Source organism: Pistacia vera, unplaced genomic scaffold, assembly GCF_008641045.1.
Source record: "Pistacia vera cultivar Batoury unplaced genomic scaffold, PisVer_v2 Contig737, whole genome shotgun sequence".
Lineage (NCBI taxonomy): Eukaryota > Viridiplantae > Streptophyta > Magnoliopsida > Sapindales > Anacardiaceae > Pistacia > Pistacia vera.
The window spans coordinates 423,218-562,943 of record NW_022196598.1 but is presented as its reverse complement, the minus strand read 5'-3'; the positions used below and the strand labels follow the sequence as shown (position 1 = coordinate 562,943).

At 37.4% G+C, this 139,726-nt stretch overlaps 15 protein-coding genes and 1 non-coding gene across 18 annotated transcripts; 7 read left to right on the top strand and 9 right to left on the bottom strand.

Annotated features, from left to right (window-relative positions):
• Positions 1-1,874: 1,874 nt before the first annotated feature.
• LOC116115339 (uncharacterized protein ycf45-like) lies at positions 1,875-6,107 on the bottom strand. Of its 2 annotated transcripts, none has more exons than XM_031401498.1 (9): positions 5,550-6,107; positions 4,803-5,017; positions 4,281-4,431; positions 3,975-4,166; positions 3,623-3,785; positions 3,262-3,503; positions 2,905-3,081; positions 2,513-2,674; positions 1,875-2,332 (listed from the first exon to the last, which is right to left on the bottom strand). In XM_031401498.1, the coding sequence occupies exons 1-9, from the start codon at positions 6,024-6,026 to the stop codon at positions 2,030-2,032; spliced, it is 2,082 nt and encodes a 693-aa protein (XP_031257358.1). In that variant the 5' UTR covers positions 6,027-6,107; the 3' UTR covers positions 1,875-2,029. The 2 variants fall into 2 exon arrangements, with proteins under 2 accessions (XP_031257358.1, XP_031257359.1); XM_031401499.1 differs by having other exon boundaries at positions 4,803-5,020; positions 5,550-5,670.
• Positions 6,108-9,455: 3,348 nt separating this feature from the next.
• Positions 9,456-13,898, bottom strand: LOC116115308 (ACT domain-containing protein ACR10-like). Its single transcript, XM_031401462.1, has 6 exons — positions 13,613-13,898; positions 12,878-13,099; positions 11,994-12,099; positions 10,304-10,640; positions 9,914-10,198; positions 9,456-9,813 (listed from the first exon to the last, which is right to left on the bottom strand). The coding sequence occupies exons 1-6, from the start codon at positions 13,764-13,766 to the stop codon at positions 9,676-9,678; spliced, it is 1,242 nt and encodes a 413-aa protein (XP_031257322.1). The 5' UTR covers positions 13,767-13,898; the 3' UTR covers positions 9,456-9,675.
• An 11,486-nt stretch (positions 13,899-25,384) lies between these two features.
• Positions 25,385-27,236, bottom strand: LOC116115359 (probable cysteine protease RD19D). The gene is made up of 4 exons (XM_031401516.1): positions 26,715-27,236; positions 26,390-26,509; positions 25,953-26,196; positions 25,385-25,736 (listed from the first exon to the last, which is right to left on the bottom strand). The coding sequence occupies exons 1-4, from the start codon at positions 27,234-27,236 to the stop codon at positions 25,465-25,467; spliced, it is 1,158 nt and encodes a 385-aa protein (XP_031257376.1). The 3' UTR covers positions 25,385-25,464.
• Positions 27,237-29,690: 2,454 nt separating this feature from the next.
• Positions 29,691-32,068, top strand: LOC116115358 (GDSL esterase/lipase At2g30310-like). The gene is made up of 3 exons (XM_031401515.1): positions 29,691-30,314; positions 31,223-31,484; positions 31,758-32,068. The coding sequence occupies exons 1-3, from the start codon at positions 29,691-29,693 to the stop codon at positions 31,967-31,969; spliced, it is 1,098 nt and encodes a 365-aa protein (XP_031257375.1). The 3' UTR covers positions 31,970-32,068.
• A 505-nt stretch (positions 32,069-32,573) lies between these two features.
• On the bottom strand, positions 32,574-32,664 carry TRNAY-GUA. Its single transcript is given in 2 exon segments — positions 32,574-32,609; positions 32,628-32,664. It is a non-coding gene; the product is annotated as a tRNA-Tyr (tRNA).
• Positions 32,665-45,277: 12,613 nt separating this feature from the next.
• On the top strand, positions 45,278-48,635 carry LOC116115342. Its single transcript, XM_031401501.1, has 5 exons — positions 45,278-45,430; positions 46,242-46,393; positions 47,389-47,476; positions 48,008-48,074; positions 48,316-48,635. The coding sequence occupies exons 1-5, from the start codon at positions 45,396-45,398 to the stop codon at positions 48,367-48,369; spliced, it is 396 nt and encodes a 131-aa protein (XP_031257361.1). The 5' UTR covers positions 45,278-45,395; the 3' UTR covers positions 48,370-48,635.
• Positions 48,636-50,293: 1,658 nt separating this feature from the next.
• LOC116115335 (vacuolar protein sorting-associated protein 24 homolog 1-like) lies at positions 50,294-52,913 on the top strand. The gene is made up of 6 exons (XM_031401494.1): positions 50,294-50,600; positions 50,700-50,776; positions 51,258-51,360; positions 51,718-51,839; positions 52,436-52,630; positions 52,716-52,913. Exons 1-6 carry the CDS (start codon positions 50,489-50,491, stop codon positions 52,791-52,793), a joined length of 687 nt encoding a protein of 228 aa, XP_031257354.1. The 5' UTR covers positions 50,294-50,488; the 3' UTR covers positions 52,794-52,913.
• A 1,661-nt stretch (positions 52,914-54,574) lies between these two features.
• LOC116115328 (serine carboxypeptidase-like) lies at positions 54,575-58,183 on the top strand. Its single transcript, XM_031401487.1, has 9 exons — positions 54,575-54,951; positions 55,566-55,734; positions 55,838-55,957; positions 56,147-56,290; positions 56,375-56,525; positions 56,737-56,825; positions 57,232-57,490; positions 57,594-57,727; positions 57,828-58,183. Exons 1-9 carry the CDS (start codon positions 54,623-54,625, stop codon positions 57,954-57,956), a joined length of 1,524 nt encoding a protein of 507 aa, XP_031257347.1. The 5' UTR covers positions 54,575-54,622; the 3' UTR covers positions 57,957-58,183.
• Positions 58,184-59,160: 977 nt separating this feature from the next.
• Positions 59,161-62,026, top strand: LOC116115346. The gene is made up of 8 exons (XM_031401507.1): positions 59,161-59,485; positions 59,939-60,012; positions 60,181-60,222; positions 60,628-60,669; positions 61,044-61,127; positions 61,388-61,475; positions 61,579-61,676; positions 61,763-62,026. Exons 1-8 carry the CDS (start codon positions 59,296-59,298, stop codon positions 61,817-61,819), a joined length of 675 nt encoding a protein of 224 aa, XP_031257367.1. The 5' UTR covers positions 59,161-59,295; the 3' UTR covers positions 61,820-62,026.
• Positions 62,027-62,785: 759 nt separating this feature from the next.
• LOC116115325 (U11/U12 small nuclear ribonucleoprotein 31 kDa protein-like) lies at positions 62,786-66,329 on the bottom strand. Its single transcript, XM_031401484.1, has 3 exons — positions 66,147-66,329; positions 63,717-64,504; positions 62,786-63,027 (listed from the first exon to the last, which is right to left on the bottom strand). The coding sequence occupies exon 2, from the start codon at positions 64,473-64,475 to the stop codon at positions 63,723-63,725; it is 753 nt and encodes a 250-aa protein (XP_031257344.1). The 5' UTR covers positions 64,476-64,504; positions 66,147-66,329; the 3' UTR covers positions 62,786-63,027; positions 63,717-63,722.
• Positions 66,330-74,129: 7,800 nt separating this feature from the next.
• Positions 74,130-74,876, bottom strand: LOC116115307 (U11/U12 small nuclear ribonucleoprotein 31 kDa protein-like). The gene is given in 1 exon segment (XM_031401461.1): positions 74,130-74,876. A coding segment is annotated over 1 exon segment (747 nt).
• Positions 74,877-75,775: 899 nt separating this feature from the next.
• On the top strand, positions 75,776-78,763 carry LOC116115369. Of its 2 annotated transcripts, none has more exons than XM_031401530.1 (2): positions 75,776-75,979; positions 77,699-78,763. In XM_031401530.1, the coding sequence occupies exon 2, from the start codon at positions 77,703-77,705 to the stop codon at positions 78,537-78,539; it is 837 nt and encodes a 278-aa protein (XP_031257390.1). In that variant the 5' UTR covers positions 75,776-75,979; positions 77,699-77,702; the 3' UTR covers positions 78,540-78,763. The 2 variants fall into 2 exon arrangements, with proteins under 2 accessions (XP_031257390.1, XP_031257389.1); XM_031401529.1 differs by having other exon boundaries at positions 77,675-78,762.
• A 289-nt stretch (positions 78,764-79,052) lies between these two features.
• LOC116115322 (protein FLOWERING LOCUS D) lies at positions 79,053-83,510 on the bottom strand. The gene is made up of 5 exons (XM_031401481.1): positions 81,690-83,510; positions 80,649-81,407; positions 80,508-80,553; positions 80,265-80,410; positions 79,053-80,002 (listed from the first exon to the last, which is right to left on the bottom strand). Exons 1-5 carry the CDS (start codon positions 83,443-83,445, stop codon positions 79,983-79,985), a joined length of 2,727 nt encoding a protein of 908 aa, XP_031257341.1. The 5' UTR covers positions 83,446-83,510; the 3' UTR covers positions 79,053-79,982.
• A 288-nt stretch (positions 83,511-83,798) lies between these two features.
• On the top strand, positions 83,799-98,140 carry LOC116115323 (exocyst complex component SEC8). Its single transcript, XM_031401482.1, has 27 exons — positions 83,799-83,962; positions 84,437-84,554; positions 84,805-85,017; positions 85,756-85,929; positions 86,244-86,348; positions 86,680-86,789; positions 87,144-87,299; positions 87,832-88,003; positions 88,099-88,205; positions 89,009-89,316; positions 89,388-89,545; positions 89,701-89,816; positions 91,294-91,364; positions 92,132-92,262; positions 92,358-92,407; positions 92,979-93,079; positions 93,616-93,728; positions 94,441-94,548; positions 95,156-95,353; positions 95,531-95,616; positions 95,985-96,168; positions 96,268-96,345; positions 96,441-96,542; positions 96,703-96,777; positions 97,254-97,349; positions 97,429-97,478; positions 97,567-98,140. Exons 2-27 carry the CDS (start codon positions 84,513-84,515, stop codon positions 97,652-97,654), a joined length of 3,192 nt encoding a protein of 1,063 aa, XP_031257342.1. The 5' UTR covers positions 83,799-83,962; positions 84,437-84,512; the 3' UTR covers positions 97,655-98,140.
• A 17,136-nt stretch (positions 98,141-115,276) lies between these two features.
• LOC116115327 (kinesin-like protein KIN-UC) lies at positions 115,277-123,888 on the bottom strand. The gene is made up of 21 exons (XM_031401486.1): positions 123,566-123,888; positions 122,815-122,915; positions 122,471-122,593; positions 121,937-122,122; positions 121,613-121,834; positions 121,362-121,518; positions 121,071-121,220; positions 120,720-120,808; positions 119,391-119,732; positions 119,071-119,205; positions 118,628-118,933; positions 118,115-118,294; positions 117,761-117,880; positions 117,476-117,604; positions 117,262-117,400; positions 117,069-117,161; positions 116,729-116,854; positions 116,329-116,454; positions 115,988-116,131; positions 115,774-115,902; positions 115,277-115,476 (listed from the first exon to the last, which is right to left on the bottom strand). Exons 1-21 carry the CDS (start codon positions 123,777-123,779, stop codon positions 115,331-115,333), a joined length of 3,357 nt encoding a protein of 1,118 aa, XP_031257346.1. The 5' UTR covers positions 123,780-123,888; the 3' UTR covers positions 115,277-115,330.
• Positions 123,889-134,970: 11,082 nt separating this feature from the next.
• LOC116115324 (putative ribosomal large subunit pseudouridine synthase SVR1, chloroplastic) lies at positions 134,971-139,448 on the bottom strand. The gene is made up of 10 exons (XM_031401483.1): positions 138,858-139,448; positions 138,304-138,383; positions 137,986-138,086; positions 137,785-137,857; positions 137,501-137,594; positions 137,362-137,410; positions 136,885-137,035; positions 136,409-136,465; positions 136,069-136,124; positions 134,971-135,612 (listed from the first exon to the last, which is right to left on the bottom strand). Exons 1-10 carry the CDS (start codon positions 139,363-139,365, stop codon positions 135,552-135,554), a joined length of 1,230 nt encoding a protein of 409 aa, XP_031257343.1. The 5' UTR covers positions 139,366-139,448; the 3' UTR covers positions 134,971-135,551.
• Between the last annotated feature and the right edge of the window lie 278 nt (positions 139,449-139,726).

The following is a 139,726-nucleotide window of genomic DNA, read 5'->3' as shown; positions in this document are numbered from 1 at the left end:
ATTCAAAAACTAAATTTATATAAATTAAAAAACCTAACATTTGAGGGCATTTACGTCTTTTTATCTTTTTTTATTTTGTCAAAGTTAACACCAAATAACAGTTAGGGGTGTTCAAAAAAATGCAAAAACTGAACCGAACCGATAACCAAACCGAAAAACCGGTTAACCGAAAAAACGGTTCGGTTACGGTTCGAGAAATTTAAAAAATCGAATTTCCGGTTTGGTTACCGGTTCGGGAAAAAATAAAAAGCGGTTAACCGAAACCGGTTTTACAAAATATATATATAAAATAAAAATAAAAATATTATATATTATATATTAAATAAAAAATAATAATATTTTTAATGTATTGTTAGTAGTGGTCAATGGATATATATTAATGTCTAATTTTTATTTGGATATGTATTATTTATATTTACAATTTAATTTAGGAAAAAATAAGTTTTATAAAAAAAAGGGAAAACCGGTTCAAAACCGGTTAACCGCTTTAAAAAAGGCGGTTTTCTTAAAAACCGGTTTTCCCTCCAAACCAGTTCGGTTTCGATTCGGGAATTTTCCCGAACCGAAAAACCGGTTCGGTTCAAAAAAGCGGTTAACCGCTTTTGAACACCCCTAATAACAGTTATGGGGCATTTGGTTGGGGGTTATGTGAGATTACTAGGGTTAAGTCATCTTATATTACTTGATTACCATGTTTGGTTGTCAAGTAATATAAGATTCTGGTAATCTTCAAATACCAATAGTGGTTATTGTTGATAATTTTCTTAGGTATTGTCAAATTACTTGGGTAATCTTTTTTTTTTTTTTGTTACAATTCTATCTCTTATTAATAAAATTTTAGGACAATAATGCCCTTATTTTTAAATTTATTTACATGAATCTTGCTTTTACCATTTCACCCCAATGAATTAACTTTTTGGACATAATTACCCTTGAAATCAAAACAAATTTAAGCTTACCCAAGCCACCACCCCTACCCACCTATTGCCGCCTGCTGCCAGCCAAACCATCACCGGTCGCCGCAGGAAGTCGCCTGGAGTTGCCGTGAGCAGACCATCGTGACCAGGAGGCCCCGATATGTCCATTTTTGGCCATATTGATGGTTGAAAAGGCCATATCAGGAGTAGATCTAGCCGTTAACGGCCACACCCTTGGCCTTTAGCGGCCAGATATGTGGCCTTTAACGGCCATATCTCGCCCAGATCTGGCCGATAAAGGCCAAGGGTCTGGTTGTTAAAGGTCAGACCCATCAATATCTGACCATTTCTAGCCAGATCTGCTTCCGATATGGCCTTTTCGGCCATCAATATGGTCAAAAATGGCCATATCGAGGCCTCCCGGTCACGATGGACTGCTCACAGCGACTTCCCGTGGTGACAGGGTGGTTGGGGTAAGTTTGTTATAAATTAAAGTTTTATATAAGCGAAGGTGTTTTAACTAAATTTGAAATATTGGGGGTTAAAATAAATTATTTAAAAATTAATAATAAAAATAATATTATATTAATATTTAAAAATAGAGCAATTTACTAATTTAAATAACATACCCACCAATTTTTTCCTCCTAACCAAATATATTAATATAACATACCTACCAATTTATTCTAACTATCCAAACACATTTCTTAAAGATTCTCAAAAATCTTCAAGGTAATATAAGATTACAGTAATCCAACATTCTCTGAACCAAACGCACCCTTAATTGTTGCTTAATGGAATGATTTGAAACTTTTGTTTGCGGAAACTTTGTACCCTAACTGATAATCTCCCTATATTTATTAAAGATCGTTGTATAAAATGGCATAATATTCTTGTAAGAAAAACTACAAAGCTGACATTTTTTTTTTTTTTTTTCTTTTTTTTAAGAGTGAACACTTGTGTTAAAGTTTTCATTCCTTAAAATGGAGACGAAATGACAACAAATTGTTATCACAGTATTTCACAAGGTTAAATAATTACATTATGTACATGAATCGGTGTATGTATCAACCAAAAGATTGACATATGTTGCATTTGAAGAGATGGTTGAATTATTCAGGCAAGAGTGGCAGCCTGGTGACACTGGCACCTCCATCACTGCTGGTTAGTGATTTTTGGGATGTTTCCTTTTGTAAAGTTGAACCAGATTTGGAAGATTTAGAAGAAAACTTCTTGTTTAATCTCAGTGGAAGAATCTGCAACCTAGGATTCAATTCTGTACCTGAATTTTCTGCGGCCAAATGATAGCTCTTCACAAGCTCAAGCTGCCGCGCAACTATTTCAGAGCGTCGTGGGAGAAGCTCCACTGGCTCCCCTCCAGGAATTACAATATATTCAATTGCTAGGCGTACCTCCTATAGAAAAACAGTGAGAGAATTCAATACGACGAATATCCATGTCAAGCTGAATATAACAAAATACTCTTTTGGAGTCTTGCCGTGGCCATCCAGTGGAAAATATGCTTAATAAATTCTTTTTCTTTTTGTATATTAATGTAACTCAAAACAAAATGCAAATGAAGAGAGGAGTTGCACCTCCAAGGCATCAATCTCTTCCAAGGTGGGTTTTCTTTTTGGTGCATCATCTTCAATTTCAATGTCAAAGGAACCTTTGAGGGTCTGTTTTGATTTTGAGCCAAATGATTCCATCCCGAGAATCATACGAACTGCCTTGACCATTTGTGCCATGGCATTTGACTGCAAGAGAAGGAAGAAAACATTTTCATCATATAACAAATCTACATAAATACCATTCTTACAACCCCAAAAGATCTTGTCACAACCTTATGGATAGCATCTGGAGCTTAATAAAATATAATTCATGGTGCCACATTTCATCATCTGAAGTTTATAATTATAGCCACATGGTTTTAAGAACCATCTCCTTAACTACATTTGTCCCATTTGGGGAGGAAATTGAGAGATACCTTGATAACAAATATCGGCAATTGGTGGAATTTAGCAACTCCACGGATCCATGGGTTCTGCTTCATTTCGGTACTGGATGCAAGAATTGCATCTGCTGTTCCAATGTCATCAGTGACATCAATCTCGTCCTCTAGCCCCATTACTTTTGCTACTTGTAGTAGATCGGCTTCTAAGATCTAAAACACATTCAATGTAACAGATATAGCGTTATAATATTTTCAGAGATGACTGAATATAAAACAACTGTAGTACTTATAACAGTTTAGTTTAGATATTACAACAATAAACCTTGACTATCTGCTATGTGGAGTAAATTTGGAAAAGAATAAATCGAAATGGAAACTTCAATAGTTTACCTTATATGTATAGACGCATACTGGCAAGCTCCTCTTGATCAAAGATTTCTTAGCATTCTGTTTCTTGAAGTGAATCGGAGAATAATCTTCATCTTCTTCATCAGATTCCACTTCAGAACTTTTGTCTTCATTTATAGTCAGTTCAGATTCTTCTAGATAGCTCTCTCTAAATATGGGAGTAAACTTCAGAGGATCATCATTTTCAGCATCCATTTTGCGAACCTCAAAGAGAGGAGATTTCCCTATCACCCGGAAAAGCTTATATATAATATAACTGTTTTCCTAATTTGCAACTATAATATAAGTACATGGACCCTTGTTACACAAGAATATTTTGAAAGAAATAGAAAATGAAAAATACCTGCCAGTATAGCATCTACCGTTGCATCTAATCTGTGATGAACACGACATTCAGTCCTAGATATCAATTCAACAGCACATGTAAAAGTAGAAGGCCCTTTCCTTTCAAGAATTGTCTTCTGTACTTTCCTTTTCTTTGCTTCCTCGTCACCAAGAGTTACACTCTATGTTAAGAAGAACTAGATTTAATTAATTGAAATATTACCATTAGAGAAAGACTTAAATAAGACACTATCTGTCTAGACTATATTTAACTAGATAAAAGTAATCAATAAACACACATACAACAGTCCACATAAATACATATATGTGTTGGAGGCAAAATTATATTGAAAGAGAAAGGGTGCCTTCACCTCTATGCCCCCAACAAGGTTCTGGAGAGAAGGATTCTTAATTATGCTCTCTATAGTCATTCCATGCGCTGTTCCAACTAGCTGGACTCCTCGTTGCGCAATAGTGCTGGCAGCTAATGCTTCAAGCTCTGTTCCTATTTCATCAATTATGATGGTCTCAGGCATATGATTTTCAACTGCTTCAATCATAACCTGAAATGAAACAAGAGCTTATTAGAATTAATAGTTAATGAAAAAGAACATCTGAGGCTAATCCACATGAATATTGTAGCGAAAGGAATTCTGAGAATCCAGTTCAACTCTCACATTATGCTGCATATTAACATTAGGAACTTGCATCCTTCTTGCACGACCGATTCCTGCATGAGGTACATCTCCATCACCTCCAATCTCATTTGATGTATCTACAATGACAACGCGCTTCATGTGCTCATCTGCCAACATTCTAGCTATTTCTCTGCTCAAATAAAGACTCTTCAACTTTATTAACACTGTGTAATATGAAAACAGGTGAATGATTAAACTATCATCAATTTTCTCATTTGTTCTTTCTTCATAGTCCAAAACTTCAATAGAATATTTTGGAAAAAGACCATGAAGCATGCATCTTCTCAAAATTGAAAAAGAATCAAGCAAGAACCTTTAAACCAAAGGAGGGAAAATTCTTTTAAGCTCTTAAAAAATGTGACATCAAACAAATAACAAACACAAAATACAGAATCACAAGCTCATAGATTATGGAATAAAAGGACTGGCTTTGGACAATAAATAGTTACAAACATGAAGCTTAGTTTGGTTGCTCATTTTACAATATGCAAAATCTGATACCTGATAAAGGTTGTTTTACCAACTCCGGGAGGACCTATGACCAAGATGGATCCTCCCCCTTCGACCAAGTCCCGCAGGATCTCAGCACTTCCAGATACTGCTCGACCCACCCGACAAGTGAGACCAATGATTTGCATTTTACGGTTTCGAATTGCACTTATTCGATGTAAAGATCTATCAATACCCGAGCGGTTATCGTCTGCGAAATCTCCAACCTACTAAGATCAAGTAACTTAACATGAATCCACCTTTCCACAAACATCCCAATTCCAGCACCAGAATACAGATTTCAAACAGTCCTTACTGACAAAATATTATATAGTGTATGTGTATCAATCAATACTCCCTACTCAGCAAATCCAATCACAAGAAAGACCAAGATTAACCATTCTCCAATAACTTAGAATATATACATATAAAAAGGCAATTACATCACATAACACTTAAAAGGGATAAGATCTGAATATTTTTTTACACGTTATAACAGGACAACACTTTTTAAACATTAAAATACTGCAATCACATACAAAACAGAATTGACCATCCACTTTCTGTGGTACAACAAAATAGCTTCAAATAAAACCTACTACAATCAAAACTCAATAAACTATTTGAATAGGCAAAAGCTATTTCATTTTAATTCTCCCACTATGTTAACTGTTAAGTAACTCTACTTATATAACATGATCTGTCACAATGACTATGAACTCATACAATCAAATGCAATTTAAATTATATTTATATCACCTTAGATATTGCATGCATTAAATCTTCATGCTTCACAACTTGTTCTGAGATCACCCAATCCCCAGAAGGGAACCGAGCAAGAGGCTTTCTTCCCAAGTCCATCACCACCTCAATCAACTCACCAAGATCCTTATGCATACACAAACCCCTTCTCATTTTCAATGGCAACAATTCAATAAACAACTCCAGCTCATTATCTCCCACGGACCTCGAAGTCGAATCCGAGTTTTGAGAATCCGCCACCAACCCATTTCTAGACGCGACCCGATCGCTCGGCCGTCTGAAGCTCGGTGACTGAATCGACGGCGGTGGTGAGTTCTGAGAAAAGATTGTTTTACGGCCACGACGCGTTCGACGAAATGACGACGAGATTGAGGTGTTGAGGTAACTCATAGTTGAGATTGGAATCATCTTGTTGGCTGCGTGCCATGAACTGTTAATGTCTATAAGCACAAACCGCGAATTCAAAGATCTCATTTTTGTTTCTGTTCTCTTGTTTTTGTGTTTCAATTTTCAGGTTTTATGTACACAAAAAGAAGACATAATAAGAATATTTGAAGGATCTATTAGCTAGTCCACTACAAGCTGTTTTTGTTTTTGCGTTCTACACAGCAAAGAGTTGAGACAATTTAATATGTACAAAGTGAAAATGGGAGGATTGAGAAGGAAAGGATGTGAAGGAGGGGAAGATTCGGAGGGATCTCCGGTGGGATTGGAGGGAAGAAGGTGAAGTGGGTTCCACATAGGAAACCAACAAACTGTTAACGACCGTTTAAGCAAAGGCCAACAGAACACGTGGGCCTCCCAACAACACATGTTAGAAGAACAATTTCGAGATGTGTTGTGTTAACTTGATTTGTGGAACTCTTTCGAAGACTTTTCTCTAATATTGAAAATTAAAAAAAAAAAAAAAAAAAAAAACTAATATTTATTTTATAATTAAATATATTTCATTATTTGTTAAAGCATTATATTACACTTATAACCTAATCTCATAAATAGTCTCTCATAATCTCAACGTGACAATTGATAATGAGTTCTGCCTATCCAAAAATATATCTTGTTTGTCAAATTACGAGTTAAACAATTGCATATTGTTACGTTGGAGTTGTGAAAGAAAGTTTGTAAGATTGGATTGTTACTCATTTTTATTGTTTCTTAAAATATCATTAATGCAATTAAAAAGAAAATCGATGTTATTAGAATAATAATTTTTTTTAATTAAAATATCAATCCAATTTCTCTTAATTTTCAAAGAGAATTTCAAAATGTTGGCATTTCTTTTTCAAGTACACTCACTTTCCCAATTTCTCTGTCCTTGCCATAACCATTATGAGGGTAGCGATCTGAACCACCATACCTATCACTTGCAATACGATCTCCACCAGGTTGGTACTTATATTGTTACAAAGAGTAATAATGAAGTTACCGAATGATGCACATCGAATTTTTATACCAAATGACGTGACGTAATCCTAACAATCGATTAATATTAATTCATAATTAATCGGTGATCATGATTTCGTCACACTATTCGATGCACGCATTTGGTACACATCCTTCGGTAACTGTATTATTTTCCTGTTACAAAATGTTGATCAAAGAAAAATAAGGCTTTATCTATGGCAGTGACAAACCCTTCCATTTTTGTGTTAACTTGATTTGTGGAACTCCTTTCGAAGACTTTTCTCTAATATTGAAAATTAAAAAAAAAAAAAAACTAATATTTATTTAATAATTAAATACTATTTCGTTATTTGTTAAAGTGCTATATTACATTTACAATCTAATCTCACAAACTTTCTCTCACAATCCCGACGTAACAGCTCGTAATGGGTCCTATCTATCAAAAAATAGATCTCATTTGTCAGATTGTAAGTTGACCATTTGTATACTGTTACGTCGAAGTTGTGAGAAAAAATTTATAAGATTGGGTTGTGACCCATTTTTATTGTTTCTTAAAATATCATTAATGCAATTAAAAAGAAAATCATGTTATTAGAATAATAATTTTTTTAATTAAAATATCAATCCAATTTCTTTGAATTCCAAAATGTTGGCATTTCTTTTTTAAGTACACTCATTTTCTCAAAACTAAAACTAATTAAAGTTTGAATTTATTGATTTGACGTCAATAAAGGAAATGATTTTGGGTATACTAAACTGACAAACGAATCTCACAAATTTTCTCTTACAAACCCGATGTATTAACTCACATTATCACGTCAACTCACGGTTTTGACTAAACATGAACGGTCGTTTCTTAGGGATGAACGACCATTCATCATATTATCAATTCCATCATAGAATGGTCATTCTTCTAAGTGGAATGGTCATTCCATATGAAGGAATGGCTATTCCATGAGGAATGGCCGTTCCTGGGAGATGAAATGGCTATTCCATGAGAAATGACCATTCCTCGTCCAAGGAACAACCGTTCCATGACCATTCCTCCATTTGTAACTGTCATTCCTTGTTTCTTAGTTCTAGTCGAAATTATCTTGCAACAATTCTGGTGGGGGCTGCCAACTCAGGTGTTATGTGGGGCTCTTTTTATCTTTCACTTTGAATGAGATATATTGTTATAATTGAAAAAAAAAAAAAAAAACACACACACACACACAACACACACAACATATATATATATATATATATATATTATATATATTATATATATATATATTAATATATATATATATATAGATATATATATATATATTTCGCCCTTTACAATTATTTCAAAGCTTTATATTTACAATTATAAAAAAATTAAAATATACCTTATATCCTTCTAATCTAAGGCAAACACGATTACTTTTTTTTTTTTTATATCTTCATTCGGAAAATTCTTTATCAATTTATTTCTCATTCTTCATCATCATCATTTTCTTTTTTTAAGTTTTATGTTTTGTAAAAGAGTAAAAGAACTCTTCCCACCCAAGGCTTGCCTTACTGAAGTTTCCACTTAAAAAGTTTCAAAATACCACTTTCTCACCCAAAGTTTATATTATGTTAATACCCAAACCCGATTCTGACATGAAAATTCTCTATGTCATCACCATTTGAACCTCTGGTCTCTTCTTTACAAAACACTCCCGTACTTGATTGCTCACCGATTGTTGGCCACTACAAAGCTAGAGTTTCTTGTTCTTAGCTAATTTCTTACAGCAAACATTCAATCAGTCACTACCATTCGATCCACAGGCTTCTAATTTACAAAACCCCTCTTACCCTGATTCCTAGTAACTCGTCAAACGCCGACTGAGAAAGTGAAATGTATTTTGGATACTAACAGAATATAAACTTTGGATAGGAAAGTAATATTTTGAAACTTTTTAGGTGTAAAAAGGTCATTAAGGCAAACCTTGGGTGGGAAAAAGTCGTTTACTGTTTTGGAAAACTATCATCAATTATATTGTTTAAATGGAAAACTTTTAATATAACAAAAAAATTACTAGAACTTAAATTAAATAAGATATTTATGTTAGTTTTTCTTTTTTAAGCGTTTTTAGAGTTAACTTTATAGAAACATGAGACAATAAAAGATTTCAAATCTTGAACAAAATCATAAACATATTTATGAATCCTTCCTACTAATTTTTTAATATATATAAGAATCATGGTTAGTAGTTTTTCCAAATACCCTTATTTAATATAGAAGATGGGGGCTAACGATAAAAATGGTGGGGTTAAAAACTACTCCCCATAAACGAATATGAAATTAATTGACATTAGGTTCAAGGTTGAAACTCTTCATAAATTCTCAATTGTTTCCACACACACAGTGGGTATATTTCAAAATAAGCATCGGTTTATTTAGCAGGTACTCAAATCGGGCTTGAACAAATAGGGCCACAGATCCAATTTTAGAGCCCAAATCTAATGGACAACATGTAATTGCTTGGACCAGCAAATTGAATGCAGATAAAATTTGGGAGTAATTTTGTATTACAATTAAATTAAAGAGGGAGAAACAAACTTAATAATGATCATTTCTCATAAGACATTTCATCATTTACATTGTGGTACCTGGTTAGTCCTAACTGTTGTCAACTGTAGTAGAAACTAAAATGGCTAAAGAAATTATGCTGTACAATGATGCTGAAGAGAGAAAAAAACCTTAACTCTATTCCCAACCCATCAAGATTTTTCTTACATGATCTTGGATCTTGTTCCTTGGCTCAGAATTGCCATCCGCTTCGTCAAGCAAGATTCTATACACTTCCCATTCCCGGTCGTGGATCATGCGTCTCCCTATCTCGACCTAAGGCATCAAAGGACAAAAGAAGATGATAGTATTACGCATTAGATTAATTTCAATAACATTCTTTTATGGAAATTAAAAGTTGACAAAGGGCTAATACCGAAAAGATGCAAATGTTGAGAATCTTGAGAGCTAGTGTGATATCGTGGAAAACAAGAGGTCGACCCCTGCCAGACAATTCAACAGGATTTGCTACTAGCAGCTCTGTATCAGGGCCCCGGCTCACCACAGCAACTCTAAGAGGGTGCAGAAGCTCCATCCTCAGACGAGAGCACAATGCATTTTGTTTGTTTGGGTCCATTATCTTCTTCCCATCTGCTTGCATTATGAACAAGTCTAACTCACAGTTGCCTTTTGGGTTGGCAAAAAATCGTCCATAAGAAAGCTGCCATATAACATAAACAATTTTCCAGAGTTAAGTATGAATGACACTCAATAATGAAACGAATCTGACTCAATGAGAAGTTAAATGGCTCAAATTAAATAGTACCTGGATATTGTAGTCCTTTAGGGTTCTCATCATATCGTAAATGAGACCCTTGTGATCCTGGCAGTGGATTTGAACAAGAGTGTGAGAAGGGCTTAAGGTGTTGTCCACGGCAATGGATAGAGGAGTTGAACCAAGAAATCCACTAGGGGGTCCCACAGGCAGCTCCAAATTGAACATGTCTCCTGTGATTGCAGAAGGAAGAAATGAGGAAACCTGGGAGCATGCAGTTACATCTGGGCCAGCCAATTCGATCTCACAACTTATTAAGGTATTCCCTAACACAGTTTGCAAATGATGAACAGTTTCTTCCTGCCTTTTTCTAGTATGAAGAAGCTCCCTGATGAAAACACACGATTATATCAATTAGTTGCTGAAAAATAAAGCATGTCTCTCCCACCTCAATTGCACACACTCAATAACAGAGCTATAATAAATTTTGCAGCCATTTAAACAATTCTTTGGAAGTTCACGGTCACGGCTCCAGAAGTTAAAGCATTTATAATAGAATTTCAGACATTCACAAATAAACATTGAGCATTCCTTTTTAATTGCAAACAAGAAATGATAAAGATGCTTGATCTCAATCTAATCTTGTGCTTAACTGCAAATGCAAGGATAAATGACCCAAATTCCCTTATGTCAACTGAAAGTGACCAATACAAGCTTTTTCAGAGTGAAGAACAAATAGAATCAACTAAACCAAGATATATTCATATATCTTCGCTTGGGAACCCATCTGTCAATTACCAATCTACTCTTTTACACATCACTAAGAAAATAGTCAATACTAGCATCCTTTAGGAATCACTTAAATGTGAAACTAGTAGAAAAAGTTTAATAATAGTGGATAAAAGAGTAAAACTACATATCCCAAGAAATATCTGAAAAAATTCACACCCCAAGTGATGCATCACCTTAGTTGACATTCCCATATCATTTACCAAATCATCACTTCATTTACTGGTCAAAATTGGGATTGCACTTAGGATGTGTAGTATTATTGTGGATAAGAAGCCTGCCACATTATTAACATTCTAATGCAGTTGCTCATGTACACAGATAACCACCCATAGAAAGCAATTAGGAAACCTCAGCAGTCACATGGTCAAATCAAAAGATACATGGAAATCTTAGAGCAGTGCTCCACTTCATTGACCATTAAAAAAAAAAATTAAGACTTTCACAGTATCACCAACTTCAAGTTTTTGTTTTTGGTGCCCTTTTGGAGTGAATGATTGAATGCAGAATCTGAATCAGCAGCACAAAGATGATATGATAATGGTTGGTGGGCAATAAACATATGTCCAACTAAGAATAATTTATTGTAACCTTATCTTATTCAAAATGACGTGAAGCATACCTAATTCCATAAGGCGTTTGTTACATCAATTACTTTAGCCAATTTCACAAGTCAAGGATTATCTCTTTATTCCTAGTTGATAGCTCCAAGCTCAAAAGCTCTCATTTTGGTTAACATACGAGAAGAATGAAGAGAATTTGAGTTCTTACAAAGCACTTTAGAAGGTCAATTTTGCTTTGAGATTCCAAATTATCTTTTCTTTTTCTTTCTTACACCGAACAATCAAAAGTCTATAAGAATTAAACAAACGAACCAAAAAAAAAAAAAAAAGACAAAGAAGATAAAAGTTTAGCACTAAAGTTAAAGCAAAAGTTTCCAAGAACAGCAAACCTGGTATCAGTGACGAAAAAGAGGTCCATTACTTTGCCATCTGGGGTAGTGGATACTTTTACCCTCTTTATTGTAAGCTCTAGCTCACAAAGAACCTCAGTTACATCTACAAGGAAGGAAAAGACAAACAAAAAAAGAAGTTAATTGAATAATGTAGCTGCTCCATGATAGCTAATTAACAATACAGGTGCTCAAAACTGAAACATTCAATAAACGAAAAGGGCAACATCTTGTAGTGTTGCTCTTTTAAAACATCTTTACATTCTTTCACAAAACTTTTTCATTTTTGGATAAGAAATAACGAAATGACAATCATATCATTCTCAGAAAATTACCGACTAGGTTCGCTAACTATGAAAATAGCTAAGTTATTGGAAACCTGTCAATAAGTTCTCAGTACGTTCAGTCACATAGGCTCCAGCACACAAAATTCTTGAACGAATTATCAAATTTGTCAAACATGGCATGTGCACATGTAAATAGTACAACTGCCAGACTTAGTTATAAATCCCAATGGATCAACTTCCTCTTGGAACTTCCCTAAATGCCCAAGTATAGATTAAGACCACACTCATCATTCCCACTCATACTGCAATCACTTTTTGCGTCATTTAAAAATAACAAATAAATTTAAAAAAAAAAAAAAAAACTTTAAGGACCTTGTTCAAAAAGTCAAATAAATACAATTATTTTTTCAAAGATAAAATCAGTAAGCAAAGAACCCATACAAAGATTCTGTATAATTTTCCAGAAAATTCCAAAAGATGACCAGCACAAAGTCTAATAACGAGATATAAAATTATAGAACCCAAGGCTGACCCTTTTGAATATGGCAAAACATTTCGTCAAGACGATAAAAAATTTTATGGGAAAAGAAAGGCTACCATGTAACAGTCCTTTCCTGTCTGAAGAACACCAGAATTTCAAAAGAAACACATCCGGAGGCTTCGGTGGCTGATTTTCCAACCTGTAAGAGTAGATTCCAGAGGTCGAAAAATGTGAAGGACAGACCTCCAAAAGCCTCTTCTTCAACAAACTCCACCTTGTGGATGGTTTCCCCACCACCCAAAACACCAAGTAGCACCATTTACCATCAGTTGAGGCATCTTCACAGAACAAAAAAAACCAACACAACATATTCACTAATATATTCAAATAAAACCTAAATTTTATTAATAACAATATATCCAACTAAAACTTGAAAAATTAAAGCAAAATTATTCCTTTTTTTTTCCTCCCAAAAAACTAACTTTATGTCTTATTTTGGTCAACCATTCTCACAATGACCTCAAAACAACTAACTTCATGCTTCAATTAGATCTCCAAGACTGTTAAAAAAAAAAAAAAAAAAAAAGTAAAAACTAGAACAAAATACTGTACCTAAAGTACCAATCTCCAGCATTGCCGAAAGAATCAGGTTCTAAACTAACAACTTTCAAAATTCAACAAAAAACCAAAACAAACTACAACCCATTATTTTATTACCTCCAAATCATAGATCCCACCCTAAAAATAATAAAAAAAAGAAGAAGAAAATCCCAACAACAAAAACACTATGGTACTGTTCCGGTAACGTTACCAACCAGCCTCCATAAAAATGAAGAAGAAAAAAAGCATACCTCCTCTGCAGATGCTCAACCCAAAAAGCAAGATAATCCTGCACAAATCACACCCCAAACCAGTCTTGTCGGGACAGTTAACTGTAATAACAATGGAGTCACCCGGCTTCTCGGCTTGTCTTATCACTACAACATCTTCATACAATATCCCCATTTCTTGAACTCTGTTTTTTCACCTTCATAAAAAGAAAAAAAAGATAAAAGATACAAAACTTATTTAAAACCCAGACGGGTATCTCGGCTTTCTCTTTCTTCTGTGGTGTTGATTCCTTCTTGTTGTTTAGTTGAATCGCAAGTTGAAGATTCAGTCGAAAGAACAGTGTACAGAAACAAACATTTAAGTGAGAAAGAAAGAGAGAAGAATTACTGAATTAGAATGGTAGGATGTTGTTTTCTGCTTTTTTATTTTCACTGCTTTTTTTTTTTTTCCCTCTCTGCTTCTGATTCAATTTCAATTTCAATTTCTCGTCATTGTTTCCATTAACAGTTGAGATAGAGAATTATCGTGGGAATTTCAGAAGACGCGGCGATATTTTAGCTTCAATGCAAGTAACACACACTAGTAAAGTTAGATTCCCGATCTAATCTGACAAGAACTCTAATTTGTAAAAGATCGCGGCCATCTTTGTAAGTTAATGAATTATAAATTATTATTTGAGAGTTATAAGATTTGATCGTGGATCTAATATTATTAATAAATTATTTATTAAAAAAATATTAAATTTATTATAAAGAGAAAGGTAATTATAAATAATATAATAAATTTTAAAAAATTAAAATGTATTTGATATTGATAAATAAAAATTTATTGGGAAGTGTTATATTGTCCACCTAGTGGCAGACTTTAGCAATTTTTTATTATTTTATTATTTTTTATTATAAGATTTTTGCTCCATATGATATGATAGATTTAAATGTGAAAATTACATGTAATGAATAAGTAAATGACATATATATTTAGATGAGCAAATACATTGTACAAAATTCAGTGAAATTAAATTTACCAACTTCTTAATTAGAATGGTAAGACTATTAGAAATTTTAGCATAATTTTAAACAATATGTAAGGTGTTATACAAAATGTGGCTTTCCACTTTCATGCTTAGCATCCATATAACATGCTTAATGTTTTGTAATATGTCATTCCTCCATGGCATGAGTGAAATATGTGTCTTTTGTAGGCAAGTTTTTATCGTTTAATTTAGGGGGCGCAGAAATTGCTATATGAAGGCCCCCTCCCCTTAATAATTTTCCTGTACCAAATTGATAGAATCTATTACATGCTAGAAAGGTGGTAGGTCTATTGAATCAAAAGACATCGTTCCTCCTAAACAAACAAATTGAGAAATCACCCCCCTTCTAAAGATATAATGATCCCTAAAAAGACCCTGGTCTTTAAAATTCCTAAAGGAATACAAGAGCAGAAGAATGAGGAAATTTTTATGAACTATGCTTATACAGGAGAAATATGGAATTGTGAAACGATTATCATTGATGAAATATTCTCGTTTGCAGTAGCTACTAGCTAGTGAAATCATGAAGGATGATAATTTTGAAGCACGTATGATTGATGAGTATAAACAAAGATATAAACAATTCAAGCAAAATTAGCTTTACTTCCAAAATGACAAGTATTTAGGCCTATAGTCCAAACACTTGAAGATGTGAAACCAGTTGGATTTAAATGGGTTTTTTTACAGGGAAAATGAATGAGAAAAATGAAATTACTAGACATAAGTCTAGACTTGTAGCTCAAGGTTTTTCCCAAAGACCGGACATATATTTTGATGAAACATGTTCACGGTGTAATGGACACAATCATATTCAGATATTTAATTAGCTTTGGCTTACAAATTGTCAAATTGAGCATATTTCATATGGAATACTTATCCATCAACCATCATATGTTGAAAAGCTCCTAAAATGTTTCAACATGGATAAGGCTCGCCCTCTAAGTACATCTATGGTTGTTCGGTGTCTCGATCCCAAGAAGGTTCCATTTCATCCTAAAGATGATGATGAAAAAAAATACTTTGTCCTGAAGTACCATATCTTAATGCAATAGGTGTTTGTTATACTTAGCACAATGTACTAGACGAGACATAACATTTGTCGTAAACGTACTAGCAAGATTCAGTTCTAACTAACACAACAACATTGGAACAGAATAAAGCATATTATTCTTTACCTAAGTGGAACTAAAGATTTGTGATTATTTTATTCAGATAAGTCCACTAGAAATATCGGTTTAGTTGGATATCTAATGTCGAGTATCTTTTTTACCCTCATAAATGACACTTACGAATAGGATAAGTTTTTACTTGCAATGGAACAACAGTCTTATGGCGTTCCACAAACCAACTTTGGTTGCAACATCTTCTAATTATTTAGAAATTATTGCACTATACGAAGCCAACTAAGAATGCATATAGTTATGGTATGTCATCCATCATATCTAAGAAGCATGTGGATTTCCTTCCATTATAGATATTCCTTCCATAATATATGAAGACAATGCAACTTTTATTTCTCCAATCAGAGGAGGATACATAAAAGGAGATATAACAAAACATATATCGTTGAAGCTTTTTTACAGACATGAGCTCCAAAAGAATCAAACAATTGACTTCAAATAGATACGCTTTAGTGATAATTTTGTAGATTAATTCACTAAAACATTACTGACATCTACTTTTGAGAGATTGATGTTTAGCATCGACATGCGGCTTTCCACTTTTATGCTTAATGTCCATGTAACATGCTTAGTGTCTTATAATGTGTCATTCCATGACATTGGGTTATGGATGTGAGTGACATGTGTGTCTTTTGTTGGCGGTAGAAATTGTTGTATAAAACGCCTTCCCTTTTGTAATTTTCCTGTACCAAATTGAGAGTGTTCATGCAAAAAACCGTATTGGGCTCTCGATTGGCCCTATAGTAAAAGGCTCCACGCCAAGGCCAAACTCTGGTTGGTCGAATAGCAAAAGGATCCGCACCAAGTCCCAACTTTTGTTGGCCCAATAACAGATGGCTTCATGCTGCAACCCAACTCTAGTTGGGCTCATGCCAAAAGCTCAACTTTGGTTGGATCGAAAGCTTAAGGCTCAATGCTACAACCCAACTTCGATTGGGCCTATATCAAAACTCATCCTGTGAGAGGACCATCCAGCAAGATGGCTGATTTTGTGAGAAAAACCGCTCTATGGGTTGACTCAAAAGCTTAAGGCTCAGTGCCATAACCCAACTTTGATTAGGCCTATTTCAAAACTCATCCTGTAAGAGGACCATCCATCAAGATGGCCGATTTTGTGAGAAGAATCGCTCTATGGGTCGGCTCATTCTACAAGATGGTCTACACTACGAATCAACCTACTTCACGAGTTGGGCTACTCTATGAGTTGGATCACTCTACGATCAAGGCCACTCTACGAATTGGGTCAACCTATATGTTAGGCCATTCCACGAGTTAGGCCTTTTTATAGAATAAGTTACCTCAGGCTCCAGCCCATCAGTCTACACTCATCTCTACGTCTCATACATACCATAATTCATCCAAGACTCTCAGTCTTACATAAACTAGTACTCCTACTCCTACATGGATTAGCACTATGAGTTTTCTGTTTACTCAAACTCCTATTGTGAAAACACCTAGTTCTACAAGGACTCAAGCTTCCTTGGCTCACTATATAAACAAAGACCAACCCTCTCATTATTCATTCAATCACAGCCCCTCTCACTATTTTGCTAAGTTCTTGATCCTAAGAACCACCGTCTTTCCTCGCCGTAGAGCTTATTTTTTACTAATTCCACTTCTTGTAATCACCATAAAGTCATGCCCTGGCCACTCTACGTCGATAAGTCGCACCCTAGCCAACCACTCTCAGTAAAACCCTTTCCTGCTCTTAGCCTTAATAAATTCCCTTAACCGTGCTGACTTAAGCGTCGAAGTGTCTACGATCGACACCACACCGGTGTCCCCCGAGCCTTCAAGTTCACTCTTCTTTGTCCCTACAAGTCTACAAGATTGTCAGTGGTTTCATCCTCACATGATCATTCTCATCCAATTCAACCGTAGATTTTACCGTCTACAGAGAGAATCTTTAATAAGAAGCACTAGCTCTTTTAAGCTCTTAAACTTCTAATTAATTTTAGTTTAGACTCTTTTGTTTTGGTACTCTTATATTTTGATCATAAGGGATTTCTTTGGCAATTTTTTTGAAGAAAGATGAATAACCAAAGTATTGAAATAGAATAAATAAATTTATGGAGTTTTTATTTACTTTAATAGGTGATCGATTTTATTACCATTATTTGGTTTCTAAAAATGATTCAGAAAGTTTAATTGGCTCTTAATTTTAACACAATATTTATTATAAGGTTGTGTAAAATATTAGGTCAAACCCATAAGGAGATGAGAAAAAGGTTGTAAATAGAGACTAATCTTTGATAGTAGAAAGTTAATAAAATTTTGTTTTACCATTTTTCTCTTACTTTTGATAAAAATTAAAAGCAATTTATAAAAGATAAAATCATTAAGCACAGGTTTGGTGTAAGAAAACAACAATAGTTATTCATATCTAATATCATGGACCATGACCTAAACGGATGTAACAATTCACATTGTTTGCATGTTGAGGAAACATGAAACCCATCCGAACACACAATTAATATCATTCTCATAAATGTTATCTATAAAACAACATCAATGGGTGTGTATGGTTGAAAACAACTTATTTTCTTAGTTTCCACAATATCACTTATTGGACCACTATGAGTCCGTTTCTTCCATTAATAATTTTTTTTTTTTTTTTTTTTTGGTGTTCAGGCCAACTATTTTAACTGATTCTCGAGGCCTATTGAATATCCTACAAGCTTAATATTTTATAGTAAACCATAAATATAATAAGTGATTCTAAGGTGATTCAAATTCAAGAAATCAATGAAATGAGCAAACCTTATTGACTGTCAGACTAACCCCTTGGTGTTAGCTTTCTTCCATTAATTTAATGCACCTATTGTATAATGGGCAATGGATACATCTAAAATTTCGATGCAATATAACTTGGGGCGGAAACAAGCAGCGACAAAACTAGAGACCAAAGTGTAATGTTTTATCTGAAAATAGTTTTATAGTATAGTTATTGTTTTAGTCTCTTTTGGTTTTGGATAGATACTATCAAAGTGATACCCTCTTGTTTTACACCCTGGATTATTATACAGTCCAATTTTGGGCACATTTAACGGTTGGGAGTTGGGACCATAATATTAATCAACATAATCAACCAATCAATTTATTATTTAATTTTAGGAGGGTGACGTGTGACATGTGTCGTTTTATTTTAGTTATCTAAATCCCTTTTTGCTTAAATTCATGAGCAAGTTGTTTGGGCCGGCTGCCAAAATTTGGAAATTATATTAAAGAATTAAATCAACTTTACACCACTTAATAAATATTTTATATTTAAGTTCTCGTAAAAATACTTTCAATATTATTATTAACTTCTTTAAATAATAATTTTTTTTCATAATACAATACTTATAAAAAAATCTTATAAATATTTTCATAATTAAAATGAGATGACAAAAAATAAATAGACGAGTGAAACAAAAAATCAAACTCGTTATATTTATTTTTCTATTCATTTTTTGTCACATCATTTTATATGAAGATTTTTTTATAAATATAGTATTACACTTTTTCTTTTTTTTAAATGTTGTTCAACTCAAATTATCCGAAATAAATAAAAATATATACAGATATTTGATAATTACTTGAAATGGTTTCTGAAAAATCTTTTTTCTAAGTATATGTATGGAAATATTTTTTTAATGGCTCATTTTTAAATTATTTTATTACATTACATTCATATGGCTTACAAAAAAATGACATGAAAAACATTTGCAATCCATAAAATGTTTCTAATTATTTAAACATTTTTCATTATATATATGTCATTATATATTTAAAGATAATATTTCTATCAAGTATACAAACTGTGTTTCGAAATAGTGAACCTATTCCAATTTAATGTTTTTATTTTATAATTAAAATCACAATTTAATTGTATAATTAAATCATTCAAGCTTCTTCCAAGAAGGTTCCTTAAGACCTTAACCGGCCATGTCTCGTATGATGTAAGGGCGGTCGACAGTTACAAGAAAATCGATGTGCGTTTAAAGTATCATCTCCGGAGAACTTGGAAAAAGTCAAGATATCATATAAGGATATTATGACGGTATATTTGGTGAGTTTTTTGATCACCTAACGCAATGTATATTTAACAATCACTTCATCTTCCTTATCTACTAAGAATTCACCACGTGGATCCTTTCCGCCACGTGCTATTTCTCATCCTTCAATGAGAATATTCCTTCTATTTAACTTCAATTCTATAATTTAGATATAAAATATTCCCTCCTCGTTCAAAAATTTAACCTAAATTCATATTTTTTTTTCTATTTTTTTTTATAAATTTAATGCGATTAAAAATATGTATATATAAATCTCTAAGATAAATAACATTGTTTATATCAGGATTTATAACATTGTTTATTTTCTAAAATAAATTCAGGATTTGATTATACATGATAAAAGTTTTAATTAAAATGAATTGTTAATAACATTATAGTTTTAATTAAAATGAATTGTATATATAAATCTCTAAGATAAATAACATCGTTTATTTCAGGATTTATAACATTGTTTATTTTCTAAAATAAATTCAAGATTTGATTATACATGATAAAAGTTTTAATTAAAATGAATTGTTAATAACATTATAGCTTTTTTTATTTTTGGGGTTTGTAGGGTGTTCAATAGACTTTGAATATTAGTTGAGGTGCGCTCAAATAGGTCCAAACACCTTGATTACTAAAAAATATTAAAAACCTTTGAAAATATAAAATACACTTTGATAAATGTATATATTGAAAAAACCTTATAGAAAGAATTTTGATACTTTTAATTAGGGGTGTTCAGAAAAATACAAAAACCGAACCAAACCGAATTTTTGATTAACCGAAAAACCGGTTCGATTTCAGTTCATAGAAATTGAAAAACCGTATTTTCAGTTTGGTTACGTTTTGGGAGAAAATGCAAACTGGTTTTACTAACCGATTTACAATATATATATATATATTAAATTAAGATATAAAAAAAAAAAAATCCCTAAACCTAAATCCTCTTTACATATGTATGAATATTTAATTTTTATTTAGATATGTATTGTTAATGTTTACAATTTAAATCAGGAAAAAAAAAATAGTTTAAGCCTTAATGGGAAAACCGGTTAGCTGGTTTTTTCTAAGCGGTTAACCGGAAAACTGGTTTTCCTCTAAACCGGTTTGGTTTCGGTTTAGGAAAAATTCTTAAATCAAATAACCAGTTCAGTTTAAGAAAACAGTGAACCGGTTTTGAACACCCCTATTTTCAATAAAAGGTACATCATTTAAAACTTAACTACCTCTCAATGACCAAATAAAATAAAAACCAAAATGAGAAAACAAAAGCGATATATTTTTATTAACTTATTATAAGTAAAATATACAAATAAAGTTGATTTTAAGTTATTGGAATTTGACCTAAAAAAAGTTTCAATTATTTTAAGCTGGGTTGTATCATGTGTTTGTTGCCCTTACAATTGGAAATACATTATGGTATTTAGAACAATCTAAAATGAATTATTGAGCACATGTAATGAATCTATCAAGTGATGTGGAATCAATATATCCAAAGAGAAAAGTTTTGTACTATAATATATACATCACTAGTCACCAATAATTCATGGGAAAAGAATCTCTAGGTAAGCAAGAAATGCCATGGATAATGATAAAGTCCAAGCAATGAAGCATACATAATCAAACAAAGGGCTAAATCATTTTTCCCACCCAAAGTTTGGTGAATGTACATTTACCACCCATAAACTTTTAAGAACAGACAATATTATACTTATAATTAATCCTCGCAAACTTTCTCTTACAACCCCAATATGGTCGCTTACAATGGGGTCCGCTCAGCTCACAATGGATCTCGTTTGTCCAATTGTGAGTTACTATATCAGGATTATGAGATAAAGTTTGTAAGATTAGATTGTGAGTCAATTTTTATTATTTAAGAAGACAGTTTGCACTCATCATCAATCTTCGTTAATGGAATATGTTACTTGACAAGGATAAAGCTACAAAAAGAATATAATAGCCTTTACCTTTTGATTTTATAATTTGTAACGAGGCTGACTAACATTTTCTGACCCAAACTTTATTAAATATATATTTTCACCCCTAGTTTGGTTTATGTTAATTTTAGGGCTAATATATATTTTTTTAAAATAAAGTTAGTTATTAAAATAAAAAATCCAAAAATAAAAAAATTGGAAAAAAAATTCAAAAGCTGAAAAAAAAAAACAATTGGTCGGAATCGCACTAACAAGAATCACACCTGGCCAGGTGTGAATCTACTTGAATCACACCCAGCTCGGTGATATTCAGCTAGAATCACTAGGTGCGATTTTGGCTAACTGATTTTTTCTTCTTTTTTCCAATTTTTTCAGTTTTTTTTTTTTTTTGTTTTTTGGTCGAAAATTATATTTTATATAACTTCGTAAAATATATACAATTTTAATGAAATATTATTTTATAGTTTTATAAATATTTAATTTGTAAATACTATTATAATTTTTAAAAGTAATATATACAAGTTTAAATTTTTTAGAAACACATGTACTTTAAAAGTGAAACTTCCATTATAGAAATTTAAATGACTAAATCAGAAGTTGGTGAAAGCAATTGTTATGCGTTTGTAATTTAGAGGTATAAATAACATTAAACCTATAATTTATTTTGGAGTAATGCTATAGTTGTCGAAGGATATATATCGAATTTGTGCACCGAATAACGTAACGCAATCATGACCGTTGATTCATTACAAGTTAATATTAATCGACGGTCAGGATTTTGCTACATCATTTGGTGCACGAATTCAGTATGTAATTTTTGATAATTCTATCATTTTCCTTTATTTTGTATGAACTGCCCTTTTACTGTTAAAACTGACGTTTGATTTTAACGGTGGGTGAGAAAATGTTTTTTTCAAAGTTTATGAGTAGAAACATGTCCATTCGCCAAACTTTGGGTGGGAAAATGTCATTCGGCCTCAAACAAAATGTAATGAGCTCATTTATAATTTACAACATGACGCAACCCCACCTTCATTTTTGACCTAACCACACATATAATTTTCATCAACCTTACCTTTATAACAATATTAAAACACAAAAAGACTAATTTCATATATCCAATAACATCCACAAGATCAATTCATTTGAAATGTGATGCAAAAACTCAATATTTATTTCTTATGCTCCTTTTTCAATTTACTAATGTAATGACGTGCTTATTTCATTTTCCGCTGTGAGATCACTTAGGATTAAACTCATCTGCTTCATTCAGAATAATTAAAAATTTCCTGTAATTGCAATAAAAACATATAAAAAAACTCTTATAAATTATCAAAACTCCATAAGACCATCTTCAACCACAACCACTAAATTGATGTAATTTCCACACCAAATTAGTGTAACTTTTGATGTATTTCACTATTACATCTCCAACCCATTGCACCAAATATTACACCAAAAAGAATATTCTATTTTTTTTTTCTTTCTATCAATAATCAACAATTAATTTATTTTACTAATTATTTTTTTATATATTAATTAAATATTGAGAATGATATTTTTTATTCAATAATAATAACTTTGAAAATTATACTAATTTAATAAAATTAAGCATTTATTTAATCAAATAAACATTACATTTAATATAAAAAAACATCACATCTAATATAAAATGAAAAAAAAAAAAAAAGACAACAATAATACAAAAGCAAAATTCTATATTGATAGTAATTTAATTTTTCAAATTAATATATTCTTCCCCCAAATAATCAATTAATGCATTTTGAAAAAGCATGGTGAGTCTCCATACCCTTTATTTGTCTATGGAGAATTCTAATTCTTTCTAATATTTTGATGATCTTAGAGGATCCGAAACTAATCTATCGGAATACTAAATTATTATTTTAATTTATGTTGTATTTTTTTTTAATTTTAGTGTTTTTAAATTAGTGTTAATTTTTATTTTGAGTTATTATAGTTTAATATTTACATTGAATAAAGTTTTGTTTTGAATTTTTTATCATTTTTTGAATTATATAATTATTATGAATTTATTATTATAAATAATAATTAAATTAAAAAATAAAATAAAAATAAATAAATAAAATATATTTTATAGTATATAAATAGTATAATTTCGAGTAGTTTTTGATGTTGGACTGGAGTAAAGTTTACACAAACATCAAAATGGTGTTGGGTAGAAAAATAAGGTGGGAAAATCTAAAGTAATGGATAGAAATAGGTAATGTTGTAAGATAGGAGACATGGGCCCTAGCTTTCGTAACCGTTAAACTCAGAAAGAGACCCACTTGAGAGTTACATAATCCTACCACTCTCTTCTTCAACCTCACACTCTACTGGTCAACGTTTTATTATTATTGTTGCAAGTGGGTCCTGTTTGATTTATTAAGGCAAGGTTGCTTTGTTGGGAAGCAAGGCAAGTCCGGAGGAGTCGGTACAACTTTAGTTAGTGGTTAGAAAGAAAGACTTTGAGAGAGTAATTAACTCCCTTAATCACTGTACGATAAACATCAATTTATTTATAATTCAATCTTAATCATTTAATTAACTTATTATTATACTTTGATTTGACTATGTTGACTCTCAAGAGTCCAATAATATTAGAAAGAGTGAGGGGCAAGAAAAGGATTAAAAAAAAAAAAAAGATATTGGAATACCTACTGCTTATTACTTTTACATCCACAAACCAATTACGGTTAACCATTAATCCTTTAGGTTTGATCTTTAAACTCTATGTGAAAATTTGAACCAATTATCTATGTTGCATTTGAGAATCCACACACTTAACTTTAATTGACCAACAACATTATTTCATGAGTTTTTGCTATTCGGGCCGTGAATCAGTGGACCATCTTTTTTTCTAAGTCCATTTGGTGTTGGGTTCTTGATTTAATCACTATTTCATGAGTTTCTGCTATTCGGCCTGTGAATCAGTGGACCATCTTTTCTTCTTATGTGACTTTACTAAGTCCATTTGGTGTCGGGTTGCTATATCAAGGACTTGTCCCTTAATTGAAAGAGGAATAACTTCAATTATGCGTTAGGAAAGTTGTGTTTGGGTGCTTCCGTCTATTGGATTTGGGGGAAAGAAACAATAAAGTGTTTTGTGGGGGAGTACAACTGTACAAGGATACAGCTTCAATTAAGTTAATTGTAAATGATAGAGCTATGGATCTTAGGAAGATGAAAAGAACCATTAGTAATAAGAGCCTTGATTTTTTGTTGGTTGGCTTTGTTTTGGTGATAATTGTTTTGTGTGTGTTTTAAAGATGATTTTGTATAAACTTTTGTTTTCGTTCTAACCCAAGGCTTGTTTTCGTTATAAAAGGCTTGTCCTATGGTACCATATAGATTGAAAGATAGTGTTTTGAGTAACTGTTTTGTCTTGATTAGATTATTGTTTTTATCTTATTTTAGGGGTTTGTCCTGTGATAAGCTGACCGCTTTTTATAAGTTTTTTGTATATCATTTTTCTCTTTCTATTTAAAGTTTTTATATATGTAAAATAAAAAAAATAACCCAAAAAATAATTATTTTATGAGAATTTGAGAATTACAACACTATTTCAAAACTTAATGCAATAATATATAAGATGCATGTCTATATTGATACCTGTATTATCATTTGAAATAGAACAACATTATAAAACGACTACATTTAGGAGATTTGAGTGACTACTGCAGAAACCATGGTGTTCATTCCACACATACCGTGGCCTCGGCAAAGCCGGTAGTACCCATTTTCTCCCCAGTGCTTTCCCCATGAATTCTTGATGATCCAGTATGGCTGATTGCCAAGTCTTAGAATGGAGAACCCATGGGCTCCATATCCGACAAGGAGAACGCCGTGGTTGATCCATCGCTTGCCACAGATGAGCGGACACGAGACACCCCCAATGTAAGTTTGCATGAACAAAGCATTCAACCCAACTGCACTTAAGATTTTCACCATTATCGATGTTTCCACAGTAGTAACATTAGTTGAGCAAATTTCACTAGGCCTAAATGGAAATTTTAATCATAAACTCTGAGTTTCTAATTTAATTCAACATTTGACTTTCATATTCTTGGATTACAATTTGAAATGAACAATACACAAGGTTCATATTTTTACTGAGAAAGTTGATAATGAAAAGAAAAACTCACTTGCTAGAGGGCCATGATGAACTAAATGTGCAGCGATTTGGTTCTCGTCGATGGGAATATTGGTAAAATTTATAACTCTAACAGCTACTTTATCTGAATTAAACTTGCATTCACCATTTTTTCCAGTATAAGGGTATGAACTTTCTTCCTGTAGTCCTCCGGCATCGATCAAATATTTATAGGCATTTGTCATAAGGCCTCCATAGCAACCATTGTCACATTCACTCTGTTGCTTTGCATCACACTGCAAAATTACTTAACCAATGAATTATAAGTCACCAAAAAAGTAATTAATTGGATCATTAAGAAGTACCAAAACCATATTCAGAAAATTAAGCTTTTTATCCCTATGCAAGGATTTTAAATATATTTATTCTTATGGTGCAAATCTTGAATGTATCTTTTCTGATCTGGGAAAAGATCCTGTAGGACCTAACCATGTGGTCGCAATCGACAAGCTGCTGCTCACTAAGATTCAGAAGCTTCCCGGTTCCGATAAAGTTGGCTCCTTCAACAGCTCCTGTAGTGCTAAAAGCCCAGCATGATCCACATGTACCCTGCATCGAAATTTCAAACTTCACCATCACTAAACAACAGAAGTGTTACTATTTAATAACAAAATTAGAACAATGAACACAAAGCTGCTGCTCATCAGTAAGCAATTTTTTTCATCTATATAATAAAGTTAACTCACAAACTTCAACAGTAAAAAGAAAATATAATAAAATTAGCGTTTTGGAGGATGGATTAATTAATATATACCTGCATCTTGACCTCAGTAACAGCACCCTTTTCTCTCCAATCAAAACTCTTAGGCAAATCATCCACTTCCAAATTTTTCATCATTATCCCACCCTCCACGTCATCTGCACCGTTCATCACCGCTGGTCCACCTGTCATCCCAGTGTAAAACCTCTCAAACTCCTCCTCAGACAGATCGGAGAAAGGCGTCACGCCATGCACCGCCGTGGGATCAAGCAGCTGATGCTCAGCCGCCTTCATCACGTTCTTCGCGAAAACCCCCAAGCGGTGCACGTACTCCTCCCTCGTAGAGTAGCTTTTCCCATATTTTTGGATGAATGACTTGAAATTCTGCTCTGTAGCAGTACCCAGAAGAGCGTTTCTGGAGAGGATGGAACTGGAATCGTCAGTGACTTGGAGTATTGTGGGGTTTAGTGAGGCTTTATCAACGTGAAGAGGTGAAGCTGAAGAGAATGTGAGTGCGTAGGTTAGTATTGTAACACTCACGGCGCATGTTAGAGCTCGTAATTGTGCCGGTGTCATCTTCTTCTGGGTATTGCTTTTGTTCTTCGCTCTGTTTACTGAACGAAGGGACTGAAAGGGCCCGTTTAAGTTGCATTTTCCGGCTGTGTAATTCCTCTTTTGTCCTTAAAAGATTACAAAAGGGCAAGGGTGTTATGGTAAAGTAGAGAGAGGGTGGCCAGGTGTAGCGGCTAGTCGGCCACGTGTAGAGCATGAGAGGTTTGTGTGACACGTGGTAGTATGTGTACGTACATGTTGAATCAGCTTGTTTACCTGGATGCCATATTAAGTTGCCATGTGGTTCTCTAATGCAACAAAAACGGAGCTTGTTTTGGATTGGGAAATGGGAAGCTGAGGGTTTGGATTTCGGGTAGGACCTTTTTCTTTTTCTTTTATGATAAACTCGGGTAGAATTTCGGGTCATAAATATTCGAGTTATTTAGCCTTGGGCTTAAAAGTGTTATATGGATCGGTCCAAACTTTTTATTTTATTTTTTTATGGTCGATGATGCTCGACCAGTTTATACGTATCTCAATTAATTCTTTAAAATTTTAAAATTATCGATCGAGTAAGAATTTCAATGGCTATCCTTATTAAAAAACCAAGGAGGGACTCAAACTTTGGACATTTTGAAAAATATAACCAAGAATCACTATCGAATCATTTGACCATCCAAAGATAGTTAATCGGTTCAACTTACTCATGCCAAATTTTCTTTTTCTTTTAATAAAGAACTCCATAATTATAATAAATAACGTTATTGAATCAACAAGGTAATAATTTATGAGTAATACTACACATACATAATTTTCATACAATATTTCACATACAACATTATGTGGCAAGATATGATTGACTAATTTAAAGTTAAAATTAAACTTTCACCCAATCACATCTTGTCACATAATGTTGTATGAGAAATATTGTATGGAAATGATGTATGTGTAGCATTATTTATAATTTATTTTCTTAAGTGAGGAGTCTACTCTAAGCCAACCACTTTTATATTGAAAGCAAAAGTTTCCTGAATGATATACACAAAGTTGTGACATCTAAAATATGAAATATACTATTCATACAACCGTATAGATTAGTAAAATGTTTACATTAAATTCCATAAATAAATTACTGCAACTGCAGAAGCAGTTGAATTTTGGGTAATAAATAAATTAAGAGGTTGGCAAAGTAGTATTATAAAGTCTCGTCTTATTTTTATATAAATATAGTTAACGATTTTTTTTTTCACCCAAATAATGGTTTAATTACACTTTTTCATCCACATACTTTTAAAATACCATTTTACTATCCAAATTTACATTCCAACGACAAACAAAGAGCATATTTTGTCCACGCTATTGAGACTTTTGAAGAGAGAAGATTGATGAGTCTTTTGGTGATAGAATATTGGATTTTAGTGGTTGGGATTGATTGAAATTTGACTTAGGAGAGGCAGTTGCGCAAACCCTAATCGTTCGATTGTCGGTGATTGGCGGGGTAGACGGTAGTGGGGTTTTAGAGGTTTTAGTGAGTGATAATCAGGGAAGAGAATGGTGGTGGCGTGGGGTCGTATTTTGCAATAATGCCGAAATTAGAAACAAAATATAAATTTGAATAGTAAAGTGATATTTTAAAAGTCTGTAGGTGAAAAAGTGTCATTAAATCATTATTTGGATGGGAAAGTCATTTACTCTAAGGGTGTGTTTGGTTCAAGGAGTATGAGATTATTGGGAATCTTTAAGGAAATATGTTTGGTTAGTTGGAATAAATTAGTGGGTATATTATATTAATATGTTTGGTTAGAAGGAATAAATTGATGAGTATATTATGTAAATTACTAAATTGTCCCCATTTTAAAATATTAATATAATATTGTTTTTATTATTAATTTTTGAATAATTTTATATAACCCCCAACATTTTAGATTTAGCTAAAACACCCTAGCTTATATAAAACTTTAATTTGTAACAAAATCACCCTTACCCACCTTAAGCCACAATCGGCCGCCAACCACCACCATTGGTCGCCGCTTGACGGAATCAGAAGTTGCTGGAAATCTCTGGGAGTCGTCGATATGGCCGTGTCAACGATTTCCGATAGTGGTGGTTAGGTGACGGTGGTGGTTTGCAATTTTTTTAAATATAAGGGCATTATTACCAAGTAATATAATATGACATTACCTCTAACCAAACACACCCTAAATTCAAATATCAAATATGGCAATCAAGAGTAACAGTATCCCACAATTAGCCAAACTTACAACCCAATTCTGTCCACCAAAAAAAGGCATACTACCTCATGCACATTTAATTATCTTTCTTCAACGCCAAAACTATCTTATCTTTCTTCACTCAGGGAATTAACTTGACATCCAGTGCAAGTTTTTCATTACTTAATCTTCAGAAATATGATCGTACTGCAAATTATATTCCTATATAAATAATCATACATTAAAAAACTTTCAATGTAAGTCAACAATGGCCTCCATCAATATTCTTGTGATGATAATTTTACTTCACATTCTCGTACTCTACATGATTATCAACACATCAAACTCCAGAGAAAAGTTACCAACAATCCTTGTTTTTGGTGATTCAACTGTGGACACTGGAAACAACAACTACATTCAAACTTTGTTCAAGGGAAATTTTCTCCCATATGGCCAAGATTTTCCTGGGAAAATTCCTACAGGAAGATTTTCCGATGGGAAACTTGTACCTGATTTTCTTGCCAATTTTCTAGGCATCAAAGACACTGTTCCTCCTTTTCTGGATCCTAATTTGTCAGGAAAAGAACTCGTCTCTGGTGTTTGTTTTGCTTCAGGGGGATCAGGGTTTGATGATTTGACAACTGCTGTATCTAAAGTCATCCCGGTTTCTAAACAGATTGAGATGTTCAGAGATTATGTAGTGAGGCTTAAGGGGATTGTTGGTGGTGATGAAGAAAAGGTTAAGAAGATAATTGGTAGTGCTTTGATTGTGATTAGTGCAGGCACTAACGACTTCATTTTTAACTTTTACGACATCCCCTCAAGAAAATTGGAGTTCAATATTAGTGGGTACCAAGATTTCTTGTTGGACAGGCTACAGTCCTTCGTTAAGGTAAAAATAAATTCCTAGTTTCTTTTCATAAATTTTCTTTGTTTAATATATTGTTTTCTCGTTGATCCAAAATTATGTCCTATTTATCCCATGGATTAGTTGAAAAGTCAAATTTGTGGTTTTCTTCCACGATATTTGCGGTTTGAGTCATTGACAGAATAAAAGGAGTAAGCTACTTTTCCGACTTAAATAATGGTTTGATCATACTTTTTTACTTACAGGCTTTTAAAATACTACTTTATTATTTAAATTTATATTCCGTTTTCGATTTTGGCATCATTGCGACCCCACACTATTATCATTCTTTTTTTCCGATCATCACTCACCAAAACCCATCAAATCTTATTCCTGTTGACCTCTTTAATTGTCAACAATCGAGCGATTAGGATTTACGCAGCCGCTCTTTCTAAATCAAATTCCAATAAATCACAACCACCAAAATCCAACATTCCAGTACAAAAAGACTTATCGGTCTCTCCTTTTCAAAAACTTTAATAGTCTAGACCGAGTTTGCTCTCTATTTATCGTCGGAATATAAATTTGGATAATAAAGTGAAATTTTAAAAGTCTGTAAGCGGAAAAGTGTCATTGAATTATTATTTAAGTGGGAAAAAGTTGTTAACTCTAATAAAAAAACTATTATTTGCTTCCCACTTATAAAAAATGGTAAGATTCAGTCTACAGAGCAGGTTTGGGGGACTAGATAGGTCATTGTTTGTTCTTGCTTCTCAAAGATTATAAGGTTCCATGAGATTTTAGTTTAACTTAGGGTCATATTTTATGTATCATTATATATTTTTATATAATGTAAAAAATGGGTTATATTGTATTTCGATTGATCGGAACTATGTATTTATATAAAATTTGATCTCAATTTACCATTTACTGCGTAAAATGTAAACTTGTAGGAACTATATGACCTTGGCGGCCGTAAGATGGTGATAGCTGGTTTGCCTCCAATTGGTTGCTTGCCCATACAAATGACTGCAAAATTTGAGAACCCATTTGCTAGGATTTGTTTGAAGGATCAGAATTCAGACGCTCAATCTTACAACTACAAACTTGCTAAGCTGTTGTCTCGACTTCAATCACTTCTTCCAAAATGCAAAATCATTTATGCAGACATTTATCGGCCGTTGATTGACATGATTGATCATCCTAAAAAATACGGTAAGCTATGCTCATAAATCAATTAATTAAATAGTTCTCAGCTTTGTTGCTATCTTTCAGTTATCATACTGATAGGCATTGCAATGTTTTCCGGAATTCCGAGGAGCTACCCCGCCCCATTTCTCTCAAACAACTTCAATCACCGTGTGTTTAAAATAAATATAATTATATATATTTTATGAAAAACGGATACATGACATGAGAAGACGAACGACTGTCGCTAACATTTCTCTCATAGGATTTCAGTAATAGAAATTGTTGCATAATTTACAGGATTCGTGGAAACAAAGAGAGGGTGTTGTGGAAGTGGAGTATTGGAAGCAGCATTTCTATGTAATCCATTAACCCCAACATGTGGAAGGCCTTCAGAATTCTTGTTTTGGGATAGCATTCACCCAACTCAATCTGCCTACCAATTCATATCTCAGTATTTGGAGATTGAAATCTATTCCAAGTTACTCTCTGATAAACATCTTCTAAATTAATCACTTAGATCAACAAAATCATCATCTTTGAGTTCTAGCGTTACACCATTACGTTGCGTTAATAGTCTCATCAAATTGATAACGTATCGATAAAATCACTTCGACGATTTCCTAATATTATTTGTTAGCTTTACATGAAAAAATGTGTCGCGTGTAATTTAATTATTGTAATTTTCTCATTAAGCAATAGATAACTATATTTATTTTGTTTTGTTAGTCTTCCTGACGCTTATATTATGCTATATTTTAGAATACTTCATTTGTTCACTATGATACATTTTTTTTTTTTTTTAAATAATCATCAGTTTATTGTTATTATTATTATTTTTTTAAAAGGATGATATTTATATATTGTAGTGTAAGAAAAAGACAGCTTTAATATTTAAACTTTTTAGATGGACATTAAACATAGAATCTCCCATAAAACATTAATGAAAGAAAGATTTAATAGATGTAAAAATAGTAGAGAAATTGAGAATCCTTTTAGAAAGGCGTTTCAAGTGCTTTCTAGTGATTCCTAGCGAAGACTTAAAAGGTGTAGAAAATTAGAAATTCTAGAAAAAAAACACTTCTAAAATATTCTAATTAAATAGAAGAAAAAAAATCAGACCTGCCGGATTCGAACCAGCGACCTAAGGATTGCTATCAGGTTAGCCCACTACAGTCCTCCGCTCTACCAACTGAGCTAAGGTCGGTTGCTGATGATATTAATGAAGTGAACATAAACTTGCCTAACCAACAAAGGATGTGCCTAAACATTTTCTTTAACATCAATATACCTTTTTTCTTTAAAACTTACCCCTATGGGAGCGTTTGGTTGGCGGTAATGTCAGATTATTGGGATAATGTTATCTTATATTACTTGATTATCACGTTTGGTTGTCAAGTAATATAAGATTTCGGTAATCTTCAAATACCAATAGTAGTTACTATTGGTAATATTGGAGGTAATCTGATTACCTCCATTTTCTTAGGTATTCTGAGATTACCAGGGTTATCATTTTTTGTTACAATTTTATCCCTTATTAATAAAAATTTTGGACAATAATGCCCTCATTTTAAAATAAATTTACATTAATATCCTATTTCAATTTTACCCTTATTTAACTAAAATTTTTGACAATAATGTCCTTGTACTTAAAACAATTTACAGACCACAGACCACTGCCACTCAGCCACCACCACCACCACCACTACCACCACCGCCGACAGTGGCCAACCACCACGGACCGCCACCGAAAACTCGCCAGAGTCCCTAAAAAAGAACGAGTTTCGGTGGGAGGCTCCGGGAGGCATCGATATGGCCGTTTCCGACCATATTGATGGCCAAAAACGGCCATATCTGGCCGTTAATGGCCAGATCCTTGGCCATTAGCGGCCATATCTGGGCGAGATTTGGCTGTTAACGGCCACGGCCCTGGCCGTTAACGGCCAGATCTATTTCGGCCAGAATAGATCTGGCCGTTAACAGCCAGGTCCATGGCCGTTAACGGCCAGATCTCGCCCAGATCTGGTCGCTAATGGCTAAGGATCTGGCCATTAACGGCCAGATCCACCGATCTGGTCGAAAATGGCCAGAATAGATCTGGCCATTTCCGGCCTGATATGGCCGTTTTCGGCCATCAATATGGCCGAAAACGGCCATAGCGATGCCTCTTGGTCACGGTGAGTTGCTGATGGGGAGTTTCAGAGACTTCCGACAGTGGTCTGCGGTGGTGGCAGGCGGCGGCAGGAGGTGGGGTTGATTTCGTCATAAATTAAAGTTTTATATAAGCGGGGGTGTTTTAGCTAAATCTGAAATATTGGGGGTTAAAAGAAATTATTCAAAAATTAATAATAAAAATAATCTTATATTAATATTTAAAAGGGGGACAATTTAGTAATTTAAATAACATACCCACCAATTTATTCCCCATAACCAAACATATACATATAACATACACACAAACTAACCAAACACATTTTTTTAAAGATTCCCAGTAATCTTCTAAGGTAATCTATCTTCCCAGTAATCTAACATTCCTAGTAATCTAACATTCTTGAACCAAACGCCCCCTATGAGATTGCTTAATATGGAAGATATATTATGTTATTGAAAAGTATTATTTACTCATCATATTAGGGATTTTTTTTTAATGCTTTTTTAAGGGGAGTTTTTTTATTTTTAAAGGGGTTATTGATGTTTTCAAGTAGAGTTTTACAATCATAAGAGATTTTATATTACTTTTCAATAATAATAGATGCTTTTTATATTAAGTGGTATCACATGGGTAAATGAAGTAAACCCATTTGAAAAATATAAAACAAGTACAAAATTTATTCTTTAGAATTTAAATTAAATTATACTATTAACTCTTTCTTTTATTTAAAAAAAAGATATTATAAGAAACTAATATCCAATGTGTTGATGCGTGACTTTTACACCAACTAAACGCACGCGTGCAATGCTGAGCTGACCCAGAAGACACACGTGAATGCAAGAAGAATGAGAATAAATGCAATGGGGATAACTTTTAAAGTGGTTCGGATGCTAAAAAAGCAAATCCTATGTCCACTGATGTTTGTATTAATGATAGAGGTCAGGTCGCATTAGCGGACTGACTTACAAATAACTCACAAATGATAGTACAAGAGAGAGAAGGCTATATATTCTTGAGAGAGAATAGTCAATCCCCTAAATGGGAGAGGAGCTCTCAATTTATAGTGGGATGGACTAAGGTTATCATTACTGAATCTGTGAGTTGGTGGGATTATCCGTACAAATCCTTCTTTATGTCACATTGCCCACCTTTCAGAGTGATTTACGAGATTTGGAGCAGGGATTGGACACGTGGGAGCACCACAACTTCTAGCTAGTCTGGCACGCACCCACTATTTTGACAAAAGCATGCTGTTCATTTTCCCACGCGACTTGGCTGCGGGTGCACCCATGCTCTGACTCTTTGCACGCTGACTGGACCTTACGTCAGCCCTGCATTCTTTAGGCATAACAGAAGTCCCCTAGTTTTTAAGGTTTGAGGATTGAACCTTGGAAACTATAGTTCATGCTGCGTCTATATGCTTTTGGGAAATTCTGGTGACTACGACCTGCTTGAAGATTGGTCGGGGTAGCGCCCTTTATGAACATGACCTCGCATGGTCATTGCTTGTTAAGGATGAACAACCTGATTTCGTCAGGCGTTGCCTGTTGCGTTTTCAATATGGATGCATTTAATGAAACAGCCCCTGCTCTGACAGACGTGTCCTGTGCGTAATAAGTGCCAGCCAAACGCATTAAATGTGTGATACGCTGACACGATATCCTTTATCAGAACATTAAATGCATGGCATGCTAAAACGACACCCCTTAACAGAGCATTAAATACAGATTGGGGCGCAATTAATGCTGAGGGAGAGAGTGCCGTCGCTTGAGTTTTTCAACGGAAAAAGATGACGGTTTGGTTTTATGTAATTGTGATGCTCACTCTTTCTCACTGATCTGTGACACGTGGTCGTGATCAATGGTGAGAAATTTTTGTCGCCCAAACATCGTTTTGATTCCGAGAAAAACAAGCGTCGTTTCATGCGTTATAAAAACTCAGATCTTTCTCAGGCAATGTCACCACACTCATCTTTTTCACAGAGAGTAAGAGATTTTCGCAAGCCTGGAATCTTTGCCTTCAAAACCAGCGTGTTTCTGATATTTGAAGCAGAGGGAGCCATTTTCGTACTCCGAGAGGTAAGAATCTTTCTCTGCTTTCATTTTCTTATTGCCATGGTTGGTAAATGGCGTTAGTCTTCTGGTAGATAATCGGAGACGAGACGCCCATGTCGGGTTCGACCATAAATGACGGCTCGAATCATTCTGTTAGGGTTTCCTCTAGGTTTTAGGGAGTTTTGTTTTCTTCCACGTCATCATACAGAGTAGTGTACGATGGCTAAATGACCCCCCTACTTATTGCTTTTGTAGACTAGTAGAATGGACCCCTCAATGACCAGATCCGAGGAAGGAACCGGTTCATCCTCTCAGGGTGCTCCGAGTGTCACTCCTGAGGTCTACTTGGTACTTATCGGGGAAGAGCTCGAGAAGGTGATAAAACAGTACGGTATCGACGTGGATGTTTTTCGCGACTTGGCCCACTCATCGCGATACCTATCAAGTGGGATGGCCGCGATCTCCGAGGAGATCATCAAGGGTGGAGGGTTGATCACCTTCCACCCTTTTATCAGGTTGATCTTGGATCACTTCGGGATATCACCAATGCAGCTCACTCCGAACGCGTATATTATTGCTGTTGCCATGTACATCGCGTGTCATGAGAACAGGCTAGGCGAGCTAACCGCGACGGAGCTCGGCTGCTCGTATTTCTTGAAAAAGAGCAAGGACAAGGATTCTTATTACTTATCCAGGCGACCTACTATAGCCGAGGGGATACACAGCTACCCTAGCAATGCGGGGGCCTACGAAACGAAGCTTTTCTTATTTTGTTACGATGGTCATTGCCGCTTTCAGGACCCGAGTAGGCTCTTTTCCCTTGGCGAACTCATTAAATTTGGAATGCGTTTTCTTTCTAACGACCCGTTTCTTTTCTGGCAGTTAACAAGACGACCGACTTAGGGCTGCTCTTCGATCCGGATAGGATCATATCTTTTAGCTTCTTGCCCGAAGCCAGTCACAATGCGAAGAAGCTCGTAACGACCACGAATTTGCAGAAATACGGTTTCTTCAATGCAAACGCGTCTTTAGAGCCCCCATTGAGTAAGTCTTGCTAACTGGTTCTTTTCTGGTCGTGAAATGAAGTACTTTTGCTAACGATGCTTGCATGCAACGACCATGCCTCTGAAGGTGTCAGAGCCAATACGACAAAGGCAATTTAATTTCCTGCGGTCGCAGACCGCCAAGGCGACTGATGCTGCTCCTGTTGATCCCCCAGATGAAGGTACCACATCGGACCTCCCGGTGCGACTTGTTGGAACTTCTCAGCATCAGCCTTCCCAGGACACACCAATTCGACCGGCAAAAACTTCCCAGCCATCGGCTGTTCGCCCGAGGCTAAAGACAACGGCTCAGCGAGCGAAGAAGAGAAGGCAAATTCAGGTCGAAGAGTCAGAGACCGAATTCGAGGGTGATCAACCTGGGAGGTCGTAGCCAGATGTCGGAAGGAGGTCGGGTAAGGAACCGATGGGTGACACGACCCCTGCGAAAGGTGTAAAGAAGGAAACTCCAGTGCTGGATCGCTGGGGAACCTGCCGGAGTACTTGCAGCCGATAGTCTACACTTTGTTGGACTGTGGACTCTCGGAGGCATTCGAGGAGTTCGTAGGTTCCAGCGACGTGGATCTAATGTCCACATCGCTCCAGCACTTAAGCAAGGTAATCGGCGATGACATCCCTTAGTTCCTTTTGATAAACTAACTCGCTATTTTTTCTTGTTCGCAGGCCCTGCTTTCCATGCAACTGTCCCTAGAGAAGGTTCGATTGGGAGCTACAAAGGGGGAGGTCGCACTGAAAGAGGAGAACGCAATACTCAAGCGAGGCTTGGAAGCCGCCGAAGCAGAAAGAAACCTATCTTTTGAGTCGGCGAATCGGTACCTGAGCGAAAGGGACGCGGCTCTTCGCACAATGGACTTCCAAAAAGCCGAGCTCGAGAAGCATGCGGAGGAAGTAAAGGAGCTCCAAAGGACTATAGCCAGACTCTCCAAGGAGGTCGGAGAGAGGGACCAAGAGCTGAAAACGACCTCTTTGCGGGCTTCGCAAGCAGAACAAGAGAGGGATGCTTCCGAGAAGCAAAGACAAGCTCTCGAGGCCGAACTCCAAGCAAGTTAGGGAAAAGTTACTTCCCTGATCGAAGAGATGCAGAATCAGGCAGCGGAGGTCGAGGAGAAGGCTGCCGAATGGGCGATTGAGTCTATCTATGCCTTGCGGCGGAAGAATTCGTGCCTTGATATGTCCGACCTCCTGGAGGACTGGTGTGAAACTCTCATGTCCATGGCGCGACAAGATGATGAAGCAGCGACCGTCCGAAAATTCGATCAGATAGAGGGTTCGGGACACGCCTCGGAGAAGCCCCCAGCCGATCAGCCTTAAGATGATGAGGTCGGTTCTCCAGGAGTTAGATTAGGGCTAACAGTTGTACCGTCTTGCCTGCTGTACTCTTTACATTAATGAAATATATGTTGCTTTTACAATTTCTGTTCGCTTTATTATACATGAGTTTACATTCTAAGTGCTCATAATATTGGAACAAGTCTTTGCGAACATGATAACACGTTTATACAAACAAAATTACATGTAAAGACTATTACAAGCGAACAGAATAATACTGATTTACATTTACAAAGATCAAAAAAATATTCTTTATAAGGAAAAATGAGTTCGGAATTATTGATAATAAGGTCGAAGGTGTTCAGCATTCCAAGCTCGCGGTACTATGGAACCATTTAGCAGTTTTAGGTGATAAGTCCCTAACCTTATCACTTTCGCGATGCGGTATAGGCCTTCCCAATTCGGTCCCAACACTCCCGTACTCGGTTCTCTAGTACCAAGGAGAACTTCCTTTAATACAAGGTCGCTGACCTGGAAGTCTCTTCGTCTGACCTTAGAATCGAAGAACCTTTTGGCGCATTGCTGATAGACTACTATTCTTAGCGAAGCCTTGCTGCGATGTTCATCAACAAGGTCCAGGCTTGCTCGCATAAGCGCTTCGTTGTTGGCTTCATTGTACAAGTCTCTCCGTAGTAAACCGGTTCCCACCTCTACAGGGATCATCGCTTCGCAACCGTATGCTAGCGAAAAAGAGGTTTCTGAGGTAGAGGTTCTCGGAGTTGTCTTGTATTCCTATAGGACTTTGGGGAGGTCGTCGGCCCAATTCCCCTTGGCTGCGCCAAGTTTGGCCTTTAGAGTGTGCTTGATGGTTTTGTTGACAACTTCAACTTGGTCATTTGCTTGCGGTCTTGCGACTGAGACGAATTTTTTATGGATGCCCAGCTCGTCGCAAATCTGCTTGAACTTCTCATTATCGAACTGTTTCCCATTATCTAAGATGAGGGTATGAGGAATCCCGTAGTGGCACACAATATTCTTGAAAACAAAGTCCTTGAGCTTTTTGGTCGTGATCGCGGCTAGCGGCTTGGCTTTTACCCATTTGGTGAAGTAATCTACTACGACCACGACATATTTGACTCCCCCTTTACCGACTAGCATGGGGCCAATGAGGTCGATTCCCCACATGAAAAATGGCCAGGGGCTGGTCATTGTTATCAGTTGGTGGGAAGGAGCTCGCGGTATGTTCGTGAACCGCTGACACTTGTCACACCTCTTAACAAAGTTGTAGGTGTCTTCTTGGATTCGGGGCCAATAGTACCCTTGACGAACAACCTTGTTCGCAATAGATCGTGTGGCGGTGTGATTACCACAGATCTCTTCATATATTTCCCTCATGATGTAATCTGCTTCTTCGCTGGTTACATATCGGATGAGAGGGGCGCTAAATCCCCGCCTGTACAGCTGGTCTCCGATGAGGGTGTAACGAGCAGATCTTGTTCGCAGGACCCTTTCCTCGACATTGTCGTCAGACAAGGTCCAATCTTTGAGGTATTGGAAGATGTGAGTCATCCAGGAATAAGATTCTACTACGTTCATGACCTGTTTGATCGGGTTGATACTATGGGCCTCGATGAATCGAATAGGAATGATATCCGGTGCTTTTGAGTCCAACGATGAGGCTATCCTTGCCAGGGTGTCCGCCATAGAGTTGTTATCTTTGGGAATCTGAGTGATTGCGAAGTGTTTGAATGGCTCGAGTGCGACCTTAGCTTCTTTCAAATAATGGATCATATTTTCTTCCTTGGCTTGGTACTCTCCTAAAATCTGGTTGACGAGCAACATGGAGTTGCTGTGGATACTGATCGTGGTTGCGCCCATTTCTTTGGCCAACCGCAATCCAGTGAGTAGAGCTTTATACTCGGCCTCATTGTTGGTTGCCTTAAACCCGAACCGGAGAATGCTGTGAACGCGAGCCCCTTCGGGACTCAAAAGGAGAAGACTTGCGCCAGCCCTCTTTCTGTTCGATGATCCATCGACGTAGAGGCTCCAGGTCGATAGATTCTGAGCAGTTTCCTGAATGGTTTCGCTGGGCTGTTGTTCTGACTCACTTGGAAGATATGAAAATTCTGATATGAAGTCGGCGACAGCCTGCCCTTTGATAGCCAATCTTGGTTTGTACTTCAGATCGAACTGACTCAATTCCATGGCCCATTTAAGCAATTTACTCGATGCCTCTGGCTTCTGGATTCTGGAGGACCTGTCTGAGCGGGTAATTAGTCATTACATGAATTGTATGGGCGTGGAAGTAAGGTCGCAACTTTCTGGAAGCGATCAACAGGGCATATGCTAATCGTTCCATTTTTGGATACCGCATCTCGGCATCCAACAGACGCTTGCTTGCGTAGTATACTGGCCATTGGACCTTTTCCTCTTTCCGAACTAAGGCTGCACTGACTGCGAATTGAGAGACGGACAGGTACAGGAGGAGGATCTCTTGCAGGAGAGGCTTGGACAGGAGATGTGGCTTCCCAAGGTGCTCTTTAATACTTTGGAATGCCTGTTCACACTCGGGAGTCCACTCGAACTTTTTATTGGCCTTCAGAACATTGAAGAATGGCAAACAACGATCTGTTAGCCTCGATATGAAGCGACTTAGAGCCGCTATTCGCCCATTAAGGCTCATGACCTGTTTTTTGCTGGTCAGGCTTTCCATATCGAGGAGAGCTTGAATTTTCTCGGGGTTGATCTCTATTCCCCGTTGGTTAACCATGTATCCTAGGAACTTTCCTGAGGATACTCTGAATGAGCACTTGAGGGGATTCAACTTCATTCTGTACAGTCGGAAGATATCAAACATCTCAACGAGATGCGGTATGTGATCTGAAGCGACATAGGATTTGACCAGCATGTCATCTACATAGACCTCCATTGACTTACCGATCTGATCGGAGAACATTCGGTTAACCAATCGCTGGTAGGTCGCGCCAGCGTTCTTGAGGCCGAAGGGCATAACTCTATAGCAGTACGGTCTCCGATCTGTAATAAAGGATGTATGCTCTTCGTCCGACGCGTACATCAGAATTTGATTGTATCCCGAGTACGCATCCATAAAACTTAGTAGCTCGTGCCCCGAGGTAGCATCCACGAGCTGGTCGATTCTGGACAAGGGAAAGCTATCTTTCAGGCATGCTTTGTTGAGGTCGGTGAAGTCGACACAGGTTCGCCATTTGCCATTGGGCTTCTTTACCAGAATCGGATTGACAACCAAGGTCGGGTAGAGTGCTTCTCGGATGGATCCGTTTCGGAGGAGGTTATCCACCTCTAGCTTTAAGGCGACATATCGCTCCAGATCCATCACCCTTCTTTTTTGGCGAACTGGCTTAGCTTCTCTGTCGATGTTCAACGCATGACAGATGATATCTGGGCTGATCCCAACCATATTTGCGTGTGACTAGGCGAACACATCGATATTTTCCTTGAGAAAGCTGATCAGTTTGGAGGCGAGCTAGGGGTTGAGATTGCTCCCAATCCTTAACACCCGGCTCGGCTTAGCTCGCCTTGGTTGACCGATACTTCGGACAGATCCTTAACTGGCCCACTGGAAGGGCTTTCCTGAAGTCAAGGATCCATATTGTCCGCGGCTGGGCCAGACTGTGGCTTGATTCGGCTGATCGCCATAGCCTGTTGGGGGATGCCACGCGAGATACCTTTCCCTTTGCATGCCATTTGTACTGCTTTTATGTAACAATCACATCTTCGCGCTAAGACCCGCTAACTTCCCCTATCTTCGTCGGGGTGGGGAATTTCATCTTCAAATGGTATATCGAAGTGACCGTCCTAAAGTTTCTTAGTAGAGGTCGCCCCAGGATTCCATTAAAAGCAGACGGGCAATCCACTACCAAGAATTCAGTAACCTTGGTCACTTCGTCATAGTCACCCAGCGTGACTGGAAGTAAGATCGTTCCCTTGGGGATCAAGTGGTCCTCTATGAAACCATAAAGAGGGATCGAGGCGAGCTTCAGGTCGGCCTCGTCCAAGTTCATTCTCTCGAAAGCAGTCTGGAACAGGATGTTCACAGCACTTTCGTTATCCACTAACATTCTGTGGACGTTATGGCGCCCAATGAGGGGTGTGATCACAAGAACGTTGTCATGGGGATGATGCAAATGGGCTGCATCCTTTTCGGAGAAGGAAATTTCCTCCTCTTTGTGAACCTTTTGTGGTTGTTGCGTTGTGTTCATCACACTGATGAGATCGTGATGAGTTGCATGAACATATCTTTCCTAGGCACCTCGCATGTTCCCCTCGAGGTGCCGCCCTCCAAAGATCATGTTGACACTGTAATATCCTTTGCGATCACGACGCCTTTTTCCTTGTTCCCTTTGACTTTTCTCCTGTGCGGGAGCAGAGTTGTCAATATACTCCTTGAAATACCCCTTCTTGATGAGTTCTTCGATTGCCTGCTTGAGAGCTCATCATTCATCGGTGTGATGCCCGCTATCCCGATGAAAGTGATAGTACTTTTTATTATTTCTGGCTGACACGGGAGTTTTCATAGGCTCGAGCTCTCTGAGCAGGCTGACTTTTTCTGATTTATCAAGAATAGCCGATACATATACATTCAGAGGCGTATATTGATCTCTGTCACGATCGCGACGAGGGACAAGAGCATAAGACTTTTTGGGCTCATAGCGAGGTTTCTTTCTTTTTCGCTGATCGTCAGTAGCCCATCTGTGATCAGTTCTCCTACTTTCCCCCCGACTAGACGAACTGCCTGATGCGCCAGGATTGCGATGATATAGCGCCGCCACTGAATTTTCAATCCAGAGGTACTTCTCCGCAAGGTTATAGAATTGGGTGAATGAAACATCGTCCTTAGCCTGTAGCTCTTTCCACAAGTTGGTTTGTGAACGAACTCCCATTATGATGAGAGTCCGAACAGACTCTTCGGGAGTATGAGCTACCTTGTTGAGTTCTCTGTGAAATCGGTCAATGTAAGACTGGAGGGATTCATCCCTTTCTTGCCTTATATCACTGAGGTAGCTCAAAGGCATTGAGAACTTTCGGTTCGCTTGGAAGTGCCTCAGGAATGTTGCGCTCATCTAAGGCCACGAATTGATCGATCCCGCTGGGAGCGACCTGAACCACCTTTTGGCATGGGAGGTTAACGTCACTGCCAAGCAACGACATTTTGCTAAATTCGAGACCTGGTGAAGCTCCATCAGGTCGTTGAATTCATATAAATGCTCTTGCGGATTAGAATTTCCATCAAACGCAAGCATGTCGGGCATCCTGAATCCCGGTGGGAGTGGAGCGACTAGCACTTTGGGAGAGAAAGGGGATGCAGACGTGACCTGCCCTTGCCCATTTTGCTAGGCTCTTAATCGGTCTAGAGCTCGCTGCAGTTCTTCAATCTGAGGCAATGGAGCCACTTGGGGATTACTTTCACCCATGCGAGTTCGACTCTCGCGATTACGGTTGAGGAAAGTCCAGAGGTCAGATTCCTCTTCGCCTAGGCCGGCAGCCCCGTCTGCTCTCGACACACGCTTGCTAGAGATGTGTGATGGCGATGAATGATGCGGGGTATTTTCACGACCTTCGCGATGGTACGAACTGTCTCACGAAGTGTGGGAATCGCCCACCCGATGACGATCAGGATCGTTTTCTTGGTGGTGATAAGAATCGCCCCGCCCAGCACTTTTACGGGGGTGTACCTGCGACATGGCATGGGACAGCTTGGGTGCGTCCTTTCACCAAGTCTTAACGCCATTGGTATCCTACTCGAGATGCAGTCGGAGTTCGCTGGCCCTTTGGAGCCCGTAGGCCCCTTTTTTGCCACTTGCTTACCCTTTCGTCGACGCGCTACAGTGCTCGCGGCACGGGCTATCTCCCTTTGCAGCGCTTTCGTGTGACCTACAGGTGTTTTTGGCAGTTGTACCGCCCCAGCTGATTTGGTTGGCACACCTTGGTTCAAACGGTCCAACCTTTGGTTAACCGTCTAAAGAGTATAGTCGAACCTCTCCAGGTAGCTTCTAATGGCAGGGTCAAGTTGTGAACTTGATAGGATATCCCCCGCGGCATTTTGCGAAACTGAAGGTATTTTGGAAGAGGTGTCCCCCTGGACTTGGGGGATCCCCTCAGCACCTTGGTTGGTTCGCTCGAGTTCAGGTTGGCATGCCATTTGCTGTTGTAAGACCGGTAAGTTAGAGATTCTCCTGATGAAGGATGAACACTAAATCAGGGCCCTCCTTCTAGCGTCAAACTGTTGATGCGTGACTTTTACACCAACTAAACGCACATGTGCAATGCTGAGCTAGCCTAGAAGACACACGTGAATGCAAGAAGAATGAGAATAAATGCAATAGGGACAACTTTTAAAGTGGTTCGGATGCTAAGGAGGCAAATCCTATGTCCACTGATGTTTGTATTAATGATAGAGGTCAAGTCGCGTTAGCGGATTGAATTACAAATGACTCACAAATGATAGTACAAGAGAGAGAATGCTATATATTCTTGAGAGAGAATAACCAATCCTCTAAATGGGAAAGGAGCTCTCAATTTATAGTGGGATGTACTAAGGTTATCATTACTGAATCTGTGAGTTGGTAGGATTATCCGTGCAAATCCCTCTTTATGTCACATTGCCCATATTCTAGAGTGATTTACGAGATTTGGAGCAGGGATTGGATACGTGGGAGCACCACAACTTCTGGCTGGTCTGGCACGCACCCAATATTCTGACAAAAGCATGCTGCTCCTTTTCCCACGTGACTCGGCTGCAAGTGCACCCATGCTTTGACTTTTTGCACGCTGACTGTACCTTACATCAGCCCTGCATTCTTTAGGCATAACACAATGTATTTTCATATTTTTATTTTAAAAATCATTTTCTACTACTATATATTTTCTGAATCTTAAAATATTTATATTTTAAAGAATAAATTTCTTAAATTGGTGTTCTCCTGAGAATCAATGAACATATATACTATATATTTTGGCTAAAAAAAAAAAAAAAAAAACTTTGTAATAATGTTTCCATAGTAGGCACACCAACTCAAATCAAACATGTTCAATCAATGTCTTCACCTAACTAACAATCGTAATGACCAAAACACCCATCTCCAAATGATAAAAAAGAAATTCGAGAAGGGTATCTCAGTCATTACACATGTAAATAGCTTATCCGAACCCAAAATCCAAATCAAATCCACGTCAGCAAGAAAGAAAAACAGAAAACTGGAAAACCATAAACAGAAACACAGAACACAGAATCAAGAACAGAAAGCCAACAAAACTAGAATAGAAGAAACATACAGAAAGGCAAGCTTTGTGTTGTGAAAATCTAATTTGGTATCAAAATCTCACAGCAGAAATCATTTTTAGCTCCAGCTTAAATTGGATTATGTTACCAGAGATAAATAAATACTCCTGTGCAAGGTGTGGCTCAAACTTTGTTTTTTTTTTTTTTTTTAAATTTCATTTTTTGGTTGCATTATTGATATGTTTGTGTGTAAATCTCTTGAATCTCAAATGGGGTTTGCTTACTTTGTTTGTTTTTTTTATTATTCATTGTGTTTTTTAATAATGATGTGAGATTAGTTTTTTTTTCTTTTGTTGAGGATGTGTTTGTTTTTATTGCAAAACATGATGGAGCGGTTGTGGAGTCTTATTTATTTATGTATTATTATTATTATTTTTTTACTGAAAATGGTGGGAGAAGGAGGAAAATGAATATTATGTTTTTTGGACTTTGGAGGGTGAAAAATGGTTCTTCTATTTGTTCTCTGAATGATGTTTGAGGTATTGAATGAGGAGATGTGAGGATTTTTGGAAAATTGAGTGATGAAAATATGTTTTTATTGGTTAGATTTGGGGTGAAGAAATGTCGAATCTAGGCTATGCCATTATGATTACGTGGGTTTAGATTTAAAGAAGAAGATGTAATTTGTATGGTATTGGTGTTAATGATTTGCGAAATCAAGTAAAGTATGCTTGATGTAAAAAGCCGAAAATGGAAATAGTTTGTCCCTTTCTTCATAGAAAGTAGAACTATTATTTCTTATTTATGAGCTAAATCTGCACTGATAATTTATTTATTGTTTGTTTCCCCTTCTATCTGTTTATTTATCACACTGAAGAGCTATTTTATGCCGCAGTGGTTTTTGTGGAAGTCTTTGTACATTCAAAATGGCCATATGTTTTAACCGGTTCTTGAGGGATCTTGTTATCATTCATTGTGTTTTTGCAGAAGGGAATGGTCTTTCAGTATGGAGGAAATGGAGGTGAAGGCTGGAAGTTCCCATTTAAATGAGAAACAACCTATGGATTGTTCCACATCTTCTAAAGAAGTTAATAAGCCTACAGAAAAAGTTGTGACCACCTCTGTATTTGTAAATCATGGTAAGTCTCCCGCTTGAGATGGTATTTACTGGTAATTGCTTTAAAAAATCTTTTCCTACTTTCCGTAATCCCATGAGAAAATAACCATTACTTGAGGTTCAGAGTACTGAAAATTGTCAAGTACTACATGTGGCATCGTAGTCTATTAGGCCTATATGCTATTCTGTAATAATAACTGTTGTCACAAAGCTTGAGAGAAAAGTTTAGAAAGGAAAACTGAAAAAGAAGGATAAGGATCAATGAAATTGGTGGATTGACTCTTCTGAAAGTCTATATGGAGTATGTTGCTTCTAGCTGAAAGGCTGTTCATTGAGATGCTATGTTTTTACTGAACGCACTGCTGGTGCCCCACCACTGACACTAAATCCAGTAGTGTTGTGCTTACTGTGATTTGTTCCGATTCAGATTGACTCTGTGATGGCTTCAGTGAGACAAGATTTAGGTTGGTGTCATAATAAACAAAAAAGCTTGATTTATGGTGCTCTCATGTCCCAATTTAACTACTCTTTGCATTTAGTCTAATGAACTTATTGGTGTTCTTATTTCTGTAGAATGTACATGACACTGCATTAAAAAGAATATCCCGAAATGCTTGTAGGGTCCTTTAGCCATGGACTACTAGCGCAAACTAATCTGACCAAATATATTGTCTATTCCCATAGGAGTGACTATAATCATATAATGATAAGAGCTTTAAGTTGCATGTTAACTAAGTGATTGTCGCACTCATCTCAGATGTATATGCATATGCATTTTATTATCATTCTGACAATTCTATGGGAAATAAATCTTCTTTGGTCATAGGTTTATGATAAAAGGGAAAAAATAAGGAAACCTATAATCAAATATGGAACCACGTGATGGCATATGTATAGCTGTTCATTTAGGCTTAGTGATCCAGTACATTTTTTTGCTCGTTGTTTTCCTTATAAATATGTAGTTTATGTTTTCTACTGTTGTTCTCTGAGTTTAACCTTGTTGAATATTTTGAGCAGCTGAAATTGCTTGGCATGAGAGTAGAAGAAAGTGGGTAGGGGATCAGTCTCAACAACAACAAAAAATGGCCAAGGATCCAATTATAAGGTATAATTATGAATATTCTTTTATACCATTTACATGCTTGGAAGATGTTGTTATGTGTAGCTGCAGGTTTCAGTGGCACCCAAGTAATATTTGTGACAATCCAATCTTTCTTGTTATCATAATTCTTCTAGCATTGACATATGAAGGGGAATGAGATCCATGCCTAAATGTGAACAGAATTCAGAGTGCTTTTACGTTTTCCCCTCAAAGAAGTGCCGTGTGATTCCCATTGATACTCGCATGAAGTCTAATTGTCTCGAACTTAAAAGATATGTCAAGTTTTTTTACTATCACATACATCATATAAATGAATACTGATCCAGCATCATTGTTAGGATTGGTGGCAGCTCCTTGAGGAATTGACTCAACATGAAAAAGACGCTGCCGAAACCTTTTCTTTTCTTCTTTTCTCTTCCCCCTTTGCATTCGGCTTATGGTTATATTACTGTATTTTGACTTCTTCTGTTGTTTAAGTATCCAAGTAAATCAACTGCCACATGGAAAAATAACTGATATACTTTTTATTTGCAGCTGGTCGACGGCATATGAAGAGCTTCTCTGTAATAATCAGCCTTTCCCTGAGCCGATCCCTTTACCTGTAAGCTTATTTTCCAGAAGCATACTCACCTCAATTGCTTTTTATCGCTTATAGCTAGGAAATACATTTTAAAGTCCAATCCTATGCAGATTTCTAAAAGTTGTTAATGGAGATGATCTAAAGAAAAAAAAAAAAAGTTAATAAAACGCGCTGTTTAGCCAAGCAGAATTCCCTATCTTGATTTGTGGTTGTAGTTTTGGCTAACTGCTTGTGTTAATCTCATTGATGGTGGAATTTGCAGGAAATGGTTGACTTCTTGGTTGATATTTGGCATGATCAAGGATTGTTTGATTAGGTAATGTTAACAACAATCTGATGAAGAATGATCGGAAAATACCGAACTTTTTGTGACGCGGTACACAACACCATTTTTCTTTGCTGATTCTTCCATTTTTCCCTTGATATTCTAAATTATTGTAACCCATTATATGCTAGTGATTATCACTGATTAGTCAGGATTTTTTTGTTTTCTTTCATTTTCTTGTTGAAGTTTATTAAAGTCGAATTTTGGCAGTAACTTTCATATGAAATCGTTGTATCAAGTTCGATTCTAATTATTTATTTCTATGTGTATTGATAAATGATTATAATTTCTGGCTTTCAGCCTTTATATTTGTAATGAGTTAGCTCAACTAATTTGTGGTTTTGATGTTTCAAGTTTGACCTCAACTATAATACCCATGGAAATAATTTACAAGACCATTATATTTTTTAAAGAACATTTTAAACCCTAAACTTTAATTATAATTTTTTTCTATTTTATAAAATGTTAAAATGGTGTTATTTAAATGAAAACAATTTGTTGAAATGGCTCATCACTTTATTTTACTTCAGTCATTATTATTATTATTATTTTTTTAACTTCCTGTTGTTGTATTAAAGTAGTGTTAAACAACGCCTAGCCCAGCTCGACTTGTCTAATCGATCGGACTAGGACCTAGGTCTTTTCCGAGCCAGGTTACCCCTGTCCACTATTTCAAAATCTCTAACTTGACCGCCCACCACTTCTGGCACCCCCTACCCTATCCCACTCACCCACACCCTCACATGACAGACGCCCAGCCCCTAGTGTCAATAAAGGTCAGAATCTGGGTGGGGCAAAATGTCGAGCACTTGGTGTGTGTTGACAAAGGAAAAGCAAATGGTTGTCGCCGGCAAGGGAAACAACCTATAAAACAAACCCAAACGGGCGCCAAACAATGAAAGACCAAATCAATTAAAAAAATTATCGAATCGAAACCAATTTGGCTGGAAAAATCAATCCAATCGTGACAGTATACGCAAGTCACCATTGGTGAATAGAGGTTTACCAAGTGTCAGGGTTAGAAGAGTTTTGTAGAGTGGAGACTGGTGGTTTGGGTGGTGGTGTCGGATTGAATTTTGGCCTCCCAAATCAGCTGAAATTTGGCCTAGAAAAATGAAATCCTAACTGTGCGATCAGATAACAAGGGAGTGTTTGTTGGATTTTAAACATGTAGGGACTGATATGTATTTATCAGGGGTGTGTTTGCTAGATTTCAAACTTGTTGGACCACTATTAGATCATCGGTCAAACTGGTCAACCTGGGCCTGACTCTTGGCCGGGTGACACCCTGGGTTGGGTATCAGAATACTGTATTAAAGATTTAAAAAAAAAAAAAAAAACCCAAAAATATATAAATTATATTCATATTCCCTTCAGTTTTCTCTAATATCTCAATAAATTATTTAAGTATATAGGTACCAACAATGTCATGATTTATCACTTAATTATATACTGCATAAGCTGTGAAGATCAATAGAGTGAAAAATCATTTAAATAATTAACATTTATTTGTATTGCTCAATTAATGTTAAATCACACTGGGATAAGTTAGATGTGTTAATTTCTAACTTAAACCTAAGTCATTTATAGATTTAATTGGACTTACATTATCAACATAATTATGTAAATTTATTTAGTTTAAAAATATATTTTACATTATTGCATTATATTTTTATTTTTTTCAATATAAAGTTTTTCAAGTCGAGGTAATAAAAATATTATTACACTTTCTAAATAATATCTTAAAATTTAATTAATAATCGTCACGTTATTTACCTTATTAATTTATTATTTACATTTTACACATTTGTTTGAATTACTTACAGATTAATCTCTTAGTTACAAAAAATAAAAAATAATATATTTTAAAAATATATTAATCCATGAGTCAATTCGAAGTCACAATGACGACCAACAACATTGAACGCGGTTTACCGCAGCAAAAACGACAGCGTTTATTACCAGCATAGCCATAGGAATTTTCTCTCATAATTCCGGGAAAACAAACGCGGAAAGCGAGAAAATAAAGAAGCTTTGATCCTACGCAAATCATTCTCTTCCTCCAAGTCTATTGTTGTGATACAGATACTAATCATCAGTGTTATAGATTATGGATAAAGTGAAGAGTATTTTAAAACCGAAACCAAATCCACAACAGCAAGTGAGAGATTGGCAGAGAAAGCTTCGCCAAGAATGCCGCAACATTGAGCGACAGATCAGAGGCAAGTTTTGTTTTCTTTAATATTCTTTTAATCTACTTTTTGAATTTTTGTGATAGGTAACAATTTATATATTTTGTTGTTGTTGTTGTTGTTGTTTAGATATTCAGAGAGAGGAAAAAAGTGTACAAAAAACAATTAAAGAAGCTGCAAAGAGAAATGACATGGGCTCTGCTAAGGTATTATTACCTGAATTTTGTGCTTTCTTGTATCTATTTTTTTTTTTTATGAAAATGTTTTCAATTCGATTGAAACCTTTTATATTTGATGTATGCTTTAATTCACAGAAAATGCAGATAGTTGTAGTTTTTTATACTAAACCTTACACATATACACTTAGGTTCATAGATTATCAGTTTAACATATTAGAAATTTTAAATTTTAAATTTTTATTTATTTTTTATTTTTTAATGTTCTATTATTTATTTTGGTATTGTAGAAAATTTAATAAAGAAACACTTTAATTTGTTGGTGTAATTGGGAGAGAAGGTAATGTCGCCAGCGTCAATTTGAAAGCATTCGCGGCATCTTTTGTTTCTTTTTTTAGCCAATTAAGAAGCTCTGATGTGTTCTTCTTAGTGTATATCTTTTCATGTGCACCCTTATTGTTATTTCCTCTCTTTTGTGTTTCGACATTTCATACCTTCTGCCCTTTCTCAGGCCCTTGCAAAGGAAATTTTAATGTCAAGAAAAGCTGTGAACCGTCTTTATGAGAATAAGGCTCAACTGAATTCAATATCAATGCATCTTGGAGAAAGCGTTGGTATGATTCTTCAAATCTTAATATTTTCTTGTTTACTACTTTGCACATAAGTCTTTTGTCCTAAGAGTAATATCATGCCATATATGTGGAATAAACTATTGTGTTTTAGAATATTAATCTAGTTTGATGATTTCTGAGAAGCTATAATGTTTTTGCGACAGTTAGATTCCTGTATTGTTATCTTCTTGAAGAGATGAGCTCTTCCTGTTTGATATGATGGCATGAACAGTTAGAGCTAGTTTTTAATTGAGAAATCATAATATTGTTCTTTGTGTTCTCTTTCACTTTGGCTCTCTTCCCCTCCCGTCCCCTTGACTTCTCAATAATGTTTCATCTTGTGTTGGGCTGGGTTAACAGCAATTGCACGTACTGTGGGTCATTTAGACAAGAGTGCCGAGGTCATGAAACTCGTCAATAACCTTATGAAAGCTCCAGAGGTGGCTGCCACGATGCAGGAATTTAGCAAAGAAATGATTAAGGTAATTTTATTTTCAGATTTTCTGGCAAGTTATCAACGTAGAGCTCTTTATTTCTTGGGTAATAAGCTTCAAACTTCTCAGTATTTTTTTTTCTTTTAAGAATTCTTAAATTTCACATTCCTCGATGTTACTGATCTATTCCTAGTTCTGTCTTTTTGGGGTTAGTATATTAGTTATTGAGGCTGAGAAATATTACCAAAGTAAACTTTGTGACAGAAATTACTTTGGGTATATTCAACCTGAGTTTTCAATGAAAAACTTGAGTGTCCTTTCCGTAAATAAACTTACATCTTAAAAATTTGATTCTTGTCTTAAATAAATTGACATTTATTGGGCAAACTACCTAGCTTATATTCTTGTCAAAGTGTGAAACAACTAATAAAATAAAAGGTAAGCATATCTTTTCATAGAGTGTCAATTTAAATAGAGCACTTGATCTTTGTGGCAATGAGAGAACCTATGGTTCTTTTTCCAATTGCTGCTAATGTCACAGATGGTTGATTTCTTCACATATTTGTTATTTTCCTCGTAGTTCTTCTCTTGAATATCAGTTGAAGAAGAATGCCTAATTAGCCTCTTATAAATGTGGATTGCAGGCTGGTGTTATTGAAGAAATGGTGAGCGATTCTCTTGACACAGCATTGGATTCGGATGACATAGAAGAGGAAATTGAAGAAGAAGTTGATAAGGTCCTAACGGAAATAGCTGGTGAGACAGCTGCACAGCTTCCAGAAGCTGTGAGGAAGGAGAGAGTGAGGGTGTCCGCCCAAACAGCAAGCTCCTCGCGTGAAGTATGCATAACTTCATCCACTTTCTAGTTTCCTTTATGTGGTATGATCAGGAAGCCTAAATCTAAGTTCTACTGTTATATTGCAGGAAGAAGCAATTGCAGAGGGTGCAGATGATGAAGAACTAGAAGAATTAAGGGCAAGGCTTGATAAAGTGAGAACATAGTTTCATATGTTTTTCTTAACTACTTGATTCCTCAGTACTAAGGAAAACTGAGTTTGTATTGACGTGGGTTCGAGCCTATCGTTCTTTAGAGATTATAAGGCTTACCCAGCATACTTGATTTACGTATGTGCATTTGTATTGTATCAATCTCTATATGGATGATAACGATTTCAGTTTCCGCCTTATACATGAATGTGCATAATGTTGAGATGTCTTGCTTTTACTTATGAGCATATCTCCTCCCATAGTTTTCATTCTTATTTCATCCTTCTGCCACATTAGATGAAGCTCTTGACAACTTTACACAATGTATATATAAAATTATAAATCTCGTGTTTAATTCACTTTAGGGGAATTAGAAGTTGAATTTGAACATTGCAAGAATGATTTTGCAAGTCAGTGGAAGGTTAAAGAGTTAGCTTGTATAGAGTAAGTTTCAAGCAAAAGGAGCAACACGAACAGGTTGATCATTTTATTTAGGTATCATAATAATTATCGAGTCTGTAAATACTCACCAAATAGATACTGTTCACTTGGGGTTTAGACCCATACGGATCTGTTTTTGGGTTCACCTCAAAACGTATCTATTTAGTTAACAGGATTTAAACATGATATATGTGACTTGTCGATATTCTATAAAATGCGAGTTTAAATTTTTCTTGTTAAAGAGAAAAATATGAGTTAAGTGGATAGGAATTAGAATTAAAAGGAAGTCCAAACCCAGAAGATACATTCTTTATCATCAATGAAGGTTCTTTCTACTTTTGTAGAGCACAACTGCCCTTTTCCTCTTTTCTATCTCTTCCACCCCACGCATATTCTCATTTGTCTTTTGCACTGAAAATGAGCCTTACCAGATACAAAAAATGACACAAATTAATCTTATTTTTGACCCTTAAACAATATTATTGGGCCAGTTTCCATAATTATTCTTGCAATTTTGAGGGTATTTCACTATTTCTTCAGTTGCGGGAAAGTATAACTCATACCGTAAGCCTTAAGGCAGTTTCTGAAATTTGCAGAACAAATTTTAATTTTCTAAAAACGATAATTAATGGCCCTTGATTTGGTCGGTTTCAATAATCTCACATCGTGTGGCGTGTACTCTTCTTTAACTGTAGGATCCTTTACACGTAAGCGTTAGTCTTTAACTCCTTCCACCCAAAAGAAAATATCTTCTATCTACCTTTATTCCCTCGTCCTGTCGTCGTCGTCCACGTGAAAGCAACAGCTACCTTTTATTTTCAACAATATCATAATAAATTAATAACTACAAATTATTATTCTTTGCACAATTTAAATAATTATTATTATAGTAGATTTAGAAAATAATAGGTGTATTATTTTTATGAATTTTGTGTATTTTTTATTTTTCTGAAAAAGATTAAAAAATAGAAAATAAAATTATATTAAATATAATATTTTAATAATGTGAATAATGAAAATGTATTCGACATAATCGTTTGAAAACATAAAACTAAAGAATAATCGACCATTTATGCAACAAATTATTAATCATAGATTTAGAAAATAATATTTGGAAAAATATTATTCTAAACAGCCATTTATATAAAAGAATATTAGACTGAAACTATTTTCTAAAATTACATTTCCAAGAACATCCTCCAGCTTCATAGCCACAATCATCTACAACAAAGTCTTCCATTATAAAAATAAGCTCGCCCGTCAAAACTAACATTCCCTTAATTTTGCTACGAGTGACGACTGTTAGTTATTGCCACGTGTCCCCTTTCTTCTTTATCTCCTCTCTTCAACTCTCTTTATATGACCCCCGCTCTCAGACATTCTCATCGCAGATTCTCGCCAAAATGGAGAACAAACAACAACTTCTCGTCTTGCTACTTGTCTCTTTTCTCTTCATCTCGTCTTCGGCCTTTCTGTCGAATGACCATCGCCTGAGCCGCTCCAGTTTCCCCTCCGTAAATGCTGAGAAGATGATCAGGGAGCTCAACTTGTTCCCCAAGGAGGATGTTAATATAATCGACGGCCGTCGTGACTCGACGGCGTTGTTTGCTGGACCAGGGAAGAAGATCGTTGAGAAGCGGTTCAAGTTTCCGAACCTCGCTAGTGGAGTCTCTGTTGACGACTTGGGCCACCATGCTGGATATTACGAGATTTCCCATTCACATGACGCTAAGTAATTTTCGAATTTTTAGTTTTATTTTTGTTTGGTTTGGTTTGGTTTTGTGTTTTCTGTGTTTTTTTTTTTTAATTTTAAAATATGAGGATTTTTAGAAGGTTATTAGGGCGTAATTAAAACCCCTGAGTGAAGATTGTTTATACTAGAGGTTTAAAAATTCAGCGATTTCTGAGGTTTGGTGTTTTATACTTGTTAGTTGAAAAATGTCAAACTGAGTTAAAATTTAGCTATTTTAGATTCAAAATTTATTATTTTTTAGTTTCGATCGAGAAATGAGTTATTTGTATGGGTTTGTATGGTTTTAGTGGTCTATATTTTGAGGCAATTGTTGGGTTTATTTCAGTGTATAGAATGCACTAGTTAGTTTTATGAATTATTATCAATTATTTTTCAAATTTAAGAGATTTTTAGAAGGTTCTTTTTGGGCATAATCTGAATCCTAGAGTTGTGTTGATTATATTTGAAATATGAAGATCGGAGTGTTATTGAGTTTTAAGGGTTAGTCTGTGATTTTTGGGTTACTGAGTTAATTTGAGAATCAAAATCTACGATTTTATTATTTTTCTTGTTTTTTGTTTGATTTATACTGAACTATTGCTGTTGTTTTGTAGGATGTTTTACTTCTTCTTTGAATCACGCAACAGCAAGAAGGATCCCATTGTCATCTGGTTGACTGGAGGGCCAGGGTGTAGTAGCGAGTTGGCTATATTTTATGAAAACGGTCCCTTCTCTATTGCAAAAAACATGTCTCTTGTGTGGAATGAGCATGGTTGGGATCAGGTACTTTCAATACTTTTTCTTTGGGTTTTTTGTGTCAGATTTCTGCTACAAAAATTCTGGCTTCTTTACTATAGAAGTAATGTATTCTGTGGTGATTTTACAGGCATCAAATCTTCTGTATGTTGACCAACCTATTGGAACTGGGTTCAGCTACAGTTCAGATAAACGTGACATTCGTCACAATGAAGATGGAGTTAGTAACGACCTCTATGACTTCTTACAGGTGGGATTCTTCGTTCTTTCCCTCACTTTTGTCTGAATGAAATTTAGTCTAAAGTTTCTCATAATTCGAAGGAGTTCATGTCATTTCAAATTTTGGGGATGGATAATGGGATACAGAAATGTATTATATGCTTAAGATTTATATGTGAGTAACATTATTATAACTTATTTGGCTCTTCCATAATATTAGGCTTTCTTTGAGGAGCATCCTGAGCTTGCAAAGAATGACTTTTATATAACTGGAGAATCATATGCTGGGCACTACATTCCTGCTTTTGCTTCTCGAGTCCACCGAGGAAACAAAGCTAAGGAAGGAATTCATATAAATCTGAAGGTATGCAATTAGTACCCACCTATGAGTTGTAAGTAAGTAGTCAATTTATTTTGTTATATAACTCAACACAAATTGGTTGAACAGGGATTTGCCATTGGTAACGGGCTAACTGATCCTGGTATGCAATATAAAGCATACCCAGATTATGCATTGGAAATGGGAATCATTAAAAAATCTGAATATGATCGCATCACCAAGGTTATCCCAGTTTGTGAAATGGCGATAAAGCTTTGTGGTAATTTTACTTTCTGAGATTGCTTCATTGTTGTCTTGTCATTTCTTTTGATTCTCATGCTATTCATAACTGTTTACGGCTTGCATTTTTGCTGATTAAATTTTTATTTTTCTTTTTAAATTTAGTTTTACTAGTTCATGTGTATATGTTATATTTTGTTGATGGATAGTATTGCCTCTGTAATTAATCCTGTTTTCTTTTCTTGTTTCAGGCACTGACGGTACTCTTTCATGCCTGGCTTCATATTTTGTTTGCAATACCATATTCAGTAGCATTATGGCACTTGCTGGTGATACAAATGTATGAGATTTATTTCTTTATCAATCATTCTTGACAATAAAAGCATTTTTTCCCCCTCATCATATGCATTAGTTGAAAGATAGGTCATGATTACAGCGGTTTGGTTTTGTTTCTATAGAATTGTTTTGCTGCCAAAATCATTTTAAGTTTTTTGAAAGTCTAAACAGTTCTATAGAAGTGGCATAAATTGTGATAGAGGAAAGAATCTAGTTTTGTTACAGAGAGGTCCTAGGTAATCAACAACCTACAGATATGATTGTTATTCTTGACATTTCTACCTTCTTTTCTCCACGTTTTAGTTGGAGTATTTTATAGAATAATATATATGCTTATGAGACTACCATTGTTTTAAACAAAACAACAGAGGATATTTTTTTTTACAAGCATTTATATGTTCACTCTGCAGTACTATGACATTAGAAAGAAGTGCGAGGGGAGCCTTTGCTACGACTTCTCAAACATGGAGAAATTCCTAAACCAGAAATCTGTCAGGGATGCCATTGGTGTTGGGGACTTGGACTTTGTGTCATGTAGCCCAACAGTTTATCAGGCTATGCTCGTGGACTGGATGAGGAATCTTGAAGTTGGAATTCCAGAACTTCTTGAGGATGGAGTCAAATTGCTTGTATATGCTGGAGAATATGATCTCATTTGCAATTGGCTTGGTAAGCTTCTAAGCTTAACATGAAAGTGAATAAGGTGATCTTGTGTTTTAGAAGAAATTACATTTATCATTTTGCTCTTCCTGATTTTTACCTGGGTGAGTAGGTAATTCGAGATGGGTTCATGCCATGGAATGGTCTGGTAAAAAGGACTTCGTAGGATCTCCTGAAGTTTCTTTTACAGTTGATGATTCAGAAGCTGGAGTGCTGAGGACTTATGGGCCTCTCAGCTTCCTCAAGGTTAGTCTTTCTCTATCTCTTGTACATATTTTTGTGCGCGCGCACACACCAATAGTTAATAATTGGTGCTAATGTGGTGGCATGATATATCTACCAACAGGTCCATGATGCCGGTCACATGGTTCCCATGGATCAACCCAAGGCTTCATTAGAGATGCTAAGGAGATGGATGCAGGGCACAATGGTTGTAGCTCCAGGTCGTTCGGAACAATTGGTGGCTGAGATGTGATTGCCTCCAATCCTTTTTCTTATCCTTATCATCTTACTTTCTAAAACAATTAGGTCACAACTTGAATCTACCTTTTTTGGTTTTTTTAAATGTTTTTTTCTGGTTTCTAAGAATGTTGTAAATATTGGCCTTGGGGTCTGATAGAATTCTGAAAACGTGATATTTATGTTGATGTTGTTATGAAGAATATCACTGAATGAATCAAGGATACTATCTGTTTCTATGAATCTCCATATTTGTACATTTTATTTATATAAAAATATATATATGTTTTATGATCTTTTGCAGTAATATTTCCTAATTGGACTGTTACAATACTTTGAACACTGAAGTCTGAACATTGTCATTCATAAACAAGTATTTGAAATATGAAAAGGAATTGACTATTTACTAAAACAGATAAAAAATTGCTCTGACATTGATTTTGCTAGATTTTCTCCTTGTGACTTTATTGAAGCGCGATAAATCACTCTTAAGCAGTGGAAAGCACTAAAAGTATAATTGACGTATTGAAATAAAAAGGAGTCTATTTGAAGGTTTTACTATGGTATATAAATACAAATATAAGAGCTTGTTATAAATGTTCTGAAACCTGATCCGGGGCGCCACCTGGCCAAGGAGCCGGGTCCCAAATTAACCAATCTAACCGGTTTGAAATCTTGCAAAAACACCCCTTAAAAATATGGATCAGTCTCTACAGATTTGAAATCTTACAGATGCCCGCTGCCACAATTAAGGTTTTGATTTTTCTGACCACATTCCGGTTGATTTCGATGACTAAAATTCAATCTGACACCACCATCTGAACCATCGACCTCTACTCTACTAAATCCCTTTAACCCCGACATTTGATAACCCCTCGTTCGCTAACCATGACTCGTATTGAGTTGATTTTTCTAATCAAATTTTGACGGATTCCGATGTCCAAAATTCAATCCGACAACATTCTATTAACCATCAGCCTTTATTCTATAAAATTCTTCTAATTCTTACACTTGATAACCACTCGTTCGCTAATGGTTAAATTAGAGAGTTGGTAAACAGTTAAAAATAGTAAACCGGACTGGAGAGGGCGCGGGTCACCGGTCGGACATCTTTTGTTAAAAAAAAAAAAAAAAAAAATCCTCAGTAAAATTTTATCCAACACTCTCCCTTCTTAAAAATATATAAAACAGCGGGCAGTATGTCTGCGTCTGATCTCATCTTTTACAAATGTTATGTTATGGCAAGATATTATTGGCTTAACTGGCTTTTGCTATCCAACTCCTCTTTCATCTAACTTCGTCAACAACAAACCTGAGAAAAAAATCCAGTTCAACTGAAGTAACATAAACATCTCATGGCTTCACGTATTTGCTTCTCTCCAATTCATCTGCTCCACTCTTCTTCACTTTTCGTTCCTTCTTTTAAATTAAACCCATTTACACTTTCACAAATTTCGAAACTTTCTCCTTTTCATTCTTCTTTCTCAGCATTGAACCGTAATTGTCAAATCAAGCTCAAGCACCCACCAAGAGCTTCTGCTGAAGGTGAACTTATCCATGTCTGATTCTTCGTTCTTCTTTTTAACCTTATTTACACTTTCATATGTCTTTTTTAACGTGGGATTTTGGAACTTTTTGCTTGAGTTTTGTTCAGTGCTAGAGCTCTTACTATTATTGAGATTCGAATTTACTTTGAGTTAATTACCAGTTCATTGAGGATAATTTGATTTTTGAGCCCTATTTAGTGTTCAATTTCTGCTGTAGCTCAACATTCAGGGAAGGACAATGAAAATTTTGATTGTTTCAGGTGTTTTTTCATTGCATTAATTTGATAATTTAGTTGTCGTATTCAAAGGGGTTTTCAACTTTTTTTATCTAACTAATGGCTTTGAATTTGTAGCTTAGCTTTGTGCTATTGCTTATATTTTTATTTGAGGTATACATAATTTGAACTTCAATAACCTTTGGCCATTAATCAAATTTCTGTTCTTGCTGCAGGAGTTCCAAGTGAGTTAATGGAAGATTCAAAGTTCGTTCCTTTAAATGCTGACGATCCCGTATACGGGCCACCTGTAAGTTCTGGTTAGTTTCATTCCAGTTCTCATGTGAATATTTGTTAAATTTTTTAACATTAGCGGCCACAGATCAAAAAGAGAGTAGTCATTTGCATTTTGCTGCAATAAAAATGATCACATGTTTCACCCAAATGAACTTAAATTTTCAAGTTCTTTGTTTTGCAGGCTTTGTTACTGTTAGGCTTTGAAGTGGAGGAGAAAGTGAAGGTGACTGACTTCTCTTTGGGTTGCATTGCAACATATTTGCTAATTTTATGGACACAGCATGTTGCCATTTGTAAACTTGTTTCAACTAAGTAGCATACCATATATAATAAAGCTTATGGCGCCAGCATGAATGATATTTCATTGCAACGTTGCATTCGCCAGGCACAAAATCATATTAAGCAAACGTTGCATTCGCCAGGCACAAAATCATATTAAGCAAGCTCTATATGACCCTTATCGGAGAAACGATATTTGTCTTGGAATTTTAATCTGTTTGTTGGGAAAGTAATGCAATGGTTCAAAGTTCATACATTGATCAGAATGAAACCTTCACCTCTGAGAACATATTGTACAGGAAAATTGATTCGAACTCACTAACAACTCTTAGGTGTTTTCTTACTGCAGATACGAGAACTTTTGACAGAGTTGGGTGGTGAATTCATGGAGGTATTTGATCTTGCATGGTATTACTGTGCTCATTTTCTTTGAAGAGTTATAAAAAAAAAAGGAAGATAAAATTTTCCGAGTTGCATTGTCTGTAAAAGTTGCAAAGCTGAACCTGCTTCTGCAACATTTCTATGTTCCTGCTCTACAATCTTTGCATTTTACATATCAAACCGAACTCAAAATAGTTGAATAAATTCATGCCAATGTGTGATTTGGCTTGTATTATACTGCCAAAGAAATTCATTGTCATATGTGTACTCAAATGCTTGTTTTTCAGTTGCAGTAAGTTGTGAAATAGTAGTTTTATGTGCTTTTTTCATTAACTTTTTTTTTTTTTACCTATAAAAACCAAAAGACTTGATATGCTGTTGTAGGTTTTATTTTGCACCGAAGACATGATTCCTCTTTCACTTTGGGAAGCAATGAATGCAAAGCAACCAGATCTGGAAGCAGTAAAGGTTGAAATTTCAATCATTCTGGGGAACTTTTTCATTAATTAGTTTATCATATACCATATATCTTTTTCTTTTTCTTCTTTTCAAGTCCGAGCTTCAATCAATAATTGATAGAAAGCATTCCTTTGATCAGTTTTATGATGACACGGAAAAGCAAAGAGTAGCAAACTGGCTATTTAATTGGGTTTTTCATACCATCTGAATTAAATGTGATCTTTGTAGCCATCTTTTCTCACGATGAAATAAGTGTGTTTGTTCTGCAGATTGCAGAGTCTCTACCTCGGATATGCTTCTTATCTGGTCTCAGCGGGGAGGAAATGTTGATGTTTATCGAAGTATTTCCAGAAACGGGTATTCAAATGAAAAATTAAACTGAAACTCACCTCTGAACTCTAGATTAATTTAATATAGCCATTGGCCACCAACTTGAAATGTTTGATTTAATTATATGCAGGACTAGAACCACCTGTATTTGCAGCTCTTGTTCCCAACAGTGCCGATAAAACACTGCAGGAGCTTATAGAAGAGATTATGGGAGACCATGAAATGCTGGTAATCTCATGTTTTATTTCCACCTTTACATTGTATTATCTTTCTAATCAAAACTATCTCTTCACACACAGTAAATTATCATGCAGACAGGAGAGGAATTCAACTCGACGGACGCAGACGAAGATAAGATACTTGAAGATTAGAATTCGGTTCCCATCCATTAGACTCTGCAGTTCAAGGTTTTGATGCTAAAGAACAATGTTTTAGTGTTTTTCAGTATAGAGAAAAATAGCATGACAGTAAGCTAAAAGTTTTTTACATCAGTAACTCCTTGAATGTGTATGGTAACTGTATTTTTTAAGGTTTAAAAACCCGGCCCGAGATGAAACCCGACAAAGTGAACGAATCCCAGGTTGACCAGTTTGACCCGTGATGTTAGCATGTAAAAAGGTTTGAAATCCTACAAAAGCACCCCAAATTACACCGCCGGCGTTGATGACCCAAACCAGAAAAGGCCTGTTTCCGATGTCGAAAACACACCCCAACACCACTTCAGTCCTCTAACCAAAACCCATCTAACCCCACCCTCGTTCGCCTCGCCAATCGTTGTTGCCATCGATTTATTTTTGTGATTTTCGATCATTTCACTCATCGGAAATCAACTCCATTGCCACCTTTCAACTCACTGACATTTTCTCTTCAAAAGCTCTAACATTCCAATCACCAATTATTCGTTGATCATCGTCCTAATTTCTACGGTTTGAGATAAATAGTAAAATTGATAACTCGGCTCAATGAAGGCCCCGAGTCCCGATTGAACTGGTTCAACTAGCCGAGCCAGACCAGGTTTCAAAACCTTGGTATTTTCTACTAAAGATGGGAAAGAAGAAGATTTTCTAATCAAAACTTTTCAAGATATCGCAATTATTTGGATGAAGCAATTCACAAACTGCAGACAAACTAAACATACTGAGACTATTTAAACTATACGTGTCAGTGGTGAGCAATTCACATCTCACAATTAAAACACACACCGTTTACACAAATCTTTAATAGCCTTCTCTGCCATCAGGCTTTGCTTTTTTCACCTTCTAGCTTCCAAGTACTATCTGCCTATAAGGATTGCTATAAGAGCATCATCATCAATTTAAATTAAAAAACGAGTCACATTGACAAGCAAAAACTACAAAAGTAAATTTTCTTTTCGCTGTAAATATATTCTCTTCCCTAAAACAATGTACAAGGATCTATTCATATTGAGGTGATGTCTACACGACAGAACTAAGAACTTATATGTTCATAACATTAGCACAGCAAGAACAAAACCTACCACAGTTCTCAACACAATTCGGATTCCAAATCCTTCATCTTAAATTCTCGGCAATATGTGTAGATAATCTGTTATTGATTTCTGTATGTGAAAACAGAATATTGGTCAGTGAATAAACAAATAGCAAAGGTAAATCACAATCAACATAGAAAAACACCAGTGCTACGTACGACGATCAAAAGAAAAAGAAGATACAGAGTAGTGATTACTAATCATCCAATACAAATTGCTAAGCACGATGAAAACAAACGAGAGATGGAACAGAAGGCATGCTCAGCAATTCCAAATCAGTGAAGCATAATACAGGGGATTGCTAATTACAAGGAGTTTCATGACTTTCGTCCAAGGCATAAATTTACAGTAATAAGGTGGAGATAAAAGGGTTCCAGAAATATCATAATCCTCTAATTTCAATCAAGTCAAATGTAGCATCAATGTGTTGAAGAAGCAATTTGAATAATCATGCAAATTATACAAAGTAGTAAGAAACATCTAATCTACCAATAAACTACATCTCCTCTAAGCAAATCAAAACTCAATTCAATTATTTTCTTCTTCAGATTCCTTAAAAAAACTGTTCAAAAAAGCAAAAATATTTCCCACTCTTTTCAGATTCAGCTACAATGACCATAAACATCTTCCAATACATTAACCCATTTGGCTAAACAACTTAAAAGTCTCCATACTTCTATTTTTCATGATTAAAGCAAATTAATTATAAAAAAAATTACTATTGAAAAAAAAAAAAAAAAAAAAATACAAAAACTTACCTCAAATCAATCATCTTCACCACTCTCATCACTAAAATAACTCACTCTCTTTATTTTTTTCTTCTTCTCTTCAGTCTCTTCCTCTCCCATAATCAACCTTTCTTGAGCTCCATCGTCCACAACCGAAGCCCAATTCCCATCATCAAAACCTATTGCACTCTCGTTCTCGTTCTCGTTCTCATCCTCCACGTCGAATTTCCGCCGCACTTTCTTCGGCTCTGGCCGCTCTCTGGGCCCCAACTGATTCTTCGGGCACTCGTAACTCAAATGCCCCTCCACCCCACACTCATAGCACCTCGACTTGTCTTTATAAACCCTCTTCTTTATGAACGATGCCGCGCGCCCGTTGTCCGTTGCGATGCTCGCCGTGACCGTACGACCGTTGAGGATCTTCCTGTGCATCGCACGCGCTGCGGTCTGCGCATCGGGAATGTTGACGAACTGAATGAAGGCGACGCCACGTGACTTGCGCGTGGCGGGGTCTTTGAGGACGGTGACGCGAGCGATCTTTCCGAAGGTTGAGAAGAGCGTATGGAGGTCGGAGTTCGTGAGGGAGTAGTCAAGGTTCGAAACGTAGACCGTTGATTTGGAAGGGGCTAAGCTTTTTGAGCCCTTGGATTTCTTGTGGGGTCCATTGGATGTGGGTTCTGAAGATGATGACGAGGCGACGTTGGGGGCGGCCGTGGAGGCGTAGCGGTAGTAGAAGATTTCATCGTCTTCGTCACTGTCGGTGTTGCTATTTTTCTTCTTTTTCACCATTTTCCTGGGGTCTGAAGTGAAGGAAAACTCTGGTACAAATAAATAAATTTAAAAAATATTTATTTAATTGGATAAAAGTTTATAAATAATTAATACAAAAAAACTTAAAAAACACATCATAAAACTACATGCCCTAATATAAGAACATGAAATACAACGCCAAAGAACAAAGATAGGTTTATTTTAGAAAATGGGTTTCCTGCACATGACAACAGTTAGGAAGTCTATTAATCAGAAATAATTGAACCTCGTAGTTTAAAATGATTGTGCATACAAAATCAGTTGGTACCACACTACGGTTCAACCACTAATCTGGAAAACTGGAGAGAAAATGAACAACATGCTTGGCTCCGTGCAGAAATGGACTTATCACACACCTCATATCTATTTTTGCAGTTAGATTAATGCAATACAGAACGTGCACCTTCCAACAATATCATGAGCAAATAAAGTATCTTCTGATAAAAACTTTCTCTTATCACCCTAAATGTTATATACTAGGTGCAGAAGAAGAAGAAGTCATAAGAAACTTAAAACAACAGTTGGTTGACTGATATTAGCTCTACAAATTTCTCCAGGCTCAGAAATTAATGATGTCATAGCTCATGGGGTATTAACTCAGCCAACAATAACTATAACAGATTTAGCATCATTAGCTTCAGGAATCACTTTGGGTATTTCTTTTATTTGAGTGTGAGAATTAAAGAGGTCTAATTGAACTTAACATTTAACAAAACTATAGTTTCATCTTTTTTACTATGGCTAGGAGCAACTGATAGACAGGATATCAACCACAGACCTATCTATGCACACTAGTTTCATCCAACTATTTTCAACCTAAATGGCAAACAAAAGTCAATTTATAATACTTGACACAAGTTACAAAGCTTCATCCCGATTCCCAACCGCTTGGGAAGAGATTCGGGATTCCACACTTTTTTTTTTTTTTTTTTTTTGTAATAAGAAACTCAAGAAAACTATAACCATGTGGAAAAAATTACAAAGAGGTGAAAAAAACTGCGGCAGTGTATGTGTATGTAGTATGAGTAAAGACAGCGCCCCAAAATAAAAGATACAGGACATAAAATTAAAAATAAAAACAAAAAAAGGTCCTGAAATCTACAAAAACCCTACAACTTAATTCCTTTAATCACATCCCGGCAGCCTTGCAATAGTTCAGAATAAAGAAAAAAGGCACATCTTGTGATTTCTTACTTACATAAACATTAGAGAAAATCTAGACAAAACAAAAAACGATGGTGATAGGAAAATGCCAATACGATCGTCAATATCCTCCTAGCTTACACATCAGGCATCTTAATTTGATTTCATAAGTTGACACACAGTTCTTCAATCCCTATCAAAATCTGGAAATATCTTATTTGAACATAAACTATTCTTGAACCAACAAACACCATAAATCGCTATGACCTTCAGCTAATTCAAGAGAACTCAACACGGCCCTCTTCACCACAAACATTATTTCGAATAAGTCTTCTCCAACAGAACCCATCAAACCCAGGACAAAAATCAGGCATAATCCAATACCGCAAAAGACCAGGTAAAAACCAAAACCCATCTCTCAAAATCATCAATTTACTCAAATTGTAAACACATGAATCGCGTCTAACTAATACAGTAAAAAAGAAGGTAGAAATCAAAATCACTTACAGAAAAATCCCTAGAAGAAAGAATATAATTTGTAGCTGCCTTTTCTCTTTACTTTAGCTGTATTTTTCTTCGTTACTGTCCGGGTGCTCCAAATCCATATCCAGAAGCGTATCTATTGTCTCTTCTCTCTCTTGTTTTAATCCTTACAAGTCAATAACTCACCGTCCTCAACTACAACCAACGCCAAATAGAGACAAAAGCAGAAAAGTATATTTGAAGCTTTCTTTATTATGTATAACAGACAATTTTTTTAAATAATAATAAAACATATTTTTCACTAAATAAAATCCTATTCTATTGCCTTGAAGGCATGTTTTAAATAAATTGTTATTATTATTATTAAAAAAAAAAAAAATTTCTTTGGTGTAATAGAAATATTCAGGGTAGAATTGTAAAATCTTCTTTAATTAAATATTGGATGTTAATGAAAAATAATTGTTCCATTTATTAAAAAGTAAATAAGTTAATCATTAAATATAATATCCAAATATTAAAATTTGTTGTTATTTTTGAAATTATCTTGTAAATCAACAATGTTTTTGATGTTGTATTTCTTTTCTTTTTTGGTGATCGGGGCATCCGGACCAGCTTGCATGCACCTCAACTAATCTCTAGGGCCTTGAAGTTAATGGCCGGGCAAACCTCTGGTGGTTACCCTTATTACCAACCGAGATGAATCGAATTCAAGATCTCTTAGGGTCCATATTCAACCACTCGACCACCCAAAGATGGTTTTGATGTTGGAGTAATACTACGCTGACACTTTTCATTAACTTTATCTCACAAAAGCAACGTGTCAGTTTGTAATTGATCTAATGTGTTACGAAAAATAAAAGCTTTACAAGGAAAAAATGAGTTCGGAATTACTGATAGTAAGGTTGGAGGTGTTCAGCATTCCAAGCTCGTGGTACTACGGAACCATTCAGCCTTTTCAGATGGTAAGTCCCCGGTCTTATCACTCTGACGATGCGGTATGGGCCTTCCCAGTTCGGTCTCAAAACTCCCGCACTTGGTTTTCTAGCACCGAGAAGAACTTCCTTCAATATAAGGTCGCCGACCTAGAAGTCTCTTCGTCTGACCTTAGAGTCGAAGAACCTTTTCACACGTTGCTGATAGATTGCTATTCTTAGCAGAGCCTTGCTGCGATGTTCTTCAACAAGATCCAGACTTGCTTGCATAAGCGCTTCATTGTCGGCTTTGCTGTACAAGTCCCTCCGTAGTGAACTAGTTCCTACCTCCATAGGGATCATCGCTTCGTAACCATATGCCAGCGAAAAATGGGTTTCTGAGGTAGAGGTTCTCGGAGTTGTCTTGTATGCCCATAGGACTTCTGGAAGGTCGTCGGTCCAATTCCCCTTGGCTGTGCCAAGTTTGGCCTTTAGAATGTGCTTGATGGTTTTGTTGACAGCTTCAACTTGACCATTTGCTTGCGGTCTCGAGACTGAGGCGAATTTTTTATGAATACCCAGCTCGTCTCAAAACTGCTTGAACTCCTCGTTGTCGAACTGTTTACCATTATCTGAGATGAGGGTATGAGGAATCCCGTAGCGGTACACAGTGTTCTTGAAAACGAAGTCATTGAGCTTTTTGGTCGTGATTGCGGCTAATGGCTCGACTTCTACCCATTTGGTGAAGTAATCTACTGCGACCACGACACACTTGACTCCCCCTCTACCGACTGGCATGGGACTAATGAGATCGATTCCCCATATGGAGAATGGCCAGGGGCTGGTCATGGTTATCAGTTGGTGGGAAGGAGCTCGCGGTATGTTTGTGAACCGTTGGCACTTGTCACACCTTTTGAAAAAGTTGTAGGTGTCTTCTTGGATTAGGGACCAATAGTACCCTTGACGAACAACTTTGTTGGCGAGAGATCGTGCAGCGATGTGATTACCGCAGATCCCTTCATGTATTTCCCTCATGATGTAATCTGCTTTTTCATCGGTTACACATCGGAGGAAAGGGGCGCTAAACCCTTGCCTGTACAGTTGGCCTCCGATGAGGGTGTAACGAGTAGATCTTGTTCACAGAATCCTTGCCTCGACCTTGTCGTCAGGCAAGGTCCCGTCCCTGAGGTAATGAATGATAGGGGTCATCCAGGAATCTGATTCTGTTACATTCACGGCCTGTTTGATCGAGCTGATACTGAGGGTCTTGATGAATCGAACAGGAATGTTATCAGATGCATCTGAGTCTAATGACGAGGCTATCCTTGCCAAGGCATTTGCCATAGAGTTATTATCTCTGAGAATCTGAGTGATCGTGAAGTGCTTGAACGGCTCGAGTGCGGCCTTAGCTTTCTTCAAATAGCGGATCATATTTTTTTCCTTATCTTGGTATTCTCCCAAAATCTGGTTAACGACCAGCATGGAGTCGCTGCGGATACTAATCGCGGTTGCACCCATTTCTGTGGCCAACCGCAGCCTAGCGAGCAGAGCTTTATACTCGGCCTCATTATTGGTTGCCTTAAACCCGAACCGGAGAATGCCATGAATGCGAGCCCTTTCGAGACTCAAAAGGAGAAGACCTGCACGACCCTCTTTTTGTTCAATGATCTATCGACGTAGAGGCTCCAAGTCGATATATTTTTAGCAGTTTCCTGAATGGCTTCGCTGGGCTGTTGCTCCGACTTACTCGTCGGAAAATATGAGAATTCTGATATAAAGTCGGCAACAGCCTGCCCTTTGATAGCTGATTTCGGTCTGCACTTCAGATCGAACTGACTTAATTCCATGGCCCATTTAAGCAATTTACCCGACGCCTCCGGCTTCCGGAGGACCTGCCTGAGCGGATAATTAGTCATTACATGGATCGTATAGGCGTGGAAGTAAGGTCACAACTTTCTGGAAGTGATCAGCAGGGCATAGGCTAACCGTTTCATTTCCGGATACCGCATCTTGGCATCCAATAGATGCTTGCTCGCGTAATACACTAGTCATTGGACCTTGTCCTCTTCCCGAACTAAGGCTACACTGACCGCGAATTGAGAGACGGACAGATACAGGAGGAGGATCTCTTGCGAGAGAGGCTTGGACAGAAGAGATGGCTTCCCAAGGTGCTCTTTAATACTCTGGAATGCTTGTTCACACTCGAGAGTCCATTCAAACTTTTTATTGGCCCTTAGAACATTGAAGAATAGCAAGCAACGATCTGTTGCCCTCGATATGAAGCGACTAAGTGCCGCTATTTGCCTATTGAGGCCCATGACCTGCTTTTTGTTGGTCGGGTTTTTCATATCGAGGAGAGCTTGGATTTTTTCGGGGTTGATCTCTATTCCCGTTAGTTAACCATATATCCTAGGAACTTTCCCGAGGATACTCCGAATGAGCACTTGAGGGGGTTTAGCTTCATTATGTATTGTTGGAGGATGTCGAACATCTCAGCTAGATGTGCTATGTGATCTGAAGCGACATGCGACTTGACCAGCATGTCATCTACATAGACCTTCATCAATTTTCTGATCTGTTCGGAGAACATTCGGTTAACCAGCCGCTGGTAAGTTGCGCCAGCGTTCTTGAGACCGAAGGGCATAACTTTGTAGCAGTACATCCCCCGATCTGTAACAAAGGACGTATGCTCTTCGTCAGGCGCGTACATCGGAATTTGATTATATCCCGAGTACGCGTCCATAAAACTCAGCAGCTCGTGCCCGAAGGTGGCATCCACGAGTTGGTCGATTCTAGGTAGGGAAAAGCTATCTTTTGGGCATGCCTTGTTGAGGTCGGTGAAATCGACGTAGGTTTGCCATTTGCCGTTGGACTTCTTTACTAGAACCGGGTTGGCAACCCAGGTCGGATAGAGCGCTTCTCGGATGGATCTATTCCGAAGGAGATTATCTATCTCAAGTTTCAAGGTGACATATCATTCCGGATCCATCGCTCTTCTCTTTTGGCGAACCGGTTTAGCTTCACTGTCGATGTTTAATGCATGACAAATAATATCCGGGCTGATCTCGACCATATCTGCATGCGACCAAGCGAACACATCGATGTTCTCTCTAAGGAAGCTGATTAGCTCGGTGGCGAGCTGGGGGTTGAGATTGCTCCCAATCCTTAACACTCTGCTCGGCTCGTTCTAGTCGACCGATACTTCAGACAGATCCTCAACTGACCTGTTGGAAAGACATTCCTAAATACGAGGATCCATATTATCCTCGGCTGGACCAGGCTGTGGCTCGATTTGGCTGATCGCCATTGCTTGTCGGGGAATGTTGCGCGAGATACCTTTCCTTTTGCACGCCATCTGTACTGCTTTTACGTAATAGTCACGAGATGCGCGCTGAGATCCGCTAACTTCCCCTATCCCCGTCGGGGTGGGGAACTTCATCTTCAGATGGTATATCGAAGTGACTGCCTTGAAGTTTCTCAGCAGAGGTCTCCCTAGGATACCATTAAAAGCGGATGGGCAATCCACTACCAAAAATTCAGTTACCTTGGTCACTTCATCAAAGTCACCCGCGTGACTAGAAATAAGATCGTTCCTTTGGGGATCAGGTGGTCCCCCGTAAAACCATATAAGGGGATCGAGGCGGGCTTCAGGTCGGCCTCGTCTAAGTTCATTCTTTCGAAAGCTGTCTGGAATAAGATGTTCACAGCACTTTCGTTATCTACCAACATTCTGTGGATGTTATGGCGCCCTATGAGGGGCGTGATTATAAGAGCGTCATCGTGGGGATGATGCAATTAAGCTGCACCCTTCTCGGAGAAGGTTATTTCCTCCTCCATGCGAACCATTTGTGGTCATTGCATCGTGCTCATCACACTGATAAGGTCGTGATGGGTTGTGCGAGCATATCTCTCCTGGGCACATCGCGAGTTCCCCGCGAGGTGCGGCCCCCTGAAGATCAAATTGACGCTGCATGTACCTTTGCGGTCATGACGCTTCTTTCCTGGTTCCCCTTGATTTTTCTCTTGTGCGGGAGTATAGTTGTCAATATATTCCTTGAAATGCCTCTGCTTGATGAGGTCTTCAATTGCCTGTTTGAGAGCTCGGCACTCATCGGTGTGATGCCCATTATCCCGATGAAAGCGACAATATTTTTTATTATTTATGGCTAATGGGGAATTTTTCATGGGCTCAAGCTCTCCGAGCAGGCTGGCTTCTTCCAACTGATCAAGAATGGTCGATACAGACGCATTCAAAGGTGTATACTGATTTCTGTCGCGATCGTGACGAAAAACTGGGGCATAAGACTTTTTGGGCTCATAGCGCGGTTTCTTTCCTTTTCGTTGATCGTTAGTAACCCATTTTCGATCAGCTCCCCTACTTTCCCTCCGACCAGGCGCACTACCTGAAGCGTCGGGGTCACGGCGGTGGAGTGCCGCCACGAAATTTTCAATACAGAGGTATTTCTCTACAAGGTTATAAAAGCGAGTGAGGGAAACATCATCCTCAGCTTGTAACTTTTTCCACAGGTAGGTTTGTGGGCAAACTCCCGCTATAATGAGAGTCCGAACAGACTCTTTGGGAGTGTGAGCTACCTTATTAAGTTCTCTATAGAATCAATCGATGTAAGACTGGAGGGATTCATCCCTCTCTTGCCTTATATTGCTGAGGTAGCTTAAAGGCATTGAGAATTTTTAGTTCGCTTAGAAGTGCCCCAGAAACGTCGCGCTCATCTGAGGCCATGAGTTGATCGATCCCGCTAGGAGCGACCTGAACCATCGTTTGGCATGAGAGGTTAGAGTTACTGCCAAACAACGACACTTTGCTAGATCTGAAACCTGGTGAAGCTCCATCAGGTCGTTGAATTCATATAAGTGATCCTATGGATCAGAATTTCCATCAAACGCATGCATATCGGGCATTCTAAATCTTGATGGGATAGAGGCAGCTAATACTATCGGAGAAAAGGGAGACGCTGCTGCGACCTGCCTTTGCTTGTTTTGTTGAGCTTTTAGCTGATCTAAAGCTCACTGTAGCTCCTCAATATGAGGCAGTGGAGCCATTTGGGGATTGCTTTCGCCCATGCGAGTTCGACCCTCGTGATTGTTATTGAGGAAAGTCTAGAGGTCGGATTCCTCTTCGCCTCGGCCGACAGTTCCGGCCGCTCTCGACACACGCTGGCTAGAGTCGTGTGATGACGATGGATGGTGCGAGAAATTTTCACAACCTTTGTGGTGGTACGAACCGCCCTGCAAAGTGTGGGAACCTCCCGCACGATGACGATCATGATCGTTTTTCTGGAAGTGATAGGAATTGCCCAGCCCAGCACTTTATGGGGGTGTGTATGCGACGTGGCATGAGATGGCTCGGGCTGTGACCTTTTGCCGAGTCTTAACGCCACTGGTATTCTATTCAGGACGTGGTCGGTGTTCGCCGGCCCTTTAGAGCCTTTAGGCCCGTTTTTCGCCATTTGCTTACCCTTTCTTTTATGCGCTGCAGTGCTCGCGGCACGGGCTATCGCCCTTTGTTGCGCTTTCGCGCGACTTGCAGGCGTTTTTTGCGGTTGCACCGCCCTAGCTGATTCGGGTGGCATGCCCTGATCCAAACGGTCCAACCTTCGGTTGACCGTCTGGAGGGTATTGTCGAACCTCTCCAGATAGCTTTTGATGGCGGGGTCAAGTTATGAACTTGAAGGAATATCCCCTGTGACATTTAACGGAACTGGAGGTACCTCAAGAGGGGTGTCCTTGCTTGGGGGATCTCCTCAACCCTCTGATTGGTTCACTCAAGTTCAAGTCGGCAGACCATTTGCTGTTGTAGGACCAATAAGTTAGAGATTCTCTTGATGAAGGACGAATACTAAGTGAAGCCCTCCTTCTAGCGCCAAACTGTTGATGCGTCTAAACTGTTGATGCGTGATACCAACTAAACGCACGTGTGAGATGCTGAGCTGGCCCAGAAAACACACGTGAATGATAGATAGAAAATGTAAACGGTGGCAAGACAATGCTTAAAGTGGTTCGGATGCTTAAAAGCGAATCCTACATCCACTGATGAATTTATATTTTGGGGGATCAGGTCGGGGCTAACGAGCTGACTTTACAGGAGAATACAAATGAGAGAGAGAGAGATAGTTATTACAGAGCAAATTGAGCTAATAAAGAGTAGAATGAGCGAATCTCACAAACGAGAGAAAAGCTCTCTATTTATAGTGGGATACATTGGTGTAATCATTACTGAATCCGTCGAAAGGGGGACGGATACCGTGTAGATCCTTCCTTATGTCCTGTTGCCTACCTACTTTAAGGGTTTTATGCGACGTGTGCAGAGATTTAGATACATGGACATCCTCCAGCCTTTCTTCAGTCTGGCGTGCGCCCACTTCACTGACAGGAGTGCGCTGCTCATGTCACCACACGACATGGCTGCGCCTGTATGTCAGCGTGACCTTCCCGAGGTTTAACCATTCGAGCTGACAGGGCTCTTGCATCAGCCCTACTTTTCCAGGCATAACATCTACCTATCATTCACGTGTGTTTTCTGGGCCAGCTCAACATCTCACACGTGCGTTTAGTTGATGTCAAAATCACGCATCAACAGAAGGCTTGCTCAGCAATTCGTGAAGCATAATACAGGGGATTGCTAATTACAAGGAGTTTCATGACTTTCATCTAAGGCATAAATTTACAGTAATAAGGTGGAGATAAAAGGGTTCCAAAAATACCATAACCCTCTAATTTCAATCAAGTCAAACGTAGCATCAATGTGTTGAAGAAGCAATTTGAATAATCATGCAAATTATACAAAGTAGTAAGAAACATCTAATCTACCAATAAACTACATCTCCTCTAAGCAAATCAAAACTCAATTCAATTATTTTCTTCTTCAGATTCCTCATAAAAACTGTTCAAAAAAGCAAAAATATTTCCCACTTTTTTCAGATTCAGCTACAAAGACCATAAACATCTTCCAATACATTAACCCATTTGGCTAAACAACTCAAAAGTCTCCATACTTCTATTTTTCATTATTAAAGCAAATTAATTATAAAAAAAAATTACTATTGAAAAAAAAAAAAAAAATACAACTTACCTCAAATCAATCATCTTCACCACTCTCATCACTAAAATAACTCACTCTCTTTACATTTTTCTTCTTTTCTTCAGTCTCTTCCTCTCCCATAATCAACCTTTCTTGAGCTCCATCATCCACAACCGAAGCCCAATTCCCATCATCAAAACCTATTGCATTCTCGTTCTCGTTCTCATCCTCGACGTCGAATTTCTGCCGCACTTTCTTCGGCTCCGGCTGCTCTCTGGGCCCCAACTAATTCTTCGGGCACTCGTAACTCAAATGCCCTTCCACCCCACACTCATAGCACCTTGACTTGTCTTTATAAACCCTCTTCTTTATGAACGATGCCGCGCGCCCGTTGTCCGTTGCGATGCTCGCCGTGACCGTGCGGCCGTTGAGGATCTTCCCGTGCATCGCACGCGCTGCGGTCTGCGCGTCGGGAATGTTGACGAACTGAATGAAGGCAACGCCACGTGACTTGCGCGTGGCAGGGTCTTTGAGGACGGTGACACGAGCGATCTTTCCGAAGGTGGAGAAGAGCATATGGAGGTCGGAGTTTGTGAGGGAGTAGTCGAGGTTCGAAATGTAGATCGTTGATTTAGAAGGGGCTAAGCTTTTTGAGCCCTTGGATTTCTTGTGGGGTCCATTGGATGTGGGTTCTGAAGATGATGACGAAGCGACGTTGGGGGCGGCCGTGGAGGCGTAGCGGTAGTAGAAGATTTCATCGTCTTCGTCACTATTGGTGTTGCTATTTTTCTTCTTTATCACCATTTTCCTGGGGTGTGAAGTGAAGGAAAACTCTAGTACAAATACATAAATTTAAAAAAATATTTATTTACTTGGATAAAAGTTTATAAATAATTAATACAAAAACACTTAAAAAACACATCATAAAACTACATGCCCTAATATAAGAACATGAAATACAACGTCAGAGAACAAAGATAGGTAACAAACGAATACTTTCTCCCACAAATGCGACGTGATAGTTTATAATTGCTTAGCTCTCATATTTTGTCAAGTAGGACTCATTGTTGGGCACATGACTTATTATAAGCTAACAAATTGCAAACTAACACATCGCGTTTGTGAGAGAAAATTAATGAAAAGTGTCAGCGTAATATTACTCCAACATCAAAACCACCTTTGGATGGTTGAGTGGTTGAATAGGGACCCTAAGAGGTCCTGAATTCGATTCACCTCGGTTGTTAATAAAGATGACCATCGAAGATTTGCCCGATCATTAACTTTAAGGCCCTAGAGATTAATTGAGGAATGCACAAATTGGTCCGAATACCCCCATCACCAAAAAAGAAAAGAAATACAACATCAAAAACATTGTTGATTTACAAGATAATTTCAAAAATAACAACAAATTTTAATATTTGGATATTATATTTAATGATTAACTTATTTACTTTTTAATAAATGGAACAAGTATTTTTCATTAACATCCAATATTTAATTAAATAAGATTTTACAATTCTACCCTGAATATTTCTATTACACCAAAGATTTTTTTTTTTAATAATAATAATAACAATTTATTTAAAATATGCCTTCAAGGCAATAGAATAGGATTTTATTTAGTAAAAAATATGTTTTATTATTATTTAAAAAAATTGTCTGTTATACATAATAAAGAGAGCTCCAAATATACTTTTCTGCTTTTGTCTCTATTTGGCATTGGTTGTGGTTGAGGACGGTGAGTTATTGACTTCTAAGGTTTAAAACAAGAGAGACAAAAGACGATAGATATGCTTCTGGACATGGATTTGGAGCAACCGGACACAACCCAGTAACGAAGAAAAATACAGCTAAAGTAAAGAGAAAAGGCAGCCACAAATTATTTTCTTTCTTCTAGGGATTTTTCTGTAAGTGATTTTGATTTCTACCTTCTTTTTTACTGTATTAGTTAGACGCGATTCATGTGTTTACAATTTGAGTAAATTGATGATTTTGAGAGATGGGTTTTGGTTTTTACCTGGTCTTTTGCGGTATTGGATTATGCCTGTTTTTTGTCTTGGGTTTGATGGGTTCTGTTGGAGAATACTTATTCGAAATAATGTTTGTTGTGAAGAGGGCTGTGTTGAGTTCTCTTGAATTAGCTAAGGTCATAGCGATTTATGGTGTTTGTTGGTTCAATAATAGTTTATGTTCAAATAAGATATTTCCAGATTTTGATAGGGATTGAAGAACTGTGTGTCAATTTATGAAATCAAATTAAGATGCTTGATGTATAAGCTAGGAGGATATTGACGATCCTATTGGCATTTTCCTATCACCATCGTTTTTTGTTTTGTCTAGATTTTCTCTAATGTTTATGTAAGTAAGAAATCACAAGATGTGCCTTTTTTCTTTATTCTGAACTATTGCAAGGCCGCCGGGATGTGATTAAAGGAATTAAGTTTTAGGGTTTTTGTAGATTTGAGGACCTTTTTTTGTTTTTATTTTTAATTTTATGTCCTGTATCTTTTATTTTGGGGCGCTGTCTTTACTCATACTACATACACATACACTGCCGACAGCTTTTTTCACCTCTTTGTAATTTTTTCCACATGTTTATAAGTTTTCTTGAGTTTCTTATTACAAAAAAAAGAGTGTGGAATCCCGGAATCTCTTCCCCAAGCGGTTGGTAATCGGGATGAAGCTTTGTTAACTTGTGTCAAGTATTATAAATCTGACTCTTTGTTTGCCATTTAGGTTGAAACTAGTTGCTCATTAACTAGTGTGCATAGATAGGTCTGTGGTTGATATCCTGTCTATCAGTTGCTCCTAGCCATAGTAAAAATAGATGAAACTATAGTTTTGTTAAATGTTAAGTTCAATTAGACCTCTTTAATTCTCACACTCAAATAAAAGAAATACCCAAAGTGATTCCTGAAGCTAATGATGCTAAATCTGTTATAGTTATTGTTGGCTGAGTTAATACCCCATGAGCTATGACATCATTAATTTCTGAGCCTGGAGAAATTTGTAGAGCTAATATCAGTCAACCAACTGTTGTTTTAAGTTTCTTATGACTTCTTCTTCTTCTGCACCTAGTATATAACATTTAAGGTGATAAGAGAAAGTTTTTATCAGAAGATACTTTCTTTGCTCATGATAGTGTTGGAAGGTGCATATTCTGTATTGCATTAATCTAACTGCAAAAATAGATATGAGGTGTGTGATAAGTCCATTTCTGCATGGGAGCCAAGCATGTTGTTCATTTTCTCTCCAGTTTTCCAGATTAGTGGTTGAAACGTAGTGTGGTACCAACTGATTTTGTATGCACAATCATTTTAAACTACGAGGTTCAATTATTTCTGATTAATAGACTTCCTAACTGTTGTCATGTGCAGGAAACCCATTTTCTAAAATAGAACGATTTAGGGTGCGGTTTTCCACTTTTTGTGTGTGGACAAGATTGTATGTTTATTATGTTTGTGACAAGTTTGTTGTGGTGATGAATTAGAAAACTACTTAACTAATATCTACATTGAAGAGTATACCTCTTTATTTTCCATTTAACAATCTCTTTCTTCTTCTCTGATATGCATCTTTCTTTGTTATTTTGGACAAATCAGTGATGAACTGCCATTCACCTTCAGGAAGATGCATGGATTCTCCACTGTTGATGGCTTTGTGGAGATAACTGAAAACTTGGCAGAGATGATTAAATACATGGCGAATGAGCCCTCAGTAGGGCTTTTCTATATACAGCAGCACGCTCAAAATGCGGTTCCCAACCTTGTTAATATCAAGAACAATGTTGTGGAGAAGTCTCGTGAAACTAGTTTGCACACTGAAGATTTGGAGGATTCCGTCAGCATGGCAAGTTCAATGAAAGAATGTGGTTTCTCTATAGCTGATGATATGATAAAAGACATCAGGAAATCTCTTGCAGTTATGTCAATGAGACAACCAAAGAAAGGTTTAATCCATAAACGAACTTTCAGTTTTCAGATGGGGAGAACTAGCTCCTGGGGCCCAGTCACTTGGGGTCGTGGTTCAGCTCCTACCCATCCGGATGATGAACAGAATAGTAGTTATTTTACTAATGTATTCAAGTCAGCAAAACAAAAGGCCAGTAATTTCAAGTGGCCACAAGTTGATCCAAAAGATACCAGCTTAGCACAGGGTGAGAAGCTATTGTCTTGTCCTACTCCACCACTATCAGTCGCATCTGTTAGTACAAGTTCTTCTCGGGCAGATATGGAATCTGATGAACTGCCTCTGTCAAGTGAGGTTGCAGATGACCTCCTTGAAAAAGAAGTAGAAGAAGGAAAGGAGGAGGTAAAAGTTGATGATGTCAGCATTTCACCCCAAAATATATCGTCATTGTCAGAAATTTACGATGATTTTAAAGCAGATAAAGAAGCCAAACTTGAAGAATGGTTGGGAGGGGCTGAATGTGACTTGGATAACTTTAAGAAAGCAACTGATGCGTAAGGCAGAAAAGGATGTTTATCAAAGCTTTAGCTTGTAAATACTGTTTGTTATAAAATTACCCCTGTATAATGATTATATACCGCTGATTTGTTGTGCCACTGGTTATTCATCAATGAGTTATGTTAGGCTGTTAGCTGTAAACATAAAAATCTCCACTGATTTTCTTTGAACTTCTCAAATGTCCCAAGATACTTCAGTAATGGTGTTTCAAAGAAATTCTTACTTCAGTACCATGCATATACTGTTCGTCATTTACAGGAGAAGAGTATCAAGTATAAATTCTGAAGCAAATCCTTCTATGAAATGTCATTACAGCTGCCTTTTCAACGAAATGCCAAGGCATTTGTTAGTTGTTGTAGATGTCATACTCATATCCCAAAAGAAGTGCATAAATTGTACAGATGATATTCCAAAAATGAGTTACTTCTGAAGAAATTCCAGAGCAATTGTTTGGTATCAGATGTAAAGTGGTATCTTACAAAAGAAAAATGGTATCAAAATAGGGTGAGATTATTTCAAAGGATGGGCAGCTCAATCATGCCATTAACTTGTTTAATTTAACAATTGAAATTCATTTACACAGACTTCTTATCATTAATAATAAAAGATAAAGTGCAGCAGCTGAAATAATTCTTTTGTTGACCGCTGAAAATGAAATTCAAAAGCTGCCAGAGACTAGCTTTTTCCGGGCTCAAGTCACCCAGTGCCGGTTTTGGACTTGAGAGTTTTCGGCGAACTTTAACATGTGCCAATTAGGAACTTAAATCACAGAGTGCCAAGTACAAGATTTCAACACTAGAGCCTCAATAAGGTCCGAAGTGAAGCAGAAGTCACTGCACCGCAGCATGTAGATCATTAGGCAGCAGCCTTCCGGATGATAATGCTGCATCCTCATAAAAGGTGTAATTGATAACAGTAATCAGAAACTTGAAGCCATGCTCGAATTCTTTTCCACTTTGCCAGAGGCTCAGATCCAAACAGGGCACCAGTTAAAACAAACGGGAATACAATGAATTTGAAAAGGATCAAGGCCCAACTCCCGTCAACTTAGCAACCAGCTTCATGATTTGTAGGCGTCCATACAGTCAAATCAGGTGGCTGAGATCACCATCCTTGGTAATTCATGCACTGTGGAGAGGCAATGGTGAACACCCTGAGCGATGTTCATTTCTTGGTCCAAGAGGACTTCTTCAGGTAGATATTTGATTTTTAGCTTATCAACGTAGAAGCCCACATCAGCTGTTTTGTGCTTCTGCAACTGGGAGGAACCTCTTTAGTCTTTACATGGTTAACAATAGAGATCTCTAAAATTTCCACAGGGTGATTAACAGAAGAGCCTCAGCTTATGACATCTCGCCACTTCTACAAAAAATTTTGAAACCACTTTCAACTGGGTCCCAGTAGTTCTCTCACCTCTTGACAGAAGACTATCTGATCATTGATTTAATATGTCACACCTTGCCCTAACAAAACAGAAGTACTGATTCAATATTCTATTGTAAAATTTTGACATAAAGTTTCAATTTGATACGAACATATGGGTAAACTTGACCATTTGAAAATATTATTTATTTCACTTTCACAGTTTTGCAAGTATAAGTAAAGCAAACTTTTCAATCATTTAATGCTTTAGGAGAAGATATTAGCATTCTTTTCAACAAAATATCTAAACATACAAAAAAAGAAGATACGTAAGAGCAAATTAAAAAAAAAATTCTCGCATACCTGAACCAGAAGCGTTGGTAGGCACTTGATTTGTAATCTTATGTTCCTCTGAAACATTTGCATTCACCATCTTCGAATTAAGAAGAGTTATTGGCTTGTTAGGAGATGGTACTGATTTCTTGCCATTGCTTATTGTTTTGGCCTTTCTGAAAATTTTATTAAAAGAGAAATATTATAATTAGTAAGACAGTTATTCAAGATCAGATGATACAGAGACAACGATACCAAGACTTCAGCTCATACTTGACCACTTTTTGCTTCAAAGTGCCAGTTTTCAGCTTCAAAGTACCTACTCAAAAACCATAAAATGTCATTAAAAGTTCAATGAGCAGCATGTCACCAATAGAGGGAAAGGAGAAAAAGAAAAGATTTAAGGTTTCTCACCAGATTTTGAAGCCGAAGTTGAAGAAGTTTTGCGAATGACCCTCTCAGCTTTTATGGAAGCAATGACTGAGTCAGCAGTAGATCCCAGACCTTTTCTCCCCACCAGCTTCACTCCCAACTTTTCACAGAGGTAGTTCAACCTCATGTCATCACCTCCTCTGACCTCTCTCAGATCAAGCACCTGCTGCCTTGTTAATAAAGTGTAAACATGAAGCTGTTGTTGCTGATTGAAGTGTGATTGAAGCTGCTCAAAAAGCACTTTATTTGAATGCTGTTGATCTGGTCTTGATCCTTCATGATTTTTCTTTCGAGGCTCATTAAATGTCACCCTTAAAATAGCCGCTGACTTTGAATCAGCAGTCTTTTGACTGAAAATAACAGAAAAACTCCCAAATTCTAAATCAGGTTCCCTGAACAAATCTGCCAGTAAAGAAGCACATGTATGAGAATTCTTTGATGGGTTTCTGCCTACTCTCATCCTCAAGGCTCGAGCTTTGGCACAGTGAGACATGTTTGCAGCTTCCCTAAGCCCAGTAAGAAAAGCTCCATGCATAGTTGCAGGGTATCGCCTAGTGGTGGCCTCCCCGGCAAAGAAGAGTCGTCCATCCCCCACACTTTCTGCCATTATATCATAATCATCTCCAGATGCCCCTACTGCAACGTTAGAATAAGAACCTAAGCTAAAAGGATCACTACCCCATCTTGTACAGACAGTTTGGATAGGCTCTGGGACATTGATTCCTTGTGGTTCATATATACCTGCATAATCATTGAGCACATGCTAAAATCATCTGACTAGTAAGGAAATTCACAATCACATAGTTTAGTTCTTGACATGAGTAGTTTAGTTCTTGACATGAGCCATATGAGTGAATGACACGTATTACTTGCTAATAGAGAGTAAATGCCCAAGTTACATATGTTTCATTTCTTGCATGCATGTGCACACACATGTACACACACATATGCACAAAACCCATGCAAGACAACACAAAAACTAACATGCAGGAGGCAAAACACAGTTTGAGATGGGCAAATTACCTTTGAGAATTTGAAGAACGTTGGTCACTGCATCAGTAGGTGGCATGCTCTCAAAATTATGTGCAGCCTCTCCTGCAACTAAAGCAAGCAAGAGAGGACCACCAGCAACTGTTGCATAGCTGTAAAACAGAAAGAACTCCCCTCGACTACTCGAATCATCAGTCAGATGTCCAAATGTATCAAGATCGGTTCCCCAAAACACATATGGGAAGAGCATTGCAACCTTATTTAACAACCCATATCCCAACCTCTTAATTGCATCCAGCTTTCTCTGAGGCAACTCTGGAATAAATTTAATTGAACCACTTTTCAAAACCCCAAGGGGAACTGTACACAACACCATATCACCCTCAAATACCTGACTCCCAGCAATCACCTGAACCCCATCACTACCATATCTAATAGTATTTACAGTTCTCTCATACAAAATTGGCACATTCTCAACCAATGCCTGAACCAACCTCCCATTCCCTCCTGGCAAAAAACAATGATCACCTCCCATATCATATGGATCATCCTGGTCCCAAAATGCTAAAGAAAGCTTAGACAACAAGCTTGCATTAGCATATTCCAAATTTGCCAAATGCCAATTAAACAAACTCATTGCCTCCGAATTCACATTATCCTCACTAACCTTCCAAAAGGTCTCTAAAGCAGCCCCAAGTGATACATCCATCGAAACGTCCCCCATCAACTGCCTCAACCTACTTGCTTTATCCAACAGCCGATTAAAATCAGCTTCCACCTTCATATCTATCTCCTGATCCACTGGCTTCCCATCCAACCTGTAAAGCGGACACTTATCTCTAACCTTGTGAAGCCAGCAACCTAACTGCTTAGCCAAAATCCCTAAAGGATTCCCCAACGTCCCAGTCAACACACTCCCTCCTAAATCAGCCGATGCATTCACTTTATTCCCTCCCCCTCCCTCCATTTTCTTCGTATAAACTCGCCCACCTGCCCGCTTCCTCCCCTCTAAAACCGTGACCCTAAACCCTAACCTCAACAACTGTCGAGCCGCAGCCAGGCCCGCCAGCCCAGCACCAACAATAATAACTCTCAATTTACTACTACTGGGCTCAGCCGGAATCTTTTCCTTAATCTCCGGCGCAACTCCAAAGTTTATATACCCGTAGGAAACCAAATAATTATACGCTGAATCTAACAGAGAATGACAATGTTTAGGCACAGAATCAACAAACATTTCCTTACTCACCCAACGAGACACATTTTCGCGCCATTTCGATAGTATGTGATTACGAACGAGAATGTAATTCACCTGCTCAATCCCACCGACCACGCGGCAGACTCCGAAATCAATCTCCTCCTCGGTTAGCGAATCGGCCGGAAATCCAGATGTTAACGCCGTTAATGCCTCGGATGTTGACTCTTTGTTGATTACTATAATTTCCTCGCCGATATCCGGCGTCCTTTTAGGTAAAGAGTTGGCGTTTGTGTTAGAGTTGGAGTCAGGAACTTGTAATTTGTTTGGAGGTAAGTTAGTGGTTGGGACATTGGGCAAATGAAACGACACCGAGAAAGCACTGCGGTTGGGTTGGGATCTGCCACGGCGTCGTTTTCTGGGGACCGGGAAGGAAAGAAGTTGGTCGGGGTAAGCGGGTGGAGGTGGACCCAGTGGCTCTGGGGCTGGTGCCGGGGCTGGGGTCGGGCTAGGGTTAGGTGGGGGTTCGAAGAATTGGAGGTGGAGAGGAGGAAATTGAGAGAATTCGTCCAGAGATGGGTTCGGTGGCTCCATAACTAGTTCGGTTACGCCGTCTCTGGCGGGGTAGCGGTTGTGGTGGTGTAATACTGTAATGGAGGAGACAGGCAGCGTTTGGTTAGTGAGAAAATTTAAATGAAAGTGATTATGTACGAGTACGAGTCCAACGTCTGCATTGATGACAGTGACCCAAGCTGAGCTGTTGGGCCGCGTAGGCCCATATGGGTCCCCTGTTTTAATTTTATGTATTTTTCAAATATACTTTTTACGTTATAAAAAAAAACAAAAGGATTTCTCTGAATTTTTCAAAACATTAGGGGCCACCATAAAATTTGACTTCTATAAAAGATTTACGGATGATCCGCCCGTCAAATTTGGATGCTCCATTTCCTAATTTTACTGAGTCTGATAGCTCCAGATATAGCTCTCTTGCCTGGTTGTCTTACCGTACAGCGAGCTTTTGATTTTTCTTCATTTTCTTCAAAAGAGATCTCTATTCACACGAACTCTTGTCTTCAAAATGCAGTAACCGAATCAAAACGACGCTTCACAGGTACCTCTAAGCACTTCACTCGTTTTTCCGAATCGAAGTCTCAGCTCCGTTTATTTACTTTTTCGTAAATTTAATTCATGTGCGAACTTCAAACTTACGGTTTAATTACTTCAATTTCGTTAGATTCGGTTTTTGATCTTGTTAGCTATGAATTTCGTGTTAGTTTTGCTTTCTCTCAAGTCACGATTCGATTACAGTATTAATTAGTTTGTTTTCTTGGTCTTTGTGTTCGATCTGGAGTTAATTTTTGCTCAATTGTGCTTTCTGTTTGGTTTCCAAGAGAAAGGATGCGAAATACAATTGTGAATTTCGTGCTTGCTTTTGTGTTTATATTATAATAGAGGAAATTCATCCCAATTCAATGAAGTTTGCAGTCAGTTTTAGTTGTATATAATGCTAGATTATATTTTTATGGGTTTTGATTTCGCTATGTTTCAATTAGCTTATAAGGTGGCTGCTTTTTTTTTTTCTCAGTGGGAATTGAAGCTTTGTGATGAGCTGATCATACTCTTTGCAGTTCTCTGACATTCACTGAAGTGAAATACTTAAAATGGGGATTTTCGATGGATTGCCGATTAGTCCTGAGAAAGCGGTAGTTTTCCATTTTTTGTTAAGAGAATTTTGTTTATATCTTGTTTGTTAATTTTTAACCTGTAAGTTATGGTCCACAAACAGAGGAACAATTATAGCGAAGCTTTGTCAAAAACTGATGAAATTTTAAGTGATAATTTTTTTAGTTATCTTGTAATCCAAATTAAGCATCGTGCACTATCTACATTGTGCATCTTTTAATATTAATATGCATTCCGTTCTCAATTTTTGTGATCTTGCGATAACTGCAGTATTTAAGGGAAGAGATTGCAAGAATAGATGAGAGTTGGGTTGCTGCACGTTTTGATTCTTTACCTCATGTAGTCCATATTTTAACATCAAAGGAACGTGAAGGGGAAGTTCAAGTTCTAAAAGACCAAAATGATGTTATTGAGGAGGTGGTGGATGAAGTCGTTCATGCTTATCACAGTGGCTTCAACAAAGCAATTCAGAATTATTCACAGGTTTCTTTATAGTTTTTATCTTGTCCATTGATTTGAATAATAAGTCTTCATGAAGGGAATGTTCAAATTTTCTCGTGCGATTGGTCCTACAGTTTAATTATTGCTTCTATTTTTGTTCATCTCTATAGATTCAGGTTGCGAATCTTTTTTTGTTCTTGTCTGTATATTGGCATCCACTGATATATTATCACATTTAACTGCCTAAGTCCTATCATTTTACTATAAGATCATTAGGATTTGACCTTAATTTTGGACCTCTTTGTTGGGAGGCATAATTCATTAGGATTTTACTTTAATATTGGAACCGTCTATTATTATGATTATTAATATTGATGAATTCCTAAAGAGTACCACTTTTTTTTTTTTTTTCCTTGGGGAAGAAACATAACAAATTTTGTAACCCAGTGTAAAGGTTTCGAAGAAAGTTTAACCAGCAGTCCACTTCAGAATGAACTGAAAATTACAATATAAACCCCTAATTTCATGCACAGTCCTTATTCAGGTGCTCTTATGGGTGGTCCTATTAATTTATAAATGATTTTTTTATTAGGAATTGGGTGCAAAATTCTAAAGTTACAATCAAAACTAAAATTAATTCTTCATTGCTGAAATGCTCATGTGCTGTATCTCCTTATGTGCTATGCTCTTAGATGTCTGCTAACTCTTTTTCTGTCTTTTTAAGAAAATTAGATTTGGCACTTGCATTTAAATTTTTATCAATCCTTTCTCTTCTTTCAGATATTGCGGTTATTCAGTGAGTCTGCTGAAAGTGTCAAGGAGTTAAAGGTTGATTTAGCTGAGGCAAAGGAGCGTCTTGGCACCCGCAATAAGCAATTACATCAATTGTGGTATCGGTCTGTTACCTTACGGCACATCATCTCACTCTTAGATCAAATTGAAGGCATAGCTAAGGTTCGTCTATTGGTAATTCCAGCATTCAGATTTAATTCAATGATAATTACATGATTTTTCGATGATAAGATTTGAGTGCTTGACTCCCTTCCACATCATCCTAGACAGGAGTGCACTGTTCTCTTGTTACTTCATCAGTACTGGATTCAATTTGCTCATGCCATATACTGCACTATACCATTATGAGTGTCTCGATTTTTTTTAACTAAGGAAGTCAAGAGAGAGAGCTTTCCATTGTACTGGAGTTGTACTTGCTATGTGTGTGTGTGTTTGAAGAGAGTAGTTATGACCCTTTCTTTTGAAATGTGGCTCAGGTTCCAGCTCGTATTGAGAAGCTCATTGCAGAAAAGCAGTTTTATGCCGCAGTTCAGTTGCATCTTCAATCAGCAATAATGCTTGAGCGAGAGGGCCTTCAAACGGTTGGTTTTCTACATTTTCTGATAATTCTATGTTTATAATGTCTTGAGATGAAACTTTACTTTTCCCATTTGAAACTTGTTTATTTGGATTTTTGAAGTCAAATTTCTTGATTTGATGTCTTGTGGCTTAAAAAATTGTGAATTCAAGTTTCAATAAGAGCCATAAAGCTCCATTTTATTGTTTATCTTTTCGGATGCTGGTTTGAAGTGTTGGCATAGCTTCAAAGAGCTTAATATTTTTGTTTTTTGGGCTTCAATTCTGAAGTCAGATATATATAGATATTTTTAGATGTTTTGCGTGCATTAACTTGTTCTGATTACTGTGGTGCAGGTTGGTGCTCTTCAAGATGTCCGATCTGAGTTGACAAAGTTGCGAGGAGTTCTTTTTTATAAAGTTTTGGAGGATTTGCATGCACATCTTTATAATAAGGGCGAATATAGGTATTCAGTCATCTTAGGGATCAAAATTCTAACTATGCTGTATGCTTTAAAATCCTAATTAATAGATTTGAACCTCCTAACTAGACATGGGATGATTTTATGTTATTCTCATTCACTTTTTGGTTTGAGATTGCATTAACCACAGCATATAAGTATACTTTCTCACTTTCTCTGTCGGGATTGAAAAGTTAATTCATAGCATTGAGTGATTCCAAAAAGGAATTTATGGATCTCCTCATCTAATTGTTTGATCCAAAATAACTGTAGGTTTCTAGCATGACAATAAGAGTTATTTATTTCAAGCTATGTCTTTTATGAACTATTTCTTTCCCTAAGGCAGAATATATCCTGCAGTGTGGTTGCCTCAAACTTGCATGAAATGGATGATGAAGTACCAACCACCGTAGCTGTTACATTTACAATGAACAATTCACAATCTCTTTCTAGAAGAACCAGGCTTAAAGGTGACAATCAGTTTGGTGCTCATGGACTTGCAGATGGATCATATAGGTCAGTTTCTGTTGATGAAGGGTGAAAAATTCACAATTCTCATTTAGTACTATTCTCTTTTTTTCTTTTTTCTTTTGTTGGTTCTTATCTTGTCCCAACCTGCCTCTTTTTCTTAAAACAAAACTTTTCCACATTTTATGTCTTCTGTAAATGAACATGAGTCAGAATGTGCTTAAGGTGTCAAATTCCTGTTGAACCATTGTTCCTTTAAAATGTTAAAAAATTGTACCTGTTGTCTTCTTTCCTGTTAATCATTGGTCATTTTGGAACTCATAAGCCTTTTGCAGAATTTCCTTTTTCCATATTCGTACTGTTATACTTGATTTAGTATTTTTATTTCGATCATAGTTCCCTGATGGAATTCAATTCTTTTTGTTAAATTCATGTAGTTAGATCCAACATTATTGGCGTGCATGGATATGCTAGAAGATTGATCACATACTATTTGATATTTTAAGATTGATCTCTTCTTATTAGTTATTTTTTCATTTTTTATCTCTTCTTGTATTAAATTTATAAATTGGTGTTTCAGTTCAACATTGGATGGCCATGATGAGGAAGGATCTCCAAGAATACATGATGAAGCTGGTTCAGATGGTCATATGGCAAGGATCAATGGTGGTGATGGAAATCTTAAAGACATGAAAATATTTTCTCATCAAATTCCAACATGGCTTTCAAACTCCACTCCAGATGAATTTATCGTATGTACAGTGTTGAACTCAATTACACATAAAATTGACACTCTCATAGTTTCTCATCCCTGGGCTGAAGTGCTGGATTTCATTTTTAAATCTAGGAAGCAATGAGAAAGAGTGATGCTCCACTTCATATAAAGTATTTGCAGACCTTGGTAGAGTGCCTTTGCATGCTTGGCAAAGTTGCAGCTGCTGGTGCTGTTATATGGTTAGTTATCCGGCTGAACCACTTCTTTTTATTTAGAGCATTTTTAGGCAAATCTTCTCATGCATTCAGACAGATCTTGATTTCCAAGGTTTCCATACCAAATATTATTTTAATTTCCTTTTACATATGGGATGCTTTTTAGAAATTCTTTTAACATTGTCATAATGATCCATGAAGAAATATTTTAAGAAAACAATGTTTTCTAAAGAAATATTTTAAGAAAACGATGTTTGCTCCATATCTTATAATAAGTTTTCTGGTGGACCACTGCTTCATGCTACCATGTTGTACTGTCTTCTCGATAGAAGTATAACTATACTGTCGTTTTGATAGAAGATCATGTATATAATAATCTAATTAATTTGTTTTTGTTTTTATTATGTCTTCAAAGACACTGTGGAGTAGAGCTGTTTATTTCCCATTTGCTCATTGTGAAAATGCATTTTTCTGCAATATCAAAACCTAAAAGTCCAGTAAGTATCAATGAATATGTTGTGTGCAATTTGTTTTTCTCAGGATTTGCTTAAATGCTTAGTAAGTGTTGTTGGGTGTGGTAACTGAACTGATGAACTCTAGTAACTCAGGTTAATAAATCTTTATCTTAATTTCATAGGTGCTTAAATGGTCAAAAGCAGCTGATTTTTTTTAGAATTGCATCCGTTTAATGGACTTAGGAGCACCTCTTTTTTACTGTTCCATGTGAATTTCTACTTTCAAACTTTGGGCATTTTCTTTTGTTTACCTTTTTGTTGTTGGTGTTTTTGAGATAACATATATCATTTATTGATTTTATACTGTAACAGCCAAAGATTGCGGCCTACAATTCATGAGATTATAACATCAAAGATTAAAGCTCAGGCAGAGCATATTAATTTCTCAAAGTCGGGTATTTGTCAGGCTGCTCAAACTGGTACTACGGGTCTCCATTTTATGAAGGGACAGTTAGAAAGTTATCAGTTGCCGAAACACAAGCGTCAGAATGGGATATCATTAGCTGGGACTCTATTTGCAGTGAGCCCTGTCTCACCAGTGATGGCTCCCAAGGGAAAAGCACAGGCTGCTGCAAAAGAGCTCCTCGATTCAATTTTGGACACTGTCGAAAGGATATTTGGTAAGACACTGACTTGCTTTGGTGTCACTTCTGAAATGGTGAAACTAAATATAGAAGCTCTAATTTTTCAGAAAACCATGTTGTTGTTGGAGAGCTTCTGGAATCCAAGTCCATCCAACATGGCATAAACACACCCAAGTCAATTGTAGCTGATGTAAACTGGAAATCTCACTCTGAAGCATCAGTGACTGGTGGCTACAGTATTGGCTTTTCTTTGACAGTTTTACAGGTTGTCTTCCCGCTAAACCATTGATATTGATTTCCACTTGGTAGACTTTGTAGTATCTGTTTTGCAAATATTATAATAGTCTTCTGTTTTGGCCTGAAGACTTTCAATTTCTCCTTGATCTTATTTATTTTTTATTTGTAAATTTTGTGGAAAAGAGTGAATGCCAACAACTCATATGTGAGATTTTGAGAGCAACTCCTGAAGCAGCAACTGCAGATGCTGCTGTGCAAACAGCTAGGCTTGCTAGTAAAGCTCCTTCCAAAGAAAAAAGGCAAGTGACTATAGTCTCATATTTTTTTTTAAATGATAAGACTGGTTTCATATTCAGTGTACATTATTGATAATGCCCATTTCTTTATCTATCAACATGAGGTTCTTTTCTGTCCCAATGTTTCTCCCTATTCATATGCTCTTGTCAATCATGTGCAAAGAAATAGGTGGAAAAATTGTCTAGGAGAGAACCCAGAGTGACAATTCCAGCAATGTGGATTTTTCTNCCCGCTAAACCATTGATATTGATTTCCACTTGGTAGACTTTGTAGTATCTGTTTTGCAAATATTATAATAGTCTTCTGTTTTGGCCTGAAGAGTTTCAATTTCTCCTTGATCTTATTTATTTTTTATTTGTAAATTTTGTGGAAAAGAGTGAATGCCAACAACTCATATGTGAGATTTTGAGAGCAACTCCTGAAGCAGCAACTGCAGATGCTGCTGTGCAAACAGCTAGGCTTGCTAGTAAAGCTCCTTCCAAAGAAAAAAGGCAAGTGACTATAGTCTCATATTTTTTTTTTTTTTTTAAATGATAAGACTGGTTTCATATTCAGTGTACTATAATTATTATTGATAATGCCCATTTCTTTATCTATCAACATGAGGTTCTTTTCTGTCCCAATGTTTCTCCCTATTCATATGCTCTTGTCAATCATGTGCAAAGAAATAGGTGGAAAAATTGTCTAGGAGAGAACCCAGAGTGACAATTCCAGCAATGTGGATTTTGCTAGATTCTTGAGATTTCAAGCTGAATTATGTTGTTAAAGGTGAAGTTGAAACTTTTGGTGATGGTCGCAAAGAAAGGATTTTGGTAATATAATATGGTGGTAAATGTGGTGATTATGATATTGACATGTTAATGAGGTGCAGTTGTTTGGTAGACATTACAAGTATCTTTATCTGGTGTTGTTATGTTGTGGTATAGATTTATGTGTTGTCAGAGGAAGAACTAGTGGTGTTGGCAGTGATCTAGTCTTGTACGATTATTAGAGGGAAGATAGCATTAAGATGGTGAATTAGGTGCTCAGGCTAAGTGACCTACCAAAGAGTGCTTTGAACCCTCAATTAACTGTTACTTCAATAAGTTGCTCACCTTAGTGCCTAGGTGAGTTCCTCGGTTGAAGTGAAAGGCACTTGTGAGTGACCCAATAAACTTAAGATTTTTTTTCATATAATATCTTTAGATATTTACCTTATTCAAATGTCTTTTATGGCTTTGCTCATTTGAAAACAATATCTGGGTCCACAGCTCTGTAATATATATCATTACAATGATTGTCAAAATTGTTATTTGGTATTATATCCAGACGTTTTAAAAAACAGTACATCTTTTCACATGCTTTTGTTTTGTGATTTGCATGTAAGATATTATACACTGCATCAAGCTCCTGTTTGATACATTTACTACAGTCTTATCTGATCTCTCTTTGCTTAGTATAGCTACACAATCATGAGATATTGACAGTAATGGCTTACAGGGATGGGTCAGAAGACGGTCTTACATTTGCTTTTCGTTTCACAGACACCACTATATCAATTCCTAACCAGGGTATGTAAAATAGTGTAAAATTGTGATTCTTCCATTTTCTGTGAGTTGTGGTTTTTTTGGAAATCCATTTTTCCTGGTTTATGTGGTATTTAATAGGTTCCTTGCACTGACGCTTATATTATGGATGGAAAGTAAGTCAATGAAATTACTTGGTTGAAGTAACGTGTAATATTTATAGTATATATGTGCCATAATCTGTGGCCCCAATGCGATACATTAGTTAATCATGAATTGGATTTGTACCCTATTTTATGTCTAGAATATACATTGGTTTACAGCATGAACAAACCTTGTCTAAAGATGGGAAATTTATAACTTAAAATCTGAAATAATTGTGAGTGGTATCTCCCTTGTTTTATGTGGGGCATTACAGGTTTACATTTTTAAGTAGACACTAACCTGAAAATATTGTAGTCTTGAGGGATACTTTTAATAACTTTTGAGATTCAAAACTATATCAATGAGCATGCTGACTTTGTGTTGCATTCAAGGTTTAGATATAAAAAAGTATGGTTTGAATCATAAGTGATTTCATTGTAGAATTTTTTTCTGTTAGACCATTTTAACAGAGATGCTTTTTGTTTTTCTTTTCCCTTTTTGCCATATACACTATATATATATATATATAATCTATTTCTTTCTGCAGTCAATTTAGGAATTCTGTTTAACTGTTCTTTAAAATATTTTATTCCTTCTTTTAATTTCTGATGAGTGCCTTATGGACTAGTTATTAACTTTTATGGTATTCTGTACCATGCATTATCCAGGAGTTGATCTCATTCGCCAAGGATGGGGTAGGAGGGGTCCCAATGTGTTACAAGAGGGTTATGGGACTGCAGCCATCTTGCCTGAGCAAGGCATATACCTAGCAGCATCAATATACCGGCCTGTTCTTCAGGTCTGGAACTTAGGCTCATGCTTCCAAACATGATATATTGCCTGTTGAACTTAGGTTTTCTATTTTAGTATTTTCTGATCTTATGTGCACTGCAGTTTACAGATAAGGTTGCTTCGATGCTGCCAAAAAAGTATTCCCAGCTTGGGTAAGTCCATCATGCTATTTTCAAGCTCAATAATGTGTATGGACTGCTGGTTCACCTTGTACCACAATTCTTCTCAAAAACAAAATCTGTTCTCTTATCATTTAAAAAGGCTAATGATGTGTGTGGATGCAAAAACTCATTTTCCCGGAACAATCCAACAATATGAATGGCTAAAGACAAGCTATTAGGCTGTGAAAGTTTCTCTTACTCTTTCCTTTCTCTTTCATTTTTTATATCTCACCTTTGCTGTGGCTGAAATTTAAAGTGGATGGTTGAGAATCAAGACAAACATGAATATATTTCGCCTTATCCCAAAAGGAATATCAATATATAATACATGATATGCTTGTGTGAGAAAATGGTATTGCTTGTCATGTCAGAGGCATGTGATACCCGCAACATAATTTTTGCATGGAAAATTTGGGTTCCTTAATTTTTTTACAGTATGATTTTCTGGTGTATATTTAAACGTGCTGATTTTTAGATCCAAGTTAAATACAAGCATGTTGCAATCCCTCCCGCGTTTTGTGTTGCTTTGATTTTTGGTATTTTTTTGTTTCTTAAACTGCAGGAATGATGGATTGCTAGCGTTTGTGGAGAATTTTGTGAAGGACCATTTCTTACCAACAATGTTTGTAGATTATCGGAAAGGCGTTCAGCAAGCTATATCAAGCAAGTTCCATAAACCATATACACTGAATTCTTTCACCGAAACTCAATAGGATGTCTAACCTCTCATTAACCACTATTCTTAATAACTTGTAGCTTGAGTGTCTTCATCATATAATCTAACTCATTTGTTTTGGAGTATTCATTTATCTGTATTGTTGTGTTCGTAGCTTTGAAGTGTCATTGTTGCTATCTAGTTTGAGGTCATTTGGTTGTGGCACTTAAGTCTTAGTGCTTAATGCAGTTATAACCTGCACAGTGGCCATTTGAAAACAATTCTTATATGTTTGGAAAAAAAGTATACTAGTCTGTAAAAATCTACATCTATATATCAATAATGAACTGTGGTACATAGCCATGTGTTCATCTTACATATTCGATAAAAAAGAAATATTCTCGAAGATATCACCTATGTGATTAGACTTGTTAGCTGAAGTTATTGAACTTTGTCTACTACTGTGAGATAAATGGTGACTAGTTCTTTGGCTCTTTTACTTTTCTGCTATGTAGAATAATGATTATCAGAAGCATTCTTGCAGGTCCAGCTGCATTTCGGCCACGAGCACATACTGGCACTAGTTATGTTGCATCGATTGAGAAGGGTCGGCCTGTCTTACAGGGACTTTTGGCAATTGATTTCTTAGCAAAAGAGGCAAGCTATCTTATGTTTTTTTGATTTAACAGAAGATGCAATTCTTTCCTCTTCAATACATGTGCAACATAGTGACTAGTATGGAAAGTCAGAAGTTGTACGTGAAGCTTTTATGATTTAATATCTGTTTTACAATAATCTTGACTTTTTGCTTTGGGTGGACTTTCAAACTACATTATATGTGCCACTTAAAAAATATTGAGAGTCTAAAATTATAATTAATTGTTTTTCATAAGAAACAAGAAATTGTTAGATATAAAAAAAGTTTCTCGTTACTTAGTAACCTTTGCCATCTCGTTTAGACATGATCCAGAATTCTTCTCTCTCCCACTTTCTGTCTGTGTCCCTATATCTACTTTTGATAAGCATTTTTGTGCATGATATCATTTATTTATAGCTTTATTTAATTGACTAAAGTCTAACCATTTGCTCATGAAAAATTCAGTTTGTTTAACTATTTAGTTTTCGTCAATTCATAATCATTGTGCAGTTCACTAATTTTCATTTGGTGTTGTAGATTGTTTCAAAACTGATTGAATAATTTGCATATAATATTTTTGTACGGTATTATATTGTAGGAATATTCTAATAATGCATCATAAAATTATAGTTTGTTCATAAAAAAAACTATGAATTATGAGAATAGCCGAGCTTTGGAATATTAACTTTTGTTGCCAACCAATGTGTAATTTTCAATTATTATGTGCTTCAGGTGCTCGGTTGGGCTCAAGCAATGCCTAAATTTGCTGCGGACCTTGTGAACTATGTGCAAACTTTCCTCGAGAGAACCTATGAAAGATGCCGGACTTCATACATGGAGGTATGACTATATCTCTTTGTATTCCCCAATGCTTAGAAGTTAGATATTGCTACAACTGTTTGCTTTTCTAGCATCTAATTTTATGATATTATTTGCATGATATTCATTTTGTGTAAGTCAACTAATTTTTTGTATGCATGTATTCTGTTCATATATTCTTAGTTATTCATATCTATGGACAATTAAGACATTGGGAAAAGGGGAGAGAAACAGCAATACCTTGTTTGGTAGGAAGGGGACCAGCGAAAGGAAAAGTTTTCTATACCTCTCTGCCAAGCGCATGGAGGGACAGATAGACTCTGTCCCCTTATCTTTTCCTTCTCTTCTGGCCATTCTTTTCCCTGTCTTATCTATTTTTCCTATCAAAGAATGTATAAGAGTATCCAGCAAAGATAACATAGTTTGATGATGCCACATTAAGACAATATAAATTGCAAGTGCATGATCTCATATGTTAAATACAAAAGAAGATTGAAATAAATTTGTGATCTCTCGTTAATATTAAAGATAAAAAAATCTGATCAGAATTGTGTTTACTTGTTTGTAAATGTTAACGTCATTTGGTATCCCCTTCTGGCAATCATAAATTGCCTTGTTAATATCACAGGCAGTTCTTGAGAAGCAGAGTTATATGCTTATTGGGAGGCATGATGTTGACAAATTGATGCGACTTGAGCCAGCAAGTGCCTTTTTACCAAATGCACTTGGTCAGTTGGGTACTGGAAATAATGGCAGTGATGCAGAAGCTCTAGCAGTTGAGTCAGAACTGAGTGAACTGTTCTTGAGTTTGCGGCCAATCAAGCAGGTATTTTTAGTACTGTTTGTACTTCTATGCTTAAATGTATAATTGTCTTCTTACCTGTTTATACTATGTTCGATTTCATCAACACTGTTATATTTGATCTTATTTGGAAGTACATGGAATTTTTCCATTAAATCCTTTCTCACTGCACTAGTTTACCCACTTGTGTCATTTGTGCAGGAGAATCTAATTCGTGATGATAACAAACTAATTTTGCTGGCATCCCTGAGTGATTCCTTGGAGTATGTTGCAGAATCAATTGAAAGGTTTGTTCTTTTAGTCAGTTGCAATCACAGTCTTCTTTGGTAAAAACTGACTGACTGAAAATGAGGATATCTGGACTAGTTTTATGAACGAGAAAATTCACAATCAGTGTATGATAATAAGAAATATTTTTTTAGTCAGTTGCAATCACAGTCTTCTTTGGTAAAAACTGACTGACTGAAAATGAGGATATCTGGACTAGTTTTATGAACGAGAAAATTCGCAATCAGTGTATGACAATAAGAAATATTTTGGAATATTTTTGGTTGAACCAATTTTGAGTAAAAGATATTTATTTCCTTCAAAAACTCATTCCTGGAAAATTACTTTGAATAGCTTACTGGGATTGCTTTTTTAATTTAACGAACAGGCTTGGACAAGCCACCCTAAGAGCATCAAATCAGGTAGAAGAGAGCAAGCAGCATCATATTCGATCAAGCAGTGTACCTTCTAGAGATATGCTATCTTTTGCAGATGAATATAGGAAATTGGCAATTGATTGCCTTAAGGTTTTACGCGTAGAAATGCAGCTGGAGACAATTTTTCATGTGCAGGTTTGTGAAATGTTTAATTTAATGAATATTTTACTCCATATTCCTGAATAATTATGAAATGAAGATATCTTTAACTCACTGGAAATTATGGTTTGATAGGAAATGACGAGCAGGGAATATTTGGAGGACCAAGATGCAGAAGAGCCAGATGACTTTATTATTTCACTTACTGCACAGGTGACAGATTTTTATGGTCTTCCATAAACTGCCTTATGTTTTAGCTCAACTTTTGGTAGCCAGTCTTACATATCTTTTTCTCCTCTTTCCCATAGATAACACGTAGGGATGAAGAGATGGCACCTTTTATCTCAGGAACAAAGCGAAATTACATATTTGGTGGAATTTGTAACATTGCAGCAAATGCATCCATAAAGGTTGTGTGGATTATTTGCCTCACAAAACTTGGTTTAGAAGTTATAGTTTTTGTTGAACTATTTTTCACTCCTCGTCTTTTATAATCTTGGTGTTGTACTAGTAAATCTAGCTCCAACGCTTACGAATTTTCACTTCTAATGGTGACATAATGTTTATTAGGCTTTAGCCGACATGAAAGCTATCAACCTTTTTGGAGTTCAGCAGATATGTCGGAATTCAATTGCCATGGAGCAGGTAAAGTTGGTTCTCTCTTTACTATGTTATATGTTTTCCGAAAAATTTTCATTCAGCATCAAACTCACTGATTTTCTGAAATTACTTTATATGCTTTTAACACAGTATATAAAGATTGACATGTGTTTGGATGTGAAAATATCTTGTTAATAGCTTACTGTTTCTGTTGCAACACGAGTTTGCTTGAGTTTGAACTGCGCTACAAATAGTGCAGGTTTCCCTACTTACCAACTGTTCTTGGCTAAAGGCCCTTGCGGGCCGTTTCCCACCATGAATTGGTCTTGCCTGATCAACTGTAGATACAACTGGAATCAAAATATTAAACTTGTTTTATCTGTAATAGTCAGGATTTAATCTTAAATATGACTTTACTATAATCCATAAAGCTGATCCCAAAGAACTGGAACGGGAGCTTGATGATTATTATTTGAGTCTAAAAAGAGCAGGGTATTGAAACTTCCAATGATATTTGTCAGGCCTTGGCAGCTATTCCGTCAATTGATAGTGAAGCTGTACAACAGAAATTAGACCGTGTCCGCACCTATTATGAACTTTTAAATATGCCATTTGAGGTAAGTCATTGGACTCGAGTGTTTTGTCTTAAAATCTTTGTATTGCTATTTGACATAGGTGTTATATCCCTGTTTGCAGGCCTTGCTTGCCTTCATTATGGAGCATGAAAATTTGTTTGCTGCTGCAGAGTTAGTTGCAACATCTTAGTTGTTAATCTTATTCTGAATTCTGTACATCATACAGCTATTCATTAACAAATTATATTCTTTTTGACAGGTACACCAATCTTCTAAAGGTCAATGTTCCCGGAAGGGAGATTCCGGCAGATGCACTAGATCGAGTATCAGAAATTTTAGCCCACTAGCATTTACTTAGGTTGAGCAATATTACTGTGGATGTTGTGGTGGCATGTATAGTTATCCCCATTGAATCATAAGCGAACAGGCACTACAGCAGATGCAAAAGCTTTTGTAGTCGAAGTAGCTGCCGAAAATGTGCAACCGCATCGTGGTAAATTTTTTTTCATAAATCATTGGCACGATGAACATGCAGTTGTTTTGTTACAGTTTAAAATTCTTTTGTGCAGTATCAATTTTGTATGCCTGTGTGGCAGTTTGGCTTCTATGAGGATTGAGAGGTTGAGTTATTTCCTTTTGATGAAAATAGGTTGGTGAGAATAGGTTGGAGATGCCATTATGAACTCCGTTATGTTGATTATTATTCCTTGTAAATTATTCATATTAATTTTCATAAGAATTTCACTTCTTTTATTAAAGTATACCATTAGATTAAAATAATGTCCCATCGGTTATCCGGTTTATGTATTCGTAACATAATTTTTTTTTTTTCCCCCATAATGTGTAATGTCAAATTAATAATATTTATTATAGCATGCAGATATTTTAATTGTTGTACTCTGTAATTGAAACAATTTAACTACTATAATGTTGCGGGCGTTGAATATGAAAGCTCTAACTCTTCATTTATGTTATATGGATATTAAGTCTTAAGTGTCTAACATGGTCTACAAGTTTTGAAATAGTGCAAAAACACTCCCGAACAATTCGGTCTGTTAGTCCCTAAAGCATTGTTTTAAAAGTCGGACCGGACTGGTCAGTCCAACCGGTTGGACCGAGAATTGGTTACGTGTTCGGTTTGAGTTAATCTTAAAACCGTTTATAAGCAATGGATCGCATTAAACTGTTAAAAAACTGGATCTTTTCAGCGAATCGCCGGTCCAACCGGACCGACTGATAAACCGGTCCAATTAAAAATCTCAAGCCTAATGCTCGCAGCCTTCTTCTCATCGCGTTCACTTCATCTCTCTCAGTTTCTTATGCAAATTTCCTAGCTTCTTCTTTCTTCTCTGCAAAAAATTTTCAGCTTCGAGTGGAGTTGTCTGTTCTCTGCGAAGATTTCTCTCTAAAATCCCACCCAAATCGCATCTGAACTCTCTGAAATCGTCCTCGTTCGTCGGAAATCGACGACAACAGCTTCGTCCCTCGCTAAAAATCGATGGCGACAACTCCATTCATTGATGTTTAGACTTGGTTATTGGAAATTAATCACATCTAGATCTTACTCTTCCTAAAGGAGGTGAAAAAACTTACATCCTAAAGAAGGTAAAGTCTCTAGAATGGGTATTTGGTCATTATTTGTTCAGGACAAACTCATCATTGATCCATTATCTGTACTTTTTAATTGTGAATTTCCAATTTGAAATATTGCTAGATAATGATGTTGGTATACAGAGAGTGGATGGTTGTATCATGTATGTATAACTGAAGTTTAGACTTGGTTATTGGAAATTATATATGAACATGTTTTTATGACCAATAACTATTATTCCATCTGTCCCACAATTTTAGTCCGTTAACAAATTGGTAGTATTCTATATTATTAATTTAGATTCTTGTTTGTCATTTTCACCCTTAGGTTTTGTCATCAACTTAGCTTTATCTTGATCTGAATTGTATCAAAACATGGTAGTAATAATAATAGATTGCCGCATGCATATCAAGTTTTTGATGGCCAATCAATTGTTTGAACTCTAGCAAGATTTATATTGCATATTGAAATGTCATTTCTAGATTATACTTATTTCAGAGGAAATAATTATATGTAGAGTTACTTATTCTGACATTAAACTTAAGAGTTGTTTCACTACTAATAAATTAAAAAGTTGAGGAAAAATAGAAAAATATTTGCAGGAGATTTGTGTTGATCAATATCAACTGTGACAATACAGCTGGATAGTGTTTATTGCTTCCCCTTTCTTGTCCATATTACTTTTATCAAGCCTATTTCAGTATAACTATATCGATATGCTTCTATTTTAGATCTTGCAAACTACAAGTATAATACCAATAGTTGGAAATTTCTTGCTGGACAAAAGTGTTGAAACTTTTGTGTCAACCATTTTGTTACATAACCTAAATATAAAAGCAGTGATTTTTCATTGTTTCATATATGGACTGTACATTTTGGTAGCATACAGTGGAGTTTATAATATAGTAGCCAACACATTTCCCGTGTGTTTGTTATAATTTGTCAACACATCAAATCCTTTAAATCAACAGCAAGTCTTCTTTCGAGTGCAGAACTCTCACTATACGAGAAAATCGAGTGGAGTTGAAGTCTAAATATTTACACTAACAAGTTCTATTTTAAAATCTTTTAAGCTTGATTATTTGTTTTGGCATTTTTATTTACACTGAATGTCGCTTCATTGATACTTATTTACACTAACAAGTACAAATTTTGCTTGTGGATACTTAACTGCTTTGATTGGCAACTGGTGTTATGTGTTTTTTATTATTTATGCATTTTATTCTGTCTATACAGTTTCGTATTCGATATTTGCTTGGTAAATCTATTATGTCGCTTGTTTCGTATTTGATAGGTAGATAAATACTTAAATTATGTTAGGATTGTTGTTGAATTTAAACTTTGAATCATGTTAGATTGGACAGTAATTAAGTTGTTATTGTCTTATTAAAAAATAGAAATCTTAAAAAAAAAAAAAAATTTAAAAATTTAAAAATTTAAAAATGTGTTGATGTCATGATGATGTGTGATGACATCACCGATCCAACCGGTTGAATCGTGACCTGGCCATCAGAGCGGGTTGCTCGCCGGTCCGGTTTTTAAAACAATGCCCTAAAGTTTTGAAATATTGCAAAAACACCTCCAAAACATTATATAGATTAATACCTACAAGTTTGAAAAATATCAAAAAATCCCTAGAACCTAGACCAGTATAGAGATTGTTAGGTCCCAGTCTGACCAGTCGGTTCGGTCTAGGTTTTAAAACAGAGGTCTAATGTTCAATTATATTGTTAAATCACCTTGTTAATTACTATATATTCAAACACTTTACTTTTTTTTTCATTTCATGATTATGCTTTGTTATGCAGGAGAAAAATGCATTTCATAAAGGGAAAAAAAATTGAGAACAAAACATGAAGGTATTCTAGGATTTTTTTTTTTTTTATTCTCTCGTCTCGTTTCACCTTCATTGCAGTTGTATTAATACCTCTGTTTTAAAAACCGGATCGGCCCGTCGAACCGGGACCCGGCAACTTCTCCGATCCAATTCAAGTCTTAGGAGGGTTTTTATAATATTTTAAAATTTTAAGGGTTTATTTGTAATTTTATAGGAGTGTTTTGAAGATATGTCAAAAGTTTAGGGATCAATTGAATTTTTTGGGGTATTTTGAAGTAAATAAAAATTTTAGGGATTGATTTGAACTTTTTTAGAGCAATTTTTGTAATATATTAAAATTTAAGGGATTAACATGTAATTTTTTTAAAATAAAATTGTCACTAACATCATCGGTCCAATCAACCGGTCCAACCGGTTGGACCGGTTGACCCGTGACTCGGGTAGCAAAACGGGTCGTCCTTCAATCCGAGTTTTAAAACAATGAGTAATACCACTGTTTTAAAACCTGGACCGGAGGGCAACCCGATTACTACCCAGGTCACGAGTCAACCGATCCAACCGATTGGATCAGTGACATCATCATATCCTTTAATATAATATGTTTAAATAATTATTGGTATGTTTACCATTGGACCCAATTACTTCCATTGAACCCACTTACTTCCATTTATGATTGAACCTAAACACCAATTTAATTAAATCTGAAACCCAAGTCCTATATCCTTCAATATCCATCAATTCATGGAGTCCATAAACATATAAAATACAAATACAATATATAAATAAAAGAACTTTCTTTATTATAACAATTCCGCCAACAAAAGGAGTCAACTTCAGAATTAATGAACAATCCAAACATTTGTCTCTCACACATTCTTTCGAGTTCTACCCAACAAAAATTTCACCCACAAGCAGAATTAATGACAAGCACACAAGAGTGCAGACTGTAAACGTAAAAATCTACCTGTACGAAAAGAGGGACTGATCCCGTGAGGTTGAGGCTACTAGCGATCTGTTGTATCCACACGTAGAGAAACAAACGTGAAGAGACGGAAAACACCGGGGTGGTGTTTTCCGTAGGCACTCTGACTCTCAAGTCAACAAGGCTAAAAGAGGTTGATTTAGTGAGGGCCAGGGAGTAAAGAGGTTACCAGAAGTCTAGTCGGGGACTGTGACTACGGCTATAATGTGAAGTTCTCAAGTTAGAACTCCGGGGTCTGAAGCTGTAGTGTAATCTGCCTTGTGAGAAGGCTGACCTCTATTTAAATAGTGAATGTCTAGTCTCCCAATCTTTGTGGGATTGGGAGTTCTTGTAGCAATTCGTTTCCTTCAGGGATATATCCTTTGATCCCCTTATCTTGGCGTGAAAGGGAGTCCAAGTATGACTCTGACACGAACCTTGGAGGAATTGGGATAGTAGTGGACTGCTTTGTCAGTGTTTGAGTATGAGTGTGATCCGTAGGCGACTGTTTGCTCTAAACTTGTCTATGGGCCCAAGAGATGTACTGGGATTGGGAAGCCTGGGTCCAGATGGTTTGGGCCAACTATACTTCGTACCGCATGGGCCTCGTTTAGGGAATTCTGGCTCGGGCCGCATTGGGACTGGGCCTAGGTTTTCCTCTTTGTCAGAAGTGTTATGCTATTTGGGCCGAGGACAATTTTTGGCCCTAACAGTTTGCCCCCCACTCTCTGAGTTAAGGTGTGCTTAACTTAGAGAGTAAGCGTCGCTTGAGGAGTATTCGGTCGGCCTTCGTGGTCGACCGATTAGTCGCATGGCTGTGCCAGCAATTAGGTCAGTTCTTCGATACGATTGTTCGGTCGGATGGGGGCGACTCGTGGTCATGCTCTGTGCCCTTATCCGAGTCGGGGCGTTTGATCAATCCAATGGGATTTCGTCGATCGGTGTTTGGGGCCGAATGGGCAAACAGTCCAACGCACACGTACTGGCTTGGGGTGTCCGACTGGGTACAGAAATGAAGATTGGTCTGCTGAAGGTCCACTCACTCAGTCCGCCTGTCGAATGGGTGATTGAATGAGTTTACTCTGAAGGTGTGCTCAGCCGGTGCTGCCAACCGAGTGGTTTACATTAGTCCCTACTTGGTTACGACGCTTTTGGGATTGGTCGAGTCCGAGCCAACCGTTCAACGAGTCGCTCATTCAGTTGAGGTGACCGAGGGGTTAAGCTTATGCTTAGCCAAGGTGTTTGGTGTGATCCTGGGTAACCAAGGCTGGGTGGTTGGGTACGGTGATGTCGATCCCACTCGGTAGGGTAACCAGAACGAATGGTTACCCTTCGAGGATTGAGTGCAGCTGGCTTGAATATCTTTTGACACGTGTACGACTGGGATGCCCTCTAAATTTGGGTGGGAAAATTAAAAACTCACAACTATTCGTGCGGTGACACGTGTCACCTGACAGCTTTCGCTGATAAAATGTTTGGCTCGCAACTGTTCGTTTCATCTGCCATTTTTCTTTTCTTTTTCTCTCGTTTTCACAGCGTTTTCCCAGGGAAGGGTTTTTCACGTTTTCAGGATTTTTTCGGTCGCTTTTTCACGATAAACGTCTCTTTTGGATCTTTTTTTTTCCGATTTTTCGAATCGTTATTGTTTTGGCTTGTCTCTAGAGTAGTTTGGTGTTGATTTAGGGAGTCTTTTGGTGCGTGGAGAGGAATCGAAAGGGACAAACAAAAAAGTTTTTTCTTTGTTTTGAAATGGTTCGACTAGGTTTTGGCCAGATTTTGAGTTTCCAGTGGGGCGAGGTTGTGGTTTGATTAGGTTTTTGTAGAGGATTGGAGAGTGATTTGGGCAAGTATAACTGATTTCTGCAACTTTGGAGTTTTTGGGGTTTTGGAAAACAAAGGAAGACAAAAACTAGTTTTGGGGGGGTCTCGGCTCGGCTCGGCTCGTCTCGGTTTGCCCGACTGAGTCAAGTGGGTAAGTTAGGCTTAGATTTCAAATAGTTGAAAAAGTTAGGAGAGGCAGGTCACCCGGTCGTACCGACCGAGTGGTTGGGCAATTGTAGGGATATAAAGACTCAATAGGTGCTCGGTCGACCAGGACGAGCGAGTGAATACACGGCTGTCAAATTGTCCTGGAGCAATCAGTAGTTTAGGGCGACTGAAACTGTGGAAAAAGTGGGGCTCCTCATTGGAGTCGATCGATTGGGGCGAGCGTGTGCCAGTTAAGCTGAATCTGAGACCAAGTCGGTCGGTTACAGGGATCGATTAGGACTCTAACTTGGGTTGTGAAAGTTGAGGTGAGGTGCATTAACGAGGATAGGTCGGTTAGTGCCGAAGGACATGTGGTAGGTTAAAAAGGGCTCTTACGGTATTGCTCGATCGATGGTGCAAGGCGTGTGGTAGTTTGACACTTAGGATTTTGGAGTTTGGATTGTGGGATCGACTAAGTCGGCCAGGTAGGGCAAATAGGTTGACATGTCAGATTCACAGTCTGGTAATTCGAGTGGGGCTAGGGCAGATGCTGGGAATGAGTATGAACATGCCCCTACCATAGTGATGATGCCCAAGGGGGGCATTCCGATGGGTGTACCGACCAGTGTTAGTGTAGTTGCCCCAGGGACGAGTGCTGCCAATCCGAGTGGTTCGGGCAGGCATGAGGGAAGTGGGGAAGACTCCAAAGGAGCTGGTAGTCCATCTTCATCCAGTAACAGCTCTGAGGAAGAGCCGAGTTAGTAGGGCAGTGGGATTTAGAGTAGGGATTATCCGCCCGTGCTTAAGGATAGCGACGTGTGGTGCATCCGAACTATGTATCACATTCTAGATTCAATCAAGATTTGAGCGCCACGGTCGTATGAGTGGGTTGATTGGGAGGCAAAAGGTTGGGTGAGTGTTTATGAGAAGTGGTTTCAAGACGGGCTAAGGTTTCCTATTCCTCGCCTCGTTTGGGAGGTGCTGAACCACTTCATGATTGCCCTATCACAGATCATGCCGAACGGTTGGAGGTTGCTTATGGCGCTGGAAGACCTCTGTATGCGAAGCCAGGTGATGTTTGGGATGCACGAGCTGTTGTACTCATATTTTCTGAAGAAAAATGATAAGGAGAAGGGTCGATATTTGATCAACCTCAGGCATGATCGGTCTCATCAAGTGACCGACCTCCGGTCCAGTGACAAGAATTGGAAGGATTGGTACTTCTTTGTGAGGGGCGAGGCTGTCTTTGGGGAGAGAGGTCAGGGCGATATTCCAGGCACCTGGCGAGCCACTGGTGAGAACTTTATCTTTCTTTTTGTACTTTGATTACTAAATCTTATTGTGTTTTTTCTTTGTAGAGCTTGAGTACAATTGGGTCAGGCAGAGTGGAGACGGCTTGGACGTGCAGACCTAGAAGGTGCTAGCCATTCCTAAGGCACAGAGGGATTGGCGGGTAGTATTGTCAGAGGCCAATTTAAGGAGTAGTCATCTCTGGACTAGAGTAGAGGCTATTCAGCGAGGTATTCCCTTCATTTCGTTGAAGCAGACTTAGGATGTGCTTCTGACTCACTACTGCAATCGTACCACTTATGGTAAGTCCAGGCTGAACCCACTAACCTTTGGAGAGTTTGCGCTTACAGAGAGACTGACGAAGAAGTTGACCGTCCCTAGTGCGAGTGAGTCCATCACCCGGCGTCGGGAGAAGAGGAGGAGGGAATCCTCAACCAGAGAGGATTGGAGAGCAGAGGATATAGTGGTGACACTGCCGAGCCGTCAGCCCGTAGCCGGAGCCGGGTCATCCCAGACCACAGTTTTGGATGAGGAGACTGAGATGATCACTTTTAAGATTCCGGCTTCCGCGTCGACCTATTCTGACGTGGGCTTCCATGAGCAAACTGGCCGACTCGTTCATGTTCCTGGCGGATGAGATGCGTTTGAACTAGATGGGCGCAGTCGTGGCCGTTGATTGAGGGGTATCCCGCGCTTTTCAGGTAGGGCAGGAGTTTTGTTTTATTTTGTTCATCATGGTTTGTACTGATGACAATGTTTTGTTGTGTAGGCATTCACAAGTAGCCTTCATCTGAGGAAATCTGTAGTGGCGCAGGAGAAAAGGATACAAGATGTGTCCAAGGCGAACACTAGTTTGCGCCAGAGAGAGGCTACAGCCCAGAAGGCCAAGCAAGAGAGCCAGCAACGTCTGAAGGCAGCGGAGGGTGAGTTGGAGAGGCTGATGAGGGAGTTAGCCGAGAAGACTGCAGAGATTGAGTCCCTCAAGGAGCAGTGTCTCACGATTGCTGATGATGCTATTATTAGGGCACGGGGGGAGCTCATGCTCGAGTTCAAGGCCAAGAATACTTCTCATTGGAATCTGGATGAGGACATCCAGCTCATATAGGAGATGCTGGAGGAGGCAGCTGAGCATACGGAGGAGCAAATTGATGAGCAGGTGCTCGATTTTGCTAGCTAGCCGAGACCATCGGTTATTGAAGATGTGAGCGACCAGGCTATAGGGACAGGTACTGGTGCTGGTGATGGGGTGACCGAGTCGAAGATGGGAGAGACGACTCGCATCGATGATACTTACCTTTATTTCTGCTTTGCTAATGTATTTTGGGGCCTGCGATGCCCTTTCTTGGCATGTGTGCCTTTATTGTATTTCTGAACTGAGCCGCTTGAGGCTGTTTATATGTTAATACTTGCCGTTATGTTTTTGATGCTTTCCTGATGAGTGAATGAGTTTTTGATTGCTTCTTTGTTCGTAGATGCACTAGGGGTTGAACTCTTATGCTTGTGTTGTGATTTTGGTGCGGCCTAGTGGTTGAGTCGCGTAGACTCTCTGCTAGGCTAGGTCGATGACTTGTCGATTTTGAGGTATAAGAACCCTTCACTGGGTCTGGCTGTCTGGATGTGTAGCTTCATGAACTAGGCAGGGCCGGTCGAAGGTGTAGATCCATGGATTGGGCAGGCTGATCCGAAGGTGTAATTCCGTGAATCGAGCAGGGTCGATCCGAAGGTGTAAATCCATGTATCAAGCAGGGTCGATCCGAAGGTGTAATTCCATGGATCAAGCAGAGTCGATCGAAAGGTGTAATTCCGTGGATCAGGCAGGCCGATCCGAAGGTGTAATTCCGTGGATCGGGTAGGCCGATCCAAAGGTGTAATTCTGTGGATTGAGCAGGGTCAATCCGAATGTGTAATTCCGTGGATCAAGCAGGGTCGATCCGAAGGTGTAAATTTGTGGATCGGGTAGGCTGATCCGAAGGTGTAAATCTGTGGATCGAGCAGGGTCGATCCAAAGTTGTAAATCCGTGGATCGGGCAGGTCGATCCGTGGATCGAGCAGGGTCGATCCAAAGGTGTAAATCTGTGGATCGAGCAGGGTCGATCCGAAAGTGTAATTCCGTGGATCGAGCAAGGTCGATTCGAAGGTGTAAAAATCATTTGATCGAGCAGGGTCAATCCGAAGATCTGAACTTCTGAATAATACTTTATTAAATTCGGGCCATAAGGCGGACTGTCTGTGGGGAGGTGTGGATAGGCCCACTCATCCCTTTTAAATAAAAACAAAAAGAAAACAAACATGTAAACGAATGAGTTCACCTAAAAGTAGTAGCGTTTGAGGTGGACTACATTCCAACTGTTGCTGATGTCTTTCCCTTCCGAAGTTTGGAGTCGGTAGGCACCTTTCCCCGCTTCTTTGATGATCTTGTAGGGACCCTCCCAAGTGAGGCCGAGTTTGCCAAAAATTGATCTCCCTAGTGTTTTGAAAGACCTTGAGAGGACCCAATCGCCTATTTTGAAAGTTCTGATCCTAACGTTGCGGTTGTAGTGTCGGGCGGCCTACTGCTGGTAGACAGCGTTGTGGATGCTCGCCTACTCGCGTAGCTCATCGACGATATCCAAGTTCTGGCAAAAGTTCTGGTTGTTGGTTTCCTCGTTCGCCCATTGGAGCCTTGTGGAAAGAACTAATACTTCAACCAGGATGACCGCTTCAGAACCATATGTGAGGGAGAATGAGGTCTTGCCTGTTGACAAGTGAGTTGTACTTCGGTAGGACCAAAAGACTCTGGGTAGCTCATCTGCCCATGCACCCTTCGCTTTCTGTAATCGTTTTTTTTAATGTTTGTATGATGGTTTTATTTGATGACTCAGTCTAGTCGTTGGACTAGGGGTTGCGGGGGGTAGAGAAGCTAAGTTTGATCCCCCACATGTTGTAGAAATCCCTGAAGCCTGAACTGATAAACTAGGATTCATTGACATGTTTCCAGATAAAAGCTTTTACCTCTCGGTCTCTGACTTGTGCGGAAGCTTCGGCTTCGATCCACTTAGTGAAGTTATCTGTCACAGCCAACAGGAAAACTCATTGTCTGGGTGCAGTCGGTAGCTTTCCTACTATATCCTTTCCCCACTTCATAAAGGGCCAAGGGGTGAGGATGGAGTGGAGTCGCTCGGGTGGGAGGTGTGAGACATGAGCGAACCTCCGATAACTGTTGCACTTCTTAACGTAAGCAGCTGAACTGTTGCACTTCTTAACATAAACAACCGAATCAGTGCGTATTGTTTGCCACTAGTACCCAGCGGTGATCACCCAGTGTGCAAGGTTGCGTCCCCCTGCATGGTTTCCACATTCGCCTTCATGTAGTTCGGCGAGAACACGTTTGGCCTCTTCTAGGCTTGTGCACTTGAGGTAGAAACTGGAGAATGATTTCCTAAGGAGTTGGCCCTCATATATGGTGAACCTGACGGCTCTCGCTCTCACGTGGCGAGCTTCGTTTTTGTCAGTCGGGAGCTCATTGTGTTCCAGGTATTGCACTATCGGGGTCATCCAACAGTCGGCTAGCTTGATATCCATTGCTTCTTCGGGTGACTTGTTTGCTGGTTGTTCCTTCCAGTTGGCTAGCCATTGTAGGAATAATAGAGGGATGGATGACTGGGAAGAACATTGAAGGGCTAAGCCGAGGTTAGCAAGGGCGTCAGCATGAGAGTTCTCCGCTCTTAGGACTTGGGCGATGGAGAATTCTTCGAATTGGGCCTACAATTCTTTGATCAGGTTCAGGTAGGCAATCATCTTCAAGTCGCGTGCTTGGTAAGTACCTTACAGCTGGTTGACCACGAGCTGGAAGTCGGACTTCACCTCCAATCTCCTTGCTTCGATTTCTTTGGCCAGAGAGAGTCTAACGATGAGGGCCTCATATTCGGCTTCATTGTTCATGCACTTGAACCCACATCATATTGCCCGTTGGATGACGTCTCCCTCTAGTGTAGTCAGTATGAGCCCGAGCCCGCTACCATTCACGTTGCTTGAGCCATCCACTGAGAGAGTCCACTTGGAGGTGACCCACTGTTCATGCATAATAACTCTCTTTCTACTTAGACAGTGGTGCATTGGGTGAAATCCACGATGAAGTCTGCCAATGCTTGGGACTTGACGGCACTACGAGGCTGGTACGATATGTCGAACTCAATAAGCTCTACTGTCCATTGTGTGAGTCGGCCTGATAGCTCTGGTTTGCGCAGTATCTTCTTGAGTGAGAAAGAGGTGAGTACGACTATAGAGTGGCACTAAAAGTATGGTCTGAGCTTCCTGGATGCATGGATGAGTACGAGGGCCAGTTTCTCTAGCTGATTGTACCGTGTTTCTGCGTCAAGGAGCGACTTGCTCACATAGTAGACTGGTAGCTACTTCGCTTCCTCTTCCCGAACTAACATTGCTGAGATAGCCGTTTCTGAGACTGCTAGATAGGTGTAAAGCTTTTCCCCATCCACGGGCTTGGAAAAGAGCGAAAGGGAGGTCAGATACCTTTTCAATTGTTGCAAGGCTTCCTCGCAAGAAGGGGTCCACTCGAACTTGTTGGACTTCTTGAGCGCATGGAAGAAAAGGTGGCACTTGTCGGTGGATCTGGAGATGAAACGGCTCAAGACGGCTACTCGTCTTGCAAGGCATTGGACGTCTTTCATGCAAGCTGGGGATGGTATACTAAGGATCGCTCTGATCTGGTCGGGGTTCGCTTCTATCCCTCGCTGAGTTACCATGTATCCCAAAAATTTACCTGACGAGACGCCGAATGAGCATTTGGCTAGATTCAACTTCATGTTGTATTCCTTAAGATAGCGAACGCCTGGCTGAGGTGGTAAAGATGTTGTTCGGCTATCAGGGACTTGACGAGCATGTCGTCGATGTAAACCTCTATAGTGTCCCCGAGGTGTTCGACAAACATCATGTTGACTAGCCGCTAATAGGTAGCCCTGACGTTTTTCAGACCAAATGGCATCACCTTGTAGCAGTAGGTTCCCCTCTCTATGATAAAGGTTGTCTTCTCTTGGTCATCCGGGTGCATCAAGATTTGGTTGTACCTTGAGAAAGCATCCATGAAACTAAGGAGCTCGTGGCCTGCGGTAACATCAATCATCATGTCGATATGTGGGAGCGAGAATGAATCCTTAGGGCACGCTTGTTTAAGTCTGTAAAGTCGATGCAGACTTTCCACTTTCCGTTCTTTTTCTTTACAACCACGACGTTTGCCAGCCATTCGGGGTAGTGGACCTCTCTGATCATACCGTTGCTCAGTAGCTTTTCAACCTCTTCATTGACGATCCGATTGCGCTCTGGTGCGAATTTCCTTCTCCTCTGCCTTGAGGTGGTGGACCATTGCCTCTAGAGTGATCCCTGTCATGTCGGCGTGGAACCAGGCGAAACAGTCTTGGTTTTGTTTGAGGAATTCTATCAGCTTCTCCCTTGTCTCGGGCCCGAGGCAGGAACCTATGTGTGTCTTTCTGTTGGGGTCGTCCGGATGTCTCTGTACTTCATCCAACTTTTCCATAGATGGTTGATCCAGCTCGGTCGGAAGGGTTGGATGAGGTTGTAATTGCTATGAAGCGTTACCCTTGCCCTTGAAAGCGTTCTTGTAACAATCTCTAAAAGCTTTCGAGTCGCCTTTAATTTCTCGTACTCCCCATTTAGTAGGAAACCTGGTCGTTTGGTGGAAAGTGGATGGGACCGCTTGCATGTCGTGGATCCAGGGTCGACCCAAGATAACATTGTATGGTGAAGGATAGTCGATCACTAGAAAAAAGGTCTATTTGTTTACTCCGCTGGCATAGATAGGAAGGACGATATCTCTGATGGTGTACTTCTACTCAGAACTGAACCCAACCAGTAGGGTCGGCCTTCTGTTGATGTTTGCTTCTTCTAGACCCATAGTCTTTTCTGCTTCAAGGAACAGAATGTTTGCTGATGATCCCCCATCTATGAATACCCTCTTGACCAGAATGTTGGCGATCTAAAGGGAGACGACTAAAGCATCGTGGTGAGAGGTTGCCAGGGTGACTGGCTCGTTGTCTTTCAACTGAATTATCTGGTGGGAATGTGACTAAGAGGACGGATGGATAGATTGTATTTCATGGTGGCTATTGGCTCTGGCGTAGCGTTTGGCTGAACTTACCCCACTGATCTCTAACCCTCCTAAGATGATATTGCAGAATCCTTTTGGCATAGGTTCCCGCGGAGATGGAGAATTTTCTTTCGTGCTTTTTTGGCTAATGGTACTCTTCCCTTTATCTGTCAACAGATCTCGGAGATATCCTCTCTTCAATAGTATGGCGACCTCCAACCGTAGGGCAATACAGTCTAGGGTGTTATGTCCATGGTCGCCATGGAACTCGCACCACTTGGTCGTGTCTCTCCTTGCTTCGTCATTTATCTTGCCTGGCCACTTAAAACTAGATCTCATTCCTTTCATGATCGCTACCACATGGGCTGGTTCAACGTTGAGGTTGTACTCTGGGATTTTGTATCGGGTCGATCCAGTTGGTCTATTGTCGGTTCTAAGTGGCTGGCAGTCATATGGTTTTCTTACTCTGTTCTGGTTACGAGGAGGGGGCTGGTGACGAGGATCAATCGATCTAAATTATGGCCTTCTATCATTCCGCCTTGGGTCATACCTGGCGTGTACTGCCTGATTCATCTCATCTTCTTCCCACCTTATCTAAATCACTGTTCTGGCCAATGCGTCTTCCATTGTGGTGTAGCTAAGCTTTGTCATCTCTTTGTATAACTCTCTATCCGAGAGGAGACCTTTCCTGAAGGCATCCACGGCTGTCTCGAGGTTACAATAAGGGATGAAAATTTTCTCTTTGTTGAATCTGTTGACATACTCTCTCAGTGGCTCCCTCATTCTCTGGTATACTCTGTATAGATCAGTCGATAGTTTCTCGGGTTTTTTGCTGTTGGCGAATTACTCCACGAAGGTATCGGTAAGCTATGCGAATGAGTCGATGGAACTGTTCGGGAGATTGGTGTACCACTGAACTGTTGGACCAGATAAGCTTGAACCAAAACTCTAACACATGCAGGCTTCCCTCGGCCCTTGGGGTATCGACATAGTGGACATTCGCTGCTTGTACGAGGCTATGTGATCATCTGGGTCGGTTGTGCCGTCATAGGGCTTCATGCCAGGGATAGCAAATTTATGGGGCATGTCGGCTAGGGAGATCGCATCTACAAAAGGAGAATCGGCATAGCAGTGGGGCCTGCTCTTTTTGGTGGGGATCGGCATTCCTGGTATGCACCTTATCACTGCCTCTACATCAGCCAGTCTCTTGGCCAGAATCTATTCCATGGGAGAGGGTGATACCACTAGGTCATCCCGTTTGACTTGGTCGGCCATTGCATTCGGCAAATTTTGTTGAGTCATTCCGCGTGGTGTAGCCTGGTGGATCATTCCTTCATGTATCATCTGGTAGCTTGGATCACCGTTCATTCCCTCCAGTTGGATGACTCCCATTGTAACTGATCGAGTGTTTCGCCCTACATGAATAGTTAGGGGGGTTGTTTGGTACTTGCTCGGTCCGTCAAGATGGTTTGGTTTGGGTGGCCGTTTGACCTGTAAGGGTGAGCTGAGCTGAATGAGTTTTGTGTAGGGATGGTTGACTGGAGGTGAGGTGGGATGGCTAGGATGGGTGGTTCTTGTTGGAGTGGGTTTTCTGTCACTGGACACCTTGATCTTGTGATTGAGGTGGTTCGGCCAAGCGGGGTTCTGTTGGCAGATCTTTTTCTCCATGGGTCAGGACTGAATCGTCGACCACCGACAAACATAGTTGATGCGACCTTTTATCTGAGGCCACAGGTCTGGGCTCTGGGGTTTGGAGAGGTTGCATAGATAGAACCGAGGTGCGAAATCGATTGAGTGGTACCTGAGAAGGCAGAAGCTCAAGGTCATAAAACTGACTTACCTTCTCTTTCATAGACTGGTTTTCGACCTGATGGATGCGTTTTCGGTCCGGATGGCAGTGTTCTCAGCTTTCAGTGCAGCCACTTTATCTAAGTTCTGCTGCATAAGGGCAGTCAGAGCCTCCAGTTTAGCTTCAAGGCCGGGGTTAGCATTGTCAGAATTGTTAACCATGGAAACTTCCTTTACGTAGCAGGGTTTGTTGAACCGAATGATTGCTAGAGGCCCCACGGTGGGCGCCAAACTGTAGGCGTAAAAATCTACCTATACAGAAAGATGAACTAATCCTATGAGGTTGAGGCCACTAGCGATCTATTGTACCTGCACACGTAGAGAAGCAAACGTGAAGTGACAAAAAACACCGGGATAGTGTTTGCCGTAGGCACTCCAACGCTCAAGTCAGCAAGGCTGAAAGAGATTGATTTAGTGAGGGCTAGGGAGTAGAGAGGTTACCATAAGTCTAGTCGGGCACTACGACTACGACTGTAATGTGAAGTTCTCAAGTTAGAACTTCGGGGTCTGAAGGTGTAGTGTAATCTGCCTTGTGAAAGGGATGGCCTCTGTTTAAATAATGACTGTCTGGTCTCCCAATCTTGGTGGGATTGGGAGTTCTCGTAGCAATTCGTTTCCTCCCGGGATATATCCTTTGATCCCTTTATCCTGGCGTGAAAGAGAGTCCAAGTATGACTCTGACGTGGACCTTGGAGGAATTGGGATAGTAGTGGACTGCTTTGTTAGTGCTTGAGTAGGAATGTGATTCGTAGGAGACCGTGGGCTCTGAACTTGTCTGTGGGCCCAGGAGATGTACTAGGATTGGGAGGCTTGGATCCAGATGGTTTGGGCCAACTGTACTTCGTACCGCATGGGCCTCGTCTGGGGAATCAGGCTGCATTGGGACGGGGCCTAGGTTTTCCTCTTTGTCAGAAGTGTTATACTATTTGGGCCGAGGACAATTTGTGGCCCTAACACAGACCAACGCCCAAAAATTTCACCCAACAAGCAAGCTTTCCATTATTTAATTAACCGACTCTTCTTTCCCTTCTCAAAGCAAATACAACTAACAAAACTTCCAAGCATTTTTGAGATAACAGAACTCAACTCAACCGAAACATGCAAAATCCAAAAAAAGAAAGTTGTCATCGATTTCCAGATCACACTAAGCATTTTTTACAGTGGAAATACCTTTACAAAGCTTAAGCGAGGGAGAAAGGCGTCGTTGTCGTCAATTTCGAGCAAGGGAGGCGTCGTCATCGTTGATTTCTAACGAGGGAGAGAGGCGTTGTTGTCGTCGAGCAAGGGAGGTGTCGTTGTTGTCGATTTCCAGCGAGGGAGGTGTTGTCATCGTCGATTTCCAGTGAGGGAGGGAGAAGTCATCATCGTCGAGCAAGGGAGGTGTCATCATCGTCATCGTCATCGTCGATTGAGATTGAGACAGTGGTTGCAATTTCAAACTTGAGAGAGTGGAGTTGATTGAGATGGTGTTGCAATTTTTGAGAGGGCTCAAGTGGTTGCAATGTCAAGAGTGGTTGTGTGTGATTGCCTTTGGTGTTTTGCATAGAAAAACTTAAAAAGTATAGAGTTAGGGTTTTTTTTCATTTGAAACAGTGAACCAGTTTACCTGGTGGGCTGATTGGACTAGGCGGGTGGCACTGTTCATTCGGTTCAATGGCGGGTTAACATGATTTTTTTATTATAACCGGGTTTTATATTGGCTCGGATCGGACATAAGACCGGGTCCCAGTCGAACCGATTTGTTAGGGTCTCACATTGAAAGGGAAAAGGGTGGGCATATGGGTTATATAGGCATGGGTTATATAGGCTTGGGCACCCTCCCTTAGCAAGCCAGTTTTTTTTTGCAAGGAGAGTTCTACCCAAGCCCATGAAAAAACCCATGGCCCAGCCCAAATTGTTGAGTAATTAGAGTGGGTTCCCATCAATTAGTATCAGAGCATGATCGCGCCTATGTGGCAACGCACGCATGGCAGGCTGACCCGCGGCATGCTGACCTTGGGCCTGAGCTGCTACGCCGAGAAAGGGCATGGAGACCCGAGGGAAAAGGGATCCGCGTAGTCATCCAAGGGGTAAAGAGGCCGACAGGGGTAAAGAAGCCGACAGAGGTAAAGAGGCCTACGTGGACGTCAGTTACGGAAGCGTGATGGAATGTTAAGATCCCACATTGAAAGGGAAAAGGGTGGGCATGTGGGTTATATAGGCTTGGAAACCCTCCCTTGACAAGCCGATTTTCCAAGAAGAGTTATACCCAAGCCCATGAAAAACCCATGATCCAACCCAAATTGTTGAGTTATTGGAGTGGGTTCCCATCATGGTTGAACTGACCGGTCCGATCCGGGTTTTAAAACAGAGATTAACACGTAGTAAACTTGATTATATTACAGAAACAAAACTATCAGAATGCCACAATCTGTACATATTTTTGGTATTAAGCATGTACATCAGCTTGTAATTTCGGACTCAACTTCAGTGTCTTCTTCGCTAGGTTGCGGATATCTTCCCTACTTGATTCAACCGATATTCGTACAAGTTCCTTCGCCCCACCACTGGTTATGAAGTCTCTAGCATTGTCCTCTGCAAAGGGTAGTAGTTGATCAAGTTAACCATAATACAAGGTTTCCAGAAATTATATACGACATAATTAGAATTTAAACCAACCGTCTCTTCGAAGAGCGAGATCTGTCCCAAAACCTTTTTCTAGTTGATAAATTTTACATGAAACATTACCGGCTATGCTACGCATTAGCTAGTGCTCACATGTTACCATGAACTCATGATTAAGGAACCAAATAGATCAAGGACTAAGGAATTGGTGTGATTAAATCCTGACCATGACCAGGGAAAGAGGGGTCAAGCGCAAAAGCAACTTACCGTTTTGTGCTAAATGACAAAGGGCAAGCTCAACATGGCGCCGGGTTGAAGCTGAGTTGACATTAGAGTTGGAAATCAACCATTGGAGAGCACCATCGTCCATTAGAAGTGAACGCCCCTTTTTGTATCCTGCGATAACAGACATTCATCAGGATTTTGATGTGTAAAGATGATTAATAGCATACCTTATAAGAACAGGATAACAAGAGCAAACCATGAAAGATTCCTCGTGATTCACATTTTGCAAAGTTAGCCAATCCTCTAGCAATCTGTGCAATGACATCACCATTCCCACATTTCACCATTTCCAGAAGTGCTTTGATGGCTCCATCTTCTTTCAGCATGACGTGTAATTTTTCTATCACACAAAATAAATCTCACATCAATATACTTGATCTCCATTTGTTTTGGTGAAAGACAATCAGGAAAATCAGTTCATCGACCATATATTGATTCAGCATGTACCATTTTTAGATATTAGTGTTCAGAGTAAATAACTACATGACTTAATGAAAGATGTTCGACAAGGTAACTACGGAATCACTTTCAGCTTACCATTTCCGCAAAGATTAGCAAGTGCACCAGCTACCATTCTAAGAGTTTGTGGATCATCAGTTCTGGCTGCTGTCTTTGCTAGTAGCTGAGCACCTCCTCTGCTCATTATTAGGCCTTGGTTCATCTCTGAGAATATTTGAAAAAATATATATATTAATGAAACTTCAGTTTATTATATTGGTCATCACCATGAAAGGTACTACTGTTATTAATCTACAATATGGAGAAGCAAAGGAGAAGCTGATGCAGCGTTGGCTTTGCTATGATGAAGTGAAGAATTTGTATTGCTATGTCTAGTTCGCAAAAGCAATCAAAGTAGAAGGGGAAAAAAAATAAGGGATAGGTAATTATTATATGTTATAGGAAAGAAAAAAAAAAAAAAAAAAAAAGTCATGATTACCATTCATTGCCAAATTGGCAATTGCACCAGAAGCCACTCTAAGAATAGTTGTATTTTGGGATGATCGTAGCAGCAAAAGTAAAGCATCTAAACCACCTTCCTCCACTATTTTCTCTTGATTAATATCTGAAAGGAGAAAGAACCTTAACTGATGCCAATTGTTGAACCAAGAAGTACAGGAGGATAGAAGTGCAAATCGATAAACTATAACATTTCCATGCAGTTTCAAATGAAGCTAGAAGGAAGCAAAATTGCGAAAAAGAGTTGCAGATACACATGTTAAATAAAGAGGGAAATGGCCCCAATTTATTTACGTACTTCTTACAGGCAAGTAACCTACCTTCAGCAGCAAGATTGGCAACCACTTTCACAGCATGGATTTGCACATCTGGATCTTCAGATGTTAACAACTGTAATATCTTCGGAAGCCCAACTGCATTTGCAAAGCCAAAGAGCTTGTAAATTAATATATCTGTCAGTGAAGTCAAGGAAAAAAAAGGTTCATTATGTATAATATATAACATAGAACTTGCCTTCGTCACATATCTTTGCAATCGTGGCCCTTTGACCAGATTGCATATCCCTCGATGGATTTGACCTGTGTAAGCCAATTGGGGTCACAGCTCCCGAAGATCCTTTACTGATGTAATCCTTTGCGTATGGTTTCTTGTCCTGTAAAATACTATAATGTAAGACCATGTCCGAATTAAACCCAATGCTAGGTAAGAAAATGCAAAGAAATTTCACCTCAAAATCATCTTCATTTTCTGGTGCAGTCTTCTTTAGTTTGACCAGCTCATATTCCAAAGCCTTCCTCTGCTTCTCTTCAACTAGAAGTCTTTGCCTTGCACCTTGGATCTCTTCACTCAGTTTTTCCTTCATAATTCCAATTTTTAAAAAAACAAATAGATCATTAATTATTCAAGTTGACAGAAAGTGGTAGTTCACACGACTATAAGCCAAACAGAATAAATTTGCGAATCGAAGAAAAAACTTTTAACCAAGTCCAGATGGTTTATATGTCAAGCATACCTTCTCTTCAAGTAAATTTTTACATTCTGATTTCAAGGATTGAAGCTCATTAACAGTAGATTCATGCAGCTGATACATTTCCGGTAACTTCACCCGAAGTTCATCGATCTCATTCTGCCCCTGGGGTTCAACAGATAATGAAATTTATAGTTAAATTAATGAGTCTGCAGTATAAGTGAATTGATTCCACGAGTCAGAAATTTGCGAGCTCTACAAACGATGAAATAAAGACAAGAAGAGTGAATATTATAACTGCTGTTCTCACAGCAAAGGCATTGATGAGACAGGAGCTAATCTAAGAATTCAAATATCATGTTTTACTCATCCAAATATAGGTCAAGTGATTAAGTTAACCTGCTCTGAGTTCTGATAATCATTCAGAAGCTTCTTTGTCAGGTCCAACTCTTCTTGTGCCCCTTCAAAACAGGCATGCTCATCCTCTAATTTCTTATTCAGCTCTGCTATTTTCTTCTCATACAACTGAGTAGTGTCGGCAAGTGCCTTCTGATATGTAGAATTTTCAACCTCATATTGCTGTTATAAGAGAAAACAAAATTTAGTCCACGCTGATGTTGCTGAAACTCGGCAAAATAAATAGGATCTCAGATATCAATTAAAAAAAAAAAAAAAAATGAATTGTCAATACACATGGTAGGAAGAGCAATATACATTATACCATCAAATTTTAATATGAAAATTTAACACACACAAATTTTAATCCTGCAGTTGACAATCATCAATGAAGATGAGCCAAGAATAGTTATGTCCTCAAATAAAATATTTATCGAACTTATATATTTGGATATGTACAACGTTAAATATGTGTTTAAGTCAAAGTGCTGAGCAATCAATTTGTAATTTAAATACCTTAATCGACTTTTGGTGATCATCCATCCCCTTCTTCATTATATTGAGCTGTTCCCCGGTACTTTCAGACCGGGCACACTCAATGTCCAGCTGCCTAATTAGTTCTGCTGTTTTCTTCTCATACATCTTAATTGTCTTCTCATGATCATTCACCAGCTTCTTCATTACATCAAGATGTTCTTCAGCACTTTCAGAGCGGGCACACTCAATGTCTAGCTGCTTCATTAATTCTGATATTTTCTTCTCATACATCTGGGTGGTGTCAGCCAGTACTTTCTGATATGTAGAATTTTCAAGCTGGTGTTGCTACTAACAGAGAACAGCATAAAAAATTCATGTAGGTCAAAATTCTTTCATAAAATATATACAGGCACACACTAAATAAATAAAGTCTTTCACACATCAAGGAAGCAAAACATAAGTCTTTTCAAAGAAGAGAGTACCTTGCTATGTTTCAAACTTGTTTCTAGTTGTGAAACCTTATCATGCATCAAGTTGTTGTGATCTTTTTGACGGTTTAATTCACTTAAGAAGTCTTTCATCTCCAGATCTAGTTGAGCATTTTCCTTCTCCAGTAACTGAACAGAACAAGGGATTAGAGATGAAAGGATACCATTGAAAGAAACACTCAAATACAAAACTAATACCAAAATATATAATTTGAAAAAAGTGACAGGATTTTTTGAGAAATTGAGCAAAGCCCTGGGGGTAAAATAAAATTTGGTTGATGAGAGCACAACAATATTTGAGGAGAAAAAGCTACCTCACACCTTGAGGCTAGGTTTTTCCTTGCTTCATCATAACAGTCTTGACACTCCCTGCACTGCTTTTCATACTCATACTTGTCATTTTCTCTCAACTTCTGTTGCCTTTCAATTTCTGCAGTAAGATGTTCTACTTGAGTGACTAGGTTGTTTTTTTCTTTATCATAGGAATTGCGACACCCTCTAAGCTGTTTTTCTAATTCATTCTTGTCATTTTCCTGGACCTTCTGTTGCCTTTCAATTTCTGCAGTAAGCTGGTCTACTTGAGTCTCAAGTTTCCGGCATAAACTTTCATAATCATACTCTTCTTTAAGCTTTACCATGTTTACTATTTTCATTGCCTGAAAGAGTAAAATGTAATTAGTCTGCCTTGTTATAAATTCTGTCAAACAAGTACATAATTAGCATTAAAATCAGTGAACCACATTTTTTTCCATCCACAGTTTAGGCACAGGCTTAGAAACTACGAAACAAGACAGCTCCTAGATAAATTAATAAATAAACAAGAACCAGTTATAAAAGGGTCAGTTGTAAGAAAACCATAATTCCCTTTCAAACCACAAAAAAAAAAGAGTAACTAATTTATACACAAAAGAAAAACCATCCACAATGGGAATGCTGAGGACTGCAAAAATAATTGGAGAGAAGAACTTGGCTAGGCTCGACAAGTGACAGAAGCCAACTATGTAACAGTAAACATCCAGATGTTTTTTTTTTTTTAATATCCCTGTACATAATTACCTGCTCTCAGTTCTCTTATTCCTGCTACAGTTTGGTTCACTTCTATAGTCAAGACATATAAAATGTTACAGTTACAGTTGTTTTCCAAAGGAAAGCAACACATGCTTTCCAATAATAGTAACAACATGATGATGACAATGACAATGCTGGTGATAACAATTCTAATGCATGATTCACACTGATTCTTCTCATCATCAAAAGTCTATTCAATCCAAGAATAGATGTAAAAGGGAAAGATACAAAGAATTTAAGTAGGAAACATCTTAAGACCAAAAATAATAGAACCACAAATTGGATGCATGATTGTAAGTGGAAGATCGAAGCATAGTAAAAGTAATATCTGGAGTGGGTAAAAAGGTTTGTCTGTGACCAACCAAAAACATATTGAAAGCCGCCAACTAGCTTAGCTGGTGAAGTTTTTTAGCATCATATCTAGGATTTTTGGAGGACAGCTAGGTAGTATGTTACAAAATGCCAGCCCCTCCTCCCGCTTTATTGTTGTGTAGCACAGGCAATAGACCACCAAAAAAAGTACACCGACAAGAAAATTCTAAAAATAAACTTTTGAACTCTATTATTGAACTTACCCTTTGTCCAAACATTATAGTGCTTGTGGTCTCTGCATGATGACGTGCAGACGGGCCAATTGTTACTATCAGTGAAGTCCTTGCAGAACCTATTAAATTAATGATAATATTCAGTCAGATGGTTAAAAGAAAAGAAGTTCACATAAATAATACAACAATGTGATATACAGATAAAACACTAAATGTGGAAGGTTTACTTAAAAGATATGTAAACTATAAATGTAATTAGTATAAATAAAAGTCTTATTAAATGATTAAATAATATACCAAAGTAGAAAAATATATGCTCTCATACCATATGAACAACTTAATAAAAGAAACAAACCGAAATGTAAGGATTTTTTAGATGACCTCCAAAAGAATCCCGAAGCAATCTTGTCAACTTAGAATCCCTTGTAGGTATATGTGGACTGTTCTCAGCCAATGCATTTATACATTTTCCAAGGGACGTAAGAGAAAGATTAATGAACTTAGCCTCTTCAAGCAAGGCACCTTCGCTGCCTGTGACATGAGAAAATAGTCATGGAAGCTCTTCAAGGCTAATAAAATAAAAACAAGATTCCAATTGTAAAATTATATACTTTGAAACTGGTGTAACTAAACATAGGTATAGATATCAATATAGAAGTAGTAAAGAAATACCAGATTTGTCTATTCTTTCAGACCCTGCGAGATCTACAATCAGCAACTTGCTTTTTCTAACCATAGGTATGCTGCTACCTAGTAAATCAGTTCTTGTGTCTTGCCGTTGAGAAGTAATTTCATTTACATTTTCCTGGATAGATCTTCGAACATAAACCTATAAGACAAACAAAGGTTAGATATTTAAGAAGTTCAGATTTGTGTTGTGCTGAAAAAAAGAACGTAATGAATTACTCATTACAGATGCTTACCATTAGAATTGCATGGCTGCGTGAAGATTCAGTATTGAGCTTTGTGTTGGCTGCATGACGATTTGCTTCACCAACTTGCAGGAGCTCTAAAAAATGATCAAGATCTCGAACTTTAACTACTGTTGCACCAGGCAACGAGACTTCTCCGGTCTTGGAGTCTTCATAAATTGGGATATTAATCTTTGCTGGAGTAAACAAATCTTGTATGGATTCCATGTATAACTGGAGGAGAAATAAGAATTAATAGTGAAAGAGTGATAATCCATCAGGAAACAAAGATTACTAGCCATTTCATTGCATAAGCAATGGCCAACAAGATGATACCTGCACATATGAGACTTCAACACTATCAGAGGTAAGGGAAGTACAGGCAATAACGTCTTCTAAAGCTCTAACCATAATACCACGTTCAGATGCATCTTCTTTACCCAGTCTACCAACTGTGTAAGTTTTGCCAGTACCTGTTTGACCGTAGGCCATGACTGTCCCATTATATCCATCCAATACACTCTGCAAATGTCGTCAAAATTTCCCATAGACAATTAACATGCCATCTAAATCTGCTCAAAACTAATTTCTTGTGAACAATGAGAATGTAGAGTAAATGGTGGATTCAAATTGACCAATTTAAAATTAGAAAGATCTGTAAATTACATAAAAAAGAGAACACAAATGAAAAAATGATAAGAGAATTTGTAAATGTAAAACAAAACTTAGCACTGACAAAGACTTACTGGAAGCCAGGCACAACTTAGATTCTAAATCTAATCTATGATGAATACTTCAGCATTGAGATACCCAAAAAGTTGCATTTCGATCATCCTTATTGTTGCAATTCAAAACCTATTAGCAACTTACCTCAACTACAGGTTTTGCCACTACTTCATAGACACGCCTTTGAGAGGCAGTTTCAGTAAAAACTTCATCAAATCTGTAAGACTCGCTGCTCCAGTTGTTTTTCCTCAACTTCAATCGCTTCAGCTACATGAAAAAATACATTTATAAATAAGTTCAGTTAACCCGTACATCCCAACGGATGCTACAGGAAGAAGTTTAATAAAACACATTTGACTGACAGAGACAGAGAAAACTGTCATTTATAAGGATAACATATCAGCCAAACCAAAAATTTCCAGTTTTTCACCAACTGGAATTTTTTTTCTCTTTTCTTATGTAATTTCTTAATGTTGCAGATAAATCACCTCAGGCTGCAGCTCCACAAAATCAGCAAAATCAGCATCCAAGATCAGGTCCTCAGCATTTCTTGGTCGAATTCTGACAGCAACCCTTACCCTTCCAGAATCTGTGGTAAAGTAAAAAAAAAATAAACATCACAAATAGAAAATGGAATCTAACTTTTGCAACTCGCACATGAAAATAGTATTTAGATCAGTTTTTACAAAGAATTGAAGGTTTTTCAACCCACTATGGCCATCCGGTAACGATAACACCTATTTTCTTATGTACTGTGGCTTAGTGCTTGGTTCTTTTCAAACCAAAAAAGCTCCAAAAAAGCAAGGAAAATAATACAGAGAACACAAAAGCCAACAGCACCGTTTTACACTTAGGCCATGTTACACTAGAAATCACCCAAAATCAAATCCTAATATTCTAACCCACTTCCACGTTGCATTCTTCCAAGAAAATCACGAAACAAAAATGAACCCACACCTTCAAATAGCCACTTAAATTCACCAAAACAAAATTTGAACAAGTAAAACAAAAATTCCCTGAAATCCCAGTACTCTTAAAATGGCCCTAAAGCAAAACAAAAACAAACAAATGTAACCAAAAGCTAGAAACTTTACATCACCAAAAGTAAAAAGATTATAAGAAGTACGTGAAACCCCATTTCACCAAAATTCCAAAAAAAAAAAAAAAAGAAGAGAAACCACAACATAACATAAAAAACAAAACTTTCTATATAAAAAAAGGAGGGACAGAAAGAGCAACCTTCATCATTGTTGTTGTTGTTAGAAAGAGTACGAGAATTGGGAGTGACAGAACGTCTAGAAGAAGAGGTTCTTTCTTTAGACGAACGAGGAGGAGCAGAGTGTAGATTAGAAGGTCCATTGTTCAAGCTTTTGGACAAAGAATGCGAAGGAATGTGATTATGTTGAGGTTTTTCAGAAGCCGGTGCTCTCTGAGTTGCTCTCGGAGTAGCCATCGAAATTGAAATGGGGGAGAAAGAACATTAAGTGTTGGCGTTAGAAGAGAAAGTGTCAAAAGCCGTTGAAGAAGAGGAAGTTTGGAACATAAAGAAACATTAAAACTGAGAGTTGTTGAGGCCAGCACGATAGTCGATAAACACAAAAGAGAGAGATAAAATGGTTCCCGCGTTGTGTAGAGTTGTGTTGTCTGTTGTTTGTTGTTGTTGTCAATGGTTGTAACGTTGGGACGGCAATTAGAATCAGTTGTCGAGTTTATGATATGATATGCAATCAACTTTATTACATTATACGGAGTAAGACTCAAGGTTGTAAGATTTTTCTTTTTTTTTTTTTTTCTTTTTTTTCAAGTTTTGCAACTTTGTTTGATCATTATTGACTCGGTAAAGTTTCATAAAATCTGTTAAAAGATTGTGTTTGCTGTATTCTCTTTAGTTATATCGAAAGATCAAACTCGATTTGGCAATATAATATAAATGAAACCATAATTGGTGGCCTTATGATAAAAGAGTAAAGAATTAATGAGTCTCTTTTAATAGTAAAAAAATAAAAAGATGATCTAATATAATCTTTTAAATAGAAGGATCTAATATATTCTTTGAGTTCGAGTTTTTACGACTTCTAATAGAGATGCCTATTAGACCTCTCATTCGATTGATAGTTTTAAAGTTCTAGAGAATTAACACCCTCTCATAAAAAAACAAAAAATATATATATAATGGAAATGATTCTCATCCATCAGATTTCGCTGATCAAGATTTTGGAATAAATATACGGACTCTGAGTTGGGGGGGCTTAATCATAATAATTTCACCATTTTAATCAAAATAAATATACTGATGGGATGTATAATGTACTAAGTGCATGTCACATGCCACGCAATGCAACAAATGCACTGCCAATTATTGAATACGAAGCAACCATGCCGCATTGCTCTTAAAAAGGACTCATTTTCTTTTTTGGAAAATAATATAGTTACAAAAATGAGCACACCAAATTCATGTCATCTCATAATCTTGATCATCGATTAATTATGAGTTAATATTAATTAACGGTTGGGATTATGTCACGTCATTCAGTGCATAAATTCGGTGTACTCATTTCGATAACTATAGCATTACTCTTTTTTTTTTTTTTCTTTTGTGGGTTAAGGTTCCATCCCAATTTAAACAAATAGGGTCTTGAAATATTAGCTTGCTTCATAGAAAAGAGAAAACGAGGTATTCTCACATGAGGTTTAACGAAATTCCAAGTTGATACTTTTAGTTACATTTATTTTAGATTCTCATCCTTGAAGTAACGTCGTTTCCTTTATTTTAACATATTTTCAACTTTTTACTATAGTGCGGTGCACATAAACGGCACTTTCTTTGACAAAAGATGAGCTTATGTTAGCAAAAAGCGACTCACTTTAATAGCGTCCAAGTTGACCATTTTTTTGTTTTTTCCAATTGATTGTGAAGCCCAAAATAACTTTCGAGACCACTTGGACTTCTCACAATCTCTTTTACAAAATTCACACTTTTACTTGTTGTTTTCAACCATCTCCGACAATTATTAACAATGTTAGTTTAAAAATAAGAATTTGAAATAAATACAACCAAAGATATAAATTTGAAATTTCGTTAAACCTCACATGGGAATTTGTCGTGCACTCCATCTGAAAATTTGTGATATAAATCGAATAGTAAAGGGGAAGGGGGTAGGGCACACGATGTGGCCTACACATTTTAATGACAACGAGAACGGTCTTCTTTTAAGTTTATGCAATAACTTTTTGGTCACAATTTCCTGGCATTGATTGACACTTTTGTCATAATTTTGATATTATTTCAATACAAATTTAGATCACTTCTTTTATTGCTAAATTATTCAAAATGTACTTCATAATCAATGTTCTATTATTATTGTTATTATACTTTTGCTTTTTCTCATTTTATGTTAATATTGGCCCCATTTATAGTTGGGAAACAATAACACCCAAATCTGTATTACAATAGGATAAAAAAAATTGAATCCTTCTAAAGTTATATTCATAATTTACATTACATTTTATGCTAACTTAACACAGAAAATATTCTTTACAAAAATAGCACTTACAAATATTAAAATCTTTTTTTTCCTTTTTTAATCCCATATTGTAAAATTCATCATAATTGAAGAGATAAACCCATTTAATTAAATTTAATATTAACTTTATTAATATGCCTTAAACATTTCAATGAATTTTAAAACCTATTAAATATTCTTTATTAGGAGGTTTTTCAACTCTTTTTTTTTTTTTTTTAATGAGTGGTTTGATAATCTTGTGCGGTTTTTTATAATTTTAAATATTTTAACATCATTTCAATGTTCCATATTTAACAATCTCTTAAAGAAGCAAGAAATTTAACCCTAGTTAACATCATAGGATTGGTTTGACGGTTAAAGAGGTTTGTTTCCTTCCTTGAGTTATTAGATTCAAACCTTGATTCCACCAACTATAATAACATCGTGACTTATCTAACCTTTTAGACTTGTAAAGTGTTCAATGAATCTCAAAATTAGTTGAAGTACACATAATCTTATCCGAACACCTGGTTATGGAAAAAAAAAAACCCCTAGTGCTCTATTTAGTAATAAAATATTAAAATAATCTTATGAATCCTTAATCCTGTAACTGTCAGAACTGAAAACAATAACAGGCACAGGCTCAAGTGACATTCCACCAAGACTCTTTTATTTCAGGTATTTTGGCTTTATATTCTTCAAATGCTCTTCTTCTGAAACAAAAACATTTTATATTTATTTTAGCAAATCATATATTAATCCCCTTTTGGAGTCTTATAAATGTGGTTGAGTGAGAACTTAAAAGGATAAGTTGGGTTAATATAATACGCGGAGAATTTCTATAATATATAATAGATGTTTACAGTGTATTTGGTTAAGTTATAGAAGAGATTTGTGATTATTTGATAAGATAAATTTTTCAAGTATCATAAATTGTCAACTCTTGTTTATTGTTAGACTTACATTGGATTAATTAAATCTTGATAATATTGAATTCTCTGGTACAAGAGAAAAATAGTAAATAAATTATGAATTAAAATGTTGGACGTTGTCAGAGAATCAGATAAAGAATCCAACATTTTCCTATTTGCTTTCCTGTCTCTTTTGTTGTATTCACTTGGCCGGCTGACAAGCTGAAGTGAAAAGCACCTCAACTTTTTACTCCCGTTTTCTGGCTTTTCCATTTTGTTCACAATGCCGACATTTGCAAAGCCACACACTTATTCACATGCTTCCCAAGTCACTATCATTTGGAAGAAAAATGTATCCTTATAAAAACTTATACAAAGAGGATTACAAAATGACGTCAGTAAGAAGAAAAAAAAAAAAAATAGAATGAGAGAAATCATGAAAATCAAGGATGGAGATTGTCTTTGTATGTCCTCTTTATATTTGTCTTTATAAAACTAGCATTGCTCTATTTGGAATTCAATAATACTATGCATACGCTCTCTCTTACAAAGAGAGAGCGTATACACTGACGTGGTACGCCTCTCTTACAAAGAGAGAGTGTACGCACTAACATGGTACGTGGGTCATGCTTCTTAATCCCCCAAAAAAAAAAAAATTACAACTGTAAAAGCAAAACTCGCGATAATCCTAAACCAAATTCCCTCCCCACTTTCATCTTCATCCTAAATCAAATTCTCTCCAAAATTTGATTTACCTTAACTATCAAAATTTGTAATTCCTCTAATCAAATCTTTAGCTGTGAAAGAATGCCCACGAGTTCCTACTCAGGATTATAAACCTTTGGACATAATAGAACGATGTCCTAATTAATATCGCCTAGAAGGTGAACCCGAAGCTGGTAGGGAAGGCCCTGCCCCTTAGTTAGCTCTTAGTTTTTGTGTTCAATAGGTGGGGGAGGAAAGGAAACGACATATTGATTCCATTTATTCAATTTAGCAACCTAATTTTTCGATTGAAAAAAACGATAGATTGATTATGGAGGAGTCGAACCCCCTTACCTTTGACACTAGCAACCAGCTAACAACCCGCCCTCCACTTCCTCTTTTCACTTACTTCTGGCCTTAGATACTTCAACTTTCAAAGAGATCCCTGGAGGAACCAAAGGAGGAAGCAAGCTAGGTGTTGAACTGATTCGAATCTTGGACTTCGACCAGATCTTGGTTTGTCGAAGTTCTTTGTTGTAAAGGATTTGAAGTTGTTACTAATGTTCGATGTTTCGTCCTCACATCTTTTTAGCAAGTAGTGTTTTCACTCTGGGAACAAAAGTTGCACTACCATTTTACATTCTCATGGTTTTTGCTCCTAAAGCTGAACTAGTATGCTTTCTGTGTTTATCTAGTAACTTTACTTCAATTTTGTACCCTTCTCATAATTTTCTGAAGTTCTAATGTTTCATTCCCAGATCTTTATAGCTAGTAGTGTTTTTACTCTGGGAACAGTAGTTGTGCTGCCATTCTACACTCTTATGGTTTTTGCTCTTAAAGCTGAACTGGTATGTTTTTTGTGTTTACCTAGTAACTTCACTTCAATTTTGTATTCTTCTCCTAACTTTCTATTTCTTTTTGAGTTAATAGTGAATTTGTGATTCATCCGTAACTATGACTTATTTAGAAGTTTCTTACAAAATTTGTGAATTCATAATATTATTTGAGACTACGAGCTATGCTTTACAAGTACATTGCTTTCATTGAAATTACTTGATGATCTGGATAGTTTATAGTGTATATGTTAGTGGGCTTTTGTTTACTGTATAAGGAAATTTCAAAGCGTAGAAAGAAAATAAAAAAGATGTGTTGTATTTGTTAGGGAGTTGTAGAAGAAATCCCTTTTATGTGATTCAATCCAGGCTATTGCATCAATTATGTTGGAGTAGGACCACTTGTTTCAGGACCATTCTTTTTTCCTAAAAGCAAAATTGTATCGGGTTTTACATAGAATTATGTTTTTGACAGAATTTATCTTTTAGTAATATATCATTGAATGTCGATGTGTGCTAATTAGGGAGCAAATGTTTGACAAAATGTACCTTTTATTTAGGGTATTCTATTTACATCAAAATACCAAAGAGGGAAGAGTGCAGTAAAAAAAAATTTAGAGAACTCTTCCTCTCAAATCAATGTCGTTGAGGTAATTTTCACTTTATAATCCCTTTTTATTCAGTATTATATGGTTTAAGATTTTTTTAATGGTATTATGTCTTCCCATTTTTAAGTACTATTATATTCTAATTTTGTCTATCATAATACCAATTTATTAGGATAATAATAAGCAAGAAATTGAAGATACAAGAATTGTAGAAGATTTTCTGGAGCCTAAGCCTGGAATGATTTTTTATTCATTTGATATGCTTTTCCAAGACTACAAAGGCTATGGGAATAAAATGGGTTTTGAAGTCATCATAAGATCTTCAAGAAAAAGAGATAATGGAGAGTTGAAATATGCAACACTGTCTTGTTCTTGTAAAGGGAAGTAGAATAGCGTTTGTAGAAATGCCATTAAAATGCAACCAAGGACAAAAACTGATTGTAAAGCTCGAATCGGTGCTTCTGTACGTTCTGATGGGAAATGGAAAATATGTTTAGTTGTCTTGGATCATAACCATGAACTCTATAGTCCTGGCAAAATTAGATTTTTTAAGAGCAATCAAAAAATACAACCGTACATGAAAAGGAAGCTTGAAGTGAATGATAGGACTGAGATTAGGCCAAATAAAAATTTTAATTCCTTGGTAGTTGAAGCAGGCGGTGTTGAGAATTTGTCTTTCTTATAGAAAGATTGTTTAACTATATTGAAAAAGCTAGGAGGCTACGACTTGGTGGTAGAGATGCTAATGCAATTCAAAAATATTTTTTGAAAATGCAAAATGAGAATTCTAATTTTTTCTATATAATGGATTTAGATGAAGAGGGTCGATTAAAGAATGTTCTATGGGTGGATGCAAGGAGTAGAGCTGCATTTAAAGAATTTGGTGACGTTGTGACATTCAACACAACATATTTGACTAACAGGTATGATATGTCATTTGCTGTTTTTGTTGGTGTTGATCATCATGACCATTTAACATTATTAGGCTGTGGGTTAATCTCCAATGAGGACACATGGACATTTGTATGACTTTTTCAATCTTAGCTTGCATGTATGTTGAATTGTGCTCTGAAAGCAATAATCACTGATCAAGATAGGGCAATGCAAAAAGCAATCGAAATTGTGTTTCCTAGTACACGACATAGATGGTGTTTGTGGCATATAATGAAGAAATTGCCTGAAAAGTTGAGAGGTTATAGCCAATATGAACCTATCAAGTTTTCTTTGCAAAATATTATGTATGATTCATTGACACATGAAGAGTTTGAAGAATGTTGGAATTGTTTCATTGACAAACACAACCTCCAGGCCAATGAATGGTTACTTGGGCTGTATAATGAACGACGGTGTTGAGTGCCGGCATTTGTGAAAGATACTTTTTGGGTAGGTATATCTACTACCCAACATAGTGAAAGTATGCATGCATTCTTTGATGGATATATTAATTCAAAAACCACGTTAAAACAATTTGTGGAACAATATAATAATGCATTGTGTGATAAAGTGGAGAAAGAAAATGAGGCTAATTTTAAATCTTTCAAATTATAGATTCCTTGCATAAGCACATATGCTATTGAGAAACAATTTCAAGATGCATATACCATTGCCAAATTCTTCTCAATAGCAAGATGCATATACCATTGCCAAATTCAAGGAGTTCCAACAAGAACTTGTTGGTAAGCTTTATTGTCAAATATCTCCTTCTAAAGAGGTTGATTCATGTGTGGAATTTATAATAGAAGAAGATGTTCTGGTTGAAGAGACTCACCGTCCTATTCCTTTTGTAGTTTGCTTTGATGGATCAAGTTCTAATGTTCGTTGCAATTGTCGATTGTTTGAGTTTAGGGGAATTTTATGTCAACATGCAATTACAGTGTTGATTCATAAGAGAATTTCTCGTGTGCCTGAAAAGTACATTTTAAGATGATGGAAGAAAATATAAGTAGATGTCATACAAAGGTTAAGATAAGTTATAATTGTTGGAGCACCAATATTGAAGGACAACGATTTGATAAGTTGTCTAATTTACTTTCTACTATAGTGGACTTGACATCTACTAATGAGGATGATTGTAACATGGTGATGAACGTGATTAATCATCTTAAGAACAAATTGATATTGACTAAAAGTGTTGGTGGTAATGATAGAAGAGAAAACTTGTCATCTCATAGTAGAATGAATTGTGAAAGTGTTGGTGGTGCTTTGAAAGAGGGGAGTAGTAATATTCTTAATCCACGGGCTATCCGTAGCAAAGGTCGTCCTCCATTCAAAAAAAAGCAATCGAGCCTTGAACAAATTGTTCGTAAATTAAAAAAGAAGAAATTGCAAAAGCAAGAAAAAGAGGATAAAGCATGAAGATAAAAACTTAGTAATTATTTATTTTGTTGACTATTTCATTGTTTTTATTCTATTTATTGATAAATATCACGACTTCAACATATATGTTGCAGGAGACTAGGACGTGGACTCTTCTCAGGTGTACCTGCAATGTAGTTGTAATGTTGTTTGTGGTTTGGGGAGAGCTCGGGCATTGTTTCTTATTTTTGGTGTGTTGCTTGCAACCAACTACTTCCAAGTGCATAGCTAGGTGTGCTGCAGGTGACATTTTTTTGGGTTGGCTGCTGGCTGCTGATGTGAGCTTTGACAAGCCTGGTTTTGTGTCTTAGCAATCTGCACAGTAGGTGTTGCATCTGAGTAGCTTGTGCACTTTTTGATCAGCCACAGGAAGCTGATTTTTGTTGTTTCCGTGGGTGTTTTTGCTGGTTGTGTATAGGTTTTTGTGTATAAAGGGTGTAAATCCTTTTGTTGCTCTTGGTTTCTCTATGTAGCTTAGCCTCTTTGTGCATGTCCTAAGAACTTGGTTCCTTTGGGGAATTCCCATTTCTTACTTTGCATCTTTTATTCTCTATAAAATTACCAGGCGTATATCCTTTTAGCTATTGAATAGTGATTGAAATTTCAAATATTATTGAATTTAAATTTGCATATTATGATATTGAGTTGAGTTGATTGGTTATGTGAATCTACTATTGAAAGTCTAGGTGTCGAATTTCTTGAGTTTTAATATTGCATTGTCTTCTTTATATACGTCTTGATATATATAAGGTGCAGATTGATGGGTTCTATCCCTTGTAAAAAAGAGGACAAATGGGCTGCAAGTGTAGTTTGTGCAATGTTTAATGGGCTGGTGGTGCAAGTTGTGCATTTGTAGTTGTGTAGTGTGTAAAGTGTTGGTTGTAGGTTGTGCATTTGCAGTTTTTGTAGTGTGTAGTGTAATGTTCTACTTGTTGGAGTGTTGGTTGGGCAGGTTGGAGTGATAGTAGCAGCTTTTGTTATGCTGCATCCTTTTCTCTTTATTGGTAGTGAAGCTGGTTTTTTTTTTTTTTTTTTTTTTTTTTTTTTTGCTGTTGCTGGATACTGGGCAAGTTTAGGGCGGTGTCCCCTTGTTTTCCTGCTGTTTTTTTTTTTTTTTTTGTAAAGGCTCTCAAGATTGTAGAGTTTGGTTATCTTGTGTTTGTGTTGCTTTTGTGTATAAGGATGTATATCCTTGGTGGATGTCATTTCTTTTTGCATTTCAATATTGCATTATGTGATTTTGTGTTTAATGTCCTTCTCTGAAGAGCTGTTCCATTTCCGTGAAGTATCATTTACGCAAGCAAGCATCTTGTACATGTAACATAAAACATTGCAATCGAAACAATGCATTTTGTGTATTTATTTATTTCTTTTCCTCCCAAAATTGGGTAAGTTTACAAATCCTTGCATTAACCAAAAGCGCTCATAAAACTAGTAAAATAAAACTCTAAAGATTACATCCAATAAAGCATCAGACATATAGAGTACACAAACAACTTGCACATGGATTCACTCGACTACTTTACATTGCTCAACACCATCTTCAACATATATCATATTCAAACAATTATGCACAAGGTCAGATATCAGACTTTCTTCTTGCTTGAGCCGACCTAGTTCAATTTTCAACTGCCATGAACAATTGACCAAAAAGAAACAAAAACAAAAGAAAAAAACACTGTCAGAATGCAACTTGACTCCTCAAATGCCCGAATATACCTCCTCGAATGCACAAAAACAATGTCAAAATACAGCTTGACTCCTCAAAAACCCGGATATACCTCCTCAAATGCACAAAAACAGGTCTAGCCATCACTTCCAGCACACAAACACTGCACCGAAAACACTTCTGGAATCTGCCTACAGTGCAACAATGCAGTTGCAATAGTTGCACCAAAAAATTCTGCATTTTCACCAAATCCAGCCATTTTCACCAAATCCAACCAATATGCAGATTTGAATTCAATGAAATCAACCTCCATACCCTGCATTAATTACACTTTCTACAACAAAAACTCTCTTGCAACCAAACACCAAAACCCCATAGACAAGCGCCCCTAAAACGATTCCCCCTTTCATCAAAATCTTAACTTTCTCAAAATATGAATCCAAAACTTCATTTTTTTCACGACCTAGTTCTGCAATGAGTAATGACTTTGTTTATTAAAAATGAAGATTGAGATATGTACAAGAACTTATGGGTTTTGGGATTGAGTTTATTAGTGAAAGTGAAAACAGTCAAGGTACACATACAAGCAATGGCGGTGGCTATGGTGATTGAGCTCTGGCGGTATGCGGCGGCGGTAGGAGCCGTTGAGAGTGGTGGTCGCATGGTGGTTATCCCAAGTGAATTTAGTAAAATAGCTATGTATATCCTCTTTTTTGCCCTTAAAGCTTCTTCCTTTGCCACTAATGTGGGTGGATCGACAAGATCAATGGTTGGCTACTGGTCTTGTTTGTTAAGTGAAGCCATTACTCGATCAATGCTAAGAGATGTTGGAATAGGCAAGGATGCTGGCACTAGTCTCGCTGCTGGTGATGGGTCTTTAACAGATACAACTCTTTTTTATTGCTTCGCCTCAACCAAATCAATAGGATCTTCTATTGAGGGTGGCTTTTTGGGAAAAAAATGGAATTTCATAAATTAATGGAAAGGTTGATGAGATAGGAATTGTAAAATTTGATTTGAGATGAAGATGAAATTAGGGAAGGGAATTTGATTTAGGTCGCACAATGTGGGAACTGGGAAATTTGGGTTTGAAATTATATATATATTTTAAATTTTTGGAGATTAAGAACTATGGCCCACATGCCACATGTCATTGATGTGGCACACCACCTGGCGTGCCACGTCAGTGCGTACGCTCTCTCTTTGTAAGAGAGAGCGTACGCGTAGTGTTGTTGTTTGGAATTTTCATGATATCTTTCGCCCAAATGATTAGCTCAATAGTAAGTGTTTTGATAACTGAATCCCAACTAGTTAAAGGGAAAACCGGTTTTAATTTAATATTTTATAATAAATCGGATTTTTTATTTTTTACTTTAATTTAATATTTTTTATGATAAACCGGTCTCAGTTAACTGGTTCCCATATTCTCGTAAACCAGTAACCGAACCGAAAAATCGGTTTTTGTACTTTTTTTATCCGAAACCTAACCAAGATAAATGGAAAACCGGTTTAGTTACCGATTCGGTTCGGTTTTTGCATTTTTTTTTAACACCCCTAACAAATATGGTGCTTCTAAACAACAACATTAATTATATGGATATTGTGACGATAAATTAATAATGATGTCTTTATGTAATCCTAAGTTTCAACTTTAAAGTATAACTTTGATGTTTACCAGAATTTCTTGCTGATAAAGTAACAATTTCCTTAAAGATTCTGATATGATTCCTCAGTTGGGCCTGATGTGAAGTGATTAGTAAGTTTGGTCGATAAGTGGGCTCTTTTATTGAGGTAGTCAGTCTGAATCCTTTTCCTTGGATTGCTTCAACCTCAAACAATGAATTTTAGCCTCAACAGTTGAGGTTTCTTATTCCCATATCAGATTTCCTTCACTTTACGCTTTTGGTTTTTTCTTGGGTCAAATTGGGCTCAAAATCCTATCCCTATTCGTTTCTGTAGTTGAAGAGCTTCAACCTTCTCAACTTATGAAGGATTTTCAGTAATAAAACAAAATATTAATAACAAAGATAGAGAAACAACAGAAGATCCATGGTTTGGGTTCAGAAGGGGAAAAATACTATAACATTGATTTAGGAAGAAGCCAATTTTTTTTTGCGAACAGAACTGCATATACCAAGTCACAAAATCCTATTACGTAGATGTCAGAAACATTTTTAGTCCAGATTGGGCCTCAAAAATGTGTAAAAGCAGGATACCTTCGATCTCAAACAACCAGCAAGCTGAGTTTAAGCTAAATAAACACCAATTGCAGGTTCTTCCTATACATTTTCATTGCATACGTATAAGATTTTGCTTGCAACTCTTGCCAGTTACCCGTTTACAGAGACGGTTTTGATTGATGAAAATTTTCCATCACCAATGAAGTTTTGACACTTTTTTCTGTTTTAGACTTGGATAGCCTTCTGTTTCACTATGATACAAATCGCTGTCCCTGTCAAGTATATAAGGCAGTCATCCTCATGATTCATAGACTTCCTCTAAAAGGGGCAAGGGACCCTTCAACATTCTCACTGATAAACATCAGCGATACTCCAGACAGAACTGTGAAGCCATGTTTCGTCTGACTGTACTTTGCTTGAAGAAACAGAAATGATGTGCAAACTCCCTGCTTTGTAGCAACTCAATTCTTCCAACCGATCGATTTAAGATCAGACTGTTTTAATTCCACGTGCTTTCCAAGCCTGAAATTCATGAAACAATCAGCACAAATTTCGAAGCTTTTAGCCAACGAGGATAAAGTAACATGGACACGTGCTTTTTCAGCTACCAAATTTGCTCACTATGATAAGTCTGTCTAGGAAGATACATGCAACTTATGTAATGTAAGACTTAGTAATAGTGTAATATTAATAACTTGTATCTTTAAGTTTTAACTTAGTCAAAATATCACTTGAAGATTCTTAAAACCCTATTGTACAAATTAGTTAGAATTAGCTCAAAAAAGTTACAAACTTTATTGTGATTGAATGTTTGCACCATTGTCCCGATATGAAGTTCCAGGGTTCACCACTGGCTTGGACAATGAGATCACAAATGCATGCTGATTTCGAGTGATGGGAAAAAAAAAAGGTAAATATTACTTAAAGAAAAAGAGGTCCACCCTCATAATGTTCTCAGACAAGGATGAAGAGAATTACCCAAGATCTGAAGGAAGTCTGAACCCACCAATCCTTACTCGTTTTAATGAGTAAATCTGGAGAAACAATAACAAAAATAGCTCACTTAAGTACCATTGAAAAATGAAGCGGATGGAAAAAAGAAGAGCACAAATAATCCATATATGCAACGCCCAGTGGTGTCACCAAGGATACCACCAATGTCCGGATTTTATCAAAAATAAACTTCATCAGCATATAATCATAAAATGATTACAATCCCACTAATTTTCATGGTATCCACTCACTTGAAAAAAATCAATAAAATTTTATGAATAAGTTCAAGTTATGATTGCATGTCAAAAATCTTTCCTAAGCTGACCTCAAGTCCAGCGTTCTTCACAAGTTCTCGAACTTCATGGTTCCTCCCTTCATGAACCTGCATGAATCCAGTTTAAGCAACTAGGACTAATCTTGTTTAATATAGTTGAAAAGAATAAAAAGAGTATAATATTAAGGCTGTCTAGTCAAAAAATTTGTTCCCACTTCATATCCTCACCGACGATATAAATATGGGAGAGATACATCCCCAAGTAAATGGGTTAAAGTGACACCCACAAAACATAGAAGAGTACAACATACTCCATATTAAAAAAATCCAATAGAAAACCAGCCACAAGTATCAGTTGCTCTTAACCCAAACAAAACTAGTAACATCTCAAAGCTACGGTAGATCATGTAACGGATATATTGTAAGTGGAGGAAATCTAAGCAAGTTTGTAAGTGCCACAGAATGAATGCAATTACATAGTTTATTGAAACAGTTACAGCTTACAGGCATGGAAATAGATAACATACCACAACACGAAGACGAGGTCTTGAAATATCTGGTTGTCGTGGTAACAACTCCACCAAATCTGGAGTACAATGGGTGCCTTCAATAACTGTTCCTTCACTGATGGCTATTAAGTGCCGCCTATTTACTGCACCATCTATGGTTGCAATGTATCTACGGAGACAGAACGTACAGATGTTTGTAATCAGGAAATACATTTTTATGGGAATCACACAAGTTAACCTCAAACATAACTGTCAGGAAACAAAAGAAAGAATGGGTGCATAAGTTCAAGAAATGACAATAACATTAAAATGCATAACAAAGTACTAGAGCTGAAAATTTCAGCCCTCTGGCATTCATAAAAAAATGAGAGAAAAAAAAAATTAAAAAGAGAGAGGGAGAGAGGGAGAAGCATTTTATGTGAAAACAACCATCTTTCTTTTGTAATAATCAAACAGAGTAGTCCGTCATTACTGATAATAATGGTGAAACCTTACTCTTTAGGCAACTTAGATGAAGGATGTGAAACTTCCTGAGCAAAATCTCCTGGAAACATATAACATTAATATGGATTAGATAAATCACTTCAATTGAAAATCCTTCTCATACAATATTCATGTGTAGTAGTATACATACCATCATTAGTCACTATAATCAATCCTGTTGTGGCAACATCAAGGCGACCAACAGTGAACAATCGCGGTCTAGGTAGTCCTGGATTTCTTTTATCCTGTAAATGCAAACAGTTTATGAATAAATTTTAAAGATACAACTGTTGAGTAACATATACATATATAATTTGATAATATCCCAATAGAACTGACTTCAATTTAGTTTCCTCTACTCAAAACCTTTTTTCCCACCAATTATCACAATATATAACTCAAAAAGTAGACTCAAAAACTGTAACCAGCACATACCCAACTCTTCATATAATCATCAAATAGACTAATGACAGACTTAAACTCCTTCTCCCCTGATGAACAGATGTACCTGCCATAAAATGATTAAATTAATCTAAACATAGCTTCTAAAGTTAAATTTAGAATAGACAAGACAAAAAGGACCATTCACAAGGGTATTAGGTAACAACTGCAGGTAAAAGAATAAAAATTACAAACCCTTTTGGTTTGTACAGCGCAAGATACACTTTTGGCGGCAATTTCTTAGGAAGGCGTTTCCCATTTACATAAATGATATCACTAGCAGGATCAACTCTAGTCTGCACATCATCACAAGTAACAAAGGCTTAAATTCTAGATGCTAAACATGATAATCCTAGCATTTAATACTTGTGCGGTAAACAAATCAAAAAAATAATTATGTCTCTTCTCCTTTGATAGAGCAACCTATACCAATTATAGCCTATTAACAAACAAGGTACAACCAACAAAAAATAATAATAATAATAATAAAAAAATAAAAAATTAAGAGCTCACCTGAGGAGTATTGCATACAGAACCATTTACAGTCACTCGACCTTCAAATATTAGCTCTTCACTACCCCGTCTTGATGCCACTAATAACATATATAAATAGCTCAAACCATTACTAGCAATTTCAAGACTATTATACAAAAATTTATTGTCAAATTCCTCTTCCACTTGAATACACAATTTGGATTTATACAGTTCAACTGCACACTAATCATTCACCAAAACAAGCCAGAAAAAATATATCTTAAGTTAACAACTCGTGTCTCTACATCAAATGCCTTTTTGAAGCTATTTTAAGTGTTCTTCTTACTCAAGAAGCACCAATTAAGTACCTTTTAAACCATATCACAGAAGAAGACACGCCACTATATGAAAAATATGAGATACTAAAGTCCTAGGTAGCATTAAGAAATCAAATTATCATTTACGCGTCATGTCAAGTAAGAAGTGATATCACTTATATGAACATTTTGGGAACATAAAAGCACTTAATGGTTATTGAGAAGCACTTCATGGCGTCAAAAGTATCTAAAGAATATAGATATATTATATATTACCACCGGCTGCAGCTAAGACTTTACTGAGGCGTTCAGGGGGGTCTCTGAAGTTGTCATTATAAAATCTACGAGCGGCTTTGGAAAGCTTTACATTCTTAGCACCTCCATCACCATCGTTCTTTTTCTTCTTCTGTTTGGGCTTCTGGGTCTTGGCATCGGCAAGAGCGTGGATGAGACGGGCAGGCGGGTGGGTTTGGAGTTTGAGGTTGCCATCCTCCCCACGCACAATCCAGGGAATGAAGAGCTGTTGGGGCCCACCGAATTCTTCGTCGTCGTCGTCATTTTCTTGAAGTTGGCGTTGGTGTCGAGGGAGGGTGGTTTGTGTTGGTTTGGGCTTTGGTGGAGCAAATGAGATGTTGAATTGAAGGGAGGAAGAAGAAGAAGAAGAAGTAGAAGTTGAAGAGGAAGAGCAAGTGATGCGAGGGCGAGTACGGAAGAGGGAGAAAGAGGGTCTTGAGAGGAGTGAAGAGAAGAGCGTTGCTGTTGAAGTTGTTGCTACCGAAGCCATTCTTGGCTTTCTGAAGTGATGAAAATTGAGGACGAATTCCGCCACTTGGGGTTGGTTTTTATTTGCGCTTACGCAGTCCGCTATTCTATCCAATGCGATTTTTTGTTTTAACAAAGAATATATATATATATATATATATAATGCGATTTTTTGTTTTAACAAAGAATATATATATATATATATACACACAATTGAGAACATGGAGCGTGTTTATTTAAGTTTATAAGTTGGTCAAACTCATTTATAAGTTCTAAAATTAAACTGATGTGTTTATTTATAATTTTTTTGAGTTTATAAGTTGAGCTTATAAACAAAAAAAAAAAAAGTTAGGGGGAGGTACTTTTTTTTTTTTTTTTGGGCT

What these genes read in the sequence shown, in the direction of transcription:
- LOC116115339 (XM_031401498.1), bottom strand. Translation starts at nt 6,026, where the DNA reads ATGAGATCTTTGAATTCGCGGTTTGTGCTTATAGACATTAACAGTTCA. An exon ending in ACCTTGTTGGGGGCATAGAG is followed by an intron (nt 3,786 to 3,974) that starts GTGAAGGCACCC and finishes TTCTTAACATAG; the next exon opens with AGTGTAACTCTTGGTGACGA. An exon ending in TATGCGTCTATACATATAAG is followed by an intron (nt 3,082 to 3,261) that starts GTAAACTATTGA and finishes AATGTGTTTTAG; the next exon opens with ATCTTAGAAGCCGATCTACT.
- LOC116115308 (XM_031401462.1), bottom strand. Translation starts at nt 13,766, where the DNA reads ATGGGGATATTGTATGAAGATGTTGTAGTGATAAGACAAGCCGAGAAG. An exon ending in GTTGAGCATCTGCAGAGGAG is followed by an intron (nt 13,100 to 13,612) that starts GTATGCTTTTTT and finishes TGTTCTGTGAAG; the next exon opens with ATGCCTCAACTGATGGTAAA. An exon ending in TCAACATTTGCATCTTTTCG is followed by an intron (nt 9,814 to 9,913) that starts GTATTAGCCCTT and finishes TTGATGCCTTAG; the next exon opens with GTCGAGATAGGGAGACGCAT.
- LOC116115359 (XM_031401516.1), bottom strand. Translation starts at nt 27,236, where the DNA reads ATGACACCGGCACAATTACGAGCTCTAACATGCGCCGTGAGTGTTACA. An exon ending in TTACTGAGGTCAAGATGCAG is followed by an intron (nt 26,510 to 26,714) that starts GTATATATTAAT and finishes ATTTCGATGCAG; the next exon opens with GGTACATGTGGATCATGCTG. An exon ending in TCATCATGGCCCTCTAGCAA is followed by an intron (nt 25,737 to 25,952) that starts GTGAGTTTTTCT and finishes TCTTAAGTGCAG; the next exon opens with TTGGGTTGAATGCTTTGTTC.
- LOC116115358 (XM_031401515.1), top strand. Translation starts at nt 29,691, where the DNA reads ATGGCCTCCATCAATATTCTTGTGATGATAATTTTACTTCACATTCTC. An exon ending in GGCTACAGTCCTTCGTTAAG is followed by an intron (nt 30,315 to 31,222) that starts GTAAAAATAAAT and finishes GTAAACTTGTAG; the next exon opens with GAACTATATGACCTTGGCGG. An exon ending in TGATCATCCTAAAAAATACG is followed by an intron (nt 31,485 to 31,757) that starts GTAAGCTATGCT and finishes CATAATTTACAG; the next exon opens with GATTCGTGGAAACAAAGAGA.
- LOC116115342 (XM_031401501.1), top strand. Translation starts at nt 45,396, where the DNA reads ATGTTACCAGAGATAAATAAATACTCCTGTGCAAG. An exon ending in GCCAAGGATCCAATTATAAG is followed by an intron (nt 47,477 to 48,007) that starts GTATAATTATGA and finishes TTTTATTTGCAG; the next exon opens with CTGGTCGACGGCATATGAAG. An exon ending in CTGAGCCGATCCCTTTACCT is followed by an intron (nt 48,075 to 48,315) that starts GTAAGCTTATTT and finishes TGGAATTTGCAG; the next exon opens with GAAATGGTTGACTTCTTGGT.
- LOC116115335 (XM_031401494.1), top strand. Translation starts at nt 50,489, where the DNA reads ATGGATAAAGTGAAGAGTATTTTAAAACCGAAACCAAATCCACAACAG. An exon ending in CATTGAGCGACAGATCAGAG is followed by an intron (nt 50,601 to 50,699) that starts GCAAGTTTTGTT and finishes GTTGTTGTTTAG; the next exon opens with ATATTCAGAGAGAGGAAAAA. An exon ending in ATGACATGGGCTCTGCTAAG is followed by an intron (nt 50,777 to 51,257) that starts GTATTATTACCT and finishes GCCCTTTCTCAG; the next exon opens with GCCCTTGCAAAGGAAATTTT.
- LOC116115328 (XM_031401487.1), top strand. Translation starts at nt 54,623, where the DNA reads ATGGAGAACAAACAACAACTTCTCGTCTTGCTACTTGTCTCTTTTCTC. An exon ending in AATGGCGATAAAGCTTTGTG is followed by an intron (nt 56,526 to 56,736) that starts GTAATTTTACTT and finishes TTCTTGTTTCAG; the next exon opens with GCACTGACGGTACTCTTTCA. An exon ending in TCTCATTTGCAATTGGCTTG is followed by an intron (nt 57,491 to 57,593) that starts GTAAGCTTCTAA and finishes CTGGGTGAGTAG; the next exon opens with GTAATTCGAGATGGGTTCAT.
- LOC116115346 (XM_031401507.1), top strand. Translation starts at nt 59,296, where the DNA reads ATGGCTTCACGTATTTGCTTCTCTCCAATTCATCTGCTCCACTCTTCT. An exon ending in AAGTGGAGGAGAAAGTGAAG is followed by an intron (nt 60,223 to 60,627) that starts GTGACTGACTTC and finishes TTCTTACTGCAG; the next exon opens with ATACGAGAACTTTTGACAGA. An exon ending in TGGGAGACCATGAAATGCTG is followed by an intron (nt 61,677 to 61,762) that starts GTAATCTCATGT and finishes ATTATCATGCAG; the next exon opens with ACAGGAGAGGAATTCAACTC.
- LOC116115325 (XM_031401484.1), bottom strand. Translation starts at nt 64,475, where the DNA reads ATGGTGAAAAAGAAGAAAAATAGCAACACCGACAGTGACGAAGACGAT.
- LOC116115369 (XM_031401530.1), top strand. Translation starts at nt 77,703, where the DNA reads ATGCATGGATTCTCCACTGTTGATGGCTTTGTGGAGATAACTGAAAAC.
- LOC116115322 (XM_031401481.1), bottom strand. Translation starts at nt 83,445, where the DNA reads ATGGAGCCACCGAACCCATCTCTGGACGAATTCTCTCAATTTCCTCCT. An exon ending in CGTTCTTCAAATTCTCAAAG is followed by an intron (nt 81,408 to 81,689) that starts GTAATTTGCCCA and finishes ATGATTATGCAG; the next exon opens with GTATATATGAACCACAAGGA. An exon ending in AACTTCGGCTTCAAAATCTG is followed by an intron (nt 80,554 to 80,648) that starts GTGAGAAACCTT and finishes GTTTTTGAGTAG; the next exon opens with GTACTTTGAAGCTGAAAACT.
- LOC116115323 (XM_031401482.1), top strand. Translation starts at nt 84,513, where the DNA reads ATGGGGATTTTCGATGGATTGCCGATTAGTCCTGAGAAAGCG. An exon ending in TATATCAATTCCTAACCAGG is followed by an intron (nt 91,365 to 92,131) that starts GTATGTAAAATA and finishes TGCATTATCCAG; the next exon opens with GAGTTGATCTCATTCGCCAA. An exon ending in GTTTGCGGCCAATCAAGCAG is followed by an intron (nt 95,354 to 95,530) that starts GTATTTTTAGTA and finishes TCATTTGTGCAG; the next exon opens with GAGAATCTAATTCGTGATGA.
- LOC116115327 (XM_031401486.1), bottom strand. Translation starts at nt 123,779, where the DNA reads ATGGCTACTCCGAGAGCAACTCAGAGAGCACCGGCTTCTGAAAAACCT. An exon ending in CTATAATGTTTGGACAAAGG is followed by an intron (nt 119,733 to 120,719) that starts GTAAGTTCAATA and finishes TTACTCTTTCAG; the next exon opens with GCAATGAAAATAGTAAACAT. An exon ending in AAAATGAAGATGATTTTGAG is followed by an intron (nt 117,401 to 117,475) that starts GTGAAATTTCTT and finishes AGTATTTTACAG; the next exon opens with GACAAGAAACCATACGCAAA.
- LOC116115324 (XM_031401483.1), bottom strand. Translation starts at nt 139,365, where the DNA reads ATGGCTTCGGTAGCAACAACTTCAACAGCAACGCTCTTCTCTTCACTC. An exon ending in GCGCTGTACAAACCAAAAGG is followed by an intron (nt 137,858 to 137,985) that starts GTTTGTAATTTT and finishes ATTTTATGGCAG; the next exon opens with GTACATCTGTTCATCAGGGG. An exon ending in AGACTTCCTTCAGATCTTGG is followed by an intron (nt 135,613 to 136,068) that starts GTAATTCTCTTC and finishes CATGAATTTCAG; the next exon opens with GCTTGGAAAGCACGTGGAAT.